Genomic DNA, 139,261 nt, shown 5'->3' with positions numbered 1-139,261 from the left:
AAGGCTGGTAGGAAGGAAACATGCTACCTACTTCTTTTCAGAGGAGCATCCTTTTTCATGGGAAGGAAAAAGGAATCAGAATCCCTCTAAGAATGCTATTGAGCTCATAGCAGCTAAGAAGATCTAAAAAAAAAATTGCAGTAGAATTGTGTATTAAAAAATATGGAGCAGCTGAAATAAAATGGGTACTTAGTCCTTAAAATCAGAATATCATCAGACTGAGCCTCTGCTTCATTTCAGCTCTCACAGGACACTGCTTTTGCTATTCACTCATGTTTTTTCAAGTCTCTTTTATTCCCCATCAAGGCAATTTAATAAAGCTGCATTGCCTGATAGGCCACAACTATGTTTCCTGAACATTAAGTACAAGGAAATTCCCTGAACTTCCAGGTTTTGTTTACGTTCCTTTTTCTATAGCTTTATATCCACATGGGTAAGCACTTCAATGCTGGAATTCACATTGCAAGTGTCCTGCACAAATGATCCCTCCTTATAAGAGAAAACTTATGCAAAGTGAGTCCATTCAGTAATAACTTTGCTTTTCTGGAGAAGCACCAAATAATCCTAAGCAATAAAGACTTTTGCCTTTAGCTCTTTTCACCCTCATGGTTTCTTAATGGAAGAAGGAAGGAAGGAAAAGTGTGTTTTTCCCTTATTCGTGTGAGTTTCAGTTCATGCTAAATGAGCAGAGATGGTGTGCAGGTAAAGTGGATTTTTAGCAGTCAAGCAATTTGTCTGGGTAAGGTTTTCCCCCCTTAGTGCCATTTGGCACCATTATTTTTGGATGAGACATGTTAAAAAGAGAAGAAATGGGCTGTGTGAAAATATGCAATACCAATGGCCTAGATGCCATTTCCACGTGAATTATTTTAAATCTTCACTTCCAGGATGTCAAGCATTTGGGAACAAATGCAGACAATCCAAGTTTCTTCTCTGAAGGAGATTGTAAGTATGAGCTCACACTTTTTTGGAAGGTCAGATGGTGCATTAAAATCCCGTAATTCCAGCTTTGAGTAGGCAGTCCTTGCAGCAGCTGTAGAGATCATTCTGTGCTTGTTCCCTTTTAGGTTGTTGTTTCTATATACACTCTTGGAAAGGAAAAAGATGTTCACAATACCTTGATCTGTTTATTTATAATTTGCCACATCTTTGGCTGGAAGCATCCCAAGCACAAGGAAGAAGAAACACAACAAACTTAATATGGAATGCTATAGTTTAATTAAATGGGTTTATGTTATCCTAGAATTTCTTTGCTAGTTTATTTTCTTTCCTGATTAAAAGAAATATTCCATTAGCAGCAACATACTTGTCTCTCATAGTTGAAATTAATCTTCAAAAGAATGGAAGTTCTTACTAAAAATTATTTAATTTTATAAAATTGATGCAAAAAAATGACACCACTTTTGCATTTAGCTCTCATCCTCACCATCTCCATTTGCATTTTCAAAAGAATTTGGAACTCAGAAAGGTGCCAGACTGACAGCACTGGAAGCCAAGGCCATTTCTTTCTGCTTTCATACTGCCATGCTGGTGAGGAGAATGAGGATGAGTGGGAGGTTGGGAAGAGACACAGCCAGGACAGGTGACCCCAGCTGACCAAAGGGATACTCCAGACCACCTGACATCATTCTCAGTTACATAAAATGGAAGGAAGATGGAGGAAGGGAGGAAGATTTGGAGTCATGGCTTTTGTCTTCCCAAGTCACTGTTATACCTGATGGGACTCTCCTGGAGATGGCTGAACACCTGCCTGCCCATGGGAAGCAGTGAATTAATTCCTTGTTGTGCTTTGCTTCTGTGTGTGGCTTTTGCTTTCTCTAGTAAACTGTCTTCATCTCAACCCACAAGTTTTTACTCTTCTGATTCTCTCCCCAGTCCCGCTGGTGGGGGAGCGAATGAGCAGCTGTGTGGGGCTTGGCTGCTGGCTGGGCTTAAACCACAACAGCTGACAACAACAGCAAGTTACTGGGCTTGAAACTATTCCTGCAGGTGTGAGGAAGAGGACTGTCTTCCATCAGGGAGTTGCTATGTAATCTGACATTTCTGTAGAGCAACTCAAATTAAAGGTCCTCTTGCAAAATCTCTGACTGGCAGTCCCAAAGGGGCAATACTGGGGAGGAGGGAAAGAAACTAATAATCCATCCTGAAACTCCACCCTGAGACTGAATGAGGCTACCTGAGATGTGACAAGAGGCTTCCAAAGTCAGAGGGCATTCAGAGCCATTCATTTTTGCCATGTCTTGGCATGTGTACAAGAATTGAGTCTGGGGCATTGGTAGGTAAGAATGAAAAGAATTAAAGGCTCAATCTGCAGTTTGAAGAGAGGAGCACACTGAGGGGCATGGGGACATCAGCATGTGCATGTCTCGCTGGATTATTTGGCACTGTTTGTATTGGTTTCACATGACAGGGTCTTGATGTGAACTGAATAAAGCCCCATCTCCCTGCACTGCTGGAGGGGAGAAGGAATCGGGAGTGAAGTTAAGCCTGGGAAGAAGTGGGGAAATGTGATTTATGATTTGGTTTTATTTCTTATTATCCTACTCTGATCTGATTGGCAATAAATTCAATCAATTTCCCCAAGCCAAGTCTGTTTTGCCTGTGACAGTAACAGGTGAGTGGTCTCTCCCTGTCCTTATCTCTAGCCAGGAGTCCTTGATTGTATTCTGTCCATCTGGGGAGAAGAGGCGAAAAGCAGCTTTGGAGGGCACATGGCAGCCAGCCAAGGTCAATCTACCACACTGTTACAACAATTCTACAAAGAAAAAGCCAATTCATTTCTTAGAAAGAGACAAATTTTTATAGTTTGTTTTTAAGGTAGCGTACTATATATGGAATCTATGTTGTAATTTGCTGTAATCCTTGCTGCATTAAAAGTTGTGTCTGGCTCAGTTGCACATCTGCAGTTTATGATGTGAAACACAATGACCCAGCTGACAGGATGTCACCAGTGTAACCCATGTAATCTGTCTCAGACATTTGTTCCGATGGCAAATTTCTGATATAAATCTATGGCAGTGAGTGCAAACAAATTCAAGACAGATAAAATGACAAACACTGTGGTTCAACAGCTCATCAAATTATTTTGAGGTATTTTGTGAAGGCTTTTTAGTGAAATTTTGTCCAATCTTCTAAACTATTTCACTGAAGAATAGGATTACAGGGTTTGGGCAGGGTGTGTCTTTTTTTGCTGGGACAGCTTTGCAGTTAGCTAAAATGAGGTGATACAAATTACCTTCTTGTTTGTCATACCTAGCTGTTTAATCCAACTTTGAAAATCTGGATGGAACTCAGAAGCTGTCTGGTCAGGACACCAGAACATAAATTGTTTGGGACAACCTTTCAGAAGACAATCTAAAAGATCACTACTAATGAGTTTCCATGAAAATGAAATGTTAATTGCTATTAAGTAATGGTCACAATACTGTCTTTAACTACTACTATCTCCTTTTACTATCTTGGGGCTGTGCCTATGGATGCTACATATAAAAATACAACATGGAAAATTAAAAAAAAATAGGAATAGAAGATTTGGCATTCACTTTAGCAGAGTATTTAAATGTCTGGTTTTCAGAAATTATTTCTATCCCATAGGAGAAAAAAAATGCATCTTGACATTTCAGGAACAGGTAAGAATATTGCCATTTTGGGCAGCAGCATAGTGGGCACAGGAAGCCTTACAGGCAAGGTCTTTTTAACAAGTCACATAACCTGGCAAGCAAGCAAATACAAAAGGCAAAGTGTGATGATCTGGGCTACTCAGAAATGAGTACAACTTTGGATCTAAAAGCCTTTTTATGAAACATATGTGGAACCAGTTACCCATGGACCTGAATTCTGAAAATCTCCTTTTCCCAGCTAATATCAGTTTCTGGCAGAAAGTGATAATAGCTTTCTTACTTTTCCACACTGCTGACTGCTCTCTTCTTTACCACAGCCCTCAGCTTGGTACCAGGGGAAGTTATTGAGCCCATGCACACCAGTGAATCTGCAAATAACTCCAGTGTTACCAACAGAATTACCTTTTATTTCCCCCAGGGAAAAAAAAAAAAAGAAAAAGAAGATAATTTGTCATGAATAAATAGGTGGTTTGTTTTTGACTCAGCCAGGTGTCACAGTATTCTTTCAGAACTCTTGTCTTTTTTTCCCCAAGAGCTGGATTTCACCTGCAAAACTGGGATTTGAATTATTATGTCCTCACTTGTTTTTTACTCTCCAGACCACCAGCATCGTGCATCTTTGTCTACACCCCCTTTTTTCTGGGCTATTTTGAAGTACCCAGTTTTAATGCAGTGTCATCCTACAAAGCACCCCAAGTTGATTATTTATTTCTTTGTATCAAGATAATGTTAAGGTACAGACCATCAATAGCAGGCAAGCTAAGTTTTTGTCCTTTCTTCACCAAATTTTCTTCCCTCTCTATTTCTGAACCCAGCAGAGTACAAAAGCATGAGATACACATTTGCCTGAATACATCTCAGAGGGCACTGCAGCAGCTCGGGTGGTAAACGCAGCCTCTGTCTTCATATTGACAAAATAAAATAGGCCAACTCTCTCAGAAGCTGCATAATCTGCAAAAGCTGCTGACTGTGGGTAGCAGATGCTTGTGATTATCCTGGATGCAAATGGAATAGGACCAAGGAGGTCAAGCCAGAAGTAAACAGGGGTCATAGGATCCAGGTATGCAAATGTAACATTAAAGATGACAAAATTGTGCTAATGCAGATGCATGACTGACCAGTGGAAGGATCTGGTGAGGAAATTTGTAACACCAGCTTCATTTTTACCAACAGGAAAAAACCTCAGAAAGCTACAGTGACATGCATAGAACAACCCAGTAAGGTATTGTATAGTACAAGAGAAAGCACTTGGTCTTTGTATTCCTTTCTTTTGCTCTCTCTGGGTTCTTTTGTAGCACTCTATTGGTCAAAGCCACAGTGTCCTAGCAGGATAGACTGCAGGACAAGGAGCTGTGCTTTTTCCAGGGTCTGTGAGCTCTGCTGAGGACAGGATGAGAGATTCTCCTGGCTGTATATTATGCCTTGTTTTCACAAATGCATCCTGAAAAAAACAGAGTGCTTTGACTGCTAAAGTGCTTTTCCTTTGAACCTGACCCAGATCTTTCTAAACCGTCTCAGCTACAGAGCTAAGTGAATGTGGCAAAATCCCACTGCTTGCCCTGGCACACAGCACACCACCTGCTGCGTGGCTGGAGTGAGAGCTCAGGGGGAGGTGGGCTCTGTGCTGCACACAGTCTGCACAAGCACTGCCAGGCATGGTGGGTATCTGTCTTGTCCCACTGCTGGCAGTGTGTTCCTGTGTTTTTACAGTGGCAGACTGTGACAGACATCTTCAAAGAAATGTTGCATTCGTTAATATTTAAACTGCATTACTCTGAGGTGGGATTCTGTGTATGGCATCCTCATGAAAATCCAGTGATACACTTTGGCTCAAGGTTTCACTGCAGTGTACTGGTTGAAGACCAAAGGTTATCTTTGTACTCCAGTGCATTGTCAGAACAGGATTTCAGAAACACAAGAAACAATAAAATAGATGGGTTGGAAGCTGCCAGTGACCTTTCCCAAGGACTGACCTCCCTGGAAGTGTGTGGCAAGGATCCAGTACTGAAAGATGTGTTTCAAAGAGACAGCCCGCTGAAATCCTAGCCTGGTATAAGTACATGGCAGTTCTGATCAGCAGATTTCTACCTGGTTTGTGTAATAGGAAGGCTGAAGTGGAGCTAACATTTCAGTTTTAAACATTGGGTTTCAAACATGGTAGCCAAACAGTGAGCAAAGTCTAATAATAAAAGCAGGACCTTGAGGACAGCAGAGTCAAGGTCTGTGTCTACTCTTACTCCAGGCTGGTTGGACAACCTTGGCAAAAACTTGGCATCAAGACATTCCAAGGCTGCACCAGAGAAAAGTAAATGGAAAGCTGGAGCTTGCAGGGGACAGCTGTTCAAGGATGGAGACAGGACCATGGCATTAGTGTGAGACCAGGTGGGGGAGAGATGGCTTTTGGGGAAAGAGAATCAAACACACTACTCTTTGAAGAGCTGAGCTAGAAAATGACAGGTATTGACAGGTGGGAGGAGGGGAGGCATAATTCTCTCCCCCAGTATAGCAAAATCAGTGTTCATTAAGGGCTGCAAAACACTGCTGAATATGCAGAGCCCCACCCAGGCTGCTAACAAAAATGTGAGCATATGGATAGGATTATCCTATTATTATTTTGCAACATTCCCAGGAGTAAGATCAAAGGAAGAATCCCTGTTCCACTGTAGATAAAAGATAATTTTCTTTCTTAAATAAGAAGAGTGACTTTTTTGCTCAAAGAATGGTTCAGTAGAAATAATTCCCATATAAGTGTCTAGAGGGCAAGGCTGGAAGTGCTCAAGTGAAATCCTAAGTTTTCAGAAAACCACAGCAAAATCATATTCTTCATCTGGTCACAAGAGGGTGAAAGGAAAGGAATAGCACAGGTCTGTCCTAACCAAGCATCAGAGAATCAAGAGATGCTTGTTGAAAGAGTTTTCCTAGTGGTTATTATGCTCTCAGAATGGGGCAGGGGGTGGAAAGCCAAAAAAAAAAAGTATTAGAAGAGGCTGAATAAAAATGCAGTTATTTCCATTTCCCTAACTGTTATGAATTTTGAAAAAATGTTTCATCTTTTGAGCTAGACTAAATTACAGACAGGATGACAGATGAAGTTTGGGCTGAGTTCAAGGCTCTGCTGACATCAGACTGCAGGGATGCTACCAGTTTAGGGATTTAGAAATGCTACCATTCAAAGACCATTTATTGACTAGTTTGTATAAAATCATGCTTTTGTCCCTCTTATATGAACTATGTGTGATTTCCTGATCAATGCTGAGTAGTGTTTAAGCAAGTGAAACTAACCAAACCTTGCTACAGTGATGCAGCCGCTCTGCTTCTTTTTCTGTGGTCGCCCCAGATGTGTTTATTGCCTAGCTCCAGCCCAATCTCCTGGTTCCCTGCCATGCCAGTGTCCTCCTTTCCACCAGGAAGGTATCACTGTGCTGGGTCATGCAGTGAACATGTGGGCTTGTCTTACACATCAGACCTCATGTGTAGCATGTTAAGTTCATGAGAGGCCATGGCACAGGGAAGAAACCCTGTTGCTGAATGGCATTGAGGAGCCCGGCCATCTGCAGCTTACCAGAGATTGCATGGGCAGGCAGCCTGGCACATGAGGCTGTGGGCTGGGAGGTAAAACTCAAGGACGGCACATTCTTCTGCTTGCAAGGGACTGAGTGTCAAGAAACAACAGTGGGTGGCCAAGACTGGAGAGCTCAGTCTTCTCCACCCCAGCCTTAGTCTTATTTTTGGAAAGGTGATGTGCTAACAAGGTCATGGTGTCCTCCTGTCCTATTGCTCCCAGCAGCAGCAACATGCCCCTGCCCCTTTTCCTGACAGCTTTTTCTTTCTCATAACAAGGCCTGGAAATTACCTTGTCTTGTGATTCATTCTAATGCTCCCACTGCTGTAATACCTGGTTTTCACAATGACCTGTCAAGGTATTAATCCTGGGAGGTCAGAAGCATCACATTGCCAGTGGAGCAAGGCAGGAGAAGAGGCACATCTGCAACATGGAGCACAGTGTAGCCCAGCAAGTGTTGAACTCCTGTTGACCCTGTTCCAGAACTGGGACCTTCTCAGCTGTGCCTGGCATGGTGCTGAGCGGGCTGCAGGCACCTGCCTGGCACAGCCACCTACCTGGGAGGCTCCCAGGCATGACACTGCATGTGGTGACAAGGTGCCACGTCTGCACCTTGCTCCACTGCTTGGACGTGCCCAGTAATGTCCCAAAGTTCTATTTTAGGACATCAATTCATCACCATTTTCAGGGTTATAGATACTACAAATGGAAAAGACCTGTTAGCTCTTTTTACCATCCTTCTTGCCTAAAAAGGATTATGGGAGCCACTGATACCCGAATTTGCATCAGTCTTTCCAGGTGTTTTCTTTGTAGAAGTGTAAGCATATTGGCTGCAGATTTTACCTTACTTGCAGCTTCTGAATCAGACACACCACTAGTAGCAGTGCTTAGGGGAAAGCAGGGAGCATCTGGGTGAAGGACAGGGCAAATCTGCAGGCAGTAGTATTCATTCTTCCTAATCTTCCTCATGATATTCATAGAAGAGAATAAGAAAAGAAAATGGCCTAATGTGTGACAACATCATGCTTCTTCATGCTCTCACCCTCCTGGTGCCTGATCAGATTTCCCAATGTTGGGACCGGATATGTTAGGCTTAATTCCTGATTTTGTCAGTCAAGGCAAATATCTGGAACTATTAATTCCATCTCTGGAATGTGATGAGGAAGCAGCTATCTTGCCTTTACATGCTTCAATATCATTGCCTCCTGGGTATTGGCAGAGCCTGTTTGATGGCTCTTAAACTGGGTTCTTAATTGCTTTTAGGAAGTACACAGGTACTGCTCACATTGCTGAACCAAGCACTTGCTTTGTTATGCAAAGACTCAGATTAGAGGAGAGAGAAACAAGAACCTACTTGAGAGCTCCTTTATACCACTTTGCATCAGGAGTATCTCATCTGAGCCTGCAAGGGTTAACCTGGCACAGAGCTGATGGGAAGGAGAAGAGATTTCTCTTTTGGATTCTTCTGTTTCCCTGCTACAAGAAGTTCCTGGCTCCTGACAGAAGTCACAGGGAAACTCATTAAAAGTTCAGCCTCCTGCCACCTCCATAAAGAAACCAAAACTCACATAATGCTGGTGGGCTGGGAAGGTTTATAAAATATCTTAATGTGATTCTGCTGTTTGTTAAACACTGAGGGCAGAATACATAAACTAGGAAACAGAGAGCCTGGCACTCCTTGCTGGACCTATAGGATGATGGATGAGTGTTTGTTCTCAGTGCACTCAGCACTTCCCAGCTTCCATGCTAATTCAGCATTTCTGTGGGGCTGCCTTTGCTGCTGTGAGCAGCTGACGGTGAGCACTGGCAGTGCCTGGCTCTGCAGGGTAGGAGTGGCATTGCAGGGGACACCCCGGACAGAAATCTGACAGTGCCACACTGATCCTGACAACTAATATGCTTGGACAAAGCAGCAATTGCAGCAAAACCAGAGAAATCGATGCTGTTATCCTGCCCAGCAGGAGCTCTAAATGGACTAGGAGACTACCAGAAGCTGACCAAAACCTCGAATTTTTTCAAAGAATAAAATCCTTTTTCTTTAATGCAATATTCCTTTAAATTGGTGTTTGATTTTTTTCAGACAACTGAACAAACACAATAGCAGATGGAGTCCCTGTTTCTTCTCCTGGCATGTTCGCAGCTGGAATGTGCAAAGGCTTAATCTCCATTTATAAGAATATTACATTCAGAGTTGCTATGGAGGCTGAATGGTAAAAAATTATGATCTCAATATACTGAGATGGTTGGCAAGATGTTAGTAATCAGTACTACAATACTTTTGTGTCATACTGCAATACTGAAAGATTTCTATAGGAAAATACCTGTTTGATGCATTAATACATTCAACAAATACAGAATTTCACTGGTATAATCCTACACAACACTGAAGTCATTTATATAAGAATTTGTTTTTAAAAAGAACAATTCATAAAATTATTCTTTCAGTATGACAAGGCATAATTTACCAGGGACTGTCTAAGAACTAGAATACTATTAAGCTACAGTTTGGGAAAAAGAATCCAGCAGCTTCTTTAAAACGTGTGTTCTGGCGTCAGCCCTTCAGTTATCACCTCAGTATGTGAGGGTGCCAATTAAATTTGGTGTTGACACAAACTTATGAGGTTTTGTTGGTCCAGGGACAGATGGTGGGGTGATAATCAGATGACCCAGAGGGCTGAAGTAGCAGGAATCAAATTGTATCTAGCAGAGCAAGGTGGAGAACCAGGTATCAGGGGACTAATAAAGTGGTAAACTCAGAGCACATCAGCTGGAAACTGCAGAGGAGGAGAAACACTTGGGTACAGCAGCCAAACTCAGGGAGACTATGAGCTGACCTCAAATGGTCCCTGGGGACGTATTTCCAGAGGCAGGGAAATATGAGACAGTGGCTAAATAAAGTGCTATAATAGTTTGATACTATGAATTATTAATATAATAAATGTTAGAGATTATCAATACATGGAGACCAAACATAAAACAGAGCAGCACAGCAAACTCTCCCCTGCCTTTGGTATGGAGTTTGTCCTGTTTTTGGTACAGCCACACACCACTGCAGTGGATTGGATATGAAGAGCCATCTTATTCCTGGCTGGGATCTGCCCCACCTGCCTTTAAGGACAACCCCTACATCATCCAGACTCCTTTGTCAGAGCCTGCCACCCAGGCTTGCTCCAAAGTTGAAAAGAAGCAGGTATTTTAGGAGCTGCAATATGTCTGATCTATTTTAGACAGCTGCTCTGGGATAAGGCATATCATGTCCTGGAAGTGCCTATTTCACTCTGTTGCTAGACATCTACATCTGCTCCATGGGCTCCCACCCTGCCTGCCATCAGCAGGCTCAGCTGAGCCCAGGCAGCCCAGCTGACTGTGGAAAAGTTTTGCTAAACAGACAGATTCCTCTCTGTGTAGTACTATTTTATTTACATTTCAGGAGGGTGTTATTTACTTAGTTTTATTTTTGTTCAGAATCTCTAAATAGTTCAAGGGGTGAACTCTGAGTTTGAATTTTGAACTGCAAGTATGAATTTAAATACTTACTTGCTTAAGAATAAGTATTTTTGCTGGAAGCTTCTTTCAAAGAGTTATTGAAAAAAGTATTTTAATTACTGTGGAGTTTGTGCACTTGCTTTTAGAAAACTGGATTTTTTTTTTTCAGAAAATATATGACAGTTAGGGATTTCTAGCCCTGATCTAATTTAAGTAAGTTGGCTCTGAGTGTTTGTGAGAATCCCAGCTGCAGATTTTGGACCTCATTTTGACTGACACATTCTTAATTTCAGTATGGCAACAACTGTGAAAACGCAAGATTTTAACATCTGTTATCATGGCTTTACAGCAGCAGCAGAAAATTCAGTTGCTGTTTCAGTCATGCCCCATAAGTGATTGAATGCCTGTTTTGCAAAGCAGCACAATGCCTGTGTACATTCCTGGGCTGATGTTATCTATTTGTTCACAGACTCATAGAATCCTGGAATCATCAAATGGTTTGGGTTGGAAAGGCCCTTCAAAACCATCTAGTTTCAACTCCCCGGCCACAGGCAGGGGCACCTTTCACTAGACCAGGTTACTCAAAGCCCCATCCAATGTGACCTTGAATGCTTCCAGAGCTGGGAAATTCACTTTCCCACATTTCCCAGAACAAGTACATTTTGGGAACATGGAGCCTGTATATTGAGGACCAGGGCCTGAAGATGTACCAGTGCTTCCAAGAGAAAGCCACAGGCAGTTTTTCTTGGAAACTAGAGGAAAAGAATGTATATTACAGGTTTCACATTTCCAACTGTAATTGTGCCCCTTCCTTCACCATTGCTGAAGCACCAGCTCTGTCCCCAGGCAGACAGCCATTACTCATTACATCTAAGCCTTGCCATTATTTTGAGGCTTCAACATTAATTTTGTTGGGCTCTGTTACGTTGTTTGAGGTGCTTCGAGGCGGTTCAGGCATCCACAGCGATCTCCAGGCAGTGCAGACCTGCCCTGTATTCCCGCAGGTGATTCCCACTCACTGAAGAAATCCTGCTCAAGTAAACATCAGCAGCAGCACATGTACAGAGCTGTATAACCAGACTGAAAACCCTGGAAAATTTTGCCATCAAAAGAAAGACAGCTCTCTAGAGCTCTCCTTTTCATATTCATGAAAGATGGCAGAACTGCAGAGGAGTGAAAGTAAACACCATGCATAATTTAACAAGTATTGGCTGCAAAAATATTTTTAAGATTACCTGCAGAAGACCCAGAAAAATGTGACTAAATAATGTTGTGTGGTGTGGAAAACAAGAGAGCCCTCATATAGATTGCCATGCTGCCTGCCCCATGATACTGCTGAGTGATGGAACAGCTGGTGGTGCTGCTCTGGTGCAGCTGCACCTGTCTCTGGTAGACCTATTCCTACAGAGTGGTGGTGGTGGTGTTATTCTCAGTGCCATGCTTGGGCTCATGAGTGCACCTGCAGCCCCATTTCTACTGGAAGGCAGTACATCTGCTGCCTGCCTGTCCTGAGAGCCCAGCTATGTGGTTAGGAGAGCTGGATTTTGGCTGGGTTTCCCTGGCATCTGCCTCAGTGTTATTTCCATTTAGCTGTTCCTTGCCATGGCTGAGTAAATGTTGCTAAAGGCAACTTTTTGAGTTTGGGATTTGGGGTGGAGAATGGATGTGAAAGAGTGGAAGTCCTGTTGGGATTCCATGTCTACCTACATACACCTGCTTTGAAATAAAAAGGAAAAATACAGAAGACAAAGCACCACTTATTAGCAAGAAGCAGAAGACTGGTATTCCCTCCTAAGCTGTATCCTCTCTCTAAAAGCAGCTAGAACACCTGCTTTCAAGAACAAACAAGAAACGTGGACACTACTATTACTGGGTAGTTTCCTCTGGGTAAAATGTCTTTTGAACCTGTATTAAATGAAGGGGATGTTATGGTCTGAGAAATGACCATAACATTTACAATTTTGCAAATTTACAATTTATTTACAATTTGCAAATTTACAATTATGCAAAAACTCTAGTCTTTTTAACTTTAGCAAATAATCACTTCCAGCAACATGAAGAGAAATAGAAAGCCTTTCTTAAATAGGCAAGGATTCCTGCATTCCAGTCTGGGTATATGGTTTGATTTTCTTCCAGTTTCAAGTTAGTGAAAATCAACACACATAGTGAAATAAAGGACAGAAAAAGCAAGCAAAGTTAGGCCAAAACAAGACCAAAAATCTTAAGGAATTTAATTTCAGAAACGAAGGATGGGAGGCACTGTTAGATGTTGCAGAGCGCAGGAGAGAGGCCATTGTCATTCCAAGCTGGGTTAATGCAAAGCCTCACAGCCCTGAGAAGATGGTTTGTTTTCTTTCTTCTTTCTCTGCCATATAGATATGGCCTTTGGGTAACCTGGGTATACAGCAGAAGAAATGTCAAGAAATCAAACTGAGTTTCTTTTTTGGGGAATACCCATCAAGCTGCAAGAAAGAAAAGGTCACTATCTATTTAACAGGGTTTAAAAACATTCCCCAGATGCTATGGCTGGTACAAAAGCAAAGACTGTAATTCTAGGGGAGCAGCAGTGGTCCTCCTGGTGTTTCTTTCCCTGTTCTCTGGAGAGAGAAGCCAATTAGAAAAATTCACTACATTTTAAAAATTCTTCTAACTGCATGAAGTGTAGGCTTTTCTATTTGCTGTATTATGTTGCAGGCATTTCAGTTGTTGGATGAATGATAATCACTGTGGGATTTGTGGAAAATTTAACATTACAAGACACATCTTTCAGGACTGGTTGCAGGTAAGATCTCCAGAGCACCATTTAATCAAATGGCTGTAGCCATAAATTATTTTTTCACTGGAAACCAGATAAATGTAAAAGAGTGAGGTGCTGAATCTTGAACACTACAAAAACAGTGAACAAAAACTTCCCAGCTTCTTGAAAATTGCCTTGAGTTACTCAGATGTAATTAAACTTTCATTTTAATTAAAAAAAAAAAAGGAAATTGTTACCCTTTTACAAAAAGCTATTTTTAAAATTTGAACAGGCTGTTTCTCCTTAGCATTTTTGTCTGTGTTGAATGAAGTGTTACGGATCCAAGTACAGCATCGCTCCCCTCCCTGTTTCAGGGCTGGGTGGCACTGGGTGCAGAACAACACACTACTGCAGGGTCTTCCACACAGGCACTTGGGAGCCCTTTGGAAACACCACTCAGTATCTGGAGGTGAGATCATCAGGTATTGATAGTCATGTTGGTTTGTGGATGGCACAGAGAGCCCGAGGGATTAAGAATTGCACCTCATGCCTCCTCCTTGTGCACTGGAGGGAAGCAGTGCCCAAGCAATGCATATCTATGTGTTTGCACAGCTATCAACTGCATCAGTTGTCCCCAGCTTCTTCTCCAGCCAGGGCCATGCTCCTTCCAAAGGGATAGTGGGCAGAGCCAAGTGTCTGAGCACTGGGAGCTGAGAATAGCTCCAGGGGGGGTGTGTGCACGGGGGAAGGTGGAGGCACCCCCAGCACCTCATCCCTTACTGGGATGAGGGCAGGGCAGGGGCCAAAGCTGGCATGAGAGGAATTGCCCAACAGCTCATCCAAGTCCAGATGCAAAGAACCACCGCAGCCGTGTGATTCACAGCCCTGCTTGACTCCATAAGAAACACAGCTGATCCAAAAAAAATTCCACCCACATTTTATATAGAAAAGAAAAGGCCTGTTTTTCAAAATATGTTAGGTTTCTGCAGATTTTGTCAATAAGCCCAACACACACTCGGGCTTTATGTTACCAGACACCCACAGGTTTCCTTTGTGCCCTTGAGAGGGAGTCAGGGCCCTCCCTCCTGCTGCTCCCTCTCCATGCAATGAACGTCACCAGTTTCCTTATGTCACACGTGTGTGGTCAGGCTAAGGGCACAGAAAGCCAGTCTGGCAGTAAAAATACAGGCACATATCCACTCTCAAATCCAAAAGGCAAAGAACTCTTTCTTCAGAAAACCTTTGGCTGCAAAGGAAACAGTCCTGCTGCAAGCCCCTGCATGGGAGGTGCAAGTGAATTTCTGCATGCTAACAGCAGAATTCCCCTGGGAGAAGACTTTTACTATAATTCCCATCTCATCCATGTTTTTCTTTCAGCCTCTGTTCACTGTTAATTATTTTTTTTAGACTCTACCAATTTCTGCTGTGCAATTTTCCCCAGGCAATTGCTTCAAGGTACTTCAGCATTAATGGGCCTTGTGTTTATTTTTAGCTCTGCATCTCTTTAGTGTAGGAGAACCTGGTGGATGGCAAAATAAGTACCTCTAGCCATCATGAACAGATTCTTCCTCCAGTGCCCTTCCAGATACTATTTTGTAATTTTTTTCAATGAAGTGAAAGTAAATACATGGTGGCCTGCTGCACAAAATGCAACATGTGCATCTCTGTGACAGGCACCAGCAGGCAGAGACTACCTGGAAGGACAGAAATGCTTCCAGCAAACTGTGGGACACCAGCTTCATCGCTCTGCAACTGCACAGAAACAGCAGAGAATGGGAGAACACTCTAAAAGGACACAATTCCCCAATACAAATTGCAGACTACCCCTTTCACCCCAGCTGGAACGACTTCATAAAAGGCATGTCAGTGCTGAAGCACCCCAGAAAACATGAAACTTTACTGAAGGTCTAACTGGTGGTAAGGAGAGTTGGTACAAAATGCTCAGACAGGCACAGGGACAGCCCAGAATAAGCCCCTGGGCTTCTGAGTAGAATTTGCCAAACGAGTTCCGGGCTCAGGTTTGTTGTGTCTGAAGCAGCTGTGTGCCAGCACTGCAGGTGGTGCAGAGCTCTCAGCAGTATGGCAAGACCTAGAAACAGAGCTCAAAGATGACAGCCCTAAATTATATGCACACACACTCTCCAAGCCATGAGAATTCCCAAAATAGGGAGGGACCAACCTGAAATCAAAAGCTATCTTCAGTATCTCCAGGTACCACAGAGGGAGGCCAAATGCCAGAATTATTGTCATTGGGGCAGAAAGAAAGTCCATGAGCAATGGAAGTGGGTAAAACTCACTTTGTGTTGAAGTGACTACACAGGAGGGTATAGGATGTCAGGGTGCAAGTCATCAGAGGAACTGCAGGTGTTTCTAGGGTATGATTAATCTCACCACGAAGGAGATGTCAGCATTCAGTCAGAGGAACTGTACCATTTCTCCATCACAAGACTGCAAAGGTGCCTCCTTTTGTCATCTTAAGGGACCACTACCAGAGTGGTTCAGTCACCAGTGATTGTTGGGAAAAAAAATAAACCCCCCAAAAAACAATGTCATTAACCATTGCCCATGGGTAGAGATAGATCTGTTGGGCTACAATACCAGAAATATAATTCTGTATGATGGACACAGCCTTGGAAAATAATTGTCACAATGTTTAGCACTGTAAGACCAAGAAGGATCCTTTCCAGACCCAGTTATGGCTATTTGGGAAAACTCTCTTTGCTATATAGGATTTTTTTCAAAAACATCAGTGTTCATTCAAAGGAGCTACAGGAAAAACTGTTTAAAAGGTCAAATCTGAACTTTCTGATTTAGTTTAATTTAATTCCTTTAGTTTCCTTAAGCAATTGAGAAGTCTATGGAAAGAACCGGATATATTTTATAGGGGTCTTAAATGAACAAAATTACTGATACATTTCTAAGACTTACTGTGTGTGCACAAAAACCCAGGGAGGTAAAAGAGGCCTTTCTGGGCAGCATCTGGACAAACCACACATGTTCTGGCAAGAGGATACAGGGTCCAACTGCAGGAGCTTTTTCCTCTCCTCTGAGCAAGTGCTGCTCACAGGCTGCTGTTTGGCCTTGGGAATTTTAACGCATTTTGATTCTTTTTGAGGGTCATTTGAGAAGAGGCGAGCACATACAGGGTACCTGGAGTGGCAGGTCTGACTCAGCAGTGGCTTGATCACTGAGGTACCAAAGAGGGAGAGGCACCTTCATCACTGCACCTTTCCCTGATGTTGCAAGGGAATGGAGCTCCTTGTTCCCCCATCCGCCCTCGCTGCTCCACCACCTTGAGGACTACACTGCTGCATTGCAAAACATCCACAGCCTTGTGAGGGGTTGTGCAATGGGCTTAGGAGTTTGCTTGTTCACAAGAAACTCAAAAAGCTCCATAAAGTCAATGTACATCAACACTAGTTTTATCTCCTTGAAAACACATGTGTGGGAAGAGCTCACCAGCTGCGCAGTTTCCCTTACAACTGTTTAACACATGATTTTTTGACCAGCGCTGTGGCATCTTTTAGTGGCCATGTCTGCCATGGTCCATGCTTGAATATTCCATCTTGGAAGAAGCATGCAATCCTGGAGCATAATGGTGTGATGTCACATATTCCAAGGGGTTGTACCCACTCACACCAGAAAAATGAAGGACCTGTGTAGCTTAATTAACTGGAACAGGGCTTGTTCCTGCAGTTTTTTGGTTGAACTGTTCAATGTTGGGCATGACTTTATATCAGTGGGGCACTCTTCTTGGGCTAGCATTTATTTTATATTCTGTATGGTGTGTGTGGTGGTTTTAAAGCTCAAGGCTTTTCCTGACCATTTCCTAGACTAGTTTTTCATATTGACACCTGGGATCTGCAATGCAGAAGTGACACCACCACAGTGTTCCCTAAAGAACTTCCAAAACACTTCACTCACCACGTGTGGTCCCCTACCAACAACTTACTGCTCCAGCAGCTGGGAACAGCACTGTGGCTTTGCTAGGCTGTAGTATGGCAGTCCAATTACAAGGAATACACAGCTCCCATGACTGATTTCCCAGCCCTGGCACCTTGCTGATTGCACAAACAAAAACCTGTAGATGAAGGCTGTGGCTCACATGACCTCTTTGCAGGATGCTGCCACAGCAGTGTCCTGTGCAAGCAGCAGGAAAAGCAGAGCCAGGACAGGTCACCCCAGGACTGAGCCATGTTTGCAAGGAGAAATGCCCTCTGACAAGTTCCTCTTTTTGACAGGCAGCTCTGCATGCTTATCTCTGGGGCTGAAAGCTTTCTTCAAAGCAGGTGCCAGGGAAAAACACCACCTGTACTTTGAATGCTCCTGGCCTCCTTCTGACCTTTCCTCAGCCCCCCTCTGGGAGTGAAATCTGGATGAAGGGGAGGATTACCTCTCTCCTTTCATATCAGTAATTAAGTGCAAAGGGATAAGGAGAAAAACTCTGGGATTTCATCCAAGAGAAGCCAGGACAGGGGACTGGGAACTTCGTGTGGGTAAAAGTGTGGAGGTCAGGAGGTCACCCAAACTGATGTAGTGCTGGGCAAGGATGGGCGAGCAAGCCGCATTCATCTTTGTTCCTCCTGTTGCAGGATTTTAATAATGCACAATGCAGGAAAGTGCTGCGTAGAGCAATTACTCATAAAGTCCATCCAACTCATGTGTGAATGAATTCCAAAATATTAAGTCTGGCCTATGCCCTTAAAAAAGAACACGTTGAATCTCATTTGGATCATTGATTTTAAGTGAGAGCTCAATATCAAAATGCTTTTGACATATTTGCCACCTCTGTAGATTTTAGAAGTTATTTGCTGTTGCTGCGTTTTTTATTTGGTCTCCTGACTCTGGAAGCAGAGTTGGCAGGTGTGATCTCAGAGAGGGGGGTCTCTCTGGTTAGCTGATGGCTGGTGGCTGGCTTACAGGATGACAAGGTAATGAGATGTGCTTGCAGAAAGTGTCAGGAGCCCCTGTGCCACAGCCAGCCTCTCTGGGGAAAGCACATGGACTGGGCAGGAGAAAGACAAGGATTTGCCAACTCCTGTCAGCTCCACCCCATTTCACATTACAGAGGTCAGCACGCATGCTAGGAGGACGTGTATGCAAGTTCATTATGGGACTTGGAATTGAAAGTTCCAAGGGGGGAAATATCTCACTGAATTGGATGGCTTTTGATCTCATTTTGGGTCCACACCATGCCACTAAAGAGAAACCAGTAAACTCTGTGAAAACTGTTCTGCAAAATTTTATAGTGCATTTTATGTCTTTTTTCATTTTTTAACAGGAGAACTCCACACCAGATGTTATTTCATCTTCTTGCTTTCCTTCCCTGCTGTTGACAGTGATTCAAATCCACTGAGGGCAGAAAAGCCACACAAGTACTTAGACGACAAAACATAAAGCTTAATACTTAGATAAAAACTTGCACAAAGATTAGGCAATTTCTTGTAATTAATACCAATCTATAAGTTTTATTGATGAACATTTCAGCCAAGAAATGCATTTTCTGTGTCTATAAAGTATTTTATAGAGCTATTTTCTCAAGTTTCTTCATAGTCTTATAATCATCAAAGCTTGATGTGTTTTTATCTCCATAACATAACTGCCAGCTGGGATCAGGAAGAAATGTATCTGTGTGTCATTCAGATATGTTCTACTTTCCCCAGTGCATTCCAGTGTGGATTTGTTGTTTTGGAGGTGTTTTTTTGTGTGTTCTGTGGCTTCATAAATAGGTCGCTGCTGAAGAAACAAGAAACGAGACCATTGGCAAATCCTGGTGTCACAGTTTATGCACTCCTGTGCAACATGGGGATGTGGGGGTATTCTCACTGCAGGGGGGTTAGACTAGGTTTCCTTTAGAGGTCCCTTCCAACTCTAACTCTTCTATGATTCTATCCTGGCCTCTGGGTTAGTGACATCTTGGTCTTTCCAAATCCGGTCTATTTTGCTGAGGATTAGGATAACATGCTGGAAGTTTTTGCAGGGGTGTATTTTTGTGCCATGAAGTTGCTTCTCAGAGTCAAAAAGAAAGCCCGTGCTGGTGCAGGATTTGACTGCTGGTGATGAAGTATGATGCCATCTCAGAAACAGGGAAATTGAAGGAAGACATTCACACGTGAGGTGTTGGCCCACCTGTCAGTTAGGCCACAGCTCTTCTGGAGAGGGGCAAGAAGGTGTTTATCTCCTTGAAGCCATGTGAAGACAGGGAGAAAGAGAGGACACACAGTGCTACAGAGACCAGCACCCTGTTTCAGATGGGACCGAAATGGGGATTGGAAAAGGGCCACCTGCTTGTTGGAGTTATGAGTCAATAAATCAGACATCAGGCAGAGAGATGCATTGCCTGCTATTTCTTGCAGGCCCCGGTGTGTGGCAAAGGAAGGAATGATGATTGTGATGGAGGATGCAATAGAGGCTCTGCCAGTCATGCTGGATGTCCTTTACATAGGGTCACTATCCCAGGGCACAGACATGGAGCTGTAAATCCATGTGTCAATGCTGGAGCCAAGCCTGGCTGCCCAAGCTGACATGTAGTCCTGGCTATGAGGGTAGCAGGCTGTTCTGCAGGCACGTGGTGCAGGCAGGGGTCAGTGAGGGATGCACCTCTGTGACGTAGGTGAAAGGATGCTCTGAGGGATTCCTGCAGGGAAACAGAAGGGCAAAGCATGAAGAAGAGCCTTTCCCCACCCAAGTGGGGAGCTGCACATGGTGTGCAGTGTTGCACCCACCTAAAACTCCTTGTTGCCTTTCAGATGGAAATGAGCATTACTGAAATGCTTTGAAGATGCTGTGTCATAATTCCCCCAACCCAAAATATACAGATGCTAAAGAGCACTTTGTGATGAATAAATGATGTGACAAAAAGGAACAAGAGTGAGTATGCAAGTGCTTCCCCCCATCACATGCATGGGTTGAGCTCTTCCCTGCTGCTTCCTCACAACCTCTTTACCCTTTCTATTTTGTACTCGTACAAACATGCACCCTGTACTCTAATATAGCCTATAGCCTTGCTTTATAATCCTCTGTTATCACTTCATCTTCCAGCACTTGACCACAGCACACTGCACAGCCTGACCCACCTTTGAAATAACTCATTTGAGCTCTCTCTTTGAGGGGCTGACTCACAGCACCTCACAGCTTCTCGGTGCCTTTGTGTCCCTCTGCACTGCAATGAAAGCAGGGCATGGCACCCAGTGGGCTCCCTCCCACGGGTGGGCTCCTTCCCACAGCCCCCAAATTCACAACGACTTCTGCTGCTGCTGTGTAAATGAAAACTGCAGGATCAGAGCCCTAAGGGCTAGAAAATATTGTAGTGTTAACATTTATTCAGTCTCCTTGGGCAACTCAGCTGGCTGGTCCTTAAGTAACAGCTGAGAAGGAGGCAGCAGGCAGGAGTGCTTGAGAAGAGAGAGTGAGAGGCTGGCAGTGGGAAGGAGGGGACGGATGGGGCTCACAGCAGGAGCTCCTAATTCTAAACCCTGAGCAATATGTGCTGCTTGTCAGAGGCAAGTAATAGACGAGGAGACAGTAGTGGTTTTCATTTAATAGGGAAACATAATTTCTGCAAAATACTGCCTGCAATATTTTGCCTCTATGCAGCATAAGTGCCATTTGTGGGAGAGCTCAAGTGTTTGCAAGTCATTGAGCAGGAATAAAACATCTCTCATGTTTTTCCAAATGCCTGACTGCCTGGGGAACAGCCACTGGACTCACTGAGCCAAAGTCAATGGGAATTTGACACTGTGGAACTGCTTCCCCAGGGATACCAACACCCATTTTCCAGGCAGTGTTCTCTATTCCTAGCAGCTGGGCATGTGCTGTATGGCACCCAGAGCAGTGTGGTAGCACAGGGCAGTGCAGGACACCCAGCTTGTTAGCCCCCACCCAGAGCCAGGTTCCAGGGGCTCTGCTCACACTGCCAACATCAGAGACAGGGCACAAGCAGCACAAGTAAAAGGAGATTTGGACATCTCCCAACTCCCCATCTGATTTTCCCACTTGGATTGCAAACTCTTCAAGTAGGGGTCATCACTAGAACACAACCCAGAAATGTTTGGGTTTGGAGATAATCCGGTAATAACAAGAGATATTAGTTCTTCAGAAAATTTGTTACTGGATACTCATCTTCTTGGAGGATTCATTATTGATGGTCTCCACGTGACTTTTTTCAGCACTCTCTTTTAAGTTCAGTTACATGTTTCTTCATTTGTAGAGAAAGAGGAACTGAATGAATATGTCACCAGCTTGTCACTTTTTCATTCCTCTTTCTGCCATGGCCCTTCCTTTAATAGTCTGAACCAATTTTAGAGAAGTTTCTGATGTCATTGATGATCCATGGCCTCTGAGAACTGGAGAGCCAGCTACCAGTCAACGTGGGCTTGCTGTCACTACCCAGGAAAGAACAGTACCAACATAGGCAGTGCTGGAGCAAAGCTGATGACGTGCTGTATGATCTCCAGCTGCTTCAAAAATCCCATTTTTTGTCCTTTTATTGATTACACTAACAGATCCTACCCCTGTTCAAGAGACATTTTAGGCTGAATTGAATGTAGCTATCAGATATAGAGATATCAAATATGTTACAAGAGAAAAACAATGAATCTTTACAGCGCTGGTGCCCCACAAAGACACAACTTGTGACCTACCTCAGTGCCCTTAACTCGTGCAGAACAGCACTGTGCTCGGCCCAAGCCCTCAGTCCAGGCATTGGCATACCTCATCCTCATTGCAAGGAAGAATAAATGAGGGCTGGGCTCCCCCACAGCTGAGCAGTGGGTCCTCATTCTGGCTAAACATGTCATTGCATGAATAAAGAGGCAAATCTAGTTCAGCTCTGTCTCAATCTCACTGCTTCATTAGTGCCATGGCCCCTGCAGATGGAGCCTGGGAGAGGCAGATCCTGGCTGGACAGCAGGAGCTCCAGATGGCAGCTCTGCTTTGTGCCTATTTTGCCACAGTTGGAGCCAGAACTAATGAAGAAAAGCCACCCAAGGCCTTTCTGATTTTCCATGAAGTCATTCCTGAACTTCCCCAGTTGGGCAAGAGCAGTAGGAGTGGGGAAGGACAAAAAAAAAAAAAAACACCAAATCTCTCCTCTGTCAGTGAGAGGGAGGAAAAAAGATGAGGGTGGAATCACAAGGGTGAAATTAGCACTCTGCCAAAAGCCAGTCAGGAGTCCTCCATGGATTTCAGAATATGACAGAGAGAGGAAAACCCAACACATTAAATCTAGCCACACTTGAAAACTATAGCACAAAATCATTTCTACTCAGATGCCAACCCTAAACTGTGGTGAGAGACTTTGTTTGGCTGGAGGTGGGGCTAGCAACACACTCGGTACCAGCTGCTGTGCAAATTGTGTTAGTGAATTCTGCTCAAAACACATATTGGGAGATATTGCTCAAGCCATATAACTGTAATTTCTTATTAATTCTGGACATAAAACTCACTCAATTAAGGTATTTCAATAATATTGCTTATTGCATCAGTTAGGAACAGCCAGAAGTAAAATCCCATCTTACTACAAAGAGCCTGTTTACAGCCTGGCATGCAGGAAAGGCCATTGGCAAGGTTATAGCTCAGAAACCCAGCAAAGTCACCTGGTGACTGCAAATGTCCCTAGGTGAGCCTTCATCCTTCAGGATCAATAGAAGCCTGGTGTAAATGGCTCTGCACTGCTAGCCCTGGAAGCACTGGAGAAGAAACTTTGATGTATGGAGGCTCTGGGCTTCTGGGCCTTCTGCTTGTAGGAGTAAGACAAGTAAAGCCATACTGGCCACTCTTGCTGGCTTTGGCTGATACAGCAGCTGAGCATCTCAACACCACAGGGATGGCTCAGAGCTAAATGTCCCTGTCAGGTTGGTGCATCAATGGCTGAGCAGCTCAGAGACATGAGGTCCTCAAACCCCTAATCTGAATGCTCCTTGGATGATGGGGTTAATTCAGCACACACACTGGCAACTTGTCAGAGCCAGGCTGGGTCCAGCCTTTGCAGGCTGTCCTGTGCCAGTGATGAGGATCTTCCACAGCAGAGGCAACTTTGACAAGGCAGTGGTGTATGTCACCATGATCACTGACCAGGTAGATGTTGCTCCATGCCTGGCGAGCAACAGGGGCCAAATCGCACACTAGGCAAATTCTCCAGAAAGAGAGTCCTATGGTTATGCTAAATGGAATCTTCCCACATCCAGCTGAGGCTTTTTGTTTAAAGTGTCCATATGCTTTGATTTGCAGGCAGCAGAAAGCTCTGCTTGAGATATATCAATCATAAATTAGAGCTCTTTATTTTATGCTCTACTTTTCTGATTTTATGACCATGAATGGTAACTTATGTCTGAAGAGATTTATTGCTTTGCTGTCACTCTCCTGTCACAGTGCCATCCAGCACCCAATGCTGGCACTCAGAGGTGTGCTGAGGCATGCAACAGCACTGGGCAAAAACAGGCTGGGCTGGTTTTATTTCTGTGCTCATTATTATTTCAGATTTATAGGTGGCCCTCGTGTGATGAAGTCAGAGACAGGTTCAAGCAACATAAATTCAAATCCAAGCCATGCCTAATGTTTCCTGTGTTCTCTTCAGGAAGTTACATAAACTCCTAAGCTACAGAATGGAGATAAACTCTCCTAAAACTTTGCTGCCCCTAATACACTGTCTGGACGATGTGCTTAATCGAGTCCCTTTGGACTGTTAGCTGCTTCTGCAGAGGTGTTTGCACATCTGGCCCTGAATTTGGCTGAAAACTTGCTCTCCACATGTGATAAGTCCATGAATAGTGTTTACTCCTTCTGGCCTTCAGTAAGGTGAGAAGATCCACAAAAAGCCTCTGCAGGGCTCAGGATGCAACAGCTCCTCTGCCAAACAGGAAACAGCAGCCAGGCACCACAGGCAACAGCTCAGTACAACAGACAAGCCAATGAGTGCATTACCCATAAAACTATGCTTTGGTGTAGCTGGAGAGAAAATGGATTGATGCTAGGCCTAGACTGCTGAGAGATGACAAGAAGATCCTGTTGGGAATTTGCTATTCCTTAGATCCATGTTCCTGCCCTCATATATCCCCAGTGCTGTTCAAAAACATTGCTGGAGGGGGATCTGCAGCTTGTGCCCATCAACTGTCAGCAAATCACGGCAGTAACTGTGCTGAGGAGGCTGGGGTAGCTTGTGCCAGCTAAAACTTTGTTGTCCTGGCAAAAGCCATGTCAGGCAGTCAGGACATCCTACCCCAATAACAGAAGAAGTGGCAAGGCTGTGCTCTCATAACAGAGAGCAGATGACAGCTCAGGGATATTTTATTTGTTTTAATTTGTGGTATGCAAATTCAGATGCTGCAGCAGATGTTCTGTAGTCATTAGTCAGAATATGTTTTCTGAATGTCACTTTAGTGATCTTTCCTGCTTTTTTTTTTTTTGTCAGGTTGGTGATCCTCTGCATTACATTTCTTTTTAGTGCTTCTTTGTTATTTAGTGGCAAAATAGCCCACAAAACAAGCATTTATTCTTCTAGAGGTTAGTGTGATCTGAATATCATCTGGCCTATTTTATGTTTTTTGTGAAAATATCCACAACCTTCTGCAAACCTGATGTGGAGAGATTTCTGACAGCCATCTAGCTATGCAAAAAAATCTTAAATTATTCCATTTGGGGAATTTCTACCAGAAAAATGACACGGAGTGATGCACTTCACTCAAGTGTCCTTGAAAATACTTCTTATCACATCCCTTTCATGTCAAGAAAGTGCTGCAAGCACTGATGGAAAAAATTCAGTATTCAATGTGCTTTCTGAGAGCTTTCCAGCAAACATACAGGAGTGCAGCAAAAGCCTCTATTTTAATTTTAATATTTGCCTACAACTCCTCATCAGAAATCCAGATGTGCTGGAACTAGCAAGCTCCAGAAGGGCTGTGGCCAGCTAGCAAAGGGGCAAACATTCCCCAGTGAAAAAAAAAAACAAAAAACCAACAAACAAAACAGTTTTCAAAACTGTTTGCAAAAAACACAGTAGCCCCTTTAGCTGGTTGAAAAGCCAGGAAAAGGGCTGGATGCTTTCCCCAGTCTTTCCCCTGGGAAATCCAAGAATCAAGGGCTGGGGCATATGTGTAACATCTCCATGGGTTGTGAGCTTGTGGTCACATGGGGAAAACTTCCATCCAAAGATGAGTGTGATCTTCCTCTGTAGCTCAGTGGGGATGCTGCAAAGGTCCTCTGTGAATGTGTTTGAGGATTTGGTTGCTTCAGCCTCTGCTCATTATGACCATTTTCAGGGTTGCTTCTTCCAACAGGCTGTTTTCCTTCCTTCTGTGATTCAGGCTTCATTTTGTGTCATTTCTGAGACTCACCTGAGCAAAAGAAATGTAAAAATCTTCTTTGTCTAGAAAATTATTTTAATTAGCAGTAATTTACTAAAGAATTCTCATGTGAACAATGAGAAAGATTAACATTACACACTGAAAATACATCCAAGTGACAAATATGTTTCTTTTACAAGACAACATTTGACTCATTTCAATTTCAGTGGGTACTGGGAGATTAGTCTCTAGTAAATATGGTCCTGATCCAAAGCTGTCTTGCTGAAGGGGGCAACTGTCTGTTCATCCAAGTGAAATGTTGATTCCTCTAACAAATGCTAAGCTCACCTGAAATCTCAATTACCTGAACTGATTTCTACAGCAAAGTTAGTGTGACAAAGGTATGATGCATCCAGACTGAGGGACTAGATGTCCCATCTAGTTTCCATATTAGATGTCTCTGATGCCAAGCCACCACACACTGGCTCTGCATAAAGCGAAAATGTGGGCATTTTCATCCTATTTTCTGTGGCAATGATCGAAAAACTTGAAGAATTTTCTGAGAATACTGCTTATAATGAGGGAAGCACAGGGCCAAAAGCAGAGGTTGATGATTTTGATCAGCTATTTGCATGGGGTTTGTTTTCTGTAGATCAAAGCAGGTACTCAGGTGGTGTGCACAACAATGTGCATATTTTAATGTGCGCTCTCATATATATAACCTATGGAGGAGTTTGGTTGCCTGTGTGAACAATTAGTTGGGGAGGGGTTAGGAGGGATAGCAGCAGACTGCAGAGCAGCTTCAAACAACAGTTTGTACATGAGAGAAGGAGCTGCTGTGTCTCTCGAAGACAGGGAGGCCCTGCAGAGAGACCTTCACAAATCAGAAGGCTGGGCAATTACCAGACACATGAAGTTCAACACGGAAAAGTGCCAAATTCTGCACCTGGGACAGGACAAGCCTGGATGTAAACACAGACTGGGGAGTGAGATGCTGGAGAACAGTGCCATGGAAAGTGCCATGGAAAGGGGTCCTGGTCAATGGAAAGTTGAACACGAGTCAGCAGTGCCCTGGCAGCCAGGAGGGCCAGCCCTGTCCTGGGGGACATCAGACACAGCATCGCCAGCTGGGCAAGGGGGGCGATTGTCCTGCTCTGCTCTGCACTGGGGCTGCCTCACCTTGAATATTGTGTGAAGTTTTGGTCACTGCCATATAAGAAAGATGTTAAAGTATTAGAGAGTGCCCAAAGGAGGACAAGGATGGTGAAGAGCTTTGAGGTGAAGCTGTGTGAGGAGTGGCTGAGCAAGCAACCTTGTTCAACCTGGAGGAGACTGAGGGGAGACCACATTGCAGTCTACTACTTCTTTGTGAGAGGAAGAGGAGGGGCTCCTCTCCTCTCTTCTCTGTGGTGACCAGTGACAGGACCTGAGGGAATGGCCTGAAGTTGTGTCAGGGGAGGTAGGGAAAGTTAAGGAAAGTTAGGTTTAGGTTAGGTTAGGTTAGGTTAGGTTAGGTATTAGGGAAAGATTCTTCACCCAGAGGGTGATTGGGCACTGGAATAGGCTCCTCAGGGAAGTGGTTACAGCACCAAGCCTGTCTGAGTTCAAGAAGTTTTGGATAACACTCTTGGGCACATGGTGTCAATATTGATGATGGTCATGTCCAGGGCCAGGAGCTGGACTCAAGGATCCTTGTGGGTCCCTTCTAATTCAGCATATTCTGTGATTCTGTGAATATCTGCTTGTCAGTGATTGAAGTCAAGGAGAACAAAATGCCACTGTCCTGAGTGAGGATATCCCAGTTGTTCAGGCTTAACACTGCTTAGTTCAGGTCAGGACTGGAATCATCATTATGGACAAAAATAAACCCCAATTGTTGTTGGAAGCTTTCAGAACAAAAGCAGGCTCAGGGTACAGCCAGTACCTTTCTTCTTGGCTGTGTCTCCCCCAAGATACCGTTGGAAAGGCACAAAAAACCTGAGATTTTATTTTTTTAATTAGTCACAATGTTGTTTCCCCTCCATCTCACTTGTCCTCTCTGGAGCACTTGTTGGTGCCCACCATTTTTTGTTCACTACTATATTTCTATGAAGAAGGACACAATGCTAAGAAGGTTGTTGCCACTGCCATGGTCTAAGGTCAGAGGAGAAGCAAGATTTGCAAGGAGTCATGTCTTTTAGACCAAACAATACACTCAGAAAAAAATGGAGACACCCAAATGCCCCAAAACTTGCCTGCTTTTTTCTCCTGCCTGTGTCTGATGGTCTAATAAAAGCTATGAGTTCTTCTGACAGAGCCTGTCTCCTGATGCCTAGGGATGTTCACTTTGCTCTAACACTTTTGGTGAGCATAGAGATTGCAGGGTACTTTGTCCCTGCATTCAGGAGTCCCATGAGAGCGTTCTCACGTCCTTTGGTGGGTGCAGACCAAGAATTCCCAAGCAGGAGAGACCTCCCTGTTGTGCAAAGCAGTCTTTTGCAAAGTCAGACACTGAGGGCACTGAGCCACCTGGTCAGCTAATTGTCTCCAAATGCCTTCCAGCATGTATAGACAAACTCTAGAGCAAGGAAGCACTGTATGTATTTTGTCATGTGCTGTGAGAAACACACAACCAGCCAGCTGCCTTTGTCTCCACCAGGCAGCCACACCAGCTAATATCTCTAAGCTGAGCCTGTTTCGCCCTTGATGGTATTTAATAAGTGATCTCGCTCCCTGTCCTTAACTCATGAACCTTTCATTAAACTTTCTCCTCTCTGTCCAGCTGCAGAGGGGAGTGAGAGAGAAGCTTTCATGTGTGCCTGGATCTGGCCAGCATCAAACCACAACAGTCAAGTCCCAGGCATGAGAATTGCACTGTTGGCTGGAAGAACCCTCAGTGCACAGGCTAGTTTAAGTGCAGAGGACCAGGCCTGCAGGGAGCTGTGGTTTTTTTCCATCCCAAGGCTATCCTGATTTGGGCTGTGCAGGCCAAACTGGACCCTGGTGAACATGGACCAGGGTTTCCTTGGCCAGGTGCTCCTCACCCTGAAGCCCCTGGGAAGCTTGCTGCCCTGGGGAGAGGGGCCACCAGCAGGAGCAGCTAGATGCAGGGGACATGAGGGATGAGACAGTATCCTGCTTTGTACTTTTGGAGTCCCTGCAAGCCTGGGCTCTGCAACTGGGTTCTGAGTATTGAGGAAAGAGTAATTTCTCCTTCTGTCCTAAGGAGAGGGCAGAATGGTTTCAGGTCCCTGCTGGCACTGCTGACACACCTTGGAGCAGCCACAGCTGAAAATGCTTGTTTCCTTGAGCAAGGATTAAATAACCCACCAGAATAAGATTGCTGTGGTTTCTGACTTATTTCAATTTTGCAAAAAATATCAAAAGAGGGTAAAACCAGGGAAAGAGTTCACTTCCTCTTATATTCAGATTGTTCTTTGGAAGCAGTGGCTGCAATGACCACTTGTCCCTGAGCTCCCTTCCCTCTCTCTGTGTCCTGGCTGAACAGGGCTGGACATGGAGAGCAAGGCAGTTCCTTTTGCGTGCTCAATTTTTACAACCACACATAAGCAGTTTTCTTTCACCTGTGGTCACATGTAGCATCATTCAGTCTTAGGACCGACCTGGTATTTTATCAAAATTATGCAAATTGATGCCTCTCCTCCCCCAAGTCGTTTGAACTCTGGAAACTCATTTGGTTACTTCTTTTAATGCATGATGTCTGCTTCAGTTCTGAATCCCAATAAAGATGAGGAAACTGCAGAGGTCTGCTGGGCAGAAAGAATTGAATTTATCTGTTTTCCAACCTGACAGGGAAAGGCCAGTATAAGCAATCTTGGACAAGACATACTCCAAGGACAAGGACAAGAGCTGGCAGAGACAGTGGGTGGCCTTGGCAAACCACCCTGCAGTGAAACCCAAGAGAAACCACAGCTCTGCTTTCACTTCAGGACTGTTCACCCTTCAACCTTGGCTGAGGGGAGAGCCCAGAAACACTCCATATACCCCCACACTCCCCTCCTCGTGGTCTGTTTTTTTCTTTCCATGTGCTAAAGCGAAACAGGCAGCCAGCAACTCCCAGGGCCTTTCCTCTTACAGCCAGGGGATATTTTTGGAGGTGGATTAAGTGGACTTGTTTGGTTGGCTTTTGCTTGTCTTGCACTGGATCAGATACCAGTGGCTCATCTTCCCAGGAGCAGAGAGCCTGGCAGGGAGCGTGCTGATAGACATGGCTTAGCTGGTTTCCCTCTCCTTGAGCAAATTGCCTCTCTGCATAATGCCATATCCTTGGGACTGGCATGTGCCAGGTAACCCATACTGCAGGATGACTCTGCTCCAGAGGTCCTGAGAGCAACACTAAAATCATCAGCACTTGGGCAGTCAGTCAGGAGATGCAGCAGTCTCAGTAACCTCCAATCCCAGCCAGGAGATGTCCTGAAGGAACCTAACCTCCAGATACCTTTAATTTTAGTCTGCACTGAGCTTCAGAAGGGTAAAATGAGAATCACTGTGGGTGACTCACCACTTCAAGAGCATGACAGACAGTACCTGTGGCCACTGCCCTTTGCAGTGGATGGTGCTGCGTAGTGTCTGGGGTGGACCTGAAGGCCCCCGGTCCTAGCCAAGGACCATGAGCCATGCCAGCCACAACACCACGAGCCCCTGGAGCAGCCACTCAAGGTAAAGGGGCTGCATGCTGCAGGAGGTGATTGCTCCCCCTGATGGCAAGGACCCACAGCAGCCAAGGGCACACAGACAGGGAGCAGCATCAGAGCTGAGACTGGGCAGACACCCCTGTAGGGTCTGATGCTGCATCAACACCATCAGAGCACATCACAGGCTATGATGCCAAAGAATAAGCATAACAAGGCTGGTGTGACGTTCCCATTTTCAAGTTCTGGAGGACACACACATCTTGATAGTGGAGGCCTTGTGTGGCACTAACAGCATGGGCAGCTGCTTTTGGCTGATATGGTTGGGACTAAAGGTAAACTGATGTCCTGTGGGCTCTTCTTTCCAGCAAATAACAAGGGTATTCAATATGATTTTTAAGCATTTGGGCAGCAGCAATAGCACAAGAGTAATTCTTTAGAGATAAGGGAGAGAAAGAAACAAAGAAAAACTGGCAATGGCAAACACCATTGGGAGGGCATCTTGTCAAAACAAAGCAAGAGGCAGCTGGGGCTCAGGACAGATGGGCTGCTTTTGCTCAGCTATGATTTTGTTGTTTACACAGCCTCTGAAGCCAGCCTAGGTCACTGATCTCAGCTGTCAAGGACCACAAGCCCTTGCTCAGAGGAGTTCAGAGGAGACTGCTCTCAGGCCAGCACAGACACACTTCCACAACATGAGGCAGACAGAGATTTGGTGTTAGGTGCTATTTCTTCTAGACCAAGCCTTCCAAGGGCTGAGCTGCCAAGTACCCCCATTTAGACACTCCACCTTTATCCCTCGTGCAGTTTCTCGGGGACCAGGTTGATAGCTCTCAAGGTTAGAGTCAAAGCTGCTGCGAAACTCCCACTCACCAAGCGTGAGTCAGCAATGCTGAGGCTTTCCTGGGGCTTCACAACAGCCACGGTGCAGTGATATCACTTACTAACTGAGCAGAAAGTGAATTAAGGAGTCTGTGTGAGCCAAACCTCCTTTGGTCACCTGTGTGTCCTCACCTACAGAAGATGCAAAGTGAAAACTTCCCATGCAGCAGACCTCCCAAATCACTTTCCCAATGCCAGTTTCTAGTCTCCAACTGACCAACTGGAAATGAGAGATTAACAGTATTCAAATGGCTGTGTAGTACTCCTCACAACACCATGGCACTCCTGCTGTTTGTTTACAGTCCAAAATGAGCCACTAACCTAGCACAGGTCTCCAGATGCCTGCGTGGCCCTTGCTGAACATTTTCCTGTGCTGACCATCCATCTTTGCATCCCTACCTCAGCCCACCATGGACCAGCCTTCTCCCCAAACCTGACTCTGTGCAGCAGGCGAGCTGCTCATTGAGACTGAGGGCATTGACCTGCATAGCCAGTTTAGCTGCTATTACACATAAGTGTATGTACACATACCTATATCTGTGCACATGTATGCATATATATACACAGGGGCACACGTGCACTCCTCCTGTGTATGGTCCAGAGTGGGCAGAGAACCTTGTGCTCAGAGGCAGAAGGCTTTGTGCACACACACTGCTTGCACAGGACCTGTCAGACCCTGATGGGTGCCAAGCCTTTCCTGTGCAAACATGGTGCTCCAGAGGTGCAGAAACAGGGAGAGCTGCACCACCAAGCCATGAGAGAACTGCACCCCCACAAGGTCCTCCTCCATTGCCTTGGGCAAACACGTCTGAGTTTGGGTGCAGCATCCCTGGGACAGAAGGTGACATGCCTTTTGTGCCCCATGGCCAAAGCATATGTGTTCTCTGGCTAATTTAGCAGTGCCCACTAAAATCAGGACTGCTCCCCCAACATGGGCTGCTCAGGCCTGCTGAGTGTCCCAGGATGACCGTGCTGCCCGTGAGCAAGGCTGAGCTGGCAGGGGTGGCGCTGGCTGCCTGCCGGAGCACAGCATGTCCTGCCCCCTGCCAGGTCCGCAGCTCCCTCCGGCAGCCAATTCTCCAACAAAGCTGCGGTGACACAGCAGAAAGAGCTCACAGAATCATTGCACGGCTCGAGCTGGAAGGGACCTTAAAGATCATCTCGTGCCATGCCACTGCTATGAGCAGGAACACCTTGCACTAGACCAGGTTGCTCAAAAACCCCATCCAGCCTGGCCTTGAGCACTTTCAGATGATCTCCTTCCCCTTCTCGAAGGCAGAAGCAAGGGCCAAGCTGGATGTTCAGCTGTGTGACCAGACACCCCAGTGCCATGCATGGGCACCATGCAGGCAGGACTGGGAGGCAGAGGTCTCCTGGAGCCTGCCTGAAACACTCCAGCGTTTAGGTCAATTCTAGGGGAGGTGAACCAACCAGGAGTTCATTCGGATCAGGCACCCACGAGCTCTGCAGCAATTTCTGCCTGAGCACTAATGCTTGTGCCACACTGTGGCCTGAATTAGCAGGGGAAAGGAACTCTGCATAGTACATTGAAGCAATCCCACAAATTCACATTTCAGTGAATTAACCTGTGTTCTTCAGAAACTGTCTCAGGGACAAGATGCTTTTATTATGTGCAGATGGGTACAGGTGTTAAAACTGACACAAGTACAGGGTAGGACAGGTCTGTACCCAGGCACAAAGAACAGGAAAATTTGCTGCAAAAGACTGCTGTGGGAGATTTCCCTTGCAGTTGTCCTTCCCAGGTGTAAATGACAAGATTTACTCAAACCCAGCAGAATCAGGTTTCTCGGTACTTGCAGCAGCCTTCCTGTGGAGGCCTGGTGCAAGAGGTGCAGATGGGTGGCCTCCCCCAACCCATCTGCACCTGCATTCCTCCTTTGAGACCAAAGCTGTTGCTTTGCAAAGTGTGGAAACACCACAGGAGGAGACAACAGTGAGCAAGCAGCCTGTTCCAAGAATTGGGCAGCGGGCCCTGACCAGCCTGTGGTACTCTGGGCATGGAACCCTTTGCAAATGTGGAGGCAAGCGCTGTCTGGAAAATGTACAGTCATCCTGGGTTTGTTACAACCAAAACATGCCAGCAGGCAAGCTGTAACTGAATGGATTTACCCCATCTGAGGCAGGCGAGTTGCTCTCTCCTGGGACCACCCCTGCATGGACTTTGCACATGCACTCCTCTGGGGTCAGCTCCCCAAAGTTTTATTCCAGATTCAGTTTCATGGGAGGAAAAAAATTGTTGCAACAGATGAGCTGACAGTGCATAGTGTCTGCTTGTCATCTCAGGGATGGGTGAGGGAAGGAGAGAGGAAGAGTTGTAGGTGCACAAGGCAGAAAAAAGGGAAAGAGAAAAAAACAAAAGTAGCCAAGATGAAAACAAAATAAATCCAAAAATACCCAACCAACCCCCCCAGAATTAAGCCAGTCAATCGGCCTCTCTTTGAAGCCAGTAATTCCTCTCTTTCACAGCTGATTTCTCACTTGCTTGATGCCAATTGTTCAGGCAGGAATTACCTAATTATAGGTTGAGTTTTCCTGGAGTTTGCCTTACTACTGAACTGTGCATGATTCCCTGGCAGCATCTGTGCCAGCAGCTACTGTCGGCAGTCTTTGTATCTGGTGAGCATGCTGCCTCTCCACAGGAGAGGTATGAGAAGGTTGCTCCCACTTTTCAGGAAGATTTTTGGTTGCAGGCCACACATGGCTGATAGCTCATGACTCCTGCCATTGTCTTACAGTCAGGAGAAAATGAATATTGATACTGACTTCTTTCACTTTGTTTTCTTAATTATTTTCTATTTACTTAACATGGGCAACAGTGTTCATCCTATAACACTTATTAAAGGCAAGGGAGAAAAAGCATGATAATGAATCATTCATGCAGAGCAAATTTTACAGGAAATTTTTCTTTGTTGAGAAAAGGATTAAATTAAAACCTGAAGGGAAAAAGCCAAAATTAAGAAAAAAAACAGGGGTAGGCTGGGAAGGGGTAGTCAGAAGACAGAAAACTGGGTGGGAAGGTGAGGCACATCAAGGCATCTGTTGTCAGCCATCAAAGATAAATTGGATTACATCACTGGATTACATTGATTACATCATTCACACATACCTGAGGAGGTTGCTGCTGCTTAATCCATGGCTTCACCAGAAGAAAGGCTGGAGATTTCAGCAGCAACCCTATCCTTGTGCTTTTCTAATGCCAAGGGCTGCTGTGGCATAGAAACAAGCCAAACACCATCACACCAGCTGCTTTCTCACCAGTCCAGAGGGTGAAGCACAGAGGAAAGCAGCTTCAGTATTTGGCAGGAGCAAGCAGTGCCAGCAGGGGTAAGTGGCCAGATTGCCAGCCTAACTCCTCCTTTCAGGCCCAGCTCCTGATGGCAGCTGAACCTAGGTGAGGTTTTCATCCTGCACTACTTCACTCAGTGGATTTACAGAAACAGGATTATTACGAGAGTAGTGCACAAGTATTGTAAAGATTTTTTTCCTAACAAGTTAAAAAAAAGAAATGTGAAAACATGGCTTTAGCTTTCCAAAATTAAAGCTGCTGTCCTGGGTACACCAAGGACAAACCCACACTTTTTGGGTGGGAAAAGGTGCTCTTTTCGTTTGTATTAGCATAACAGGAGCTGGCAGATCAAGATACAATAAACAAACAAATATATTTTCATACGTTTGTGGTTTGGATCTCATCAGGAACATACGAAGAAAAGGCCAGAGAGAAATATTTACAGCAATAACTTGTTTTATATGCTTGGACTGGGTAAAGAAAGGCCTAGTCTGTACCCTGCTGTTCAGTAACAGCTCATTTCTAGGTCTCTGACTCATTTGGAGCACAGCAGCCATGTACATTGTTTACTGAACTGTGGCAAAACTGTGTGCAGTGCTTATAGATAATGCCTGATGCTTTGTAGTGTAGCAGGCAGCAAATGCCTGCTGTGGGTGATTTATACCTGAAGCAAAGCAGAGGTACAAAATAAAACTCAAAGTTGCAAGGACTTGGGCTACTTCTGTAAGGGGAGAGAAGGCAGCAAACACATGAATTCCTCCTATCCACAGGCACTGGAGGTACAGCTGGACCAATTTCTTTTCCAGAAGCATGACTGGGCAGGCATAAATAGCAGGCTGTGCTCACAGAAATCAGCTGGGGAGAACAAACCAAAGTAGTATCAGTAGTATCTGAGGATACAACATGCAATACTTCAAGATGGTTAGTAAGAGCGCTTTGGTTGCGTAATTCACGTTACCTCTGTTGAGAAGGACAGCAATTCCTGCTCAAGACAGCATGTTACTTTATGACAGTGCAGCAAAAACATGCCTTCAGTATGAGTTTCAAAACCTGGAGATATGCCAGTCATTTAAGGGCTATTTGATCCCATAGCTTACCCAATAATGTCTGGACATTTGAGGCTGGCTGCTCGTTTGCTGGCACTGTGGGAGTACTATACAGACAGCAAGATGTTAAGGTCGTTGCTGCACTTGAGTGCCACATGCCACGGTGGTATCCATTCACAGGGGTTTGGAGTGTGCTTTGCCATCCTTGCTCAGAGCCATTGCCATCCCTCACCTCAATGGCCCGGAGCCCCTGCAGCTTCACAAGTGCACCTTCCTCTGCCGATAACACGGGACACAGCCTGCCTGGGAGCACTGCTCTGCTCTGCTTTCCACGCCTGCTCAGGGCATCGAGCCTAAATTGCTCCCTTTCAAATGAGTCCTGAGGAACTGGGGCCCCTGCAACCCAGTCCTGAGATCTATTTTAAAAGAAAACCCAGCAAAAATTATCAACTAAGAAATACCATAGTCTTGATGGGTTGCTTGTAGTCACAGCGTACCACCTCTCAGGATGGGCTGGCACGGATTTAAAACACTGACAATTAAACACAATCCATGGCTTTTGGTAGGACTTTTCAAAAGTATTTTTGAGCAAAGCCTTGTGACAGAACACAGCTTCATTTTCAACAACTTCTAATACTTTGGGGATTTAATTAATTCTTTTTCAGCCTTTTAAAATATGGGTTTCAGCTTATTTCTTAGCTAATATTCAATGTTTTCATTACTGTTAACTAAATCCAGGGAGCTTTTGGAGTTTTAGTCTGAATTAAGCCTTTATTCCTCATTGTTTTAAATGCATGGAAGTCAAGCAAGTTGTTTTGTTTGATATTCTCCATGCCACGGCAAATTCTGTGCTGGTAGGACTGTAAATGGGCCATGTTGTTCATGAATTACTAATCCCTGTCACTCACATTTTCTGGGGAACACATGCTATATTTAGTCTTCATATTTGGAAAAATAAAGCTGGAGAACTCTGAGGCTTTTTTTCTCATTAGGAGTCTTTAGAATATTCCCTAAAAATGATAATTCAAGTCAGATAATTCAGTCACCAAGTGTTCTCCATTAACCATGGTGGCAATTAGACCCTTGAATTGAGAGGCTAATTAAGATAATTATATCTAAAGCCTGAAAGGAAACTATACAGACATTTCTTAAAATCTCATTTGTCCTTATGTAAATCTGGACCAACTCCACTGTCATTTTCTGGATTTACACCCAAATAATTGAAAGCTCTATGGAGCTCTTCTAAACTCTCAATATCAGCAAAAGGCATTGAAGTTAAACAATTAATAGTCAGGCTGTGTTTTTCTCTGTAACTTCTAGATGAACTTAATATCACAATGCTCTTCTTTCCAAAGGTATTTTGCCATTCTGATGGATTACTTATTGAAGAAAAAAACAAACCAAAACCCATGATGTATTTAGAGGGCTGTCACCAATTTAAATAGCTGCCAACTTTTACAACATTAGCAAATGAAGAGAGCTCCAGTGTCAATGTCAATGAAAAGTTACAGCGTCAACTACTGCCTCCTCCAGGGGTGATGTTATTTTTGATGTGTTTTTCCTGTGGAAGGAACTTTCTCCTCTGCTGTTTCTTGTGACTGCTAACTGCACACTTAGTGCAGAGACCACCACTTAGTAAAAAACACTAAGCGAATGCTGTATATGAACCAAGTAGAAAAGTGGATAAAGTGAGTGAAGAACACCATTTAATCATACACAGTTATGAATTTTAGCAGTGTGCATTCATGTGCAGTCATGCCATGCAGTCATTAGGAAGGCGAGCCTTTCTTGGCCTATATTTAGTAGGAGGGCTGGGCAGATTTCTGACCACATGACACCCCCAGCCCATCCCACCAGCGATATCAGCTGTAGACAGAGCTGTGCCAGTTTGTCCTACACAGAGCAAATGTGAACTGAAAGGCAGCCTGCTAGACAGCTATTAAACACCACGACCTGCCATGTGCTTATCTCTTATATCCAAAACCTGTCATGAGAAACAGGGAGAGTTCACAGCTCTCTCTGACCCATCTCACCTAAGACAATTCCAGGAGGCACATACCCTCACATCTAAATTGTGCAGACAGGCAGACATTAAAAAAGCTGAAGATCCAAACCCTGTCCATCACCAAAACTACCATGTTATTCCATACTTTGGATTTGGTTTTTCCTTTCAACCTTAAAGAACTGGAGGAACCAAGAGCAGGAAGCAGCTTGGAGGAGACTGGATGCTTCAGTTGCATACAGTTTACAAAAACACGTTAACAGAAAAGAAAGAAGGGGATGGAAAGAAGGGCACTGTAAGATAACAGCAGGACTACCAGCTCAGCCCAAGGGGCTCTCCAGTCTTTTAACCTGCTGGCTGACATCTACCAAGCAAATCCTAGTTAAGCTTCTTGGGATTCCTGGTTCTTCCATCATCATTTCAAGACCAACAATGGAGGGAGCATGCATAACCTTTACCTGTTTCCACAGGCAGTGTCTGGGATAGGAGGAAGGCCTCCAGGGAAAGAGAAAAGAAAAAGGCTTCCTTTCATCTGGGTCAAAAAAGAGATAGAGGGGAGCCAGGTTCATTTAGTAGAAAAGTACCTAAACTGCTTTTGCATACGGCTCTGAAGAGTATCCAGGATACCTGAAGCAGATTTGGCATCTGAGGCCAACAGTTGTTCTCATTACTGATACAAAGTGTTGTTTCTTTTTTAAAAATTCTCCTCTTTAGAAGATTTTCTAGTGCCACACACAGCAGAGAAAGACTGCCAACCTCGGCATAGGAGGCTGCCACATCTCAGGGAATGTTAGCTTGCCTCTGGAAGATGGCCAGTTCTGTCTCCTGCAGTTCTGGCACCTCAGCAGGAACTGAGAATCATTGCCTTGCAGACAGCAGATATAAACATGCAGGATGCTCTCAATGAAACCGGAGACAAATGCAAATAGGCCCCCTCCATCCAATCCCTGACTCCCGTTCCTGTTTCACAGCACTTGCACTCTGAATTCAAATTTAGGGAGTTCATGCAAGCATTCCATCTCTGGAGTTCAGTATCAGCTATTCCCAAATGTCCCTTACCTTATAAACCTAAAACCTTCAAGCTGCCATCCTGTGTGAACCCAGGTTCTATAGAGTATCTTGAATTTAGGAAACAGAAGAGGTCTCCATTTCACCAAATGCAAAGGGAGTTCAAGGTCCAGGACTGTACACTCTGGGGTTTTTTTCTATTTGTACTTGGAAATTCTATTTTCATATATTAGGGTAAATCACTGCAAGTGACTTCTTTCAGCAGCAGTAAGGCAAGGCAGCTTTCCATGGCCCAGAGCATTAAACCAGTCTGCCCCTCTGTGGCACAGCAAAGCCAAAAAAAACCTTCCCCCCCTTTCCCAGTTCCATCAGTACTCTGACATTTATTGTCACCTGTGCATTGGTGGGATTTGGCTTCTCCAGTCAATTTCCTTTGCAGCAGCAGTCAGATTTTAATCAAAATCTGTTGCTTGTTTTATGAGCAACAATAGGCATCAACCTTCTTTTTTTTTAACATAAAATTGGGGTTTCAGTTGCTAATGGCATATGAATCAGTTCTCTCTGACTTTCCCATATAACCTTGAGGATAATTAATCAGCTTTTTAACACAATCATGCCTCTCTGTCCTTGTCTTTGTTGCTAGGATGTTCTGTCAAGTTACCTGTGGAAGTTCAAGTTCAAAGTCAGAGCATCATAACACCCTGGCTATAATTAACGTATGTATTTTTATGAATAAGTATCTAATACTCTACACATTCAGAGTACATGAATTGCTATAGAAATGGCATTCTGTGAATTAAGTATTATACAGTGGACTCCCAAGCAACCCAAATCATCTCTCATAATACCCAAAAAATGTTGCTTTTGGTCCATTGGAACAAATCTGAGCAAAATTACCTCTTTCTCTTTTGTAGATCAGGTCTGAAGGATTGAAACAGGGACTGGGATCCCAGATCAGTACCTGATTTTGACCTAGAGGTTTGTGTTGGAGCTGTTATCAGTGTAAAGTTATAAATGATAACTTATTAGTTAAAAGTTTCTAATATTATTTTAAAATGTGATCTCCAGTATCTATGGAGAAAGAAGCAAAAGGTAAATTTCCATAGGTAAATGATAAATATGCAGGCATTGGACTCACTATTTTAATGGCAGTAGTAAGTCTTCCAAAGTGTAGATTATTTCATGAAGACTGTTAAAGTTTAGTAGTGAAAAGAGAATGAATGGCAAGACATTTTTATTGTGCTGGTGATTAACAGAAGCAAATATTGGAATTACATAATGAGTATAACCCAGTAAATAGTCTCCATCTCCACATGTTTCATCTTAATGTAATCACCCAGTGTTACATGGGAAGTCTGCTGCACACAACACAGGCTCCTAGCAAACCAAGTGACACACTACGTAACAATTTGTTGTTCCCTAAAAAGTTACACCTGGACTTGGATTAATGAACAAATAAATGAAAGATCTGGCTGCAAGGGGAAAAGAGAAAGTTTCCCAGGCAGTGATTTTCCATACACCTTTCCTTCACTGCTTTTAGGAGGCAGAGCTGGTGCCAGGCAGTATGGCAATATCCCTGGTTGGCTGACCATGGAGAAGGTCATATCATTGACCTGGACATCATTATACCACACACAGGCCATGCCAGCTCCAGAAGGGAGGCAGCTTGCCCTTGAAGGTTGGCTCAGCCAGGGATACCAGGGCTTTCTTTGCACCTTTTGGAAGTCATTGCAACCTGTCCTGGCTGATTTTCACAGAATCATATTTTCACTTGTTCCAAGATGCTTGGAGTTCAAATCACAAACAATGGCTCAGAGAAATACAAAATATGGAACTGCAGTACAGGAAAGCGAAGGGCTCATTAAAACCATTGTATTTTAAACATTTCTCTGTACTGCATGCAGAAATCCTTTACATGTGAGGGAGCTGTTTTTTATTAGAAGGGAAAGGAAAGTAGGAAATGGTGCCTGCTTTCTCATGAGCAACTCAGTTTTCCTACAGCAGTCATGGGTAAAGGAATACAATATGCATTATCCGCAATCCTCGTAGAAACAGTTTTCCTCACTCTATAAAAAGATAATTGAGAAACTGAGAGAATATATAATACATTACTTTTTTTTTTTTTTTACTTTTTTCTTTTTTTTTCAAACAGACAATGATTGCACTTGCATCTCTTCTTGAATTCCCCATGATTTAAAGCACTCTCTGAAACCTTTATGAATATGAGGCCCACTAGTATCTCATGATGAAAAGTTAATCACATGGACATTAACTGAGTTACTCCAGGCTATGCAGTAAATCAGTGCCAGCAATGATAAAACCATGGGGTCTTAAACTCTGCCTCCTCCTTCCTCTAGCTGATTATTGTCACTCCATAGTATTTAATAGCTATGCCAGCAGAAGACCAACTGTTGGTTTGTTATTTTTACAATAAATGCCTGTTATTGTGAAAAGTTTGAAAAGTCCTCAGCATTTGCTTTATTTAAATTGAATATTCATATCTGCTGTTCTCTATTGAATCATTCAATGACTCTTAAACATCATTTTTGAATAGGGTGATTAAAAAAAAAGTGAACAGATAAATATTAAGTCAAGAGAAATTCTGGCATCTAAGATTTTAACAAAACATTACAACTTTCAACTTTGAGGAAAGAATATGGATAAGGAATGGCCAGTGTCTCCTGGCACATAAAAACAGTGCCAGGGAGGAAAATTACAGAGGGAAAACACATGTCACATTATGGAAACTAAAGAAAGGTACATGCACACATTTCTTCCTACAGACGTGGGTGTTTTAATGAGTGGAGCAAATTTATTCCAAGTTCAAAACTGGAGCACTTGGAAAGCTCACGATGACAAGTGCAACACCATTAGGAGCTGTAGAGGCAGCATTTCAAGGCACTAGCATTTATTCTACCTTCTGACGTGAACACCCACTCATTCTGACAACAGGAATCCAGAGGGAATAATGATGAGAAATTTATTTCTCTGCATTTCGATATAAATTCAGACTTCGTTATAAACCTGAGCAATGTCAAAATGTAAAGGTACAATTGTTAAAAAGCTGCACACTTCATGAGATGCTGCTGGTACAGGATCTAATCCTAACCTCAGGCACAAATTGTTATAAAACTCCAGAAGAAAAAAATCCACTAGTTTCCCCCAATGGTTCATGAAGTCAGATTTCCAAGATATTCAGAGATGTTTCCTACATTTTTATTATAATTTGATCTTTGCTGTTAAAATGCTACAGCCAAAGTCAGTCAGTCACTGAATCAATAAAAGGCTTTTGAAATCATATATTAATCATATTTACAAAGCCCTAGAGAGACCACAGAATAAATGGTTAAAACTCAAATATGTTAAATACAATAGCAAGAAAATGATTGATGATCTTGTTCATGAATTTTAATTCAACCATGGTTTTTTTTCAGCAGGAAAAGCAATGTGAACTATTATTTTTAAAAATCTGGTATCAATCATCTTCTGCTCTAAAGTGCTAGGCAATTAATTTTATTGGTCTGGTACTCTGTCAATTCAGTATCTTCTGTTTATAATCACTTGAATACATTTGGATTAGAGGTCTGGGGTCTGAATATGCAGAGGCTGAAACCTGCTGTTTTCAGCAGGGACAGACATTTTTCAAAAGTGCTAGCTATTAAACAAACAAGATGCTACCAACAGTGGATTGGTATTGGAGATGCTGGAAACCTATGATTTTTACAAGAATTGTTTCTCTTAAAATGTTTCAGTCTTATGAGAAGTCAGAACTACACAAGAAAATTACTTTTTCCCCACAATTCAATGAGGAGGCTAAAAGCACTGAACTCCTGCTATATTTCACTATGAAAAATAAGCTTGGAGGTTCTAGACAGGCTTTCTATGCTCTAACACAAGTAAATTTAGATTCATTATCTAAGGCCTAGCAGATGACAAATTTATCAGCTGATGATTTATGGCTTAAATAAGGGTTCATACAATTATTTTCAAAGCAGTAAACCCAGCAACTTCCCACTACAGCCCTGTGATTCACCGGGTGCCCTGAAACACAAACCTGTGCGGGTTCCCCAGGCACAATGCACCTCTCAAGCTCAAGCCCTGAGCCCCTCATCACTGAGGCTGGGGAGCCAAACTCTGTATTGCTGATACTGGCCTGTACCTTCGAAAGACCTAAGAATCAAAGTACATTCCAGAGGCTCAGGACAGTGAGGACAAGATGTGCTATCTAAATAAATGTAATCCACACCCAGTCATTTCTTACTCACTCCTAGACACTGAGCTTCAGGAACAGAAATGTGAATCTTTATCTCAGGCTGTTGCAAGTTTACAGCCCAGGACACCTTGAGATATGTAGACAGACTGTCTCCACAGCTCCTAACACTTTCCAAAGTAGCTACTCCCCTACACCAAGACAGGAGAAAATCAGTTTTATGGATTTTATCTTTTTACACTGGCAACTACAATCTACCAGGCTTCCAAGGGGAGAGGAGAACTTAATATCTTCCCTGTGCTACTGCTTCTGCTTCTCCAGGGAAAAAGGTGTGGAAGCTGGGGCTGCTTCTCCCCATTCACGTATCTGAGAGTCTATATTCTTCCTTCTGCACGACAGTTCTTTTCTATGTTCTATTCATCAATCAGCCTTCATCTTTCCTCCCTCTTCTTTTTGAACTGGGCCTTCTTATCTCCTGCCTTCTCCTTCTCTCCACCCACACACCCATGAAGTTATTACCATATTTCACTGCCTCATGAGCTCTATAGTCAAGCAGAAAGAAAAAGCAATGACACAGGAGGGGAAAATTCCTGCTTTCTGCATGATTACACATTGGCTACTCTTGTAACTTCTGCAGCACTTAGGATTATAGCCCAGGTGGCAAACTTTTTAACAGAGGGGAGTCCTAGAACAAAATGATCCTGATACTACTTGCTAATTACTGCCAAGGCTTAAAAAGTGTCTCACTGAAAAATTCTGCAAGGTGACAAAAATGTCTCAGATTACGGGGAGTGTAATTTCCGATTCTTGCTGCATTATAAGCACTGGTTGTTTGGAAATGCCAAAAAAAACTTCTCTGCTTACCTACACCACAGTTTGCAAGATTTACTGAGCTGCTGAAATTCAATCCTAAACACTGGTAAGGTGAACTGTACCACATCTAATCTTGGCACCATAGGACCCCATCTTTGTGTGACTGCTGGAGAGCAAGGGCAGAGCTACCTCCAGTACCAACAGCAATGGCAGCAGAAGCCCTGCTGTGGGGCACTGCTCCTCAGGATTATTATACTCCTAACAATAGGACACTAAGAAACATTAGTGCCAATAACATCTCCAGTACAGTTAACACCGGTAACAGATTTAAATTGTTTCAGCACTTTGTGACTATTTTGTACTTTTTCAGAACAGCATCAGTAATTAAAAGTCTCAGAGTATTTCTGATTTTAGGAAAAAGTTCCCAAGCAGTTTATTTGCTCCATGAATATAATCCAGCAGTTTCTACAATCACTTTCAGTGCTCCAAAAGCAGTGGCATATAAATATAATCCTTATACATGATCCCAGACATGTACCAAATCTAAAGTTAGTATCTCAGTGGATGTTACTCTGATCTGGAGCTGCCTGTTCCCCCATGTACACAGAGAAAGCCCTGCTATGTATTTCCTCTCTGCATTCCAATTTTAAGGTAATATTTAATCAGATGCCTAGCCTGCAAAATGAAGACATCCACTGAAAGTAGGTCATGATTCTTATCAAAAGCAAGATCACCATGCTGGATTGTTTTACTAGGAATCTCAAAATAAGAACAGATTAAAAAATCTGTTCAGTAAAACAGTACCTTTTTAAAAATACCTTTAATGGAAATGTTATCTTTTATAGTGATTTCTGCTGTCAATGGCTTAGGACACAGCCAGCACGGCAGAGCATTACTGGTGTGTCCTTAATCCTGCACTGGACCAAAGCCTCTGCATAACAGCTCTTTTATCTGCTGGTGACTTTGTGAGAAACAAGCTGTTTGCTGAACCAGCACAAATGGCGTCCCTATGGAAAACTGTTTTGTTTTCTTTTTGTCAGGACTGTTTTTAAAAAGAGTACACTGCTTGATCTATTACAGGAATGAGAATTGCTTACAAAGTCTGGTCCTTTATTGAACCATATAATAAAGAAGGAGCTACTATGTATTACATCTATTACATTTTTGCTATTGTTTTTAGTTTTGGAATGCAAAAATTAGAATTCATATTCCTGGAAGTAATTATTAGCTTAATATTCTATTCTATTAATGGAGAAGTAATTTGCTTAATCCTAGATCTAAACATCTATTTTTAGTCTCGTTAACAGAATACAAACGACACAAAATGATACTGCAAAACTATAACTGTGTTAATTACAGCCAATGCATTTCCAAAGTGACTGGTGTTAAATTCATTACTCTCTTGTTTTGTTTAGTTTTAATAGCAATAATGGGATAAGTGCTATAGTAAATAGAATCTTTAATATTTGGGTTTACCAGTGACAAAAGCACATAATTTCTTAGATTTCAAGATCAGAATTAAACTAAACAGAATTTTGCAACTGAACATTGAAAGTTTTTCTCTTAACATGAGATTTAAAAGAACCTGACTAAAAAAAAAAAATGCAAGAGGATAGATTAACCTAAACAAGTATAGAAATAATTAAGCAATGAAATCAGAAGTTTCTAATAGCAGATCTGTCATGTAACAAAAAGGAAATTTAGAACAGATGAATACAATTCTAGTGAAGTCCAGCAGACATATGCAAGTGAAGAATTTTATCTTCCTCAATCTTCTCATATGGTGTGATTAATCCCCTACCTTTGGGTTCTAGAGATAGCAACAGAAACAATATAATTTTTCTGCATATAAAATATACAGAAAAATATAAAATATGCCACTATACAGTTACGTTCCTAAACAAAATGTTGCATTCTCCTATCCTCCCTTACAAATGTGATTCAGCAGCATGATATTTGTGGCACAACAGAACAATATTCTTTGTTGTGCCTGGTTCCTATTTAATGATGCACTCTGTATAGCTGCCAAAAATGCTGAAGGTCAGCTAAGCATGGATGAAAATGTAAGGCCACACTCAGGTTGCATAACTTCCACTAAAGAAGTTGAGCAACACCTGTTTGGTAACCAGGGAGAGCAGCGAGCACGGCCAGGGAAGGTGCTGAGCAGTGAGGAGCTGGCGGGGTCAGCAATGGGGACAGTGGCTCCAGGACAGCTGGGGAACACAGGCTGCCTCAGTGTGGTCTCAGCACCTGCAAACCTCTGTTCAGACTTGACTCCCATACAAATCAACAAATAAAATACAGTGTGTTCCTGTCATGTAAATAGATTATTTCTATTCTCAAGAACTGCATGCAGGAGGCAGTTTCAACCTAGTCTCACTGCACGTTATTAGACACATATATTAAACCCAGGGTTTTTAAAATTTAAGAAAAAGAGAAACTACCTGCCTGTATATGTGGATCTGCTACCTAACAAATAGGATTACCTTGCTTAAAATATACCTACAAATCCTTGTGGGTAGGGTGAATGCCTTCAAAATATTCTGATGAATTTCATGTGGGGCAGAATCTAAGTTTGCTAAGGGCTACAGAAAGGCGAGTTAAACATCAAGATTTTTTAAAAGCCATTCTTTTAATCTTAGGCTATTGATGCCTTGAGAGGCTACTTGGAACAGAGGCTAGACAGTGTTAAAGGAATAAAGTAGGTATTTATTAAAAGGCCTTCAAAGGATACACCTTGAGCAGTACAAGAGCCCGGCCGTGTCTCTACCCAAGATGGATGCAAGATGGACATCCAGTCATGCACGCGTTTTCACACTTTTATAAGTTCTGGTCCATTAGCATATTGGGGTTAATTGTCCAATTACAGCTTTAGATTTTGACGTCCCATCCTCCCAGATTGCTCTTCTCAATTTGCTGTTGTTTATACTTTTTGGGCCTGAAGCTGCAACGGTGTCCTTGGGTCTCAGGCTGAAAAAGGATTGTTTTGTCTAACTAAACTGTGAATAGACCTTGCTACACTTTAAATGAAATTCACAGTTACACACTAAGGCAGTACAGAATCTGAAAAATATGAAAGCTAAAACTTAAGGCATGACTATTAGCATCAGTATCCCTGAACTTTATGTTGTATTTCAAGACTGGATCTGAGCTGAAACACATGTCCACATGTACCTAACTTCCACTTTGCATGGAGGCCAACCCATATTTAGAAATATAAAAATAACAGAATAATGGTGAAAACCAGAAATCATCTCTGTGAAACAGTGTATGAAGTAAAAGCAATGGTCTGTTACAACCCCAGTGAATGCCCCAGCACACTGGTCCCTGTGGTTTTGAGTGAGTAAATATGTTGTCCCAAGCTGTCCCAGGTAACCACTTTGGCCCCTATCACTGTGTCAAGAGATCACTTGTCCCCTGCCAAAAGGCAAGCTACAGCTAGGACAGCTTTAAAAATTGGGATAGATGTCATGAGCTATTGCATACCTAAGGCTTAGGCACCAAGGAACATTAACAGCCCAAGCAGCCTCTGCAATGCGTGGCTGCTGCTGAAGCAGGTCAGAAACGTCAGCAGAGAGGAAATGGCAGTGACAGCACCCAAGCCAGAGCTCAGAAGACAGACTGAGCTGCTTCTCAGGGCTACCAGCAGCCTTTCTCTTAAGAGGTAGATGGGATAGCAGTGAACCCAAAATATTTTCTAAGACAGATCATGTTTACACCTAGGCTCATTACTGGAGAAGACTCCTAAGGATAAGGAAGAGCTGAATCCAGCAGTAAATCTGTTTTTCTCTCCAAAGACTAAGTTAATGCTGTTTTTTTTCCCTTGAAGTGGTGCACATCTTGTAATGAGCTTAGAATCCAGGACTGGAACTAAACAGCCAAATCCTGAGCAAGCATCCACTTCTGCAGACCAGAACAAAGAACAAAGGGACATTCCTCTCCAAGGTAAAAGGCTACCATGATCCCAGTTCTGCAGACAGAACAGGGAAAGAGTGGTTCAAATTGCAAAATGGATCATTCATAAAATATAAAAGGACAGAGAAGTCATAGAAATATAGTTCCTGCCTCGATGAATCTTCAGACTCAAGAGGTTTCACCAGAAACAGGTCAGAAAAAAGTTTTATATAACTGTCATTTTTAAATTCTCCTTTGTATCTCTGGCATGCAAAAGTGAAAGTTCTATATATGATAAAATTTCTGGACTTTCTTCTTCCCAGTAAGAATGACACAATTTAAATCAAATGACCAGAAGGCTGTTCATGTTACAAAATATTTTTAACCTTTCAAAGAAACTACAGTAAATCTGAAAGTAACCAGATGTGCAAATGGTATAAAGTAATGTGAAATGACTCTCTTTATTTAGACAGCACCTTGATTTGGAATTCAAAAGCTGCTTCTGCAGAGAACCCCTGCTGCTGCCAGGCTTCACATGTTCTATGCCACAGTTGTTAGACTACCACAGAGCAAATCACTCCTCTCTGGCTGGCAAGTTGGTCAGTGGTTTGAAGAGAGTATTGCAGAAACTTGTGCAAGAGCAAAACTGTCTCATCGGCTCACTACAGCAGTAAAATGCAGACCCAAGTGGCTGCTGAAGTGCCAGGGCTGGTGGGAGCTCCTGACCCCGCCCAGGCAGAACAGTGCACGCAGCTTTGAAACCTTCCACAACGGAGATTTCTCTTGGCTCATACTAGACCTGTCATATTCAGCAGCTTCCAAGAGCACATGGCAGCAACAAGAATGGGATTCTCTTTCCTCCCTGTTTAATTCTTTGCCACCCCCGCACCTGCCAAAAGATTCTAACAAAAATAATTACTGTCCTTAGTTCTTTAGTAAAGACATCACTTTAGTGAGCCCTGAGTTTCACTATTATTCATCTACAGATGTCTTTAAGACTGTATTTGTCAGGAAAAAAAAAATATTACCGTGTTTTATATTGCCATGAATATATGCAAAATGTCAATTGAAAGCTGCAGTCAAAAGAAGCATTGCTGACAAAACACCTGAAAGAACTTTGGTAGTTTGAGTCTTCTGAAGAAACTGAAAAAGGAAAAGCCTAAATTAACAGAGGGGAAAAATCTCTTTTCTAGTTGTAATCATCTCAGGTATAGCAGGTAAATATGATTTATGCCTATGGTTTTAAACAGCTCCACTAAATTTTATTTAATGGTAGATTAAAAAAAAAATTAAAAAGCCCTTATTCTCAGTATTATGCAACACTGGGAAGTGCACAGAGAATCAATTTGATACCATTATCAGCTGCAGCTGGTCAAGTTACTAAAAATCCTCCTCCATAAAATCTGTAGTTTTTAGGACCCAGCAGAAAGGGAAGTACACATGCAGGTGCTTCTGGGCTTAAAGCAAATATTATTACAGTGAAAATTCTGGGGAAAAAAGATTTAGGGAAAAACAGAACCAACCAATAAACAAACCTAGAATAAAATCCCTAATGATCAAAGACTGAACTGATTTTTCTAACAGAACCACCCTAGTGCCTGGGTAAACTTCTCCCATAAGTACACAGCCTTTTATACCAGGACCACAACTGAACCCATTGTAGTTAAAATTAAGAGTTGTACTAAGCAATGTCATATGAACTAATTTTCCAGAGAAACTACCATAAAGCCATGGTATGAAATTAATTCTTAACTCTTCTAGTTCAATTGAAATTAACTCAATGGAAGATAAACATGCTGCATCTCCTATAAGAAAATTCTTCATTGGCATATACCCCAGTGGTTTACTGCTGTCTGTCCCAGTGCTGAATATGCTAACAAGTTATATTTTTCCCTTTATAGTCAAAATCATGATGTATACAAAATATTTTTATTTAAAAAAAACATTTAATCTGGCTAATTATAAAGACTACAAAATCCACCCCTTGGTTTGTAACTTGAAGTTACAGTGGCTTGTGTCATACTGGCAACTTTTAACATGCCAAGAAAACAAATTACATCAAATTACATCTTTTGCCACCAAAAGAGGCAAAGCTGACCCTTGGCTTGAATGTACACAGGATCCTCAGCACGTGGATGGAGACTGCACTACACATCTTCTGCAGTGGAAATTGGCTACACTTCCTGACGCTCAAAATGTCAAGCTCATATTGTTCACAACCCAGTTTTCCACAGTCTCAGCTGGTTAGCCTTTATCTTCTAAGAGAAGAAGCATCTTTTAGCCTCTAGCACGGACTTCTGAGGGTGTCCATTTGACAAGAAGACACGAGGAAACAACACATACAAAAATCATTCTTTATTAATGATTTCAAGGGTCATCTTCCGAGTCACAATCCTCAGTTTTTTGTAGCGGCCGCCTAATACCAATTACTAAGTCTGTGGAGAGAAGCTCTGTAATACAATGAAGAACTGAAGTGACTAACTGATATTTGCAATACACTGACTCTAAGCCTTCATTGTTTACAGGCAGTGGCTGATTTTTTCTGAGTAAATTAATGGCTTCAAGATAGAATTTGGTAAAGCCATCTCGTTCTGCTGTCCTATACAAGGCCTTGGGAATACTTAGCAAAGCATCAGCAACCACATTAGATACAATGGTTACCTCTGACTGCTGACACTGTTTTGCATAATCCTGAATGTAATAATGTAACAGGATTTCAAAGTAACCTCCTACTGGCAAAACTGCTCCTGCTTCTATGAGGCAGTTGGAGTAATCCTGTGCAACACCTGCACAACTCTTCTCCTGCTTAAATGGAACTATATGGCAACACATTTTCTCTAGACCTTTGCCAACATCCAGGCGTTCACATGTAGTGACTATATCAGTGTTATGTGCCACTAACACAGGAATGCTGTGGTTCTTTTGATTATGGACCAGCAGATCACTTTTATCAGGGTCAAAAATTTTCCTCTCTGTTTCATCACTAAGTGCTTTCAGCCGACATTCAGAAACCTGGTTAGTATTACAAGTATTTTCTATTACCAGTTGTTTCTGAGTAGCTGAAGAATGCCAAGTGCAAACATCTGAGGCTTTGCTCTGGCTTTCACCTTCCACTTTCCAATCCTCCCTCTGATCAACTGTTTTAAACAGCTGCTGCAGCATTGTGTACGCCCCTTGTAAAGCAGCAGCATGTTGCTCATTAACGCCATCGACCGGCCCACACAGGATCAGGCAATGGGGCAGGAAGGCACACACACTGGCCAAGCCAATGTGGACGCATCTCCTGGAGACGAGCAGCAAGGGCTGGCAAAATGTTACCACTGCAGTTTCGCTTATTTCTCTGTCCATGTTATCACCAATAGGTGCGTAAGGGGAGACACCAGTAATTTCACTGATTAGGGCCATTTCTTCCGACGATAAGCACTCTACCACAGACACACCGTATAATTTGGCATAGTGGATAACTACTTCTTCTTGCTTCACACTCGACAGTAACAGCTTAACGTTGTTACTCTGCAAGTGTTTCATTAAGGCTTCTGTCCTTTTAGTGATCCAGCGCAGGGAAGCCTGATATTGACCTTCGGAGTCTACAACAAACTCAACACCGGGGGCCGTCAGGGCGAGCCGCAGGGGCTCGGTGACGAGCAGGGCCCGCAGTTCCCCATCGGTCGGGCAGTAGGCAGCGAAGTCCCTGCGGAGGACAATGCCGGGCAAGACCCTGGAGCTCGCCAGGGGCAGGCCGGGCACGGCGGCGTGCAGCTCCGCGAACCGCCGGCCGAGGAGCCGCAGCACCTGCGGGCGTGAGGCGGCGGTCGGGGAGCAGCGGCGGCACATCTCGGCGCAGAGCCGCGCCAGGCGCCGCAGCTCGCCGGGGCCCAGCCGGCCGGCGAGGTACGGCTCCAGCAGCGGCTCCAGCGCCCCGGGCGGCACCGGCCGCAGGTGCCGCCGCAGCCCCCGCGCCGCCACCCGCTCCAGCACTTGCGTCTCGAAGTCCCGCAGCGCCCGCCGCAGCCCGGCGCCGGTGCCCGCCGCCCGCAGCCCGCCCAGCACGGCCGCCAGCAGCACCACGAAGCTCTTGGCGCCGTCCCCCGTCGCGGCGCGGTGGCTGCAGGCGCGGGCCGCCATCACCCTGCGGGGACACGGCCAGCGTTAGGGAGCCACCCCCGCCGGCCTCGCCCGGCCCCTCCACCGCGGTACCTGGCCGCGGGCGGCTCCACGTTCAGCGCCTCCAGCAGCCGCCGCCCGTCCCGCGTCGGCACCGCTTCGCCCGTAGGCCGCAGCAGCAGAGCCCGCCCGCCCCGCGGCCCCAGCGCGCCGCGAACCGCGCCCGCCAGCGCCGCGGCCTCTTGCCACAACCGCGGCTGCTCGCGCCCGGCCGCCGCCATCAGTGCCGCACCGGGGCCGCCCCTTCCGCCCGCCCGCCGAGCGTCACGGCCGCGCCCGGGCAGCGGCAGAGGGGAAGGACAGAGGGGATAGGGGAGCAGGAGCTGCGCGGGAGAGACTGAGGAGCGGGTGAGGGAGCAGGGCTGGGGAGCGGCGGATAGAGCCCAGAGAGGCGGAGATGCGACACATCTTTATTGGAGGCGGGCCCTAAGAGTTCAGATCCCTCACACAAAGCGGTGATCTCGGGAGTCGGACAGGGCGGGACACGCGGGACGGAGAAGCGGGCGCTGTGTCCTGAGGACTAATTTTCCCGCTTGGCAGAGCGAAAGGCCGGGGTAGGGCATAAAGAAGAAAAAGTTAAGGAGAAAAAGCCCAAAGAATCTCAGCCCGAAGTTACATCGTTGAAGCTATTTCTGTATTACCACAAAGTAGTGCAGCTTCACTGTAAACATTCCAAATCCTCCACTTTCGGCTCACCAGCCAGAAAGAAGAAATAGTGTAATGTTTTAAGAACTGATTTTTTTTTTTCCCCAGAGACTGACTAAGCAGGAACATCAGTTCTTAACAGCCCTCACAAAAGATCTGATACTATATATGGCACAAATTTGACAAATCTTTACATGTCTCTGAACAGCATAGAAACCCATCAAGAAGGCACTGTTTACAATGCTAAATTTTCTGTGATTTGTGGGTACTCCTGAAATAAAGATAATTAAAACTTAGAGATGTACAGAATTTTTGTTACACATTATTTACACAAACAATGGTAATAGCTAAAAATAAAAGCCTTTAAGGTACATTGAATTATAAGTAGTTTTCATAAACATGAATCTAGGAAGAAAAAAAAATTGCCAAAGGCACAGAAGGGCAGCAAACAACAAACAAAAAAAGAAGAAACCACAACCATTACATTTTACAAGCCAACCTTGCAAATAATTTGTGAGATTTCACAAGTGGGAAGAAGGACATGAAAACTGGACTACACACCCTCATCAAATAATATCAATTATTTAAAAGGAATCAACACATGAAATTCAAGAAACATCATCTACTGAAAATGATACTTGTTGCATTTCACATGGCATATTTACTTTTTCTTAGCTTAGATTATCTGTACCCAATTAGGCAACCTGTACCTAAATGGCAAATTAAAGGCATAGAGTGCATCTGAAAACAAACAAACCAACCCAACAAAACTACATGGCAAATTCTGCAGATATTTCCTGTACAAGGAAAAAAAACCCAAACAAAACAGGATTTGGAAATCAAATGTGAAAACAAGTGCTGTTATAAACTTTAAAAACTAGAAGGCCACAGCCCTCAAACATCAAGCATCTGAAAACTGTACAATCAGTTTTTATATATGTGCAGAGCTCAGTCTTAAGCAGGTAGTAGTCAAGATCTATGCATCGTGGCTAAAGAGGACAATGGTAACACACTAAAGAAAAGGATCCATACATGTCTGTGACCAATTGTACAGTAAAAATTAGGGAAGAAGTTTCTTTGCTCTATTCAAATAAGGGAACATACAAAATCCAGCAAAATAAGAATTACTAGGTTTTCACTGTACTTTTCAGAATTTATCTAATCATAAAGTCTCACAGAAGTCTGCAGTTTTACTTTTCAGAAGTTTCATCACATAGCCTTTGCCTTTCCAGATCATCACTAAAAACCACTTCTTCAACAGAATTCAACTCTAAAAAATAAGCTGAAAATGAAAATAAGCATAAGGATTTTGTTTTGCTCTGTTCAAGTCTCACTCATCTTGAGCTAAGCATGAACTTCAGCTATGGAATATCTTTTTAGTCTGACATTGCTTAACACCAAGCTGCCAGCCAGCCAGCTGGCTGGGTCGAATCCTGTCACTACCATGTGGTCCATGTAAAAATGCATGCAGGCTGTGTTATTCACTGGTCTTGAATAGAAGTGATTGAAAAAATCAGCATAAAAAGGCAGAAGGACATTTCTATTTACAAGGAAGATAAAAGCTTGAAACTATCACTCAAGAGTTTCAGCACCACAAATTTAGCAGAGTATTATTTTAGGGGATTGAAGTTATTGCCCAAATCTCACTTATTGGATTATTCTCACATTCAGAGTATGTTTAAAGGCTTGTAATGGATCTTAAGACAGGTGAAGCTTTGACATCTGAATGCAATAATGAACAGACAAATTCCAGGCTAAGAATGTTAAAGTGAATGCCATAATATTCCGCTTTCTTAATGCCATTTCGTAAATGGGTAACAACTTCAGTTTCCATTTAGAGACTGAGGCATTTGTAATTATTTTGTTTGTTTATGAAGGGACTTTCTATGTTCACAAATTTTACCTCATCAGCTGTAGATTTAAAAGAAGTCCAACCAGATTTGGTCTCGCCCATGGCTACAAGATCTGGTTAATGTAACACATTCCAGAAAAATTATTCAAGACCAAACCATGCTAATGTGAAGCTGTACAAAATATGCTGACGTTCACTGCTTACACAATAGACTTATACACAGCTGAGGCCCACAGAAGAGGAAAGGTAAAAGAGAAGGGGAAGTGCGTGAAAGTGTCAGCCACGGAAATATATAAGCTGGACAGATAAACGAGTAAACAGTATCTTTACTAAATACTAGTGAGACTGATGCAGAACAGAAAGGCAGATCACCTGGAGAGTCAGGCAGGCTGCCCAAGGCAGAGGCATAACCTGGCCATGGCAAAAAGCCAAACATGACTTTCAAACTGTTCCACTGCCCAGGATGGATTTGATTCCTGAGAGGATCCTCTGAAAACAAATTTGGCTGTCTTTTGCATGGTGCCACTCATCCTCCTGTTGTCTCACCTGGGGTACTGAAAATACTTTTTCATTTCTACAGCCCCTTTTTACCTTGGCATGCTTGACTGGCACAGGGAACTCACCAGATAAATACCAGCACTACATTTTTTGCTGGATTTTTCCAAAATCTATACATGCATATATTTCTTCAAATAAAAAATGTCAGAAACTCTGGTTTTGAATTTAAACTTAAGCTTTGCATGAATTTGTATGGCTACAGCATACTAAGAAGGTGCATCCATGTATTCTGGTAGGTAGTATATACTTGCAGTTCAGAGGGATTTCAAACACTTGGATTTTCCTCTTACTTATTTTGAGATATGTGGTGTTAGCCATCACACAATTTCTGAGCTTTACCTGTGTAAACACACACATTTTCATTTGCAAGTCTACTCATGACAGTGCCTGAATCCTATTCTACACTGCCTTTTGGAGATTCAGCTCAAGCTACACACTAAGCACACCCCTTGACATTTTGTTTCAAAAATGAGTCCTGGAATCAGTAGTCTGTCTGCTTACCATGACATGACATACACAAATGTAAATCCAAAGCTGTAGATTTTTCAAGACTTACAAACATAACAGAAATCCTTGACATTTGCAAATAATGAGCGAGTAGACCAAAACAGTACCTCCCTTGCTGCTGTACTGTTAAAAATGTGCTCTGTACAGTAGATGTGGGAATGTTTTTAAGATGAATCTAAAGTTTTAAAACTATAAAACTACTGGCTTACAAGCCTACAGTAATTCAGATAAAAACCTCATACTTCCAAAACCAATCAAGGACATTATGTTGCAGATTTCCCAAAGACTTTAGCTTCTTACTTGCCATTTCCTAACACACACAGTTTTTCATATAATAATGTATTTGTTTGACCTTAAACAAAAGTTTACTTCCAAACGCTCAATGCCATTTACAAAAGCTGTTGGCTACTTCAAAAGTTTTTGTTACAAAAATGATAAGTTTATATGTAATGAAGTATGCCTGTTTATCATTCTACCATAATAGGAATTGCATCCTACCTACGGGGTCTGACCTCAGTGTTTAACTTGATCTATTTTGTGGTGAAGATTCATCAGTATGACACAATATAAGCACAAGGTTGATGTCATATGACTGTGAGACGGAGGCACACACCAGGAGCAAGAGTGTACTGGCACTTACACAATTCTTACTGCAACTGGGTAGACACAAGTATGATTCTGAATCATGAATGCTGAGGCAAAGTTCTCTAAGTTGTTGCTACACAGTTCTTGTACATAATATTGCATCATTTAAAGTCCAGCTTAAAATATGGTCCCCAGTAACAGTTTGATCATTCCAGTTCAAGAAGGCCCTTGTTCACACTTCTTATTTCAACAAGACATTAATGATAAGCTGTAGCAGAACCATGAGTACAATGAAGACATAGTGCTTAAACTGCAAGGAATGGTAGTCCCAGGGTGATGAATTATAAGTGACTCTATTTCGTAGTGCCATGATCTCCCTGTAAGATAGAAAACAATATCCTGTAAATTACAAACTAGACAATTTGACATTTTCTACTATGTTCAAGCTCCCTACAGAAGGCAGCTTTAGAGAAAAACTATGAAACATCAATATTTGAAAAGAGTAAAGATACATACCAGCCTGTAAGGGGAAAAAAATCCTATGAGATTACTATTCTCTAAACCACTTTAAAGCATTTTAATTAGTACTACCTCTTAATGTCTTCCTGTGTTTCCTTTATAGACTCAATGGCACTCTGCAGTTCACCAAGGTCTGCCCCTTTTTTCCTTGCTCTTGTATTATGCTTCATAAGTTGTGCTACAAGGATACAAAAGCCAGGTGAAATTGATTGAAGTGACTGCTGCCATAAAAGGAACAAAGTATGAATGACAAACTAAACCTGTAGTAAAAATTAGGAGAAAATTTTCTAACTAGCTTCTATTGAAAACTTTATTTCAGAGCCACCTATACCACAGGACAGCAACTTAAGTGCTCGAAATCTCTTTTAAACACTCATCATATTGTTTAGCTCCTGCAAACATTATCAACAACAAAAGTCTACCCTCTAGTGACATACTAATCCACAAATTTAAGCAATTAACCTTTTAAGAAAGAAAACCGTTTATGAACACCATTCTTTTTCCCTAGATATTAAATATGTGCAGCACTTAAGCCTACCTACACTGCATTTAAAAAGACAGGAATATTTGCAACTAAAAACATGAGCCATTCTGCTCCTTTGTTTTCCAGAATGTGCTTCACATTGGATAGAACTAAAGCATTGTAAAAACATTGTGATAAGAAGAGTATGCATGACACTGAACTCTTCAGTTGTCAAATAAATTTATTATTTCTGTAAGTAAATGTATCTTTTTGTACCTTCACTCCCAGAGGAATCCTGATTATCAGGCTCCGGGGATGAGAAACCACACTCTCCCTTCTTCAGACTGGATGGCTTTAGTTTGATTTTTGGAACAGTAACCTAAAATTGATAAATTTATGTGTTATTTCCAGAGAACCAGAACTGCAGGAAAGCAGCACATTCCAACAATGGCAGTTAAAAGCGCAATATCTAAGAGAAGTTAAAATTTTTTATGTATTAGTGCATGGAATGAATTTTGAACTGAATGATTGAACTGAATTTTGTGCACCTTCCCATTTAAGGGAAAATACACAAAGTGCTGAGCTCAAGTTGGCATATTTTATATTCCTATCCAATCAAGTAATTTCTACCACTTAGGATGCAACACAAAAGTGAAAGATTTTGTATGGACTGTGTAAACAACATTTTTGTAGGATAATAGCATTTCCCATCAATCCCAATGCTCTAATGATCTTTATACACATAATGTATAATATATACAAGTTCCTGGGTATTGCATGTGCTGTCAGAACTGGAACATACCATTGGTGTCCGATGTCGAACTTTTGTCTGGATTGTGCCATCTTTTTCAAACTGGATCATATCATTCAATGGGTCCCATGGTCTAGTACTAGACAAAGTAAATATTATTAACTCTACAGCAATTTAAGTAAGAAATATTTCCTTGCTCAGAGACTACTCAGTAAGAAGAGGCTAAAACTTTCCCTATATAGAAATCAGACATGGCATCATGATCTTATCTTCTGCTTATGGTCCAGTCTTAACCTGCAGGGCCAAGAGAGCTAAAAAATGAACTTCATATCCAGATCAAACCGCAGCCAGCTGATAGGATTACAAACTATTACGTTAACTAACAATACCATTATGATTTTTTTCTGCCAATCATTATGTATTTGCAAACATGAAAGATTTCCTGCTTCAGATACAGTTATTATTTTAGAACTACACAGAAATTGGGGGAATTTAAAAATATTTAGACTGCTTTTTGTTGAGTTTTCTTTTTTCCTTTTAAAAGATGTCTATGAAGGAGAGTTTAAGAATCAGTTACCTCAAACCTGCTTTCATCCCAAAGTGTCAAATGGTAATCAAGACTGGTTTCATGAGACACTAACAAGCTAGGTACAGTTTTCTTGTTCTGATTGTTTAAGAGTGCTTTACCAATTACAGTCTGATACTGAATTAAAAAAAAAAAAAAAAACACACTCACTGGAGAACAAGCAGCCAAAGGAAAATACCAACGTCACCACTGATTACAGAGTTTTCAGGACAGAAACTGCAAGTGAGCTGCAGGAAGCATGTTCTGACGCAGAACTTTAGCGAGAGTACATTAAGCATGGATTTCCTTTCATGTCCTTCTACACGCCTTTTAAATAGCTGTAGCTGTTTCAGATGTTGTGAACACAGACTTGCACTTACATCTTACCTTAACTTGACTTGAATTAAATGTCATCTGAGGTAACTGGGTTAAAAACTAGACATTGCTGTCTTCTCTATTTGTAATCCAGATGCCTAAATCCATAATCCAGATACCTTAACAAATGCTCCAGCTCACTGAACACATCTTTCACAGTAAGTGCAGAAGATTGCTCTCTACATGGTCCAGGTGGTGAGCATTATATGCTTGAAAGGAGAGAGAGAGGCTTTTTCCAGGGAATGCTGTCACTGCAGATTGCTTTCTGGCACTTAACAAAATTTCTGTGGCACATCTTTGAACCACAAGGCCTCAAGGACATCAGGATATCGGAAATAACACAGATTAACAAGATAGGTCTTAAAGTCTAACAGAGTTCAAGTACAGTTCTCTTCCTAATGCTTGGGAATTTCCCTGCTGCACGATGTTTTCAGTTGTGAAAGTCTGCACAAACTTAATAAGAAACCAATGAAATTCATCAAAAATGAATTTACTTAGAGTTGTTAACTACATAAATTGCTTGTTTGGTTCCAGGAGATCTCCAAGTTGCAAATTTGCTGGAGATGTATAGAGTACTCAGGATTCTTGTATTCTTCCCTGTACATACACTTAGGCTATGACCTCAATATCACCATTCTTGTATAGAAAGGTAAAGGCCTCCCAGGCTTAGCCATGGGAATATGCTTCCAACATCCATGGATTCAAAGTTACTTGACTTTGTGTGTATCATGGTTGGCTATTTTAATTTTACAATCTCTACAATACAGAAGCATGCTGGGTACCGAAAAAAAGTCAGCAGAACATGGGTGCTTTGTGGAAATCATCTCTAATAAAGGGCTCAGCTTCTAGTTGACTTTTGCAACATTGGTGAGGAATGCAGGGAAAACCTGTGTAGATGTTCTGGGTCAGTCTAGGGGGAAGAAAGGGAGGACAATGCACCCCCCAAACTGCCACGCCCCAAAAAATCTAGAACATAGCAGAGCTATATTGTTATATGTAAATAAGCTATATGTATCAGTTCTTTTGCTGCTGGAACCACAGAAAGAGGCTCAGCAACATTACCAAGCACTCCAGGACTCACTCGGCATATTTATAGTGCCATTCTCCTGTGACTGAATCCTGATCAAACAGCTTGCATGTCCACTCTTCATCCTTAAGTTTCCTCTCTTTGGCACTCTTTCTCTGAGCTTCTTCCAGAATATATTTCTCCTGAGTAGCTTCTGTTTGGTCTTTATTATTTATTGCTTTTGTCACTTGTTGCCAAAGCCTGACAAATGAACAATATACAGAATCACCAGAGTCACAATCCAGTTGACAAATAACTGCAAACAATTTCCTCAATTACAGGCTAAGTAAATGGACCACCCTCCAAAGAGAATATTACCATTTTAATAGATGTTTTATCTACATTTCTATCAAGATTTCCCTGATTGTAAGGGATAATGATCTTATATTTAACAGTGTTACTTTCTTTTATCATCAAAGGCTAGTATCATCAAATATGGGAAAGCAATGATAATTTGCTTCTATTTTGGAGAAGATTATGAGTTTTATTTTGGCAAAATAATAACATGGTTCTAAAGTGAACTTACTTCTCTGACTCAAAGTCATCTTGCTCTTCAAGCTTCACAGTGTATCTATGTAATCTACGCTGCTTTATATCAGATGTTGGGTTCCAGAAGGTCTCTGAAACACCTGTCTTCTTGTCACTAATAATAACTTCACTGTCCTGCAACAGATATGATTGGTTTCTTAATTGTAATTATCTCAAAGAGTGTCAAAATAACAAAAAAGCAAGGAACAGCCTTTTTTTATTGTCATAAGAATTTATTTTCTTTAGAATGCATGCAGTTAAGAATAATTAGGTATGCTAAATTTAAAATTTCATTTCTACCCTCTGTGCTAGGTTCTAGCTTGGAACAGAGATGCAATGGAATCATTACCACATTCAAAACCTAGTGATGCCATGTCACCTCACCAGAAATGAAGCAACCTTAAATGTTTCATGCTGGTGCCATAAATATTCTTCATAGCACTTCATAGTACTAATGTATATAATAAACATTTCACAAGATTGTGAAGCAACATTTCATTTTCTTCATAAACTACTAAAACTTTTCCACCTTTTAAGAACTGGAAATAGAACAATGTTGATTCTATACCGTCTGGAATACTTTCTGCAAAAGCAGTATTTCACTTTTTTTTAAACATGAGTCTTTTTTGAGTTTAAGCGCTATTTTCACCTGTCTCAACTGTCAGCCAGAATTTATAAAAGAGCATCACTCACTACTTACCCAGTGACCCTCTAAAAAAGCCAGAACTTCTTTGCCAAGCTTAATTCTCCCTGATATTTGGTTAACACTGTCGTTGTTACCCAAAAAAGGCTGCAAAGAAAAACAAATGGTTTCATGTTTTATTTTAATAACATTTTATTTCTGTTTATATATTTATTCTTAAGGAAAAATGTGAATTTATGAAATGTGCTGTAAATAGCCCTGATATCTTTAATATTGTATCTTCTACTTATTAATCTTAAAGAAGTCTAAAACCAGAGTAAATAGTTTCTTCTTTCCTTCTTCTTAAAAGATTTTCTGAGTAAAAGTATTGTCTAACAGATGTGGAAAGAAAACAGAAAATAATGCAGAAAACACTCCCACAGGACACAGTCCCGAAGGACACAGTCATTTGCTACACTAATTTCACGGCTTTGCCAAGGACCATTTGTTACTAGAGATTATCTTTTGTAGAAACAGCAACAATGATTGCCAGGGATTTTCTTTGGCCTTTTGACAGGCTGCATATGTATCCTGTGGACTGACAAAGCAAATTGTCAGTTAACACAGCTTCCCAACTTTAATGTTTCCCTATAATTTCAACTGAACACAGTTTCTCTCTCCAAGTACACACTTCTTGAAAACTGTTTTTTTATCAGTTTCCACCTCAAGGATGGCAAATGCATTTTTCAGAAGCCATCTAGAAGTAGTTCAGAAACCTTTGTTTAGTTTATGTGAGTGGACATTATGTTCATTCTCTTTCTTGTGCCCACTCACAGTGTTCACTAACCTTGAGTTTGAATTCAATTGTTGCACTGTAGCCAGTTTTCTCACAGGTGATGTTGACTATTCCTCCAAGCTCTAAGGTCATTGTTCCATATAGAATTCCTGCAAGAGAAAAAAAACCCAAAAACAAAACAAAAACCCCCAGCTAAAACAAATGTTTTTAATTGAACAAAACAAAACCCCTAAGTTACTTGGGTAAAATTCCTAGAGTAAACATACTTGTGCCAGAGGAAAAATTGTATTTTTGGATGACCCTTCCTGCGTGATTCTGTGTATTCTGAAAGGGAATTCTGGAGTATATGGGTAGACAATACTGAGTAAGTTACAGCTTAAAAATGAGCAATTCTGCAATCTATTTTGTGCTATTACTGACCTTGCAGAAAACTTTACAAAGCACTAACCCATTTCCCATAGTGAAACTAAGGACTAATGTTCACGATTTATAATCAAATCACACTGTGTTGCCTTTCATGCTTACAAGAGGAAAATAGCGGAAAAGCTCAAAGCTGCTCTAATAAAAGGCAACTCAGTAAATTAATGTAATGTAGTGACAACTAAGTATGTATGCTCTTACTATTTCTTACTAGTTAAAAAAATATTCTCCTGTGTCAAAATGCAGCATGGCTTAAGCAACAGATGTATTTTTCTCCTGATAAAATATGTGGAAGCCTAGAGCCACCAAAGTTGCCAATGTTCAGAATACTCTCCTCCAGATGACAGGATTGAATCCAACACAGCACATTATTTAGAATAATGAACTATTTAGAATAACAAACTTCTTTTCTCATAATTTTGCCATCTAGAGAATGAAAAGAACCGCTACCTTTACAATGGGCATATGGCATTGTCATTACATAATCTTCTCCCCTGTTTAGAAACGTTAGTCGTCCTTCTCCATCGAGTATGGCAGATAATGAATTCCCTGGAATTCAAAGACAGACAGTCACATTTCTCACCCTGCAAGACAACAGTCAACACTCCCAAATAATTAAGCAATACAATTAAGAACATCAGTATATTTAACACTGCAACCTATCCTATCTAGTGAAGCCACTAATACACAGTGTCTCCAATTAAAAATTAAACCACTCCAAAAACAGAAATTAAAACTCTGAAGACCAGTAGCAAAAACTTTGTAAGGAAAGGACAACACAACAGCCAAAACACTCATCCTTCTAACAGCCTTCTTTCATCCATAAAACACAGCTCACACGCACCAATTTTGCATCCCTCAATACACATATAACCAAAAAAACCCCCATTATTTACCATAGAATTTTGATTTGGCCAGAATGCTACCACTAAGGCAAAAACCGTCCTTGCGGTTGCTAACATAGAAGGCAGATATTGGTGGATGATGTGACACCTGTTGGAAAAAAAAACAAGATTTGAGAAAAACAAAACCAAGCAATATAGCAAACACAGTATAAACTTTGAAATAACAATGACAATGCAAAATTCAGGCTGCACATATTAGAATGCAGTTAATATAAGTGAAGTTTGACTAAAATCTTTAAAGATCAAGCAATCCCCTACTGAATTTCAAGAATTAAGAAAATCCGCACTTGACTTGTTCCAGGGGAAGAAGAACAGAAATATTGGAAACACCTTCCTCCCTCTCTCTCTTTAGGAAGGCACACTTAAAAGAGACAACTGTAAGAAAACTATGCTCACCAGGAGAGGTTTTAGGATACTACTCGTACACTTCAGTAAATTTTCTGAAACTACCATAGCATTTAACTAGCACAAATACACAATACATTTATTTTTCTTAAAATTATTTTTTCCAGTTATTGCATCTACCTGTTCTGCAATATAAAAAGTCTTGCTGTTTGTCCTTGGATGAATCCACATGCAGCGGAAAAACTCTCCAAGTATAGGATTGTACGGCTTTTTTAGTCCCTAAACAGAAATTGAATAGAGAGTAACCATATGCATATACACAAGTCACAGAACATTTTATCAGTCTATCACTGAAGATAAGACACACAGGAAAAAAATTGTCATAATATATATGCTGAAGTACATGGTTCTTGATTTCATCATTTGGGTATTATGCTCAATTAGTCTGCTCTTCACTCTAAGGAAATTATCATACATTCAGTATATCCATGAAACTATGCTACATGTAAGGACACACAGAATGTAACGTTTGTTTTGTTTTGCAGAATTATGGCAGAGCTTTTGTCTGAAGTTAGATTGTAAGTACTTGCTGTCAATACTATTTCCCAACAACATGACTATGAAAAGTATTTAGTACAAAGCTAAATTAAGTGGTAGAAACATTAGTCCTCTAATTTCAGACTGTTATCACGGAAGAACGGTAAATATAGAACTGGCTCAACTTTATCAAAAAATATTTAGTTCAGCTTCTACTCCAAGAGACAAATGCAATTGAATATAATCTATTTTAAGCATGGCTAGGGACCAAAAATTTCCATGTTGTGTTTGTGCAAACAATGAAAACGTAACTTTGCTTTTTTAAAAAAGGATAAAATATAAATTCAAAAAGAAAAACTTACTCCAGCATATCCCTAAGTCCTCAAACTAGACACAGTGACCGAAGACAAAATAATATATGAAAGTATACCTTTGGCTTTTTGTAGAATCCTGACAAATACCATTTCACTACTTTTTTCATGCGGTTATAAGCATTCTCTTCAAGAGCAGCTCTGTGAAACAGAACACACAGATCAAGTACCAGTATTGCATCATTTATAACATGCTATCAATTGTTGTGACATATCTTGAATCTATGAGCTGACTAAAACACGTCTGTGATTTGCACTACTGTAAAACTTCAAGCCTGACCTCACCAAATTTAAAGTTCTCAAATAATTGTCTGAAAATTGAAGTCAAACTAAAATGCCAGAAATGGAATTTCTGTATTTGAGTCTGTTCTTTGTAACATTAAATTCTGTCCCACCCTCACTCAAGTTCTTCCATTTAGTCTTCTTTTTACTACCAGCCTACGTACATGCAGACCTCTGAGCTGAATAATATTTCAATTTGCAGTCTTTAATTTATTAGCTACATTTGAGCTGACAACTGTAAATCTGGACAGAACTTAACACTGTATTAAAAAATTAACTATTATTGGTTTCTCATTTTAAATATGCTTCTCAGAGAAAAAAAAATAAACTCATTTTCAGAAGTCTTTCAACCAGTCTTCAGAAGCTAAACCAGAAATGCCTGCAACATGACTGCTATTAAATTACAAGAGGGGCCAGACTTCAAGATGTACCATATGAGTTCTCCAGGCAGTTAGCTTTCGGAAAATGGCAATTTCTGACACTTTTACTCTATTTTAATTAAAAAACATGAAATTAAATGAAGAATGAAAACCAGAGACTTACTCAGACAGAAAGTCTGCATGGTAGTAGTAATCAGAGAGCTTGTCCAGGAAAGAGCGAGGTTCCAAAATAAACGTAGGCAGTACAACCTTGGACAAGTCCATTCCTGGCCGGACTTGCTTCAGTAGTGTCCAGATCAAACTTTTATTTTCTTCTGACACTTCTTCTGTCTGAGCAGCCTCACCTGCCTAGGATGAACCAAAAAACTGCTTATGGAACGGAGAAAGCAAACAATCCTCCAGAAGACAGGTCAACACATTCTAAGGTTGCAGTAAGAATGTAAAATGGATACTTAAAATAAACCATTCTGAGATGCTGAAACAACTATAGAAGTTAGATCAAGTTTCTATAAATACACTTATGATACATCTTTAATGAAGTATGATAAATTCAGCATTAAAAACTGCAATTGTTTTCATCATTTCTAGGCTAGAAAATTTTGAGGTAGGATGTTCAGAAATCCTTTCTTAGTCCTTTCCTAGGCATCACCTGCATTACTCTCTCTTCTCAAATACAGGACTTAAACACCAAAGGGCTGTTCATTTTACCAGCTTTTCGCAACCATAAAAGCTGACATATCTATGCTTTTCACTGCCTTGAATCAGTCAGTAGCATCCGTGGTTTTCCTTAAAGAAAATACACCACTTAGGGGTAACTGAGCAAAACCAGCAGCAACATTCCACGCTCCTTTCTGTCCAAGAAGAGGGGAGATATTATACCATGTAGTTTCTGAAATCAAGAGCAATGGTTGTAGGAAAAGCAAGGAAAGGCATTCTTCTTCCAGAACAGTTCTAAAATGCATACTCAAAAATTTGTAATTTAAAACTCCTCAGCTTTTCCTAAAACACTGCTTTTTCTAGACATGGTACTAGAAAGCACTAAAGCATAAGGTATTCAAGTTGCATGAATATAAAAAAAAACTCATAGTCATTTCTCTTAAGGAGAAAGAGGAGATTTGTGAAAAGACTTACTTTAATTTCTGTTACCAAGATTTTTGGTTTACAAATCCCTGTCATATTTGCCTGTATAGGCAAATACATAAAACAACCTGCAGAAGTGGAATAGCAGCTCTGGGGAATCATTGGAATGCAAGTTGACATCAGAAGCACAGCAAACCTTCCACTAAATTCTGCAGACTACAACTGCTTAACTTCTCTCTCTTGCAGGAAAAAAAAAAAAAGAAGTGTCAGGTTGCATTCAAACCTTCAATTTGAAAATTTTTACTTGAAGAAAAAAAACCAGACTAAGGTAATAAAATTCAAACAGAAGCACCAACAAAAGAACAAATACTCATGACGAACCTCTGCTGCAGGAGGCCCTTTCTGTACGTTCTGTATGAGCAATATGCCAGGTAAATTCATTATCTCTGTTAAAATCTCATATATTAGCACAAGAATGGCAAAGCAGAGCGGAATATGGGTGAACAGAACCTTTTCTATACATTGTTACTGAAAATATGAAAGCCAATCCTGCAAGTCAGCTTTCAAGTGTAGTCTGACCCTTAAAATATCAGCTTACTATTTGGAGAACCTCCTTGCTCAGTACATCAACAGCACTTTTACCTCCCCAAGTTCTTCATGACTCTGTTCTAAGTAAGTAGTTTCCTTGATATCAATTGGTTCTGGATCGACATAAGAATCATCCTGTCGCTCCGATGTGTCACTGTCGCTTTCTTCACTTTTCCCCAGTCCATCATTATCAGATTCTTCGTGGTCATGGTCATTTTCCTTATCAGACTTGTCAGAGTATGTATCTTGATCTTTGAAGTGATGCCTTTCAATTTCACTGTCATTTAACCTATTAAAAACAAAGGCTACATGAATCTTCAACTTGACAAAATTTCATTGTTTCCAAACCAGAATCTTAATAAAATACACACCAAAATTGCCGGTATCAAGCCTGAGGTGGCAGCAGTGTCAAACTAGCCTTGCTGGAAACATGTAGTATGTATACTTTTCTCACTGAACTGTCAAATAACACTGATGAGCCTGGGACATCAACCACCTCTTCTAGGAAGCCTATTCCAGTGTCTGACCATACGTTCAGTAAAAAAAACGCTCCCTAATGTCCAGTCTAAACCTCTTCTGATGATACTTTAAACCATTCCCATGCTTCTATACCAGGGAGAAGAATTCAGCACCTCCCTTTCCAGTTCCCCTCCTCAAAAAGCTGTAAGAGAGCTCTAAGTTTGCATCTCAGCCTCCTTTTCTCAAAACTAGACAAACAAAGTTCTCAGTCCCTCCTCACAGGCCATGCCTTTCAGCTCTTTAACAAGATTTGTTGCTCCTCCTCAGAATATAGTCAAGAATCTTCATAACCTGTCTAAATTTTGGGGCCCAGAGCTGCCCACATCCCTCAAGGTGAGGCCACACAAATGTTGAATGTAGCGGTACAATTACCTCTCTTGACAGGTTAATGTCTGTTTGATGCACCCCAGGATGGTGTTTACCCTCTTGGCTGCCAGGGCTCAATGCTGACCCATGTTGATCCCTCTGTCAGACAGACCCCCCCAGCCAGTTTCCACTGCCCTCGTCTGTGGTCCTGTGCCCACCTCACGCCCAATAGTCACCTTGAGCCACCATGAGGGCAGGGCTGCTCATTTATTCTGCCAATTTATTCTTGTGCCTGCCATTACCCTACCCTAGGTGCAGAATCAGGCACTTGGACTTCTTTAATTCCATGCCATTGATGATTCCCCAATTCTCTAATCTATGCAGATCCCTCTGCAAGGCCTCTCATCCCTTGAGAGAGTCAGCAGCACCTCCCTGTTTAGCATTGCCAGCAAATTTGCTAAGAATACATTCAATTCCTACATCCAGATCACTGATAAGAACACTGAACAGAACAGACCCATGAATGAGCCCTGAGGGACATTGCTGGTGCCACCAGCCAGATGTAGCTCCATTCACCACACCCCTTTGAGTCCTGCCATTCACCCAACCATTCACCCAGCCATTCACCAGTTCTTCAACCAGCACATGGCAACCCTGCTCATCTCACAGCTGAATAATTTATCCAAAACTATCCTGTGAGAGACAATATCAAAAGCCTTATAAAATCCAGAAAAACTACATCCACTGTTTTACCTTCATCCAGTAGGCAACTGACCTTATCTTATGAAGAATATCTTATTAGCTAAACTTGACTTTCCCTATGCTGACTCTGCCTGGTTAGTTTCCAGTTGGCAGGAACCTCCTCAGACTCCCCAGACCTTTGGTAGACAACTGAGAGGTATCCTGTCATAACATCCGCTAGCTCCTCCACTACTCTGTGATGAATCACATCAGACCACATAGACTTACAAACATTCAGCTGATACAACTGCTCTCTTACAATTTCAGTTCCCACAAATGGGAAAATCACTGATCCTGCACTCACAGACCTCCCAAGCAGCCTAGTCTACTATTAATACTAATGACTGAGGCAAAAAAAAAAAAAAAAAAAAAAAAAAAAAAAAGCAGTGAACATGCTTGCTTTTTCTTCATCTCTACTTTTCAGGTGACCACCTTCAACAAGTATTGGTCCAATGTTTTCCTTGGACCTTCTCTTGCTATTAAACTACTTAAAAAAGCTGTCTCTCAGCTGAAGCTAAAATTGCTTTCACCTTTCTTCTCCCTCTTCTGACACCCAATTAAAGCTAGACCAGTTTTGCTCCTTAGACAGTTAAGCACACTGAATACTCTAAGAATATACTATACCAGAAGATGTCTTAATTAAACTTATTAGTCTTAAGTTTAATTAAGACTAATGCAGTTTAACAGCTGTAGCTAATTGCTGTGATTGCAATCTTGGCCAGCAGTTGATATTAAACTACTATTCCAGAGTACAGATCTCCAGCTGAATTGCTGAATCACAGCAGTCATACTGTTCCTATGAGTGAAAAGAAGGCGCAAAGCTGCAGCTGAGCCAAGCTTGGTCATCTGGATAGGGCCTTTAATTGTTGCAGGGGGCAAGCATTTGCCTTTTTTGTGCTTTTCTCAGACCATCTATGCATTGCATAAAAATAATTGCATTTCTTCCACTCAGGTCTCTCTCTGGGACAGCATACCCGTAACAGCAATACAAAATTCTTGCCCACCCAGAAAAGACAAATGGGCAGCTAAATCTTCACAAAGTATATTGAATTGGTGGACAACTACTGAGGTGGATGACTGAGAGGATGCTGTAAACCCATGGGAGGCCTGTGCTGGAGCAGGCTCCTGGCAGGGATCTGCAGACTTGTTGGGAGAGGAGCCAGTGCTGGAGTAGTGTCCTGGTGAAGCTTATGCTCACAAAAACCTGGCTGAAAGTATTTATTGAAATAATCAGGGAGTAACTCAAGGGCTCTCAGATATTAAATATCAGGTGATATAAGACAATCTTCACTTTAATGCATTTAATCATAAGGTGACAGAATTATTATTCATCCATCTGATGATTCATGCTGAAACCATTTAAATAAAGGATTATTCATTTCTTTAACTAAAGAACAGCAACTTAAATTCAGTCTATTGACTTTTGTCATGTGTACTAAGCTTCTGATTTTCCACTGAAGCTAATAAGAGGGACCAACTTAAAATTTTCATTTTTTCTATTTTGAACAGTTTAACCAAACTTCCTGATGCAATACTCCAAGTTCCTTGGACCAAATTTCCCCTGGATCCACTTTGCTTAAAAAAATTTTTTTTCATTTTATGTGCAGGGTGTAAAACACACTGCAATATAGGCATATAAAGAGAACTCAGGAGCAAAAAAAAAAAAAAAAACCAGCCTTAGCCTCCCTGTGGCAAAATTATCACTAGAAGGTTCTGCCCAAAAGCAATCAGGTTTAGTAATTAATTCACTTACGGTAAGTTTTCTCCACTGTGCAAGTTGTTAGCACGGAGCAGACCATAGAAAGAGACATGAGTACTGTCAGCTGAGGAGTTCAAATCATGTTCTTTGCCTTCCCTAATCATTGTACGTTTAAGTAGACTTGAACATTTCAGTGCCAGCTCCAAAGCATCCATCCAACACCTGCCTAAAGACAAATTTAGTATTAGACTAAAATGTAAGGATTTAACAGAACAGTACCCCTTCTGTTTCCTACCTGGGAAAATTAGCCCTTTGGGCCTGCTTGCATTGCTTTTGAAGACACACATCAGAGTTGTTCCAATGTTATGTGAATTGGATTTTACGGTCTGGTGGGAACATAAAAACAACTCACAACCACCAAGCTTCAGTACAAGGGATGCTTCAGGGAAGGACAAGAAAGGTAAATCATAATTTTCTTAGAGCATATTCCAGCATTTCTTCCTTAATGCAAGTTTGGTTCCACCCAGGCCATGATTGTAGAATGCCCCCAAAGTTGCCTGCAGCCCTGCTCTAGTTTTGAAGACTAAGTAACCGCATCATTTGGCAAAATTTGTCCAAGTAATATGATAATAGTGACGAAAAAGAGCTATAACCATAGCGTATAAAAAACATTTCAAAATATAAAAAGCAGATATTTTATTTTTTTTGGCAAAAAGTAACTGAACAAATTTGTGTATTTTTCCCCTTCTTACTTCTTTTCCATGTATCTAATCAATTTCTCAATACAGAAGGCAGAGAGAGTCCTATCTTTAAAGTCTGCAGGGGTATGCCTAATTAACCAACAGATGAAAAGCACCTGCTAGAAACAGCTACACAACAGTCTTAAATTTTTTTTCACACTGTAACTTTAGAAGATAGTTGCACTGATCACCATCTTCTCAGTGAAGAGGGCTTACAAAACTACATTTTTAAGAATTTTTTACTACTAGAACTCTGTGCAACTGCTGTACTTAACACAGAAATGCTTTAATAAGAATACATCCATATTAGCACTTTACACAGGCACTTGATATTTAGACATACATTAATATAGCTAAATCACAGATAACCATTTCCCTCCCCTCTACCCTATCAACAAAAGGCAACTACAAGAAGTTCAATAACTTTTCCTTTGGATCAATATTCTCCTTAAATAACTAGTACCAATATAACTGAATGCTCTACATTAAATGAGAGCCTTAATACCAATTCAACTGCAATCAAAGTGCTGTAACAGACATGATAAGACAATTGAAACCATCTTTCTCACTGCTGAAAACCAATGAAGTATCTATTTACCATCTGATTCTGAAGCAGCTCGGATTATCAAGTAACTGCTGGGCAATGGCAGAGTTATAGCACCAACTGCTTCACCTTTAGGACCCTTGAAATACAGAAAACAAGAAACAGCATCAGATATTTTAATTCAGTTTCACAGTTTATCATTCAGTGTAGTAAGAAGCTGACACCACTGCAGGGCTATTTACTGTCACTCAGCAACATCTAATGAAGACATGAATGGAAAGATGGACAGCCCTCTTTCACTGGATTTCTTCAAAGACTTCATTCTAAGTATGGGAACCAATTCAAGCCCACTTTTCAAAAGAATGGTCTTTGTGGTTCAAAAATAATTTTAGTTTGGTTGGGTTTTTTTGGTTTGGGTGCAGTTTTTTGATTTTTTTTTGGGGGGGGGGGGTTAGATTTTTGGTGTATGAATCAGACATGGCCAAAGTTTTATTTACTATTTACTATGAAGTTTTTCACACTTCACATTTAAATAAAAAATGCAAAAGACTTTTCCATTTCTGTCAACTTTCACTTTGGGATAAAATGTTAAATAACCATTTTGAAGTCCCTTCCAAACAAAGTTTATCTATGATAACTCTAAGACAACTGATAGGCAAAGAGGGCTGTATTAAACATACGTGAAGCTATTGCTGAAAGCTGGGTTAAGCCTGCCTAACTGATGACTTAATGTATTTTGATCTTTACTGATTTCCCCCAGAGAAACCTAATGGAAAGCCAATATAAGGCTTAGAAGAGGGAATTCGAAAGCCAGCATAAGTTTTGAGCAAAAGCAGATAAAGGCAGGTAATTTTAGAAGCAAGCAAATGAAACAGCCAGAACGCTTCTGAGGGCAAGAAGCAGGTAAAGGAGTAGTCTTGGTGGCACTTAAATATCAATACAGATAAGCTAGTGCTGGTGTAAACGATGTTCAGAAATTCCTGAGGAGTCAGGATAGAGTAACAGCAATTGGGTGCTAGAAACAAGATTCCAAACCTCAGTCTCCCGCTGAGAGAGAGGAAAGGTGTGCCTATGAAAAGTCTTTGGTGAAGCAGCAACACTGGGATTAGGAGTTAGTGGGTACCAAGAACCAAGAGGAACACTCCAATGCATGACCACTCCTCACCTCAAGGGTGGGAAGGCAGGGAATAAGCCCACTTTCACCTGAGGAGAGCACCATGGCACCAGGCCAGGGTGGGAGAGGTGCTGGGGTGCTGCTAGCACCGTGCAAAGGCCTCAGCCACCAGAAGGCCTTGGAACTCTTGGGTCACAGGACACCGGGGCAGACTTCTGCTCATGAGATCTGCCCCTGGGTTTATACAGTGGCCACTTCAGGGTACGCTACTTACTCTGTACCAAACAACTACAATTTATGAAGTCTGGTTTGGTGACTGGTTTTGCTTTTCTTAATGCAAGAAAGTTACACTCCCTAAGTGTTTTAACAATATATTGATTAAAACCAAGTGAGTAATTTTTAGCTAAGTAGTATTTAAGTAAGTTGACTAAATTTATATAACTGCTCATGGATCTTGATTTCCTCTAACTGCTTACTATTCCAACAGCATTGGATACTTTCCTTTGGTATTACCCATTATGGTTTCAAAACCAATTTCCAGTAGTTAGTGATCTGTACAAGAGGCACATTAATTTCAGTTCACTGGGTGACTTTATTTGGATTGTCTCTGTTTCTGGTGGAATGATGCTACTACTCCAAGGCAACGGTCAAGCTAAAAATTCCATTAGATTAAAAAATGTTGAAGTTTACTTCTTACAGAATATTCATGCCAATGAAACTCAAATGCCATGAACGTTGTTTCAAAGACAACAATGAAAACTGATATGCAGTCACCCCTGACTAAATTTGCTCAGAAAAAAATTATTTGCATTAACTTTTCTAATTATTAATTTCAGAAAACCGAAATGGCATCAGGACCAGGCACACAATGAAGGTACAGTGCATCAGCTACCTCTGAGTGCAGAAGGAACATCAAAGACCACAGCAACAGGGTTAAGGGAGCATGTGACGTGACTGGCCACAAACTACTGCAGAAGAGAGTTTGCAGTCTGCCAGAAGGACACACCATGGGTAGGGTGCTCAAGTGAGAAAATCTCCTGCAGTACTTATAGCTCTATATATGTTTTTTGCAATGCTACCTTTCTGCACTAACTGCAAACAAGGCTTACTTTGCCTTGGACTTGAGGCTCTTTGTGGTAAATCTACTCTGGATCAGTCAATTGCTATTACACTTATGCAAGTTTGCCTCATGGTAATAAATCTGTAACTAGGACATTTTGATTGACTAGGTAAACAAGGCAGAAAAGGGGTTCAAACTTAAAGGCCTTTCATCTAATGGAATTCAGGAATTCTCAACTGCAAATAGCCATACCAAAATGAACAAACGCCACTCCAGCTCTCAGCACATTTAGAATGGACAATATCGACTTGTTCAGGTTCAAAATTTGACCTACCTTAAAAAAAGTAAAAATCTGGTAGGGCATGTCCTCTAAATTCTAAATATCTAGTTAAAAAAACAAACAAATCCATTTCTCATTGCCAAATAATAAAGAAATATAAGACTGATTTGTGATCTTCTGCAGACAGGCCACCACTTTGCAATGTATGTATACATATCGTAAATAAAGCACATTAACAACAAATGCTATAGCTTTGGAAAAGGATATGGAGTTTGTGTTCTGCAAATGTGAGATCACCACTAATTACTGAGAAGTTTGCCTAAGCAACAGTAAAATAAAATTATTCAAAAGAAACTACAAGTCAATTGATCCAAGTTTGGTAAATTTAGATAACACTGATAAATCCAGAATGGCCACAAGCATCAGGAATTATACTGATTTCCTTAAGAAAAGAATGACAAATTTAACACAGCATATTCTACAGATGTGACAATACAGCTATATCAATTTAAGATTTAGAAGATAGCTACTAATTGTGAGATTGTAAGATGCCTATTTTAGAGGGTATAATTAATTAATTATAACAAGGGTCCTAATATTGTACAGTAATTTCATCTAAAGGAAGATGTTATTTTAGATGGAAAATATGTTCACTTGTGCTGTGCTTCCACATCCCCTCTCCACATGTAAACACAAAACAAGGACTAAAATAGTTTATCAGATTATAAGCAATAAGTAAGAACAAGCATTAAAGATCCTTACAAGATACTGAAACAAACCTTTGCTCTGCAGAACACACCTGTGCTTTTCAACACAGGTAAGAGCTGCTCACAGTATTATGCCATGTATGACAAGGCAAACAGACATCAGAACTGAATTAAAACATTTATTTTCCTAACATCATAACAAAAAGGAACAAACCTGGCTAACAAGTTGCAATATGGGTTATTATTCCACAAGCAAGTAATCTACTTTTTGAATCTTACAAGCAAATTGAACTAAGGTGATATTTTACCACATAAATATAGAGTTGGACACCAAGAAATGTTTATAACAAAACAACTTCATTTTAGCAAATCTCACCTTAATTTCTCAGATTTGACTGATGAAAAATATAACGTTTAACACACACTCCTTTAATTTATGTGACTGCCAGTGATGGCATTAACCTTTTTAATAGCAACCCTTTGCACACCACACTTCTGAAGCTCTTTAAGGACATGGAGCAGCATAAATCAAATATTTCTTTCTGATGAACTGGACTAGATGTTGAGGGCTTATAGTCAAATCAACACAAACCACTGAAGTTGAAACAGAAATCACAGTTCAGCATTTCATTGAGGTTGTCTTTATTCGTAGATGATTAATGCTAGTCATCCCTTAAGAACCATGCATGCTACCACTAACCTTTGTAGCCCATATCGTTTGCTCCAAAGGATGAAAAAGTTTGAAACAAAAGCCATCTTTTTTAGAAGGCCTCTCGATGAGTTCGCAAACATTCAGCAGCACTGTTCCTACCCACTGGTCATTTTTGGGAGTTTTGTAAAGAAGCAACACTCCTGGTTTCAGTACACACCACAGTTTGGTCCAGCTTTTCAAGGTACCACGAATCTAGAAGATCAATAATTACAGTTATATCTTAGTGAAGCCAATACCAAAACCATCCCCTTTAACAAAATTAAAATTCAAATTTATTAGCTTTTATTTCAAAGCAAAGTTTATCAGGTCTTTCAAAAGTTTACCCAGATTTATTAAAGAATATAAGGGTATGCTTGTTCTTCTGTCTTAATGAATACTCAGTTCTACAAATAGGTATGCACACATCCTGATATGGGAAGTATGACAATTCAACTGCACTACTGTTGATAATATGAACTGCTGTCTTTAAGATAGCAGTACCAGCTAGTTCTTTAGAGAGGAAAGGAAAATTAGCAGAAATAGACAAAGAAACATGCACTGAAATATCTGACTGAATTATTTTTGCTTTGTTACGTATGTAACAGAGCCACTTTAAAGTGTAAAATGAGAAGGATAAAATGAGAACTGCAAAGCCAACTCATCCCAAATTGATGGCTATGCACACAAGAATAATATGATTAGGGTGACTGCAGTGAGTGGAAGATAAGTTCCTCTATTAGTCCCCTGCGATTTAAGCAGAGGGACCTTGGGCTGCAATTAGTGGCTTCTGTGCCTGTAGAAAAACATTAACAGTAAGTAAAAGATTGAGCCTTTTCTATTCTGGCCAGAAAGCAGCAAGCAACTAACTGCTCCATCTTCAACTCAGGTTTCACACTTGGATTCTGACCTTCAACCAGTCAGCCATAACAATAACTGAGGGGTCTGTGATTGTGCTAAGTAATTCTTTCGTGGCTCTCTTCTTTTCTTCTCTGTAGTTTTTCTTTTGAACCTGTGAAAAATAATAAAAATGTTTACAATGTCATGGCCAAAAGCCAGTTATCAGCACAAAAAAGCATCAGTCAATACAATCTGAGGGAAAAACCTGCTAAATTCAATTTGCAATACAGATACAGAAAAATAGCTTTCAAACAGAGTATTTGACTTCAAAGTGCGAACAATTACTTCAAGAGCAGTTATGATGTAGCCAATTTCAGATTCTTCTGCAATTTTCTTTAAAAACTGAGGACTTTGAAGCTCCTCTTAGAATCAAAGGGGAGGAAAAAGCAACCAAACCAAATTACACTATAGAGGTACATTATCTGATCTGTGCTCTTTACCCACCAGTTATGTTCCTCCCTAGGAGAAATTTGCAGGAATGTACCTCCCTCATTTAAAGCCAAATAATTTTACATTTCTCTTTAAATGGTATCTACCAATCAGTGGAGTTTGGTCTTGCTACAGTACAGAAGGAAGAAGATAGTAAAAATGCATTCAAATTGCTATTTTGATAATTCTGTTTGTCATTTCATTGCACATAGATGTCCTGAGGTCCCTGCCAATCTGAAATAATCTATAATCTGAGTTATTCTACAATACTGCATCATCTTAAAGACTGCATTATAGAAGCTATTATTCAAGTAAAAAACAGTAAAATTTGAAGAGACTCAACAGCACAACTTCTCACAATACTTAAATATTCCCTAAGTCTCATCATTATTTGGCATTTTTGTCTTCTCATTAGAGAGTAAGGTAAAACTATGTGAATGCATTCATAGCCCTTGAGGAGTTACTAGGAAATTAATTCACCTTGAGAGATTCTTTTTTTGTAAGTTTGCTTGAAGATTGAGAGATGTCCTTCTCAGAGCCATTGAAAAGCTTGGATTCAGACTGAAATTCACAACACACATAATAAATAAATGACAGATACAATAATTTATTACTGATGCTGGCACTTTAGCAAGTGTTTGAAGTGCAATTATGTTTGTAAGGTTCCCCTTCCCTCTCACTTCTCTACTGCTTCCCCCCTTAAAAAAACCCAAACAAACCAATAAACCACTTCTTGTAACATGAGCTGCTCACCACCTATTCATGGAGTCTCTTTTTGTAAGGGTTTTATGGGAAAGAAGTCTAAGGTTCCTTCAGAAGCAGCTGACCTATACACAGCAAGATTTAGCTCATATAGACTGTTACTAGACAGAGCATGCTTGAATAGTTAGGCATTATTTTAGCAGAGAGAATCTTTTAGGAGAATCCAGGTGTTTTAACACAGGAGTCATTCCCAGGATTTATGAATCAGAATATAGAATCAGCTGTCTCCATCCACAACTTTACAGCTTCTCCAAACAGACTGCTATAGAGGCACTTACCCTGTGACTCATGAAGGAAAATACAGCCTCTTCAGTCTAGGATTCAGTGCTCTATAAATCATCAGAGTACAACTGCCCACTAATGGCACTTGTTCTGCTCCTTGAACCCTAATTCCATGCTCTGATTACTCTGCAAGTCATCCTCAAGAAGCTCACGGTGGCGTCAGGCAGGAACAAGACCCAGGTTTGTTCGTGACACCCAAGTCTCGTTCATGCAGGACAATGAGCTGCCTCAGCGCCACATGATTTCTCCCCCCGCCTCTCCCCCATGTCTTGTAAGGTTCAAAGTTTGCTCCTAGAGGTTTGTTGACTACTAGTTGATAGGGAACTCAATATTTGGAACACCAAATATTCACTTTGGGAACAGAACTCTTTAGAAACAAAAGAAGGGAAAAAGTGGAGTCTAGGAGGAGTCTGTGATAAGAGTTTTCACATCAGTCCTATTGGAGGTCAGAGAACATTGAGTAGGTATTCATTAAATACAAACTTCAGATAAATTAGAAAGTTGTATTTCTTTGTGCACTGAAACATAAGCCTGGTCGACCCAAAACTTCTGCATTGTCAAAAAAAAACACCCCAAAACAAAACAATTTAACATTCTAAACTGAGTATTCAATTCAAATTCAAGGACATTTTATCAAAACTGACCCTTAAGATGTTCCACATTTCAAATCTCAAACAACAGTGCAAAGTCTATTCACTGAATTTGTATTTTGGAATGCTATAAAATGACAGTCCAAAAATATGTAAGCTTTGAATAAAACTTATAACTATAATAAAAACAGCCACTTGAGCGTTCTCTTAACACACAGGCTGCTCAGACAAAAGAAACAAAGCCTAAAGAGTCACAAGCTGTACAGAACTATTTAACCTGGATTCTACTTTATATCTTTAATTCAGAACTAAGACTTTACAGGAGTCAACTTAGCTACTGTAAAAAAAGATATGTGCAATAACTGGCAAAAAGTAATTTTAGCTCAAAACTATTTTAATGATAAGTAAATGTTCTTTAACTTCTGTATCTGTCTTGAAAAAATGAAAGATATCTTGTAATAAAGATATGCTCTTGACACTCAAAATTTAGCTTTAAGATGAGTGTACAGCTTGAAATTAAATTCCTCTCTCTAGAATTTAAAGGAAATACAGTACTTTAAATGTAGTAACAGAAGAGGGGAAAAATGATTATCACTGCCATATAAGAAGAGCTAATGAACTCATTATGCAAGCTATAATGGAACAACTTAAGCAAAACATTCATAAATATTCTAGTTGCTCACCAACAGAAAGCTAAGGCAATCTAAAGGTCATGCATAGAAAAGCCCCAAACCAATAAGTTTCCCTACTTAAAAAAACTCATTTTCTCATTGTCTCTGTTTTAAAGCTCATTAATATGACACTGAGTAAAGGTTTACATGTTATGAGACAGGTCAGTCATCTGTGTATTTTTAAGCTAGTAACCTTTTCACTGTTATACCCACACAAAGCAGATGGGATAAAAAATTTTGAAGAAAACACTTTAAGAGAACATGCTGTAACTCCCAGCAAGGTACATTCAGTACCAGATTCCAGGCAAGTCCCATCACTGCTTTTCCATTCTCTCTTAGGAAGAAGGGCTGCTATTTCACTTCCATTAGTAAAATCAAGCCCCACATGCAGCAATTAAAAAAAAGGGTGAAGAAAAGCATGTATTAGCAGACGTATGAATATTGGTATCATCTTTGACAGAAAGACACAAAAAGATGTAATAGCAACGAACCCAAAGACTTAAGATCCTGTTAAGAGAGCAACTAAGAAAAAATAAATATAAGGGAGAGGAAAAGGGAATTGGATAGTCAAAGTGATATGATTCTTGAGAGTCTAGAATTAACCCAAGTCAAAAGAGATCCTATTAACTTGATTTTCAAGTCAAACCGATTTGGAGGTTTCTGGACCAATATAAATATTTTGATCACAAGAAAGCTGGATGGTAAAGTATACTTCCTTGATATTCCTGACGAGTGAGACTCTAGGATGCAGTAAAGCAAAAAGATACAGTTTTGTGATTCCAAGTCACGTGTAAGACACCAACATTTTGAAATGCTTAGCTACACTCCACAAACTGCAGCATCAGCTGCAGACACTAAACTGCTTATCCCATTGCAATTTCAATGACACCATTTAATCCTGGAAATGCTACTATAATCTTTAAGCCTCTTAATTTCCCTTCAGTACCTTTGTATTGTTTCTCCTTATGGCTTTGATATATCAAATACGACAGAAAAATTTGTGTCAAGACCTCGAGTGCAAACCCTGTCTCCAAGGGGTGTGGCTGCCTGTACCCAGGACAGAGTGCTGTGGGAACAGCTGTGTGCAAAAGCAGCAAAAAGCAGGAATTTCCCCTTTCCCCTGGGAGCTAGCTAGCTCCAGATCAGGTCTTCACTTTCCAGAGCAACCCACACCTGCTGCACCCAACAATCTGTTTAAGTGTCTGTTACCACATCTGCCTCTTTAAAAAGACAGTGGACAGCCCAGCAGAAAATAGAAAACCATACAGCTGGGTAAGTTAGAGCCTTTAAACTCTATGGCAAGGCAATTTCAAATCTACAGCAAGGCAATATCCCACTCCAAGACAACTGCAAGACGATTTCAAATTTAATTTTCACTACTTTGAACCACAGAGTTGGATGTGATGTCATCCTGGGAATTGTATTAAGAGATTCCTTTTAATCATTATCTGTTGCTGAATCTGAAGAGTAATCTTAAAGATTATCTACAACAAAAGTTAAATATATTTATCCTTATTTAAAAATCTGTAACTTTACACACCAAAATTTTTAAGACAGGTTAGGAGGTTGTGTTCCTTACCTTGCTTTTTGACATAGAATATGCTGCATCGTCTTTTTGTGACGCATCATCCTTCCCTTTGTCAAAGCCTTAAAGAAAAAACAGCATTGTTGCAAATTATATAAATTCATTAATAAAATTTATATGAACTAGCTTTTGAAAAAAATTTGCCAATGTGGTTAGCATAAAAAAGTAAAAGTTAATCAGATTTTCAAACAGCATATACATACCAATCTATCTCATCAGTTGAAAACATACCAGCTACTACCATATACACTACTTTAATACTTGCCACTAAGAGGCAAGAAGAGTCCACTGTATTTGGATAATGCTGCATCTGATCCAATAACCTGATGAAATGTAAATATATGCCAACTTTTGTCCTTTTATTTTCTCATTCTACCCTACCTGCACACATGCAGGCACAGAGAAAAGTACTAAATAAAGCCTTTTTTTGTTTGTTCATTTTTGAACCTTGCTGTAGCTAGGTAATTGTTAAATACCACCTATATGAAAGTCAATCTGATTAAAATCACCAGTCAGGATTTTTTTGCAAGAAAATGGAAAAAGTTCCTTATATTAGCCTTGAATTTATACTTTCAACTTGACACTGAAGAAGCATAACTACAAAGCTTTATATTAAAACAGGTGTCAAAATCCTATGTTTCTCTTCTGTGACAAACCCCACACTTTCCCAGTATCCAAAAAGCAAAGTAAGTCAGTATCCATGCAACAATGGAAAAAAAGGGACACAACTGGTATGGTTGCTGCCACACAGCTGCTCTGTGCCAGAGAACATATACTGAGAACCTGGCACCCTCTCACAGAAAAATTGCCTCCTGTGCTTACAAGACACAACATCTCACTCGTTGATCCTTTTTATTTGAAGAGGGTGGTGGCAGCATAATGCTTTTATAAACAGAAATAAAACAAATTGCACAATGCATTTATCTGAGTAGAGTCAGCATGCCATCATTTACACACCCTCTGAAGAGGAGGCAGATGAGACCATGAAGTCAGGCACGGATTTCAGAACAGCCCAAGCAGCTGAGAAGGCTGGCACAGAGATGTCCAATAGCCTATGAGAGGGCACTGCACCAGCAGGGACACCCTACACCCATAGACGCAGAACCAGCAGTGCACCTATGGACACCACCAGTGCTTTGGAGCATTCCTCTGGGCATGGTCCTGACTTTGAAACAGAAATTAGTATTCTGACCCCTGAAATGAGAAGGCTTACCAGAGAAACTCCCTGATTTCACATTCTTCAGGGGAATGTGTGTATTTGAGGGGAAACTATGAGCTTTGAAAGAATTTTTAACTTTCTGTAGCAGTGTTAGGTATTTTGTCCATAGTAGGATTTTTTTTTAATTAGTATCTTCAGCTTTCCACAACTTATAATACTTAGAAACTCTAAGATAGAACTGATTTCTCACAATTACACATCCCGGGAAGATTCATGGAGTTGAAGGGGCACTAGCTTGATTTCCAAATTACATGAGAAGTCTTAAGATTCCTCTTGATTTTGGTCTGGTAATCAATCTTTTGAGGATTTTTCTCCTTTTATATTTATTACCTTGTGCAGATAGTCCTTTGTAAGACCAGATTTTAAGAAATTATCTACTGCAGTACAATATCCCATTTTATGTTCACAGAAAGGAAGGCCTACATACTTTTACAAACAACTTTCACACATCCTTATAGAAGCCCCACCTGGGGCATAGTTCATTAAATCCTTCTTTTTTAAGTTCTTCTAACACACCTGCAATAGGTTTGTTCAGCTAATGAAAACCTGCAATGTAGAAGACCATTTGACAAAGCAGGAAAGGAGTACCTTGACGGGCATCCCTCTGGAATGTCTAGTACTACAGGATTTGTAGTACTAGGGAATCCACAAAAAATCCAGACACCAGAAGCCACATTTCCTATACAATACTAAATGCAAGAGCACATTTTCTACAGCACTAGTTATCGGGCATGAAACAAAGGTTGTCTAAAGCCTCAGAGGCTACGCTTGCCCTAGTTCACTGAGATGTTACTGGATTCGATACCAGTCTTAGACAGTCAAACACACACCAGAACCAGAGCAGAGGCTTTCTCCTCATCCAATGCCCAAAAGAAATTCCTCAAAAGGAATCAAATCCTACTGAAAATGCAACACAGGCATTTTCTAATGACTTTCTCATTTTTGTTTATTTAATAGCACATACAGAAGCCTTAGTGAGGGGGAATCAGCAAGGAAGTGCTAAGTCAGGATTGTTCTTACAGGAGAGAAGCTATAACTCCAAGCTTGCTTTCTGAAGCACAACAGTTTTAAGGACTTACACACCCTTATCCAACAGACATATGTTTTTTATTTTCACAAACAAGCTTTGTATCAGTATCACCAAGAAGAAATTAAACCAGAAAGAACTATTCTGTCCCAGAGAACTGGACACGAAAACCAAAGTTCAGTTTCATTTCCATATATTTCACCTCCTTGCTTTCAGTGTCTCGAGCTGGAGAGGTGTGCGTCCAGCTGATTCATGAACTTACCCACCACACGGACTATTCCCCTCCTCACCCACAGCACAGAAAAGGGCTCTCTCAGAGTTCCTTAGCAAAGCCAAGTCAGGGTGCTGCACCTCCTGGAACACCTTGAACACCTTGCACTGCCCCATCTTGGTCTGTGAGGAAACTCAGTCATCCAGCTCTGCATCCCCCACCATACTACTGGTGACCTTTCTCTGTGTAGAGGGATAAGCTCACAATTACAGACAGCTGTCTGAAGCAGAGACTGCCAAAGCACAAGAGGCTAGAAGCAGGGTGTAATAAAAAGAAAGTGTTTCAAGTTTTTCAATATTTATCAGCAGTGGTTTTGGGCTTAATATTTTAGCTTACTTGTTCTTTCCCACCCATCAGCAGCTCTTTAATGAAATAACCTGAGCCCATATTTCATAATGTAGAAATTCAGGTGTTGAAGACAGTCCCTTTCTGTAATTTGCTCTGTATTGAATCCTTTGAATTTATGTATCATTTTCTATCTACACTCCTGAAAGCAATCTTTAGAGTTAGGAGCACCACTGCTGTACTCTCTAAAGCAGTTCTGAGCATCAGCGATTGCTTTCAAAGCAACACTACACCTTGACAGGCTTTCTCCCAGTGTGACCTTCCTGATCTTAACAGCTCAGGTGCCATGGGCTCTGAAAGCTGATCTCAATGCCAGTGCAGTCAGCTACAGTTCATGGTATGACCCCAGAAGCCAAGGGAAACTGTCCATTAGTGCATTCCTACTGTGAGCACTCATCATGTTCTTCTAAAACTTGCAGGTGAAAATCTACATTAGAACTTACTAGGAGCTTTCAGAGAGATTTAAGAGCCTGACAGAGGAACCAGAACCCTGCATGCAAGAGGTCAATGAAACAAAATCAAACAGTACTGCTTTAGAGATTGAGACAGATTATGTAGACAATAACAAAAAAAAAAAAAAAAAACCAAAAAAAACCACAAAACAAAAAAATTTTCAAAACAAAAAAATTTTCAAAACAAAAAAATTTTCAAAACAAAAAAATTTTCAAAACAAAAAAATTTTCAAAACAAAAAAATTTTCAAAACTGCTGTTGACAAAAAACAAGGCTATATACACTGCAAAATTAAAGACTATTTAGGATAAAGACTGTAGCAGGGTACAGTTTAAAAAAAACCTGTCTAGGTAACAGATTTCAATGTTCAAGCATAACATACATTTTTTGAAGTTGCACCCACAATCTGTCCCTTCAGTCAATTTTGAAGGAAGGGAAAAGCCAAAGCCAACCATATAACTCTTACATCTCAAATACTGGCTTTGTGCCTCTCAATAAATGCCACTGCAATTATGATATATGAGAAAAATGCATCAGAAAATAAGCATGTTACTTTTTAATGTCAGATCTATTTTATTAATAAAAGAAATAATTACTATCCACTGGAGGCTCTTTTTCAAACATAGAAAGAAAACAGTAGAAAAGCAATGCAAGGCATGAAAAGATCACAAATAGCAATCCAAGCAACAATATTACTGACTTCCAAGTGAAAAGAAAGGAACAGCCTGATTTGATTACTGGCATGCATGTGCAGTTTTGAGGAACAAATACTTCAGCTGGAAAATGCTTCTGCAAGAACTATGAGCTGTACTTAGTAGGAATTATCAATACTGGTGCTATATAATGAACACATCAGAAAAAGAGGAAAAATCTTTTTAAAGAATTGAACACAGGGAACCATAGTCTTTTTAACTGACTGACTTTCAAAAGCTTGTTGACAACCAAATTTAAGAGTACAATCCCATATTAATTCAGATTTCTCCATGGACTTCAAAAGCGAAGTAATCAGAAAGTAAGCAAAGTCCTTTTATGTATTTTCTAACAGTAGTGTTTTCTTTTGTAAGCACCACAAAAAAAAAAAACCACAACAAAAACAAACAAACAAAAAAACCCAAAGACTGCCATCACTGTAACTATACGTGTACATTGTTAAAACAGACAGTTACTCTTTGCCTAAACCAATCTGAGAGAGTATATAAAGAATGTTCATTAAGCATGCTAGGAATGTTGAAATTCTTCAGAGATATATGCAAGATTCCAAAAGAGCAAGCATTCTTTAATTCTATGTACACGCTTGAATTTTTTCATTAAAAACTGCTTTCCATTTGTTTTGCATTTTAAGTACGCATTCATTGTCCACTTATGAACAGTGATCAGCTTTAGCTGCAGAATTCTATACGTAAAGGAAGCAAATACAAAATGAGACCCCTCATTTTTTCCACAAATTACCAGACTACACATATTTATTTTAAAGGTAGGAAGCATCTCTCTAGTTGCCATGCTTTCAGGCTTTGAGATCTTTTATTTCAAAAACAGCTTGAATGAAACTCAGTGTTAGATTCTTGGTAGAAGCTAATCATTTCCTGAAACAGAGTGAAAGGAAACATTCCAGGATAAAAAAAAAGTTCAATAAAACATTGTGTCTGCAACCTCCCCCATGGTCTGCACCCAAATCTGCTCCGGGGCTTCTGAACGAGGGCTTACAAATTCAGTGAGGCATGCTGCAGGAGGCATGCAATAGAAAGTGAAAACTATTTTATTCCCCCTCAACATCCTGGCCCCGTGGAACTACACAATAAAGTGCATCTCTGCACATGCACAAGACAAATCACACATCCAGAGCAATTCTGGAAAGAATGCACAGTTTGCACTATGTCTTCCTTCAGGAATGGGTGACCTTGTAACACATTTTCAAGCACTGAGGCTTTCTGAAATAAACTGCTGAAATTCAGGTACCTATGTCAGAAGTGCCCATTATGAACAACGACATGCAATGACCTACAAATTCATTTCAATATTCCAGTACTGATTTTCAGGAAACAACAAATCTGAGCAAAAGGAGATTAAAGCCCTTTCAGGGGTTTTAAGTATTCAAAATCTTGCACTACAGAGTTTAGCAAGGCTACATTTTTAGCCCTCATTTTCTATCTTGTCATTTTATGTCAAACCGTTGATGACCAGCCTGCAGATTTTCCAGTAGTTACAGCTAAATGAAAACCTTCTGCTGTACCTTACAATTTTAAAGTAGATCCATTATGTGTTTGTGGTGGTGGTGGGGGGCAGGGGAGGCAGTGGAAGTTACAAGAGAGGAAGGCATTTATAAACCACATCACAGAACCTCAGTCCTAAAAGCCCAAACAACCAAAACAAATGTTCCAGTCAGTCTCAAATACACCAATGCATTTTAAAGTGAAATTTGTGGCAGTGTGAAAGCTAACTTACTCGTTTCCCTGTCTGTAAATCTTGCCACTACAAAGAGCTGTTATCTAAATGCATACAAGAATACTCTTTCTGATTTCTACCGACATTACTTTCATTCAAGCGTGAAAATTTGAGGTAGAAATTCTATTCACTTCTGTACATTTTAAGAAATGCAAGACCAAAACAAACCTGGTAAAGCAGGAGAGAGCCCGTTATATCCACCAAATGAAGCATTCCGGACAAGCTTTCGGCCATCAGCTCTTGGAGAAAACACAGATGAAATCCCAGCACATGAAGAAAACCTACGTCGCACTGGACCTTCTTCCTTCATCAGTTAAGGTGTTTGTGTAAGGATTATGTTCTCTGTGAAAGCTGGTTAGCATAAGCTGCTTGGAGCAAGAGTGTTGCAGTAGCAGCCTTTTACCTCACATTCTGATGAGTAAGATACAAAAGAGGAAAAAAAAGAAACAAACGAAGGGCGCACATGAAAAATGCAGTGAAGAGACAGAGGCTGCCAAATCAGCAGCAAGCCAAGCAACGCTATACTCCTCTCATCAAAGCTCTTAGGATGCTTAAAGCGGAATGGCTTTGCTTCAGCTCCTTTTTTCTGGGAAACACACCACATCTCATTTTTTACCTCTCAGTTTTAGTCCTACTCATTTCTAAGTACACAAAAATGGTATTTATGTTTTAAGGATTCCTTAAATTGAGTTCCTGTTAGTCTTTCAAGTCCCAAATTTATACTGCACAAAGGACAACTCATGAGCTTTGTGGCTTCCCTGTTTGATATTGTGGTACACTATAGGAATCAGAAAAGGGAGTCAACCGTTTGCATTACACAGCCAAGTTGAACTTTCCTGTTCAGGCACTCACCTAACTAGCTTTTGTCAACTGACTGCCATGGCCTCTACATCTTCATTTCTTATTTTTCTTTAAAAGGTGAGGCAATTGCTTTTTCTTCTTAAAATTCTCCCATATTTTTATAAACAAACCAGCCTGACTCATGGAAGAGCTGCCCTAAATAATCTCCACAAAAAAGGCTTTTTATTATTAATGCCCCAAATATTTTATTCAATGAATAAAACACTTAAATGGGCCAGCTTAAATTTTAAACACAAAAAGTATTTCAGTAAACTGTGGTTCAAGACTAGAAATCTGCTGATCCAAACTCCTCCTGCTGGCAGCTACCAGAATGAAGTCAAATAATCTCTTCCCAACCACCTTCATCCACTGCTTGTTACATCAGCAGCCTTTTTGCTGCAAGGACTAGTGTGCACAGCCACCCTCTTGCAATTGTGGAACTTCCTTCCCATTTCGTGCCTCTCTGCTCATCCTATTTTCCCCATCAAACCTTACTTCTGACAAAACAGGGTTTGAAACCTTCTCTACTAAAAAACAGGACAATAGGACACCAAGAACTGCCTTGAAAATAAGATCTTGAGTTCTTACCTTATTCCATACTCTCCTTTTCTTACAAAGTGAATCACATGCCATAAATTAAATCAATAGCAGCATGAACATGATTAACCCTCAAATAACACTATTTACCCTATGGCCTTATACAAAGAAGTGCAGTTAACTTCCCAATATATGACAAGGTAAAAACATGTATCAGAAAAAGCAAAGATGAGGCACAGATGGCCATCAATAACAACCACTGTACACTATATGAAAAACACAATTCACTTAAGCATAGGGAATAGGCAAGACTGGATAAGCATCATGTATTCAGGTCTCTATTTATCCAATCCTGTGTCTCACACTTCCTTCAGCTGAAACAGTCCTTGTCCAGATGTCCCGGAAGAAACAGAAAAAGCAGTTAAAAAACTAAAGGAGTGGAGTGGCAGGGCAATGAGGAAGAAATGCAAGGAGGGAGAACACTAGCTTTTTTCCTGTTTGGTTTTGTTTTGGTTTTGTTTTAATAAACACAGTTCCATATCACCTCTTCAAATCTGTCCTAACTACAAAACAGAGCAAATACCTTGGACCAAATCTACTCATAATACGCATTTTCTTTTTTTTTCTAATTAAAATCAAGAGAAAGCTGCAGTAGAACTCCCCTTACACACAGAAGGAACTGTATCCTCTCATTACAGACCTACCTTGCCCAGTTAATGGGGCTGTTATCTCCTCTTTCAGAGTCAGGGCTGTGACCCTGCCCAGAACACTCTGCTGACACTGGTATCCAGCCCTTTCCATGTCTCTCTCTTCTGGAATGGCTGGGTCACACAGACTGAAGGCAGGGGAGGCTCCTCCATCAGACACCCGCACAGCACTCAGGCTGCATCTGCCCCCAGCTGCTGGGCCCTACCTGCCAGCCCACCAGCTTGTTCCACAGCTGGGTCTTCTCTGCCACCTTATGTTCACGTTCCTAAGGAGCAGCTGTATTTCCGGGGTTTCAGGAAACAACACAATCCTGAAGGCTTTTCCCTTACTTCTGTCCATGCCCTCTCAGGTCCCTTGACACTGCTCATGTAATCAAACTGTAAACAGGAACAGGTTAAAATACTTATTTCTCTTTCCTATGCCCTTTTTTCCATTTAGAACTGAAACTGAACTCTTTGCTTAGATAAAATTAAGAATTTCAATACAGATAATGTGACATTTCCCCTCTCTGAGGCTTTCTCCAGGCAAGGAAGCTGTTATCCAGGTATTCTAAGTACCTTCTGCTTTAACTCAACAGCAACACAGGCTCTGAGTCCTTTACCAAAATATAACTCTGTCTCACCACAACAACAGATGAGGAAAAGAAAAAAATGTAATTTAAGCTTCCTCCATCTTCTCACTCCTTCCCCCTGCAAAGACCAAAAATCCCATAAATCCTTTTACTTTTCTCCTTCCTAAAAATAAACTCAGACAGAATAGGTCCATCTACTGATGAAATCAGACTTTGTGATCTTAGACTAACATCCCAGGCAGCTTTCTATCCTTTTGCTATTAGTTTCGAGTGCTTTAAAATTTATATACTTACAAAATGCACTCTCATACACAGCTTAGAAGTTTCAGATACTCACAAGCAGACCTACAGCCAAGTCCAACTGTGTAAGTCAGACGTGGCAGAAAAGCCTGCATAAACAGGTAAGTATCTGCACTTTAGCTTAAAGGCATCAGGTGAATGACACAGTATCTATACATGAATATATGAGCTTTTTCGTAACAAAAGTTTAAGTTACCATAGGAGGCACTAGACTAAGTATGCCACTGAAACAGAGAAAAAGTTTCCTAGTTTCTCTGTTTTATAAAACATCTGTATCAATACACACACAAAAATCCCTACATAACTGAAATATTTAGTTCATGTATGTTGGGGCAGGAGGGTGGGGGAGAGCACAAGGGGAAGAATCCTTTCTCAGTCAGTCTCTTTAGAGAAGCAAAACTTATTTAATGTATTCATTTTTCTAAAGGACAGAACACATTTCACACATCAGATATTGAATCAGGGCTTCTTCAATAGTAAATAGTAAATGCTGGCTACAAACAATCCTAATCCTGTGCTTAAGACATTCTTCCAGGATATTGCCTGGAGCAAAATGTAAAATCTCAGTGTACAAAACAAAGTCAAACAGAAGATACATGGAGTTCTGACAACTTGCGAACACTTTTGACAAAGTCTTGTTTTAGTTTTAAAACATTTCTCCAATGGAAAAATATTTACAGCTGGAAAAAACAGTCTTAAAAAAGGTCTAAAAAGATCTCTCTAAATTGTAAAGGCATGAATTCAATGAAACCGAACTCAAATCAAATCTATCCGGACTACCCAAATCAGGAATTTTCACTATAATAATCCTTTTTATAGAGATTTTATAAGTTTTGAGTAACTAACACATTCTAAAAACTGATATTGATGCAGTAATACAGCAAGTAGTAAGACTATGGATACTGATGCAAAGTAAAAAAATAATCCTTTTCCCCTTATAGGTACCCAAGGAAAAGCCAAAATCTTCTTAAAACCAAACTCTGTGAAAGCTAGAGAGAAAAGAAAGAGGAAGGAAAGCTTTGTGTAGTAGAGGAAGGCAGAAGCTATTCAGATTTGCCCTGCAATTTTGACAGTAATTTGCCCTGACATTTTAACATTGCTACCTTTTCCAGTAGAATTCTCCCCCCAGTCCATGAAAAGGTCATAAATAATTCCCTATGTGAAGTAGAGAATTATTTTGCAGCATGCAGAAAACAGAAAGAGTAAACAGGTAGATAATCATAGCTATGAAGGTTTTATCTGACAACTGATTTTCACATGTGGATTTGAAGTAAAAGTGGTTTTTTTCCTATTTAATATAAAGGGTATTAAAGATATACTTGCCTTCAGCATTGATATTTGATTGAGAAAAAAATTATACCTAAACCATGAGGCTACAAGTTGGAGAGTAGTTAAGAGAGGCAAATTTCTTTCACCAAATATTCTTCTGTTCTCTGGTATTTCCAAGTCCAGCTCAGTTTAGCTGGGGAGTAATTCCAGAGGCAAGCCTGAGAGAGGTGACCAATGACCACCAAGATTCCCCATGCATTGCTGGTAACTGTACTCGCCTGCACCTCCTCACTTGCTAACAGGCTGCTCAGCTCCTCCCACACGGAGTAAATAGCTCTGCTCACTGCTCAGGTTTCAACATTGTCATCTCAACCCTTACAAAATTCTCAAAGTCATGGCAGGGGTTCAAGAAGGCCAGTCCTGCAGAGACTGCCATGAAGAAAGAGAACTTGCTTGAGATGTTTTACATCAATCACTGCTGTGCCTTTTAAACCCAGTACCACACTTCCATAAAGCTATAACCCATTACAGAAAGCAAAATATGCAATTTACCCAAGCCACAAATACTGGGTGAAGTAGCATTTCAGAAATGGCAAGTTCTAATAAACACAATGACTTGCAGAGAGGAATGTGCCAGAGTTCGCATGGCAGTAAGAAAGCAGGAGGTCAAGATAATGTATTCAGGAGGCTTAACCACACATAGCAGAACTTAAAATATTTTACAATAAATTCAGTTTTATAACACAGACTAAGATCAGATTATTTAGAGCTCAAGCTCCTTCTTTCTACTGTGACCAGAGCCTCACTCACATCCCATTTAAGACAAGCATCACTAAAGTTACTCCAAATAGGTTACACAGTTTTGTGGAACTGGGGCTTCACTTCCACATGCTGTTGAAAAACTGGAAAGCGACCACCTGTGTCCCTAGGCTGAGGACCCTGCAGCAGAATTAACAGGCATTAATCCAGTACCACCTAAAGAACAACCAGTGCCCATGGCTCCCACACACTGCTGATTACACAATACTTCCTCGTCATCAAAAGTAAGGCAAGACAAATTAAAATACCTCCTAATAAAACAAGAAAGACTAAGAGTCTCCAAGCATGAGGGCTTGCAAGGTTTTAGAAAGAATTCTGCTTTCTCTTGCCACAGAAGAAGTGTTAACATTTTTCTAAGACATTAAATGCATTTACTCTGCAGAAAAGGTGCCTTACTTCAGAAGCAATACTTACTGTTAATATTGAGGTATTAAGAAAAAAGCTCTTTGGAAAGCTTCAAGTAGACCTTTAACAGTTATTCTTTAGCAGTGAGACAATGAGACAGGCTTATGGCAAGATGAAGTGAAGTAACAAAGCATGACATGCTTACTAATATAATAAAATGTTCTTACTGTGTCAAGATAGTAAGTTATTTAGCCATTCTTCATCTTCTCTAGTCAAAGAACAGACACAGTGAAGGGAAAGAGGAGACTGCATTAAATTACTCCATGACTAAGTCTGCCTACATGTAGAGAGCAAACACACAGAAAAGGTAAAAAGAAGAAACAGAAATCACTATTAAAGATAAAATATAATCCACTATCCAGGAAACAGCTTGGTTTCAAACCAGATAGATTGGCAAGATTTTGCCATCTGCAAGCCAAATACTCTTATCAAAAAGAATTACTAACACACTCAAAAGCACTAGTTGAAAAAAAAATACCAGCTCAAACTGGCATTTTAGCAGTAATCAACTCCCAGTGGAGTTACAGCCTCACCTGTGCTCAACGCATTATGGGCAGTGGGATTTCTCTCCCCAGCTCCAAGGCAGATCCCTGCTGCTGTGACTTCAGTCTCCTGCATCCATATGAAAGAACAGGCTCTTGTGACCCCTTGGCAGAAATGTGTTCAGAGCACCACAGCCATGTGTCTGTCTCAGGCAGAGCTGCTAATACTTCAAAAAGGCTTTGAGTTCACTGTCGCAGGGCTGACTCTTTCCTTCTACTGGTCCACAGTAATTTGCCTTCCACTGACAGTTGGTTAAGAGGAGATGCACTGCTGTTTCTTCAGGGCTTCTTGCACACTGACCACCAGGAACTCCAAGATCTTTGTTACTGCCCAGTGAAACAAACTGTGCTCCTGCTGTCAGCTGAGCCAAACAACTGAAACAAATGTTTTTTAAAGCCACAAGTTGCACAGGTCAGCAACAAATCAGCTTTAACTTGTTAGTTGCCTTGGGTACACGGTCAGTAACACCTGAGTGTAGTATTTTCTGGGTCATTAAAGCTCCAAAGGCATCTCATCCCTTCAATAGCTAATAACTATTCTTTAGGACCTACTGCTTGAAAATGCCTGTTCTTCACTTTCCACCTTCTTTCACAATACAAAAATAGTTAAATTCCTATTTTCTCCAAAAATGCAGCATCCCGTGGATTAAAATCCTAGTACCAGCATGTCCTCTAAGTGTTTCCTCCGGACTTGTTTAAAGTACAAGTTCAACACAGCCAAAAATGCCCTCACTCTTCCCCAAAAATCACCTTCACTTCCTTCCAATTCATGTAATTTTGTTTTCACTGTCAACCCTCCTCCCCGCACCTAAGCCACTTCTGTTTCTCAGTCATGTAACACAGTATATTTATAATCACATTGCACATTGAATTAACAACTACCACTGCTCTGCTGGAAAAGAATGGCAGATCCTGTTTCTTATCTCCTGTCAGGCTTCTTCTGGGCACACACATCTCACAAGGACACACCCACATTTTCACCTCATCTGCATCTCACTCATGTTTTGAATAAAGACAGGAAAAATACAAAAAGTCTGACATTTTCAAGCATTCTATTACAGAATTTTTAATAGTACTATCTTAACTAGATTCCTCTATTTACCACAAATCTTGCTATTTAAGCATCTGTGATGTTTTCATAAAAAGTTTGAAATATGTTTCAAGAAAATATTGATAAGTTAAAAACATTATTAATCATTTCTAAGGAGACTGCTGGCTTTTTTCATTAATTTTATGTGATCGTTATTTCTGCACTAATTCATTTTATCAAAGAAATAAATCAATATGCTTGAGTTAATAAGATTTACAAGAATTCAATTTACCACGGATAATTTGACATAAACAGATGACGTCAGCAAGCAGAGTTCTGCTCTACAACTTCTGAAAATGCAGTCTTGTACTTGGTATTTTTAATGTTAATTCTTAAACTGAAAAAAAAAAAAAAATTTGTCAATTATTCCTTTGGTCAGATGCCAGGTTAAAAAAGGAAACATTCCAAAAGTAAATTTGATAAAGTTTAGTTGTTTGTTCATTAATAGTTAATAACATTTTTAACCACTGAATGCAAACACAGAATATGAGCTAAATTAGCATCATACTATCTGTGTGTCAGCTGCTAGAACTGAAAGATGATTTAGCACTGTTAACATCTATATGCACTACACTTAAAAAAATATGGTCTTCGTGAGTTTGAAAGGCCATACTGCCCGCTGGAGCCCAAAGACACACCATCCCACAAACATAAGCATGATTTTGGAGAGTTACTTTATCTGTGAAGCTTTGCTTATGTTTGTGGGATGGTGTGTTTTGGGCTCCAGCAGGCAGCATGGCCTTTCAAACTCACAAGCTTCACAGATAAAGTAACTCTCCAAAATCATAGAAGTTTCTATCAAAAGGCTACTGAATTATTTAGGTCCTACTCCAAGTCTGAGAAGTCTAAATAAAATATTGAGCAAAAAAACATAGTATAGCCATTTAGTCTGTTCAAGACACATTAGTTGTAGCATTATGATCAGGACTAGGCTATTCTGACGCTCTAGTTAACTACCTGATGGACAAGGCAGGAATAAGTTAAATTCATAAAAATTAAAATTAAAAGCCCATCTCAGGATCAATGCTATATATGGCCGAGTTAGTGTCTGGCCACTAAAATTCTAAACTTTCTACATAAACAAGTTAAAATCATAGTGGAAAAATCTCCACCATCCTTTTTTTTTTTTTTTTTTTTTAATACATTTCCATCAAACAACCTTGCTAAATCTTCCTATGGAAGTGAGTGTGACCTCCACACCTACACATGCCAGTCTGTAGCCTCACAGGTAAGCTACTTCAGCCTCAGAATTAAAGGACAGCGTAACTTCAAGGATTTTGAAAATATTTTGCAAAACAGTGCAAAGATTATATAGAACAGTGACATTTTAAATAGACTTTTGCTGAACAACCACTAGACAATGCTGCCAGATCAAAATGCACTTTACATATGTAAAAAAAATCTGTATTGGACTCCAAGAAGAAGACCCCCAACTCTGTCTCACACAACATACTAAGCTCCATCTCACAAGAGTGACAGGAATGAGGGAGAAGGAAGACTTGTCTTAAACTAAGAAACCAAGTACAGGAAAACAGAAGCTTTCTGAAATCCAGAGCCGTGGTCAGAAATGAAAACACAGTATTTATACACAGCAGCACCTAAAACAATAAAATACCACTTACAGCTTTACATTGACATATTACATGGTTCTCTTTGTTCCAAATAAGTGGTGAGTAGCTCAAACTGATGTTAAATGTTCACCTCCCCTCCCTTGCATTAAGACTTATTGTAGTTTTAACCATATTTGTAATTATTATAATTAGGATATTACTTAAATACATGCAGATGACGTAAATTAAGCTTGTTCCAATAGATTTTCCAAAAAATGGTCACTGAGCATGTCTATCCCTAGACAGCTGCTGGACAGCCATGGTGGTTTCCACATGAACACCAGTGCTGGTTGCTCCAGAGACTGCCCCATTACGGGCTTTGTTTCATTCTGACTCATCCAATTCTGAGCTACAAGTTCTAAGTACCTGTGTCACAGTTCTCCCTTATATATATTTAATCAGTTCTTTGTAGACAGTAGCATACATTTTCAGTTTCGATTCTGTTATTCTGTGCCTAGCATATCAAATTGTTTATTTACATTACTCATCTCCTAAGGATGACTTCAGTTGTCAGCGACTATAAGTATTTCCATTTAGTTCCTTGTAAATGCCTTCAAATTCTATATCTAAACATTTCCTATCTCATTATACCATACCACAGGCACATTGTAAAAACCTTGGTTAACTGGGTTTCAGTTACAAGAGCCTCACTCCATCATATTAAGCTCTGTTCTACTTCATATTTTTCAGGCTTCTACTACATTTTTTTCTCCATTGTAGTAAGCTCACATTTTCGCCAGCACTGTAATTTTGCCGTAGGAATAACTACCATTGAATATTCACCCCATTTTTAAATGTGGGTCAACCCACTCCATAAAAATCAGCTCCCAAGCTGTAGATAGGCTGCCAGACAGAAATTGTGGGTTGCTGAAGCCTAGCCCACATTGTACCATTTCTCTACTAAAATTTAATGCAAGCCAAATTTCTTGTCTCATGAAAGTACAGCCTTTTATCTAGCAGAACTCCTGGAAAACTAAGTCAGTGATGACTGATGCTAAAAATGGCACAAATACATCTAACTGGCTTAAATTCACTTATATAAGCCCTAAAATATTCAGAAGAAAAAAAAATCTGGAGAGAAAACTTAGTATCTGCAAGGAGCTTGGTGTAGGACAATCAAGTGCTTTTCAAGCCCATTTTAATGATTTTCCTAGGAGTGAAAGTCCTGAAGAAACACTACAGTTTGACTTTATAACTTAGTGGGAACATCAGTATTAAAAGGAAGAGTTTATTAGAATATTCAAATATACTTAGATAACACCAGCATTTGTCTAGTAAAGGATACAACACAGTACAGAGAGAAAATAACTAAAAGTTCTTTCAATTTTTATTTTTCAATTTAATAACAATTATAAACTAGTTATATTTATATTATACAGAAAATATTTCCAGACTAAGTATGACATAAGCCAGAGGACATCAAGTGCTGTTCCAATGACATAACACCAGGAATTAGAAAATATATAGAAGCTAGCTGTGTGTAGTACCAAAAATACTACCATAATAACTTTAAAATACTCTCAGATTCAGCACAGTAATGACTGTCTTTGTTCCAAAGTTTTGTTCTTGTCTAATAGAACTGAATGGGAAAACAGGAATATGATTCAAACTTACCTAAGACACCGCCTTATAATTCTGAAACACTAGTATCTTTGACAAAAGCAAGCTATGGCAGTTAGGAAGACTCATATCAAAACCAGTTAAAAATATAAAACCATGTCAGGAACACTACTCATGAAAAAACTAAAGGAAGAATGGATGACTAGCATGGATGCCAATAGCAAAAGGGAAGAGAATATTAATTTTAAAAGCCTGAAGTTTTCACTAAGAACTTCACACACCCCAAGAAAGACGTCCAATGATTTCCTGAGCAACACATGCAAGTAGTTTCAAATGTAAATAAGCACAAGGAGACCAACTATTGCTTATTTGTTTTTTGAATAGTCTATTAGCATGTCAGGTCTACTAATGAGTTTCACTTTCAGTCAGTTCTCATGGATCCACAGAGTTTGTTTTCAACAGGTTTAGCAAGGCAGAGGGACTACTTGAAAGCTGGCAAAAAATAGTGTTGAGACTTTTTTTTTCCTTTGTCTAAAGAGAAGGATCTTTCAGTAGAAGTAATTTAATTTTTTCTTTATTACTGAAGTAATTTGAAGTATCTTTCCATAAAAGTTCCACTTATGATACATCATAATGCAGCTGCAGAAAGACACAACTTGAATTCTGAGAAAAGAACATTACTGTGGGTTTTACAGGAGTACACAAATAATAATTTAACATCATGTGAACTGCTCTCCCATCAGACAAATCATATCATGCCTTAATAAACTAGTGCATCATGTAAGGCATTTTTTCCTGTTTCAGATTAACACAAAGATACAAATAATTACATACAAACTTTCAATATGCTTTCTTCCTTACCCCTTTACTGTAAAAGGCAATGATTTTGAACCAATATTTGGAACACATAATGTCAGAATTTCAGTTCTTTAAAACCTCTGTAAAAAATAACTTTGTCTTACCATGACTATGGGCAATTCCTGGACTGAGACACGGTTGGAGTAACTCTTTGGTTGGAGTAAAATAGATTTCTTTCACCTGGTGCTGGTTCATTTTTCCTGGAGTTATAGGCTGGTCATCACCGTTTGTTACCAATGCTGAAATACAAAATGGATGCTCATTCAAAGATGTTATGTGCTTGTGCATAGATTTCTATTAAGAACTTCACTGCTGTTTATGAAACTGGTATTCAACTGCACTGTTGCAAAACATTTCATTCCAAAAACGGAGGTTTTCAAACCAGATATTTGCTTTGGAGAGGATGGCAGAAAAATGCCAGTAAGACTGGTTTAAGACATGAGGCAAAAGATGAAAACAAAAATTAGCGTGAGGTTGAAAAGGCTGATACTCAATAGATATACAGCACTGAGCTGTTGCTTATCTTCTGAAATACTTCTTTTCTTTGCCACTTTGAGATAGCTTTTGGTTTAACTAGCCTCAACTCAGCCAACCCATGAAACAGCTTGCCAGATCAAGCTGTACCAACATCCCAGAAAGCTAAGATGAATGTCTGTATATACATCATAAGAAACAAGTCTTACCAATACAAATCATGTACAAATTCTGTTAAGGCAAAGGTTTAAAGCAGAAGAGTTACTCTCCTTGAACCTCATCAGTCTGAAAGACTTGTCTGGTGTTTTCCTACTTATTTCTAGGATCATCTGGCCAGCCATCCTGTTTTATAGTTTCTGTACATTTCATTAAGCTGCAGACAACAAAATTGTACCTTTTTCATAATCAAAGAATGACTGTCTCTGTAACACCTGTCAGGTGAAAGCAGATATACTGACAATGTGTTCAAAGAGGGAAACAGGCAATATTTACTAAAGAAAAGACTGGAACTTACAATATGGATGATTTTAAGAGTTCCCAAGCTTTCCTTAAAAGTTCAGCAGAAGATTTGAGTCAAACCAAACAAGTTCTATTCTCTGGATGGACTCTGCAAAGTAAAAGGCCTTCTTAGCTTTATCACTACTCTTATTACAGTAGTGGAAACATTTTGCAGCAAAACCTGGAATGAACACAAAGCAGTATGAAAAAATAAAAAGGTGCTTAAGTGTTCAGAGCAGGGCAAGGAAGACAGTGAAGGGTCTGGAGCACAAGCCTGATGAGGATGGCTGAGGGAGCCGGGGTTGTTTAGCCTAGAGAAAAGGGGATTCAGGGTAGACTTTACTGCTGTCTACCACTACTTGAAAGATAGCTTTTCCCAAGTAACAAGTGACAGGACAAGAGGAAACAGCCTCAAGTTTTGGCATGAGAAGTTTGGACTGGATATTAGAAAAAAATTCTTCACCACAGGGCTTCTCAAGCATTGGAAGAGGCTGCCCAGGGAAGTGTCACTGATCCTATTTAAAAAGGAGGTATTTAAAAAGATGCACAGATGTGGCACTTGGGGACGTGGTTTAGTGGTGGACTTGGCAATGCTGGGTTAACAGTTGGACTTGATTTTAAATATGTTTTCCATCCTAAATAATTCTGTGAAGAATGCAAGGATTGCAGTACACCCACCTGTATTATTTTTCTACATCAGATAAGCCATCTAAAGCTCTGCTCCAGACAAACTATACTCTATGTGAACTGCTGCTGAGAAAAATTTGTGAGGAAATCGGTAAAAGAGGCAACAAGCTCATTTTACCAGTTCAGAATTCAAATCCATCAGTGCCAGAAAGCTGATATTTCAAAGTAGTGTCTGATTTCGCTCTTCTTCTTGTACCAAACTAGCTGTTTATTGTTCTGCAACTACAAGTAAGGGAAAGGGGGGAGCAAGGCAGTTGCTGAAGTCTTGGAAAGAGACCATACCACAGAAGGTCTTGTATGTGAAAATAAAAGGGGGTAAGAAAACAGCTGCTTCACAGGTTTGCACAAAATGAGTCGCTGCAAGGAGAGTGAGCTATCTTGTTTTAAAGTACAGTGCACTGGAGGAGGACCACCTTCCACCCAACTAGCTGAAAACTCCTTTTGACAAACTACTGGCCACTTAGCTTCTGCAGGGATGGGATTTCTCAGCCTACTGTGTTCTGCAAGTGCCCCCACCAGCCCCTATGCCACTGCAGCAGGTGACACCGTGGGCTCCACAGCAGGAACTGCACTAGCAAACCCTCCCCTGAGTAACCTGTGCAGAAGGCTTGTTTGTGAATAGTCAGCATGCAGCACTGCTAACTCTTTTTTAGGCTTTAAGCTTTGGGAATTCCAAAGGTTTCTTTAAGCTGTCACAATGCAGTAATTTCTCAGGCAGTAGTTGCCAGTAACCCGCAGGGTAAGCAAGCACTGCACATGAGGTGTTATTAAAGCATGAGCTACATTCAGCACTGGAGACTCTGTCATACTAACGGGACTACAAGCTTCAAGTTCACTGTAAAATTCATATTCCTTCATTGGGAGTCAATTAGGTCCTGCAACAACTCCTAGAACTGTCAGAAAGGCGCTTTTCCTACCAGAGTTTATGTACTACCCAATATGGAATATCATGTGGGAAGCTCTTCACATGCCTGGGTATTCAAGGTGAGCTTCTTAAACTTTTTTGAGAAAGTCCATCTATAAAGCTGAAGAATGATTGGCAGGAGAGTTTTTTAATCTCCTTTTTATAAAAAGCAGCATAAAAGTACTAAATAAATGGGAAAAAAATCAGTTAAGAACATAAGCATTTATTCACATCATAGCAGCCACTAGGAGGAAGTTGTCCCCTCTCTTACAAAATGCCTCATCCTAATGCTCAGACGTTTGTTCTGAGGTGAGGGAGAAGACAAGGCATTATTTTAGAGAATAAACAACGAATAGTAAATACCAAAGCCTCCTTGTGACTCTTTAGAGGTCACATTTCAATACCAACAGAACTGTTGAGAATACATACTTTGTTCATATTCATCATGGTCATCAAATTACTAATATAAAAGTTTGTCAGTGCAAGTCATACCTTAGAAGAAATATAAACTGGGGTCTTTACAGCCAATTTATTTCAGGTAAAGCTATGGAAAAAAAATCTGAATAGTCAGATTCCCACTTCTGTTTCCATAATGAGCCTGTGAAAGTGCCTACACCACTGAAAATAGCACAAGATCATCATATTCAGGAAGAGGTTTATTACAATTCAATTCAACATTGTTTTTTAATGTCTATAATAAGCTACATCAGCTAAGACCACAGCTTCTGCACAGATTTCTCACAGAAAGAATAAACAATTTGTGCCTGCACCTTTCTTTTTCCCACATAAACTCTTAAGCCCAGGCAAAATTACTCTGCCAATACTATCATACTAATGCCCACAAACCAATGACACCAAGTAAGTCTTTGGCTGCATGTAAGCACATACATACATCTGAAGTTTTTCCTAGCACCTCACCAGATCCAATCCTGAAGAATTACAGCATATATACACCTGTTCAATTCTGAATATCGAAAATTATTGAAATTAAGGGAACCACACATAGCACTAGAAATTGACAAGCTCAAAAATAAAACCCTTTTCTGAACCATTATTTCCATATCTTTACTATATATATACTACAATAGCATTTGAAAGTTTTATTTCAAATTGATAAAAATAGCTTTTTCTCTTCCAGATAAATAATATGAAAGATTTTTTTTCCTGACTATGACTGGGAGAGGTGAAGAATAAACTTTTCCCACTAACAAAATAAAGGCTACAGTAGGGAAGCATTTGGAAGAGTGGTATGCCAGGCAAAATACTTTTCCAACAGCCAATTTTCATCACACTTCAACTACTCAATTATGATACAGAAGAAAACCTAGTATTTATCTCAGCAAATATATGCAAAGATACATGCTAACTACTATGAACATACGTGCAAACAATGCAGGAGAGAAGAGTCACTTACTTGATGGTCCGGGAGAGTCTCTGTTGTCACCATAATGCTGTGTACACATACAATTGAGGAATGAAGAACAGCAAACAGAAAAATCCAGGCCAGGAAGAAGCAAGTGCACAAAAAGCAGCAGCAGCAGGAAAGAAGGACAATAAAAACAATGTTAGTTCATAACTAAAATACAACATGCACCTCAATGCTAAAGGCAAGGCCTCAAGAGACTCCGCAGTTCAGAAAAGTTGAAGCAACAAATCTGACAAATACGCCTATAGAAAAGCCATTATTAGAAGCCATCATTAGTAAACAGCAACTGCCTCAACCACTTCTTCTGAGTGGAATCTCTCCAGCAGAAATTTAGTGCTCGTATGACTTGATACTCAGCATTTCTAAAGAAATTTTAAGCTGGAGTGGTTTCAAAAGACTAAAGCTCTGAAGAAAGCTGAAATAACACAAAATGTTTCCAAAAGCACTCCACTTTCAGAAAAGTGTTTTGGAAGGAAAAAAACCTTTAAAGCCATAAGTAATGTGCAAGCATCTACTAATGCTAGATCCAAGCCTAACTGCTTTTACATACAAACACAAACTTAGAAGCCACAGATTCAGCTCACCTACAAACACAGGTAACATTTGAAATTGCTTAGGATGCAAGACAAACAGTGGAGTTTTAAATTTAAGAGGATATTTTATATTTAAGTGTTTCCATAGAACCAAGTTGCATAAAATTTCTCTCCCACTGAATGCATGAAATATAGGCACTAAAGGAGGGTAACTAAACAGTAATATCCTGTACGCCATTCTGATATTTGATCTGGAATCTTTCTTAAATCCTTGCTAACCAAGACCACAATCAAGGCTAAGATCCCACTGTGCTCAGCCATGTACAGATACAAGGCAAATTCTACTTATGTTTTTAAGGATTTACTGCATTTGAAATCTGTGAATAATAGAAAAGGAGAAAACAAGAATACTGATCAGCATGAACATTTCCTCCTTAAAAATAAAATAAATCCAAACATGACATATCTTTTATATCCCAAATGAAAACTTTGTGCTCCATAAAGTAGTGAAATCCTTGCTCTGCTTTAAAGAGGATCCGATACTGCCTTTCTTATCAGGACTTAACAGCAGGAAATGTAAGAAAGAAAAATCATAATCAAAATCTTTGCAAGCAGGAATGTTGCCTGGCACTTCTGACCTCAAAACACTGGTTATTTTTTCTTTTTATCTCTCACGTCTGCCTAAGGGTGTTAAATTGTAAATTGACAGTGCAATGTGCAAATGCAAAGTATTGCAATGAATACACAGCAATTGCAGTACACATCATTGGAAAGGTGAGGGAACCCTTCTTTCATAATTCTGCACTTTCTGGAACAGGACTTGCCTGAACAGGAGAAACTGAAGTAAAATATAAGCACAATTGCCAAATAACCTTCTATTCCTGTCAGAGACTAAATTCAGGTCAAAGAGTGAAACCCATGAGCTTAGCAGATGTATTCAAGAATTCAATGGCTTTCAAGGCAAAGTGTCTATTCTTAATGTAAGATAACATACTGCAGATTAGGAAACAGTTTATGTTCAGACTGGAACTGTCCTACTCTATGCTGACTTTAGATTCAAGACAACAGTGGCTAACAAGAGAACAAGAAGCCTGCACAAACTCTACAGAGATCCAGCAACTGACTGAAGGACTGGGAGCACTGCTGCTTAGCACTGGGCTGCTTTTTGGTCACTTGGAGCTGGACAGCAAGAGAAGAGAACTGGAAAAAGACACTGTGAACTGATACACAGGATCAGAAGTACCTGAGGCTCAGCCAGATGCTCACTCGCAGTGCATTACTTACGTGTGGAAAGAAGTAAGAGGGAAAAGGCACCGCAGCAGGTCCTGTCTCACTGCCTGCCCTGCAAGCAGCCCTGGCCAAGATACAACATGACACCAGAGAGCAGGGCAAGCTGTCACCGAGATGGCGATGCACGGGCTTTTCATGTAAATATTTTAGCATTGCATGGTTAATCCTATGAACTGGTACAAACAACTCCTATGCCAGAGGCTGAAACACAAGCCTGTCTAATTCTGTCCTCTATCTTCTCCAATTGACATTCTGTTTACACACCAAACTCTCTCTTGCTGGTCAACCACCTCTCTTCATGAGAGGTATTTGGGTCTGTGTATTTACCTAAAACCTGCAGAATATGTATTTCTAAACATTGGTGCCAGATGTTAAGGTACTGAAATGAGACTATTTTGGCCAAAAAGACCTTTTCATTTTCCAATGGCCTATTGCACCTCTATAATCTGCAATTCATATCACTGCAGACTGGGGTTCCAAACAACTAAGGGAACAAAACATGACCATTTTACTACTTCAGGGTTTTCTCTGAAAAGAATGCTCTCAGGACATTCCTGTCCATCACCACCCACAACTCTTATTCTAAATCTACAAAATTAAGAGAAACATACACATATTCCCAGAGGCACAACCAAGTCTTATTTTCACATTATATAATTTATGACTTTGATTACAGATTGCAGAACAAGTCCTCTGACAGGTTCTCAACACTACATGATCGATTTCATTTCTACAGAGGCACAATTACTTTAAAATTTTGCTACCAAAATACATGAAGCCTAGTCCTCCTCCAGTAAAGTTTTTAACTAAGACTTAGAAGTAAAACCAGCAATATAAAGCATCACATGAGACAGCAACTGTAATTGTTTTTATATAAAGGCAGTCACATGCTTCAAAAAAGCATTATTTTTAGATGTTCATTTCTCAGAAATAAAGCTTATAACAACTGCTGCTAAACTTTAAGTTATATCTGCCAAGTTCTTCTAAAAAACAAAATCCTTTTCCTGTTGAATATTAGGGTAAAAGCAAAAGCATATGCCACACTAGCATGTGTAAATCTCTTATTACAATGTTTTTTTTAAACACTGTTTTTACAATCAAAACATACAGGTAAATTTTTAATAGTTTAAATGAACATTCTAAAGCCAAGTTTGAGTTTTCACCTTGCTGAAGACAGACTTTGCCTGAAGGCAGTCTCTGACACATGTAAACCATTGAAATTAATCCAGTTAGATTAAATTCAGGACCATTGACCCAACCTACAAATCTGCTCAATAAAAATGATTCAATGTTGCAAGGAAAAAAGGTACTTTTATGTCTGTTGATGGATTAAGTAACAAGGACTGACACTGACTGTACATGTTGTATCACAGGCAAATTATTTATTAAATGTACATCTTAGCAAAACTTAGAAGCGAATTACTAAAAACATATTTCAAAATAGAATGGTTTATACCATATGTTTCCATGTAATGTTCTAAGTTCCGGGGAAGTGAGACTTGATTAAATTATTTTATAGAAAAGTAGACAAAAACTGTTCTCAAACAAGAACTCAGAGCATCTATTATTTTGCACTGTCTTAATGGTGTCAGACTACAAAAATAGTTTGCTGAGCTGTTACAGCCTTTGTCTTTAAATTTATATTCAGTACGTATCAACCTAATTGTTAGACAAGGAAGAGCATTTAATATAAGACTTTTTTCTGATACTGATTCTGGAAAGGAAAAAGCACAGCATTAAGGCCTGTGATCTCCTCATCTTTTGTTCTTTAATAAGCCAGCCAAAAAAGCAAGTTAGAAAGCTGACACCTCTAAAAAAGGTTTTATCAGATACCTCCTAGAAACATCCCAAAGGACTTAAAAGTGGAGAAAAAATTTGATCAGTATTCCTTATGCACATTACAACACATGTATTTCATTAATTTTATCATGACAATGAAACTTTAAAAAAAACTCAAACAAACAGATTGCACCTAGAAGTCTGGAATACTGAAAAATTTTAAACATGATTTCCAAAAAAATTAAATTTCAGGGAAGTGTCAGGATTTGCATTGACTAAAGGTCTTCAAAACTACTGGGTCAATCTCTCTTAAAATACATATGGTATTTTTAATATTCAATTTTCACTTCTTTTACTATGATATACACTTTCAAAAATGTTTTTAACACCTGTAGTGCAACACACAAAACTTGATATTGCAACTGCAATTTAGACAGACAATTACCCCACTGGCTGATATTTTGATAAGGAATACTCAGACTAGCCTATTACAATACACCATCTGTTAAAAAAAATTATTCTGAGATGACACTTGAGAAGCACATAGGATGAAAGGCAATCTATCTTTCCATTTAGCATTCTTCTAAAGGAGTCTTGTTAAAACAGAGACTCATTTTGAGGTACCTTCTTAAGATCATGTTATTCTGAAGGCATGTCACAAAAAGAAAAGTAGCACACGTTACATTACTTTGAAGTGTTTTGTAAACTGGTACTTTTTTATATATTTTGAGGAAACAAAGGGCACAGCAACTGAACTGACAGCATTTAAAAAAAAAATTATAATACACTACTGCACAGTTGGCAGTTGATACTCATAAGTATGCTGCATCTGGGATATAAATGCATGGGCCATGCAGCAAACCAATGAATTTGTTCACTACAGAAAAAAACCAAGAATTTTTTTAACACACTGCAAAACAGTTTGTCTCCAAACTCACCACTTAAGATAAAAACAGTAATAAAACACTTGATCAAGTTAATAGCTCCATGTAGTAGTTCAGTATCACAAAGTTTGTCAGTAATGAGGTGTTAAATTTGACCTTCACCTCAGTTACAGAAAAACATATCTTATTTTGCCTTTGGGAGGCAGTGCTTTGGAAACTATAAAACATTTTCTGCTTCAGCCATTGAAGTGCTTCTACATGACACAGCTTGTGGAAAAACTAAACTCTTAAATAATTTCAACATTTATGATGATGAAGCACGATAGTACACACTAGCCTTTCCTGTTTTTAAATTGTGCTTAGAAAGAGCTTCATTGCCTCAGAAATTTTATTATCAGTACAGATTATCAACTCTTACACCTCAGATTACTCTGATAACATAATTATCACTTCTTCTGTCTTTTCTGCTCCTCATTCCACCAAGAACTATGTTATTTTTTCTACTGTCCATAGTCACTAACTAGCAAAGTGCCAGTTAGACTAAGAGGAATACATTTTTCCTTTGGGACTCTGAGACAAAATCCAAAAATCAAATCCAAAATCTGAAAGTTTTTTGACATTCAGCACTCCTGCCATGAGAATCTAATAAATGATAATGATACTACATAATATTCCAAATACATTCACCAGAAAAGTATCAATTCAAACTGAAAGTGCACAGATTGAAGTAATTTAACCCTCTCTCTGCCAAAATCTTCACATTCATCTCCTTACACAAAGGCACACTTAAGTTACTCACTGAATTTCTATCCAGCTCCCCATCAACCAGAATGTTCTCCATGTTGCAAGGGCCTGTTCTCTGTCTCTATCAGTTAGAATTCTTCCATCCTGCTACTCAAGATCCTAGAGAGGAAAAGAAAAATTTAATAATTTAATTCCAAGGGCTGAAATCCAGTAGAGAGCTACACTTTCCCTTCCCTCTGTTTTAAGATGCTAAATAGTCTCATATGGTAACAACCTCTGCATTTTACAGTACCCTGCAAAACATGAACATTTACCCAGAAAAATCAGCTTAGGAATGGAGAGAATAGTTTCAGATAAAATGGCCAAAACAAAGACTACTCACAGAGGCAAGCACTTAGGTCTGCAAATAAGGAAGATTTATGCAAAAAAAAAAAAAAGAAACCCACAGGTTTTGCCCTGGATTTCCTGTTGTTCCAGAGTTCCCAGCAGCACACCACTCCCGCCCCACAGGCATGTGCACACCAACTGTTTGGGTACAAACAAAGCTATTCTGGAGCAGCCAGAGTTGAGGGCTTCCCAGTATAACTCCAGAAACAGCTATTGCTCTGTGGAACCAAAACACAAAAAATTAAATAATATGCGCAAGCCAGCACCTTCTGTGGCACAGCAGGCACTCATCTATGGGTCACCACACACAGCGAGAAAGCAATGCCTCATTCTCTAGGCATTTCCTATTTATTTTTTTTTTTTGCAAGAGAATGAAACCTACAATGAATCTTAGTATTCACAGCATATTTAAAGTCATCAGTGAGACAAGCACACACCCTGGAATCAAGCAAAACTTGGCGGGAAAAAAGTGCTTTAACCATTGATTTGTTAAGCAACTTTCAGGAGAGGCGCAGATCAAACTGGGATGCCTACCAAGCTGTCCAGCTACAGCCCATCGCTCTGTCTGTCCAAGACCTCCATCCAACAGGACAGCAGTGGAAGAGGAGGCTGTGCTTACCTGCTCGGATCAGCGCAGTCGGTATCGTGCAAGGACAAACCCTGTGCTCCCACCCTCCAGAGAGCTGCGCTCACTCTGCCCTTCCCACCAGCCACAGCAAGTGCTTCATCAGAGAATTAGCCCAAGGGCAATTTTCTTCTTTCCTTTTGTCTTGGGTGGGGTGAGGGGGCAGGAAGCAGCTACATTGCTAAACCAACACTTGTGCAAGAGCAGGGGTAGCACAGAGATGGTGATTTTTTTTTTTACGCTATAATGTTTGCATATTGTGCTTAATCTATGCATCAAGCTAAAGGCAAATTTTAGTAAAAATACATGAAGTGAAGACACAAGGGTGAGGTGGGAAGACACATCACAGTCCCTCCAGGGAACCTGAGGAACATCCTGAATGCAGGAGGATGGGAGAAAGGCAAACAGATAACCAGAATACACAGGATCTTCTGTTTCAAGGTCTGTCTCAGGAAATAGACACTCATGAAAACAAATCTCACTAAAAAGAGTAACCATTTAGTCTACTGTTTTCAATGTTTTATTATAATCGAGTTTTGGGTTTGTATTCTGTACAGCAAGTTAGAATTTTCCCTCAGGAAAAAACATACAGTATTAATACACTCTAGATAATTACTATAACATATGCCAGTAAACCACAAAAGGAACCATTAAAAAAATAGTTTAACAAATCTGTGTGTTAACAAAATTGCAAAGTTAAAAGTTTTCTATGACTTAGTCCAATGAACTGAGGAGGACCTTACTCAAGCACCTGAGTGATTAACTGAAGTGGCATATAATTGGGAAACATGGATAGATTCTCTCATATAAATTAGAAACCGTAGACATCTGAAAGGAGATGACTACAAGTTATTAATTTGCATTAATAAACGGAAAGATGCCATTACCACAGAAAGAGGAATTCATCCTAAAGCTCTGTTTCCCGGAGCAGCAGGCACTGCAACCCTTACCTTCCACACCTAAACATGAGATGCAGACCTGAGTGATGGTTTTTGATGTCTGTTGCTTGTCATCTCTCCCCCACACACCCATTTTAGGTTCTCTTATTAGCAGGAAATTCAGCAACACCAGACTGCATACATATTCAATTTGCAGAAACACCAAACTGTTTTAAATAGGATGAAAAATTAGTGGCATAAAAGACAGATGCGAGTACTGCTATTTAAAGCAGTTTTCCAGCTTTTTTTAGTTACATAAACTTGTAACCATACTCAAGTTATCTGAACGAAGATATCTTTGCTGATAGGAACATTTAGCCTAAAACACATTAAACCCATTTTTATATTTAACATTTTTTAACTCTTACTTTTTATTATCAGGGCTCCTGGTCTATTCTGCTCCTCCATCTGCTCACGTGACCACAGCCTTCCTTATCTTAGTCTCAAGAGCAGTGCCATCAGACAGGTACCCTATGGTCTAATTCCTAGCATTCATAATCACTTGTGGTCCCAAAGACTCAATACAGCATGCTCCCAAAGGCTGCAGAGAAGTTTTCTGGGGAAAGGAAGGAAAAAATTCTACCTGCTCATGTTTAAACAGTAAAGCAGATGCAGAAATGGTTAAGGACTACCTTCCCCCAAGCTGTTTAGCTTATGATTAGACAGCCAGCTTGCCTTATTTTTCTTGGCAAAATGAAGGCTGAAAGTGAACAATATTGCTTCTGTTATATGCCAAAATAAATACAAAGGAAGGAAAAGGGCTCTCAGCAAAAGGATACTGCCAAAGAGTCAAATAAGTATGAAACTGGAAAACAGATTCATTTTGAAAATTACAGAATGCTTCTAACCATCTGAGCCCCAAAGCTTTGAAACAATTTTCCAACCAATGTAGAGAAGGGGAATTTTCTTATTTGTAAATGCAGCCAGGTTATTATGAAGGCTGCTTCCACAAGCAAGCAAGCTCTTTTCTACTTTAGTTAATCCAACCATTCGATTTGAAGATACAACCCCAGATGTATCATTTTATTGATCTAGGGTTTTTTTTAGCTTTTGGGGAATGTTCATGACATGCTTTTGCTGCTCTCTGTTACATTCACAAGTGTTTGCAGTCTGGTCAGCTTGAGGTTTTAATTAACAAATGCTCCTTCACAATCTTAATGCTTAAAAGCTGAAGTGTTCAGGAGGGCACACACAAAATGAAATTATTTGAAAATAACTCTATAATGGTAGCCAGCTAGTCAGCTATTTTTCCTTTATAGATATTGGATACAATCAGGCACACAGAAAGGTATTACCAATCAGAAAAGTCCTGCCATAAAATAAGTTCTTTCTCTCCAACTGTGAAGAAGGTTGAACAAGCCAAAAACATATATTCAAAGCAGAAGGGAAATGTTTCCTTCTTATCACACAATCCATAACCTGTCCTGTTAACACTTGTGGTCCATCTTATTTTTGCTGATGACACCAAACTGTGTGGTGCAGCTGACAAGCTGGAGGGAAGGGGTGCCATCCAGAGGATGTTGGCACACTTCAGAGTTGGGTCTGCGTGAACCTCAGGACACCAGTTCAACAAGGCCAGGTGCAAGGTCCTGCACCTGGGCTGGGGCTATCGCCAGCACAAATACTTGCAAGCACAAATCCCCAAGGCTGGGTAGAGAATGGGTTAAGAATAGTGCTGACGAAAAGGAATTGGGGATACTGGTGGATGAAAACTAGACATGACCCAGCAACATGTGCTTTCAGCCCAGAAAGCCAATGTATCCTGGGCTGCATCAAAAGAAGTGTGGTCAGCATGTCAGTCCACCAGGTCATTCACAAATCTACTTGACTTTTGCAATGTTTATATTTTATATTAGATATTAGAAAGAAATTTTTTACTGTGAGGGTGGTGAGGCACTGCAACACGCTGCCCAGAGCATCTGTGGATGCCTAATCCCTGGAAGTGTTCAAGGCCAGGTTGGGTGGGGCTTTGAGCAACCTGGTCTAGTGGAAGATATGCCTGCCCATGGCAGGGAGATTGGAGCTAGATAATTTTTAAGGGCCTTTTCAACCCAAAGCATTCTGTGGTTCCATGGTTTTAACAGATTGCTTCAGCCATTGGTAGTTTTTGTAACGATTTGGTTTTAAGTTCATTGCACCTTGAGAATAGGAAAATCCTCTTTAGGTCTCCCCCAGAAGGAAAGAAAAATATGCATCAATGAAAGCTACTACTCTGCATGAACAGGATCTTTTCTCACTATCTACACACATCTATACTGAAAAGTCCTATGGGAAGAGGTAAGAAGACAACTCCTATCATTAAAAAAAATCATTTCAAAAGCCATAAAATGGATGTCTCACTACTATGCTGTTACCCAATATTCTCTTAGATATAGTTACATGAACCACAGATCAAAAGCAGCACAATTTAGGTGCCTTTGCCATGAGAGAAACTGTGGTAGCAAGCTTTTGTTCAGCCCTATAGACATCAGTGAAGTGGATATGGCAGTGTTCTGCATTGACTTACATATTCTCTATGTTAACCAGATTACATAAGCTTTTATTGCAGGGTATGCTTAACTAGAGAAAGGGGTTATTAGGCAATGCAAGGCCCTTTTTCTGCCAGCATAACAAGAGCTCATCATCAAACATGATATTTGTTCTAGGCAGAAGAGAGTTTAGCTCTGACACCGTGGCAGTAATACCCTATTGGTGGTATATTTATAACATTAAATCATAATCCGAGTCACAAAAGGACTCTTCCCCCCCTTCTCCCACACAAGATTAGTTTCAGTTCAAACACTTCACTAAATCTGGAGAGTTTCATCAAGAGTCCCCACTGCCCCCACACAAATTCCTGAATTTCAGCCAAGGTGCAGCCAACAAAGTACAAGTGGTAGAGATGACGCCTGAATCTTATATATTTTCTTTTTAGTCAATGGACCAATTGACTTGAACACCTGCATACTGTATTATACAGGCAGGTTTTAGCTTTCTTCCTAAGGACTATCACCTAGGGTCCTTAGATGGGGCAGGTGCACTGCAGCACTGTTTTGTGACCTGTTCTAGTATCACAGTACTCTCCTGCACTCCAGCACCAAACTTCAAGGCAAGGCCCAGCCTCACCGTGACTTGCCACTGGCTGCTGTCTCCTGACCCAGCCTTTCCAGATGGGAAGTGTTCTCCTGGGCTCTGACCTCCAAATTGACCTAAGCTCTGCTGGATGCCTGCCTTTTTTCCCTAAAGCCTAAAAGAAGTAGAAGCATTTAAATTGTCTGAGATGAGTATCAGATAAGAATATACTGTAATTTTTTTTTAAGATGACACAAGCATAACAATACAGACTTTAAAGATCAATGTGGCAGCAAGCAAAGGCAACACACACTAGGAGAAAAGAAAACTAGTTGTTTACATTGATGTCAAGAAGGATAAAAATTCAGCTAGGTCCTTGCTGGAAAGCAGAGTCACATCAGTATCAAAGAAATGCTATTTCACAGGGAATCAGAGAATGGTCCAGGTAGGAAAAGATCTCTGAAGGTCATCTTGCCCAAGCCCCCCTTTGCAGAAGGATGTCTAGACAGCTTTTGAGTATCTCCAAGGATGAGGACTACACAAACTCCCTGGCCAACCTGTGCCAGTGCTTGGTCGCCCTTCAAAGTTACAAAGTGTTCCTGATGCTGGGATGAACTTCCCATGTTTCTGTTTGTGCCCACCACTTCTCGTATCACTGAGCACCACTGCAAAGAACCTGTATCTCTCACTTTTATACCCTCCCTTCAGGTATTTATACACATTGATGAATTCACCCTGAGATGTCTCTTCTCCAGGCTAAAGAGACCAGCTCTTCCAGCCTTTCCTCACACAAGAGATGATCCAGGCCTTTGATAATCTTCACAGCCCTTCACTGGACTCTCTCCAGTACATCCACATCCCCCTTGTACTCAGGAGCCCTGAACTGTACCCAAGATTGATGTTGCCATTCACCCTGTACGTACCCATTCACCCAGATGTGAACTCAACAGCGCTGCATAGAGAGGAAGGATCGCTATTCTCAACCTGCTGGCAATGCTTTGTCTAAAGCATCCATGAGCACCATGCATCTTTATGGCAAGGGCATGTTACTGACTCATGTTCAGCTATCTGTCAGGATAACCAGGTGAACTCCAGGTAAGCAGTTCTATAAGAGGAAGTTTAAGGTAACACTCTTGACAAAGGTATATAAGTGCTAAAACAAACCAAAAAGAACAAGTTTCCAATATATTAAGAGCTAACTGTATCAGTTATAGTTACCTGTAACTCCTAAGAGGTATAGGATCAGTTTTAAGAGATTAAAGGAAATCTGTACCCTAAATCTAACTAGGCTGATCAAACCAAGGCTCTCAAAAAATCTAAGTGTCTTTCAGGCTGTCCTATGACTGCTGAAGGCACTTTCACTTTGCTCCATGCAGCAGGGGAGCAGCAGTAGCACAAAAGGTAATAGAGGTAGCATGTCTTACTCTCAAGGCTCTTTGAATACAATGCACCAGAGGAAGAGAAGCCTTCTGGATGTAGCACAAGGCCACAGATCATCTTTCTCAGCTAACAAGTCTGCACACCAAGTACACTTATTATCAACCTACAGATCAGGCCAGCTCTTGCACATGACACAGTGCCACTGCATGCAAAGTACCCTGTGTTTGTTGAGATCAGTTCCAAGAAAGCAGGAACTGAAGCAGAGTTGTTCCTGGTAAAAAAAAAAAAAAAAAAAAAAAATCAGTAAAAGATCTGGTAAACAAGAAAGTTTTTCTCTACTCTCAAACTAACATTCTTAGCTAACAACAACTCAAAAGAACTAGGCACTGGTTGTATTCTGCAATTCTGAAGAGAAATCTGAGAGCTGAGAAAATCTCTAGGTTCAATTCCTACTACTGTGAAGTCAGTCCAAACAGGAGAGCTTGACAAAACCAGTAATTATATAGAAGTCATAGATGACAAGCTGTATAGTTCCATTAACTCTGAATTGCAATGTGTGACTGCTCAAAAGTCTGCTACAAATATAAACACACCAGAATCAACAACTGCCTCAAATTCCCCAAGTACACTGTGATCACTTATTGCTATCAGCCACCAAATCTACCCTTACGAAACACTTCCTTCCACCCTGAGTTTCATCACCTGCCTTCTCATTTCCTGAATAAACAGTCCACATGCAGAGCAAGCTGTTTCCTCTGTTTCTGTATTGCAGTTTTCAGAAGGGGAAAAATATCAAATACCAAACCACCAATAAAAACCAGGAAAGCGGAAATGCTTAAGAACAGGACTTGAAAACATCTCTCATCTGGAAAAAAACTGGCATAGTCCAGATACCTCAATTATCTTTTGAGAGAGTTAGATGGCAATGAAGGCAAAGGAAAGCATAACAAAATTCTGAATACCCACTGCAACTTCCATTATTACTACCTTAAACTGGGTTCCACAAACAAACTTGTCCTGAAAAAAATGAAGGAGTTTAGAAAATATGGTAAGATTCACATACAGTAACTAAATCCCAACATTCTCTTTAGAAGCTCAAGTTCCTAGGGTTCTGGAGCCCTTTGCCATTGAAATACACTTCAAAGGTCTCAAACTTATCCAGGTCTTCACGATAAGTAATCTGCAAGACTGTTCCCATGACTCAAACGAGTTGTTGGTCTTAACGATAAAAATGTCTATTTCTTCACTTAAAAGTGTCTAGTTACCTGCAGCATTATACACTTTGTCTCCATGAGCCATTTTTACCTAGGGCTCAGTCTAACTTTGGAGCATAAAAATAAGAGACGCAATAAACCACTGATTTTGTTCATTTAAAAGAGAACCTATGAAGCTTCATAAAATATTCAGATGATTTTGTTTGTTTGTTTCATTGTGAAGTAGGCAAAGAAGATTATTCAAACATTACAACACCAAATCTAGCATTGTATTTTTACATACTTTTTTTGTTAGTTTGCTGCAGTAGTAACCAGCAAAATAACTATAAACATAAACAACCATACAAGGTTAAATTTGCCAATGACAGTCTTGATTTTGAATAAAAAAATGGACTAAAATTAACTGGTTAGAGACATGGCAAACCATATTCCTTTCAGAACTCCACCCTGTGATTTTCTTCCACATCTGTAAAGTTACTAATAATAGTCGCTCACATGGTACTCTTTTTCTCATCTCCCATTTCGGCAGCTGTATGAAGAGGCAGTGTGATACACTCTGCTGGAGACAGCTGGAAGGGATTAGGAGATTACCAGTCCTCCACACCTGGTCCTTACCACCTCTTACCACACTGAGGCTGAGGTTTTTCTGAACTGCCTGCAGATCCGTCTGTGCAGGTGCTCCCTAACCCTCTTCTGTCAAGAGGAATCCCCACTACTGCAGATTATTTTAAACTGACATTCACAAAATGTGAATCATTTAAACTAAGCTAGGTCATGGGACTTCTGCAGGCCTGGCACTGCAGGGGTGATAAACAGCTGAGGGACACCTCTTCACTCACCTCCACTCCAACCAAAACAGCCTGGGTAAGCACACACTGTGTTACAGTTACAGACTCCCCCAGCACCACTTGGAAACTACTTCAGGAAATGAAGGGAATCATGCCAAGGCAAAAGGAAAAGCAATGTTGTTGTTACAGGTTTTTCTGAAATGAACAAGTAAAATAAGCCAGCAGAGAGGTTTCCACAGACAAGATGGATAGGTGGCAGAACAAATCCTTCTGATGCTAATGCCAAAATGGAATCAGTTGCCCTCCTGAGAGAGCAAATAGACCTGGATTTCCTCTGCATGGAACTTTCCAAAACAAAACACAAGACTATGAAAAACATTTTGAGAATATAAGAATTAATTCATTGTGCAGAAAAAGCTTCAATAATAGGATCTTAAAAGTCTACTTTAGTACATCAAATGATGTATTCTAAACATTTTAGTTATAATTAGATCATCAATACAGAAATATTTTAAGTCTCATCTGCAGGTCAAGAATACCATCTACTTCCTAAGGAATAAAGTTTCAGTAAGCTATTCTGAGAGTATTTATGAACTATTTCAAGTAATCATACTATTACAGATCAATGAATTATTAACTGCTAAATAAGCTATATGTGACTAGGTGAGTGCTTTTTACCTACTGCAAATAAAGCAAAAATGTCAGCTTAAACTACCACAAAGTTTCTGTCTCTCAGAAGCTGCAGTGATTTTGCTTGGATGAATAGGCACCAACACAGAGACAGTTCACTGCCATATCAGATGCTATTGCAGCCAACTTCCTAAATGGATCCATAAGATTTTCCATTAAATTAATGATATACCTCCAAAAGTGAGCCAGTGCAAAGACCAATTTTCGAATGGCAATTCTACTAGGTTTTTAGTCCTTCCTTTGGACTATGCGTTTTGCTACCTCTGAGAACTGAAAAGAATGCCCAACCCATTTTCAAGGGTGAAAGAGACCTTATGGCCTCTTTTAAATTCTCAGTTATTGAAAGGACATGCTAAGTGTCAGATCTCCCAAAGACCTACCAGTACACAACCATTTTTCTGTAAACCAATGGCTGTTTCAGCAAAGTAAGAACTGAGATTACCTCTAAGATTAGCATCATGAATACACTTCACAGGAACTCAGTTAAGAGAGTAACTACAATCCTAATTTCTGCTCTAAACTGAAATAAATAAAATAGAAAAATCAATTCAAGTTCCAAGAATAAAAATATGAAAGAAGTCTTAACCCAGACAAACAAGTTCCAGTTGAGCTGTGTTGGCTGTAATAGTTATGCTGTCTGGGAGGTTTCTAAAAAATGGGCTTTCTGCAGGCTTAAATGCAGATATTTCAAACAGGAACCTTATATACAATTTAATTTTCTTATTTTTGCAGCAGTGTCTGTCTTCATAATAAAACAGAGTTGATGACATAATAAATGGCCTTTATTTCAATGTCTTTTGGCAAGTGCTAGAAGGTAGTTTATACAAGTTTAAGATACAGGATATCTGTACAAGAATTTAAGAACAAAAGGTCAGAGTAGCCTATTGCAATAGGAAAAACCCTAGAAATCCTAACTTAAAGCAGCAGCAGGTTCAAACAGGCAGCAATAGTATCTGGTTTACACATCATGGTTTATTAAAAAGCTTTAGAAAGTCTAATTTAGATTTCCATTGGTTATGCCAAGTTTGGTTTTTTCATTCTAAAGTAAAATGAGCTGATGAACACAACTTTGCTTTTTAGCTGTCAGTGCTGCTCTACCTGATCACAATTCAGGATCTTTTGTACATTTTTTGGCAGGGTTGTTTTTTTTATTTGTGTTTGTTTATGGTTTGTGAAGTTTTTGGGAGGATCCTAGGGAGGTAAGTTGGACGTTTTTTTGGAAGGTTTTTCACTGTTATTCTGTAGGGGTTTTCTAAATACAGGAGAAAAATATTACAAATAGACTTCATACAGGCTTAACAAGAACTAGTGTTTTTAGCACCAAGCCAAACTTGTCTTCTGAAGCTACTGAGTAACTGCTGATCAACTTTGATTTGGAACTGCTGCAACAATCTTGCATAGCTTTTAGTCTAATAGGATGAACCAACAATACTTAAACAATATAGCCTGATCCACAGGAACTGTACAACATTATTGCATTGCAGACTTGGCAAGTGACCTAACAATAAACCTCTTGTTTACCTACTCATTTCTATTTAACAAATTACAAGCTCCTCTATAACATTTCTTTGGGCAATGAGAAGCACCTGGCCTGCCACAACAAACAGCTGTGGACGAATTACAAGCATCATCAAGTGACAACTTACCTGTGATTCACAGCCCTCAGAAATTCAGGTCAATATCACTGCCTAATCTAAGTCAGGCCATTGCTCACACTATTTGCAACAAACAAGCAACTTATATAAAAATTATTTTTGACAGAGGCAAAAATAGAAGTCAAGCCTTTCACACATTAAAGCCAGCCCTCAAGAACATAAATTAAACATATTTGTTCATAAAATCATCCCATTTCTGATGAGCAGAATGCTTTTTGCTCCCAGTACTGCAAGGAGAACCAAGACTTTTTATAGCAAGAGCCACGTATTGTAAGGGTACTTTTAATGTTCTGCTTCAGGGCCCAATATAGAAGATTCTATTTTTTCTGCTTCAATCAATTGAGAATGTGTCATGGCTGGGATAAAGGGTTCTGTTCCTTGACAACCAGGGAGTGGTGGTAAGCATGGACAGGAAAACAAAGTCTTGACACTTCCTTGGAAGTTCTTTGAAATGCTTTGGAGAAGAAAACAAAGAGAGAAAAAAAATTACATCCTAAACAAAGCATTATTCTGTTCAAAGCTAAACAAATATTTAATGGACAAGGAACCTCCTCCTGCTTTTCCACCCAGTCTACTCAAGTACTGGGAATTCTCTTTCCCCTAAAATGGTTTAATGGAGCCATCAGATAGCTTGAGCACCTGATTTAAAGTGAATACAATCCTCTCAGCTGTGCAATCCCATAGGACTCTATGATAGGAAATTTGAATCCTGCCTCCCCACCATCCTCTATCCAGCCCCTCAATAATCAGCTAGTTAGAGGAGGTAGTTAAGGAGCAAGAGTCACCACACAGTTCAGAAATGCAGAAGACAGACACAAATGCTGGGAAGGAAGGATACAATACTTGTAAGCTCAAACAAATTCAATTGCTATTTTGATGATAAATAAGAGAAAGAATAGTTCCAAGAGGGAATGTATTTCTTTTTTTAAAGTAAAGAACCTACATCCTTTCCTTTCACAGCATTACACTATTCCACCATTGTCCCCCAAACTGCTAAGAATTACCACTTAACAGCATTTTATAATTTACTCTCATATTTAAAATCACACACAATACCAAGATAACACAAGCTTAACTACCGAGATAATATTAGCATAAAGCAATTCAATACCCTGTATCTCTGCCAAAGCAGTTAACTACACCTCTATGTATAATGTTACACGTTTTATTCTCTTGAAGGCAGCTTACACATGCATTTCCAAGTCTAATGCGTAAGAAAAGAATGAAACACTAATTTCCATGCTTCACAAAGTAAATGGAGCTAGGCAGCAATAGCTCAGAAGCTGTAACTGGACAAAAATGTATGTCCCAACCTACCCATAGTGTAAGAGTGTGCTCCTGGGGCACATTCCATCTCTGGTGCTCACTTATACACACCACTAAGAAGTTAGAAGGAAGAAAAGTGCAGGTACCCACTTAGACTCCCTGCAGGAGCAGCTGTAAGAGTAACTGCCAGCACATGATTCCAACCATGCGTAGTGCTAAAAGGGGCGACTGGAGGAGCCTTGTGTCCTGCACTTTCAATCCATTGCTAAGTATCCAAAAACAGCTGTCACAGATACAAACCAGTCAACTTCCGCAGGTACAGTGTAGTTACAACTAGAGTCTAACTTTTAAAAACTATGATTTGTCCAAGAAATCTTATAATGAACATGTAGCAGAGTGAAAATTTAATCGTTTGGGGTTCTTTTTTCTGGAATTGTAAAGCTAAAACCCAAGTAATACTGATTTTAATAACAGCAACAAGCATGCAGAGCCTCTAATCTAAAAATCAGCTTGGCATACATAATCCTTTCCATGAGAAAGGATTTCGTTCCTGCATTTTGTAACCCTCAACAGAATTCAGAGAAGGATGAGCTGTATTTTTGATGATCACAGCCTGAGAAAAAATACCATATGCCAGTAGTTCTTAATACAGTGGCACGTTTTACACTCCCATGGCTTCTAAGAAGTCTGTGAAATTCACAACTTTAGCTTTTTCACGTCCAAATTGTCTGCAACAGACATGCAATAAGAAATTAGGGCTTGTAAATCTAGGAGTGCTATTAACTTAATAAAATCCAGATTAAAAGTGAATTGCCAGCTAGACATTTCAAAGCCATTTATAAGCACCAAACTGTAAACTAATTGAGACGCCCATCAAAACCACCTAACCAAGATAAGCACACAAACATTCCAGTTACAGCATGAAGTAATAAGCAATTTCCCCCCAAGAGAAAAGCACTATGCCAACACTTCACATACAATTGAGAATTGACTGTTCCCAAATGTTGATAAGTATAATTAACCTTCTAACCCTGTCTTGGCCTTGATCATTAAACCTGAATTCACCGTGAAAAGCAATTAAATTGCTAAGCAGTCGGTCTACTTTGGGACTGGAGAATAGCATTCAATCAAAAAAAAAAAAGAAAAAAAAGCATCGCACAATTGTCTCCTTAGACACCTTCAAGGATCTGTCGGCTGTTTTAGTAAATTAAAAAAATAAATCACATTTTAACAAGAACTGAAAAATTCTTCAATTCTTCATGAAGATCCTGAAACATTTAAGGTTTATGAAGGCAAAATTTAAGTTTTAACAGAAAAAATAGCCACAGAGAAAAAAGATAAAGATGATCTAGGTGGGCTATGAAGTTTGATTTTGCCTTTTCATGCTATCTTTAACAACAGATATTAATTGTACAGTACAGTTCCCATTCAAAGAGCTTAGCTTCTCTCTCTCCCATTAATTCTGCCTTTTAGACTGACTACTGACAAGGAAATCTACCTATAATTTATGTCACCCAACCTGCTTTTTCTATGCCTGCCATTTTGAAATTAGCAGAACAACCAGACAGGCAGAAGGAACTAGAACTCTCGTTTTTCTTTCTATTTTCTTTCCTACATCATAGCTATCTCCTCTTACCAAAAAAAAAAAAAAAAAAAAAAAGCCTATTTGCTATGAAATTTAGATGTATGTGACTCTGTGATGATCACGTTTCTTCTCATAACTTTATTTCAACAGAAGTAAAAGCAGGTAAAGTGATTTCTGATTTTCTAGTGAATCTGAGCTGATGAGTACCATTTTATAGTTACTATTCAGATTTAACATCAAAATTTTGTTTCCAGTGATATATTCCAGTGTTATATTTTAGTATAACTTCATTCACTATTGGAGTTATATTTTTAAATATACACAATATATCTGCATAAGAGGCATCTTTTCCAGTATTTCAATAAGCTTAAATTAGCTCTTCATTTTGAAAACAGGTCCTTTATGAAGTGGCAGAAAGTCAGACATCTTCATGTCACATTTCATGCCTTATAACTTCCAAGAAGTTCTCTCGACGCTGTTCAGTTACCCTTGACAGTGCTGTAGATGGCAGTATTTCACAGAGCTCACCTCCCTGCCTTAACCTGCGGCTAAGGACTGCAATACAGGGAATACACTCTAAGGGTGCTTTAAGAATTTTCAGCTCAGGCATTTCCATAGCATACCACACACGGTAAGAAAGTATACAAACTGCTTTAATTTCAAGAGCAACCTTCTCAGATGACTAAAGAAATGTACCATAACACCAGTCAAACAAAAATGTTAAGTTACCGCAGGAGAGAGCATCCTTAAAACAGAGATCCACAAACTGCTCCCTTGTATGGGATTTCAGCACACTCAGACATTTTGTTTCAGATTACCAAAAGAAAAATCAAGTTTTCCATAGTAACCTGGTATTTCTGACTAGAAAGTGATTTTCTAGTCTAGGTGTACATCTGGATCACCTGGACTTTCACTTTACTTGAAACTGAGGCACTTTCAGAAAGTAATTGCCTGCACAGAAAATATCTCAATTTCATGCTAAAATATAGGTCTAGTCTGTCAGCAACACACTTTCCACGCAGAACCCTCCAAAAGCAGTCACTTTTTTCTGGAAGCTGACTGTTCACATCATGGCATGCACAGCACGAGCTTCACAGGAATGAACTACCACTCACTCCTGGAAAACATAAGTAACATGAATCCAAGTATATATACTGCTTTGACATCCAATTCCCTCTCTTCCTAAAACTTTAGCAGGAGCTGAAAAAAGCAAAGTATGCTATATCCCATTGCTACAACTCTTATGTCTTCTGCTACACATGCCAGAAGCAGACTGAAGGGCAAACTGTGCAAATCCCATACCACCATCATGGTTTCTACCCATTTCATTATGGGTAGAAAAATGACTACATCACTAGCAAGTCAGTAGCTTTAGGAACCACCTCAACAGGAATTTCAATGCTCCCCAGATAAAATCCATCTCCTAGCTGTCAGCCTCATTATGCATCTCAAGCAAAGTATATAATACTAGCTCCCAGGACACCGAGCATGCCAGCTTGTCTTTGTATTGCTCACAAATCAGAATCCATAGGAGTCTACCATTTCTATTCCTTATAAGGAAGGACAGCCTGCTGAAGATCAAAATTACTGTCTTTCCTACTCAGCAAAACATTTGCTGGGAACTAGAAGGTGCATGAGACATCAGAAACAGTGATGAAGGTGGAGCAGAAGCCAAGATACAATAATATGTCATCCTCATTAACTCAGGAAACAAAGTCCAAGGCTGTAATGGAGAGCAGACTGATACCAATGCATTCCACCAGAGTATCAGCAGTAGGGCTCCTACTAGCACTGGTTAGAGCAAATAAACTTATGCTGAAAACAACCTCCCTGGATTCAGTACTGGGAGGAGTAGAGTGTTACTGATTTTGCTTTATAGCTTATGCTTGCAGTAATTTGTTTGAGGAGGGAGGAGACACTGGCATAGGCACCTGAACTGCAGCTTCACTGTTACAATAGCATGATCTTTGCAAGGTAAGCAGCAAAGTCTGTCATGCATGGGATTCAAGTAGAGACATTTAAAATTTTACAATTGCAAACTATTCATGCATCATGCAAGCTTCCATCAGTGAAGAACACCTGTATTTTTCTCCAGAGAAAGTAAAGCAAAGCGGAAGAATACAGAAGAATGCTCCTAGGTTTCTGAATTGCTAAGACAGGCAGAACAGCAGCAAAGAAGAAAAAATAAATATGCTGCTATATGTTTAAGTGAATGAAGAAAGGTGTGTGAGGCTAAAGATAAAACTTTTATGGACATAGAATAAAGCTGGGATGGAGAAAAGATGTTGAGAAGAGTCAGACAATTATAACCAAAACAGTTAATTACACAGGGCCATCACCTAAAAGAGGACTATAACAAGACAAATATGGAGATAAATGTATTTTTTTAAAATCACAAAACAAATTTCAAGCAAACATGACCCAGTTGACACAGGATGTCAACTAAGGCTGCCAGAGCTCAAGTGGGCTTTTGTTCAGTACTGATGGCAACAGCAGCATTGTGTCACAAGAAGAGGACAGATACTAAGATCTCACATGAAACTTGTTCAGCAATTACTTTTCGTTCCTCCACAATTTCCCCTGTCTGGGCTGCCCTGCTGCAGAACACACTGTGCAGATTGCAGGTGGTCAGCTATAGCAAGTTACAAGTCATTAAAACACCATCTGCTCCCTGACAAAAAAAACAACAAATGAAAAAACACCAAAAATCCCCCACATCCCTTTCTTCCTTCCCTCCATCCAGAAGCTTACAGGCAGAGGTGCAAAATCAAACACCAATCTCTATGAAGGCACTAAACTATATTCAGAAAATTATTTTATGAGCCAAGAGCTTGCTTCCACAACACTTCCCCCAACATCTTAAAGCCAAATGAATCCCAACAGATGCTACTCATTTGGCAGGAAAGATAACCCAAGCTTCTTAAAATCTGCATTTGTAAGATAGAAATATCTGCTAAGCAAGCAGTTTATGTTTTAATCACTTACAAGAAACTAGCAGTCAAAAAACCCCAACCAAACCACACCATCAAAAAAAACACCAAATTGTTTAAATGAAATTGTTAGCTAACACTGGAAACTAATTCCTTTTTTTAAACACACAGAAATGTCTACAAAATGCCTACAATGAATCACAGTTCAAATTTATATGCAATAAAGCAGACATGTTTCAGCCATCACTTTTGAACACTATACATTGAAATCAACACCAGGTCTCTCTCACTCTAATTTCCCTTTCCTCTTCCTGGACTGCCAGCACAAATGCTTTTCTACATATTAAATTAACAGAAGGTCGACTGCCAGACAATATTCCACATACAGAAGTAAAAGGAAAAACAAATTAAAACTCATTGTCTTTAGTTCTTAAGAACAATACACAGTGAAGTTACACTTAACACTGTTTTCTTAAAATGCAACAAGCCTTAGCTTTCTGAAGTTTAAAATTAAACCCAAAAACCAAAAGAGAACTACTTGGAGCAGCCTGAGCCTCCTGCTGCTACACAGCAATACCAAGTGTCCATGTTGTTACAGAAAAATTACTGGTTTCTTCTTCCAAAAGCAGACTAAGCCATCTAATTTTTCTGCTGGATCTTCATCAGCCTGATGCATAATATACTGTTGCAAGTTCTGATGAAGAAGACAGGAAGATATAATTTTTAACTTCTCAGCATGAGAAATGTCACGCTTGTAAATATTTCAGATGCATAATGAATTCCTGTACCTGTAATAAGAGGAAGGAGTAGTCTGCTGTAAAATGCAGGCAAACCCAATTGGAAGAATGATGATGTCTGACTCCAGTTCAGAAGGCTGAATGATTTCTTTATTATAACTATGTTAAAATACATTAATATACTATATAAAGGAGGATACTAAAAACTACATGCTACTTTCCCTAACTACAATATCTAACTACTACCAACTCCTGACCCTGTTCTCCAGAGTCCAGACACAAGTGGATCCGATTGGCCACCAGACTCAAACAACTCTCACCAGAATCCAATCAAGCAATCATTGCAGGTAAACAATTCTCCAAGCACATTCCACATGAGAAAAACAGGGAGCAGAAATAGAACTTGTCTTCTCTTTCTTTCTCTCTGTGTACCTCTATGAAAAATCCTGAGAGAGAGAGAAATGTGCTTGCCACAGTAGTCCACAAATTATTATCCAGAATAATTAAGGAACAGAGTTCAGAAATAAATCCATGTAAGGAAACAAAGAATGAAAATGCAGGAAGACAGGCAAAGCTACATCTGCAATATATTTGTCAGAGATTCCTACTGGCATATATTTAATGTATATAGGAAGTAAGGATAAAAAATCTCTTCTCTTTTTGAATGAAAGACTACAGGTGATACTTTGAAGCATTCACAGAATACAGCAACTGAAACAGTACAGCTCAATGTTGACTTTTGCCTTATTCTGTTCATGCCTCAATTTCATCTATGCTGCTAATATGGCAATTAACAAGATGGAGGTTATTTCAGTATGTTTACATTAAGAGATAACACAAGTCCTGTTCACAAGTAGGTTATATTTACAAAAACAATCTATCAATCACAGGATAAAGTGACTTAAGCAAAAAACCCCAGTTTTCATTATTTCATAAAGAAGGATGAAATACAATTAAATAATTGATAAAATAAACAGCTAAAATGTGTACTGAAGTTCTTTTCTGGTCAATTAGTAACACAAAATAAATATTTGTACTCAATAAATGGTATAACATGCAATCATCGATTTGTTACACTTGAAAAATCACCACCACCTACCAGATATTTAATGTTCTTTTTGACATAAATCAAGCTCTGTTTAGGAAGAAGGTAGAAATCAACAATAAGATATACAAGGAAACTTTTTAAGTGTACTGAAGACAGATATTTATATATAAATCTATACATATGGCTGTTTATAAGCCAAAAACAGGGGGAAAGTCCAAAAGCTTGTTTTAATTCAACAAGGTCTCTGAACACCAAAGTAGCACAACTTGTAACATGATCTGACAGTGACCAGAGCAGAGATCTCCTACAAATTTAAAAAGAAAGCAAAGCAAAACCACCAAAAACCACGACCTCTCAGACCACAGGCTTCATTTCCTTACACTAGTTCTTAGTTTACTTAAGAAGAAAGTATGTTTCCCTGCTCCAAGCTGACAGACAAGCAGAGCAGATGACACTGAAAAACATGGATTATGACGCTCCAAAGAAAAATATCCTTGTTAGTGCATAGAGATGAATAGTGAGCAGTGTTTGAAGCACTGACAGTAAGTGGGTATAGTTAATATTTAATTAAAGTAACTGACATGGTACAGAGCCATCTGTATACTCAGGTTTATTTTTTGGTAGTTTCTCCTTCACTTTATAGGGCAGCTCATTGCTCACTGCATTCTACCTTGATTAGAACCTATAAGCTTTCTGCTCAGTGCTCCTTTACCTTAGCAGACTTTTTTTTAAATCAAAGGAGAAATGTTCTTATGAAGGAAGAATATTTATTCTTGTTGATGATTTCAGAATTGTATCTTAAAGATTCTGCTTATGCTCAGTAATTTTGTGCACTATTTAAATAGATGGAATTGTCATTTCTGTAGGGGAAATGCTTTCTGCTTGCCAGTATCATGGGCCTCAAATCCATGCTTTCCTCTGATGACTTTCTTTCCCAGGCACTTTAATGTAGCTGTTTGCATTAAAGTTTATCCTGACCATTTTCAAGGCAGCACAGGTTTGTAACAGTTAACTACAATCCTGTTTGCAAGCTAGAATCAAGGTACTGTTTTTTAAAACAGCAAGCAGTAAATCTTTATAGGTAGCTTAGTGTGGGGTCCTTAATTCTGTGTACAAAACAAGATCCAAATGTCAGCTTATTGGCTTCCCTGCACAATCAAAGAGTACATTTTAATTACTGATGAGAAATTACAGAATTGTGATTTCAGAAGATGAAATATGTAACATAAATCTTCCAGCCTCCAAGAGATCATAACAGACAGCCCAGCCAGACCCTTAGTGTTAGAATTGTAACTTTTCATGTATTATGCAGATTCAATTTAGATTTTTTTAAGCACTAATTGAAGTAGAGGTACCTTCAAAGTCTGCAATTTCCATCATACAGATAAGCGAACTTGTTTTACTTACCTATACCAACAACGTTTTTTTTTTTCTCTAAAGGAGTCTGCAAATAAAATGAAGGACTGCAGGTCACAGCTACCCTGACTGTTGGGCTAGGCTGAAGACCTAGCTGGGAGCCCTGCACTAAGAATTGTCAGCTCACAGTTTACACGAGGTTATCTCTTTCTAATATATTGCTAGGACACTCTTACCTATGCAAATATATACATGCACACGTGCAAATTATATTCTACAGGTTCAGCAAGTCATTGCAGCAAAGCAAGATTCTACATAGGCCCTGTATCACACCCAGACAGCACACACCACTGTCTATGTAACACGGGCAAGCATATCACTTAAGAAAAAAATAAACCCTCCTGCAGCTAGTAGTCCTCCACAGTGTCTGATATATCTGGAGAGAATATAAGGGTATTGTCATGCCCTCTTCTAAAACTATGATCTCCTGAAAAACAGCTAAAGCCACAGTTAGTCAGACTGTGCCTAGAGCTACAAGAAATCAGACAGAAAATTCCCTTCAGCACTTTAATGGTGATTTTTGTAGGAGATCAAGGCAGAAGACAGATGGTAAGTACCCAGTGAAATTGGAACAGATAATGGAGCTGGAACTGCAGATGAGTAGACAGGCTATATCTCACATGAAAAAGCAGCAATCCCAGATGTCTTTTCCTCAATAAAGCTAACTGAAGAAGGCCCTCACCATCCTACTTAGACAAAAATGGAAGAGAAGTAAAAAGGCCACCTCAACATTGGCAGTGCAGCTGCTATTAGGTTAGGAAAGTGTTGCAAGTGATCTTCACTCACAAAAGATACATTAGCACTGTGCACATAACATCCACTTTAAGTATATTAGACATCAGCTACCAAAGCATGGTCAGATGTTCAGTCACACTAAATTAATCCTATCTGCTACTTCAGGTAACAATTTCATGGTATTCCTCAATCCTCCTCCTTTCCCTCTACTGCATATTATCATAACTTCAGTGACTTTGCCTGAATTGGAAAAGTATCAGGGACAAAAATCAGAAGCCAGTACAGCATTGTAAGGTTCCCCCATAAGAAATTATAAGAGGAGAGCAGCAGATTTCTTATTCAGAGAATCAATCATGATCAGCCACCTAAAGAGCTGGAAAATATGCAAGTCTAAAATCTAATATTGATATGGAAATTTCTCTTTGTAGACCTTGTCCTTTGGCTGTCCAATATGAGACCTAAATGACTTCTGTTGCAGAGACCTCTCTTTTTGTCTCCCAAAGTAGAAAGAGGGCATCAAAAATATGGAGCACTAAGAGAAGAGAGCATGTTTGCATTATCTTCTGTTGCAGCATAATCAGTTACTCAACTGTACAGTCATGCTAGCAATATTTAACACGTTTTGCAAAATTACATTGTCTGGCATACCATACCCAGAATAAATGTGTGGTGGCTGTATACTACACATAACAAATCCACTGAGATGAGTCAAAACCAAATTTTCCCTCCATTTGGCCCAGGTTTACAGTGCAGACTATTAACCATGTTTAGCTGGTGTACAACATCTCCCTGTGCCAATATTGTTCAGAAGGAGAACAAGCTATTAGAAACAATGAATTGACACTGAGCTGATACCAATTTGTGGCCCAAGTCTACAGAACTTTTCCTTTGCAGTTTTTCCTCCCAATCACACTAGCTGTTATTTGACATCTTCAACAAATATTTTTTAAGATTTTTTGTATTTAACTCTGTATCTAGACAAATCTTGTTTCCTCTAGGCTTAGATTCAACACATTCATAATTACTCAAACACTCCTTCCTAAAAGGAGCGATAGCTCCTTAGAATGGTCCTTAGTGGCAATATAAGTGCCACTTCCAAGTCTCGTCATTTTCATCTTGTTAATGTTTCAACTCAGATCCACTCCTCTATTTCTAGAACTGGTATACTAGAACACATTTAACACTTCCCTTAGGTACCAACCTGATATCTTTGGCTACTTTATTCCATATTTATGCATGGACTATGTATTAATAAAATCATAATGTTTCAAGTACTTAAAATATATATTCTTTTTTTAAAGTTACTCTGTCTTCTTTATAAAAAAATCCAGTAATCTTGAGTCCAATAGACCCTCAAAAAGTACAGTACAGCAGCTTCCAAGATGTGGAAAAATGACAGCACTAGCATTAGTCATATTAGAGTATTCAACTTCTACCAAAAAAAATTAAATTATACATCCACCTATTTGAGGAAAAAGAGCACTTGGTTGACTTCACAAGTACTCTTCACCTGAAAATGACCAAGGCCTGAAACAAAGCAGTTCTGGGGGTTCGCAGCATCTCCACCCAGCACCACTTCTACAACTTACATCTAATTTAGCTCCCAGTTGTAACTCTACGGAGCCAGTGTTCAGTACAGCACACAAATGCAGTTTCATGTTCAGCAGTCATGGTGTAGGTGGCAAGGAGTCGCATGACTGACATGTTATAGACATGAAGAACAAAGATTATCTGTGCCTGTCTACAAAGCAGGCGATGCACCAATAGTAAACTGCCTACGAACAAATAAATGCCTCCTTCAAGAAGATGAGCTGCCTCATTTCCATATGAAGTGGAAAATTCCATATTGAACCCCCCTACATGTGAGGGTAGGGATGAGGGAGAAGAAAAAGCTAAGTGGTTTACTCTTAAAAGTCAGGACCAAGTAACATAGATTGTTATATGCATTGCTATAGTATCTCTGTTTAGACCAAAACATTTTCCTTGCATTATGTAATTAATTGCACTACTCTAAATGGAGATCTAAGCTGGCTCAGTTCCGTTCAGAGACACAAACTTGTTCTTGTGATTGCCTTCCACTGGAAAAACTACTGAAAGAAATATCACAAGAGCTCTGATTACATCTAAAGCCTTCTAACAGAGCTCTTATGAGACAAAGGTAAAGTCATGCAAGGAAAGAGACTGGTGACCTTCTACAGCCATGTTAAATATTTGTTTTCGTATTTGTTATGTATTTAGTTTCAAACTGAAACTCTAGCATGTTTCAGTCCTTCTTTTAGACTAGTTCTCCACTGAGGAACAATAGGAAACCTACTCTCCTGGTACAGTATGGTGCTGCTGTATGTGAGTCCCAGAGTTGACAAACAACGAACTGCAGTTTATGCAGACCCACTGCTTTAATGCCTAAACAATATTCTATCTCTTCCATGCTAAAGAACAATATTTGACTAACGCAGCACGAAGGTTCACAAGTTGTGCCACAACCTCCACTGCAAATAAACTGCCTCCTCTTCTGGCAGCACCAGCATCCCACCACACAAAGAACAAACTTCCTACCCTGCTCCTCTCCACCACTCGTCCCCACACACATTGCAGATCTCTTGGGCAGCCACTTCTGAGATGAGACTGGAAGGAATAGCTTGCACAGGGAGTGGCAAACTTCGGATTTTATTCTGAAAGCTTCATGTGGCTGTTAACAGTATTCTTCCCTAACTCAAGTCATACACTCTGCACTATTTTCATGTCCTGCAGAAACAAACCATGGTACAGCCTGCTTTAAAGAAAAAACAGTGACTCATAAGCAGCTATTTACATCAGAACTAAATATCCAAGAATAAATATGCTACTTAGTACTGAAAAGAGTTTATATCTGTCACCATGTATCCCCATAACAAGTGATCTTTTCTACTACACTACAACCAGACCAGGGAAAACTACTGTTTCAAGTTTCTCAATTCAGTGACGTTTAAGTATCTATTCACATATTTACAGCATTAACACAATAATTTTTAAAACCTGCAAAGATTCCAAGACCATAAAATATGAATATATTAACTAAAAAATTAGGTCAATGCAATATTGAAGAAAATACCACCCATCTTTTACCTAAAAAAAATATTCACTTTGCCCATAAAGGATGCTTTTTACTACATGTCTTATAAGTAATTAGAAAAAAATCCACGTGAAATTTCAAGCAAATGAACTTGCTGTGTACCTGGCCAAGTGTTTCATGAATCTTAATACATCACATTTCACCTTCAGAATAAAGGCAGGAATCTTTTATAATTCACAAACTTGACACCAACTAAATCTATAACTTACTTTCATAAATCTTCTATCAACAATATGGCTGTCTTTTTAAGTATCACCATCCAGTTGTGAGTAATAAATTGTCTTAATTCTACAAATCATCTGTAACAAATAAAACATCTAAAGAATATTTTTGAGGAAAAATATGCCAATCACTGAGACGTGGCCCTCTTAGGTAGTTAGAAAAAGACCTACTGTACATGAGACAAAGCCAGGTTTGGAATCATGCTTCTGCTACTTGAAGAGTCACGTAAACCACTCATGGGTATTATTAATTACTCTGAGGTGGAATGAGAGGTGAAAAATACCCTTTAATTTATTAAGCATTGGGAATGCTTAGGAATAGACAAATAATACCCAAGCCACAGTCAAGGACCCAACTCTGTTTATTAGACCACCTGCTTAAAGACTATCAGCTTTAAGCATGTGAATTCTAAAAATCCCCACTTACTTTCTCTCGTGTAATTCCTTAATTAGCTAACACTGTCAACCAAAAAAGTCTCCCTAAAATACACGTTTCCCTAAGTTAAGCAAGAACACTCAATAAAATATTTTTTTTTCACATGTTTAAATGACCAGTATTATACCTGCACTTCCAAGTCCAAGCCTATTCAAAAGAAACTCACCCGTTTTTTGAAAAGACCTTCAAAATACTATGGCTTCCGTTTGCAGGCAAGAAAAAGATAACTCTGGAAGGAAACATGCTGGTTTTCCTTATCTCAACTGAATAGTCATATTAACAGCTTCTGCAGTACTGCAACACAAGCACTGGTTGACAGGATTAAAGCACTGGCAAACAGCTACAGATAGCATATGAACTAGCTCAAGCTTAGATGCAATGAGAACTCTTTCAAATGGATGAATGAATGGTTAAATGAAAAAAAAAGAGAAAAAGTAAGATCAGATACACGCATTCCCATATGGTGTCAAAGTCACTGTAACCTTAAGAATTTCTTGAGAGACAGACAGATGTAGCATTTTTAGTGGATGAATAATAAGCGCTGTACCCTGTGCTGAGGGAGCAAGCTGAGATAAAACCTCACATCCACAATTAAGAGTGTGAAGAAAATGAGGTTTATTTATTCCTCTCCTAACACCAGAAGTCCAAGCTGCTTCCTCAAAGTGAAAATCTTACTTCCCAAATGCCTCCTACCATCTGTCCGTTTTAGCTGTTCTCAAGAAGCTTCTTATGCTACTATACATGTCACATCTGCAACAGATTTCCTCCTTGTAGAGTACAGATGGGATTAAACACTGTTTTATAACAAATACAGCAAAATACTGCTCCAGATTTCAACTGTCCAGTTGATTGTTGATTTCAACAATGCAGAACCAGTTACTCTGAAGAAAACACTTTTAACATATCTGCTACTAATCAGTGGCCTATTATGAGTACTGTTTCCTAAACTTCACTTACTGCATTTATAGAGTTCAACACTCTCTATAGGCCTTCCTTTTAAAAGCCAATGCCAGCCCTCACAACATCATGGTCTGAAATTACCAAAATGAGACAAATCACCAGAAAAGCATGCAATTTGCTGTTCCCACAAGCTGGACAAGCATATGTTTTAAGACAAAGCTAAACAGAGCTGCTTCTACTGCATCTAAATTGATGGGAGTTTCTTAGGCAGAGAAACTATCTCCTTCATCATAAGCTAATTTATAAAAACATACCCAAAGCAATGCAGATTCTTTAAGTCCAGGATCCAAGTTAGTCCACAAGGCAGCAACAATAGATCTCCTCTACTAGTTATCAATACCATTAAGTACTTTTTCTTCTTAAGTTCAATACGATGAACTCCTTTTTTCTAGTTTTTGGTTACTAGACCTTCTAGCACCTAGAAAACTTGTGCAAGTCACACTTGTCTCAATATTTGTTCACACATTCTCAAGAGAAGCAAGAGCCTTACAAAGCCCTTCACATTGCTCCAGCTTTAAACTCAGAGCATGATTCTCCACTTTGTATTAGTGGGAGAGGTGTAGGCAGCAGATAAAAGGAAGGGAACTATTTACCAGCTGAAGCTAAACACAGACGATATCAACTTTACCTGAAAGACAAGGGAACAGCAAAGGAATCACTCAAGCAAAATTCAGCAACAGTCCTCTACATTGAATCAAAGGTGTTGGGAAAAACATTTTTTGGTCACTGTTGGGCTTTTTTGTTGGGCTGGGTTTTTTAAACAAAACAAATGACCAACACTGTACCCGTCATTTTTTCTGTCTTAAACAAGATTTACTTCTGAACTATATTACCATCAACCACCTGTTTTAATAGAAGATGATTGTAACTGCTGTCTAACAAACCAGAAAATATTAACTAATTCAACATCATTATTATCCCAACATAATACTGAGGAGGGGGAAAAAGAAAACTAAACAGTAAATGCAGTTCACTCAGGAAATCATCTAAAGAACATCAGTTAACACTTCGAAGCAGTATTTTTAACTTCCACACCAATTCACCAAAACAGCCTAGGCAACGAACTACACTGCTTCACCCTTCCTGTGAAAACAGTGACTATAGAAACACCTCCCTCAAAAAGCTTTCTGCTACTGCTCCTCTGCTTCCCAACCATACATCTGCCATAGAAGTAAGATCTTCATTAACAACACAGTCTATTATAAAACACAATTTACCTAAGATGTTCACTTTACAGTTCAGAGAATAGGATCAGCAATGTCTGTGTTTATACTACTTTAATTACATTGCATAGACTGGAGAAAAACCCACACTTGTTGGGAGTAAGACTATGCTGTTTTCTACAGCTATCACTATTTCTTCACTGAAGGTCTTTTTTTTTTGTTTCCCTCACAATTCTCTGTTTTGTTGAATAAAAATTGTTCTTCTGTGTTTAATCATAAATTTGAGTAATGTAGAATTTGATGCATGTTCATGAAAAAGAAACTAACAACTAAAACAAACCACACTGCTCAGCCCATTAAGAAGTTTTAAATATATGACATTATGTAAATTCTCCAACAAATTTATTTTCTGTTCTGAAGCAGGAGACTAAGAGATAAGTTATCTGACAGACAGCCTAAAGCAAGAGGAATTACAGAGCACAGGAAGGGAGAAGGGAGAAAAGGCCCTTAGAAAACTCTTTTGCATGCTTCAGGAAATGGAATTAGTGGGAAATGCAGTGGGGAAGCAGGTGGTAAAGCAGTAATCAGTGAAGAGATGAAAGCCTAATAACTGACTCAATACAGTTCATTAAAACTTGGCTGAGTGTTCTATGCAAAGATTTACTGGACAGAGAGGAGGCTGGAACACAACTTCACAGAATACAAAGTATGCATACTTTCTTTACTAGGTAGTTGCATAACCATTTATTTGAAAGTGTAACAGCAGACCAGAGGAAAGAAAATGGGTACGTGCTGAATAGCCTCAGATCCTTCTCAATCACTTCAACAGAATTTAAGAAAAGGCAATCTAAAAATGAGCCATCTTCAATAAATTTCCCTTCTCCCAAAATTTTTTTCCTTTCATTTCTGCATCTTATTTCTCTTTGGAGCAAAACCTGAGATAATGCAGCAAGTATTGTTAAAAGAACAGGACCACTGAAGTCTGACTTTCTGTCCCAGTTCAGTTCCCCATAAAAAGTGTACGAGTCCAGCACTGTTTCCTGCAACATCAGAAAATTCCTTCTTCTATTGTAAAAGTTAACAAACATCAACAATCATTTATAGAACAGAGTTTGAGGTACTCTGGGGGTTTACACATGCAGCAGAGATATGAGCTGGATAGACCTTTATTAAAAAGTAATTTTTAAACTAATTTGACGAAGTAGCGTGTTTAAAAGGAGTTCTTTCCCTGACGCATGATTAAAGTAGAAAAAGGATTATGTATTGCTAGGCCTAAGCTACATCAACCTCAAAATATTAGGTTTACTAACAACATGATTTTTAGAGTCTTTTCCAAACTAAATGATTCTAAGATCTTCACAACTCTACAATAAAAAAAAAATTAAAATAAAGAGGAGCCAAAGGATCCGCAAGCGACCACAATCACACATCTCTTTTTTCTTCAACTAGTTTCAATTCTGAAGTAGACACATCAAATCAGCATCTGGAAAGGAGGGCTCTAGGGCCAGGTTTTGGAAAGTTGTATAATCACAAAGCAAATTACTTCAAAGCTCAGGAGTTTTGACTAAAAACTAGTACTAACCTAAAACAATAAATGATCTCAGAAGTTTGCAGGGAATTCAAAAACAAAACAGCACACAGAACATTTCACCAGTCCATTCTACAGTTACTTGATAGCCAACAAAGCTATGTTCTTCTCATGTTTTCCACGTCATTGAAAACCAGAACTGCATCAACTCTAAACTCTCACTCAACAGACCTGACAAAGACAAGTGGGAAGCACTGCTCTTTACACAGTTCTGTTACTGCCCGTTATGCTCACTGTAGACTAACAACTCGGTAGTAACTCCTGTCTTTTCCAAACTTCAAAACTGAGGTTGATAATTAACAAGCATTAGCAGGGTCCCAACTGCATTAACACTTAACAGATCAAACAGATTTGTATTTCCTATGATTAAGTTGAAATTATTGAAGTTATGAAAGCTGCCAGATGAAAATCAACTCTTTTTAAAAGGTATCCTGATCTTTCAATCCCAAGAACTCTGTTCTCGACAGTGGCAAGACAAAACACGTTAGAAGCATCTTCAGTGACACACTGAATTGATGGCTTGCCTCCTCTCAGGAGAAGAATTCTACAGCGCACTGCTACAACGCACAATTTGTGAACACCACTATTTCAAGCAACCGCGTGAACCTCATCTGAACGATCTCCTCGTTCTTTGAGCAAAACGCCCTTGGAGCCCAGGCTCTTTAGGAAGCGAGCCATTTGCAAGGCCTGCTAATAGAGATGCAGAAGCGCGGCTGGCAGCGCCACGGGACTGCGGACAGTAACTAGGTTTCGCTCCCCAGGGCATGGCTACAACGCAGGCTTATTTTCCCAGTGCGAGGTGAAGGGGGTTACCGGCAGTCACGGGAGCTACATTTTAACTGCATTTAATGCGACCGGTTTCAACGGCGGCTTGCGGACGGGCGAGCCCGAGGTGCGCGCACGACATTGGCAACAGCCGGCCCGTGGCTGCGGGGCCGTGCTGGCGGCCCGACACCGCACCAAGCAGCCGCTCAGCCGCGCCCGCGGGTCCTAGCCCGGCCGGCGCCCAGCAACACTCACCGGGCCCGGCGCTACCGGAGACCCCCGGGGGCTCCCAGCAACTCCCTCCCGCCCGGCAGCCGGGGGGAGGCGGCACGCACGGCTGCATGACCCCGGCGGAGACCCGAGCGGCACCGCGGCACACGCCTCCCGTCCGCAGCCGCGGTCGATGCGGCGCTGCCCCGGAGCAGCCGCCGCTGCCCTCACCTCTGCCCGCAGGAGGTCCGGCGGGAAGCGCGGAGGGGCGCCCGACCGGTGCAGGGGAGGGGGCGGCGGCCGGGACCCCTCCCCTGCCGTCCCCTGCAGGCACGGACCGCGCTCCCGCTGCTGCGTTCCCTCTGCTGCCGCCGCGGCCCCGCCCGGTCGCCGCCTGATCCGCTCATCCGCCGCGGCGGGAGGCGCGCGCGCAGGCGCGGGCGGCGGCCCCGCCCCGCGGAGCTGCGCGTGGGCGGACGGGCGGGCGGTGCGGGAGGCGCAGGGGCGTCGGGGATGGGGCTGGGGAGCTGCCGAAAGCAATCCCATCTCTGCCGAGCGGCGCTGGCCCTGCCGCTGGGAGCCGCGAGCCGCGCAGTATGCGGGAAAAGCACGGGCTCGGGTGGCACGCCGGCGCTGTAACATCACCCAGCCTGGTGCTACAGGATAACTTAGGCAGCGGAAAAGTAGTAACAGTGGAAATAAAATGCGGTCTGAAGCATGCCCAAAAAACTGCAAGACGTGGTCTCACATTAGCATCACAACAGGAACCCCGCATTGCTTTTCTTTTCCTTTTTTTTTTTTTTTTTTTTTTTTTGACACCTCAAAATGTGACTTCTCAGAATCACAGAATCAATTAGGTTGGAAAATACCTCTGAGATCATCGAATCCAACCTATGACCCAACACCACCGTGTCAATTAGACCATGGCACTGAGTGCCACATCTAGTCTTTTCCCAAAACACCTCCACGGGCGGACGGTGGCTCCACCACCTCCCTGGCCAGCCCACTCCCATGTCTAATCACCCTTTCTATGAAGAAATCCTTCCTAATGTCCAACTTAAACCTTTCCTGCTGCAGCTTAAGGCTTTTTGTCTTGTTGCTGGCTGCCTTCAGGGAGGGAGGAGCGACTGACCCTCACCCAGTTACATACTCCTTTCAGGGAGTTGGAGACAGCAGTAATATTACCCCTGAACCTCCTCTTCTAGCACTTTTAAACACGTCCTCGGTAATAAGAACCACCATGAGCAACTTACATATATTACTGTATTTTAAGTAACATCAGCACGTACCTCACGTTGTTAGCGCCTGCCAGTTGACAGTGCTGAAAACAGTTGCTAAATGCAGAGCATCTTCACTTACTTCAAGGGAAAGTACTGTCAATGCTTTCAGAAGACATCTCGCACCTTCAGCACTGACTCTCAATGAGTGACGCAGAAAAGTTGACACAGGATTAATGTTTCCAACTCCAGAAATAAGTCTTTTGCTCCATCCAATTTTCATAAAATCATCGGCTGTATCTCAATTATGCAGCAGTGTGACTAGGAGTCCATTATCTTGGGCTAATGTTCCACTCATAATCTTTTCATTCTGTTCCTTGGAATCAGAGTTAATTAAAAGGCTGACTATTCTTTCCTCAGTACTTTTCAATGCTTCTGTAAAAAGATGTATATATATTCCTGGCTGTGGAAGATTACTTTGTCTTCTCAGCAATGAGGTATAAAATATTGAATTATACAGAGAACATATCTAATGATGAAAACAAAATTGAAGTTTCTTTGTACAAAGTTTTTTATAATTAAACAATACTTCTTCCTAAAGGAGGGCTCTGGAATGAAATAGTTCACTCTGACAAGAGCCACTCACCCAGTCTTTCTTACTGTGGAGCTTTAATTCACAAGGGTGGTTGCAGTCTACAGAACAGACCAAGTCTAGCTTTGGGTGGCAGTCCTGCGCATGTGTGCAATTCATGACTCATCTATGTATTGCCTTGTGACAGAGCAATGCTTTAAAAGCTATTTTCAAGGACACCATATTTCATACTTTAGCACTTCAAGAGCTCCACAAAAAACATGGAGTTCTTCAAGTCAGGCTAAACACCCATGGAAGGGTCACAGTTTCAGATATACAAAGTATGTGTTATCAGACTGTTGTGTGCAGCTGAGTGAGTATGCCAGGTGAATCTACACTATGCTTTTTGCTTCTTCTGGAGGGCACTGGTAAACCCTTGTTACTTATTCCTCAGAGTGCTTTCCTAGCTTTATAGAGTTCTTGTATTCTTGTCTGAGACAAAAGCGGGAGGCTGGCAGTGCACCAGAGTAGCAAGAGTTTATGGAGAACTCAGGCCTCTCCTCACAGGGCTTACACTGAATCATAGGCATGCTGATGCTTTCATGGGTTCCACAATGCTGAATTATGCCTCAGATATTTTTCATTAAAAGATCTCTTACAGGGAAAATGGGGGTGAAATGCCCTTCAAGTATCACAGCTTCAGATCTGAGGGCACAGAGAACTGATGAGTAGCGGGAGTTTTTGTCAGGTGGAAAAAATACTTAACTACCACCACAAATACAGAGAATTATAGATTGTTTGGGTTGAAAGGGATCTTTAAATGTCATCTAGTCCAAACTCCCTGCGAAGTGCTGGGATACTTCCACCTAGATCAGGTTGTTCTCAGCCCCATCCAACATGGTCTTGAATGCTTACAGGAATGAGACATCAGCCACCTCTCTGGACAACCTGTTCCAATCCTTTACTGCCCTTCATTGTAAGGGATTTCTTCTTTATATCTAGTCTGATTCTGCCCTCATTCAGTTAAAATCTATTCTCCTTTATCCTATCACTACACACACTTGTAAATATTCTTTTCCCTGCTTTCTGGTTGGTCTCCTTTAGGTACTGGAAGGTGCCGTAAGGTCTCCTGAGCCTTCTCCATGCTGAACAGCCTCAGCTCTCACAGCCTCACAGGAGATGTGCTCCACACCTCTGATCCTCTTCATGGCCTTCCTCTGGACTTTTTTCAGCAGGTCTAGATCCTTCTTATGCCGCAGATCCCAGAGCTGGATGCTCTGGACTAGGGAAAGCATTTGCCTGCACTGTATACATCTGTGACCAGGAATAAACAAACAGGAAGCCCACAGCTAGCAGAATGAAAGAATTATCTATTTTTTTCCTTTAGAAACACCCGAACTACCAATCTTGCTAATACAAGGGTCAGAAAAAGAATGTGAAAACTGCTCCATGAAAGGGGAGAAGCTGCTTTCCATCTTCGATGCAGGCATATTAGGGCATATTTCCAGCCCATTTAAAAGAGCAGGGATTTAAGTAACTTATATGAGGATCTGGTGTTTGAGATTGTCAGGGAATGTTCTCTTAAGGACAGGACTGTTCCCTAAAGGAAAAGTGAGTGGGAAGCCAAAATTGGTAACATACCTGTCAGGGCAGGTACCTCACCATCCAGGACCCACTCTCACATTCAGCTGAGCCAGACAGACCAGAGACAGTCACAGTCAGCCAAAAGTCCAGATCATAAGGCAACATCACAATGAAGAGAGAAATGCAAGGTAAAGTCAGGAGCAAAACCCCTTTGTTGTGTTTAGGATGAAGTCCAGCAACCACCAAGGCAATGAGACCAGGCTGACATCAAGCCAGGCCAGAGGCTGAAGTTTGGCTCAAGGCTTCCTATCTCACAGATTTAATACTCTTCAAACACAGCTCAGGTAAGGAGCAAGGGCCCAGGGCTGTGCTTAAATAGAGCTCTTGGGCCTATGGGTATAAGTAGAAGCTGCAGATGAGGCTGATTAGGGCTATTAAGGCACTCAGGACCACAAAGAATTCATCTGGTCCCTTTTTTCCTTAAAGGATAAAATTTGTAATAATATATTGAAGCAAGCTTTTCACTTCAGCTACCCACAACTTTTCTGACTCAACTCTTGCGAAAGGAGGGGTGAAATGGTGACAGAAGAGCTGTGTGCTAGACGTGAAGCTGAGCCACAGGAAGAACAACTTCCACGTGGAGTGTGGGAGCTTCTGGCAGTGCCGCCACCTCAAGGTTCGTTCCCAAGTGCATCTGTTCTCAGAAAACAAGATAAAATATTTCAGACTTGAAGGTGAACAACAAAAAGGCAGAGTGTTTTGTTTTGTGGTTGTGCATATCTTTGATTATGATATGCACATGATTAGGGCTATGGGAACACAAAGAAGCTCTGTTCAAAAAGAAGATAAGAAAATTTGTGTTATTCTTAGATAACCTGCTTGCAGAGTCGATAGAGGATATTCAT

The 139,261-nt window shown here is 40.4% G+C and overlaps 3 protein-coding genes and 2 long non-coding RNA genes across 9 annotated transcripts; 1 reads left to right on the top strand and 4 right to left on the bottom strand.

Moving 5' to 3' along the window:
• Nucleotides 1–18,852: 18,852 nt before the first annotated feature.
• On the bottom strand, nt 18,853–51,744 carry LOC128807275 (uncharacterized). Its single transcript, XR_008437096.1, has 3 exons — nt 51,677–51,744; nt 19,535–20,042; nt 18,853–19,141 (listed from the first exon to the last, which is right to left on the bottom strand). It is a non-coding gene; the product is annotated as an uncharacterized LOC128807275 (long non-coding RNA).
• On the bottom strand, nt 49,820–51,701 carry BBS10 (Bardet-Biedl syndrome 10). Its single transcript, XM_053977526.1, has one exon. The coding sequence runs from the start codon at nt 51,602–51,604 to the stop codon at nt 49,847–49,849; it is 1,758 nt and encodes a 585-aa protein (XP_053833501.1). The 5' UTR covers nt 51,605–51,701; the 3' UTR covers nt 49,820–49,846.
• A 293-nt stretch (nt 51,745–52,037) lies between the features above and the next one.
• On the bottom strand, nt 52,038–135,304 carry OSBPL8 (oxysterol binding protein like 8). 5 transcript variants are annotated; one of them, XM_053977521.1, is made up of 24 exons: nt 135,216–135,304; nt 106,140–106,243; nt 100,843–100,879; nt 96,970–97,104; nt 79,995–80,062; nt 76,591–76,671; nt 75,692–75,793; nt 74,794–74,997; nt 70,987–71,071; nt 69,703–69,874; nt 66,438–66,672; nt 64,879–65,063; nt 64,113–64,194; nt 63,326–63,424; nt 62,792–62,888; nt 62,346–62,444; nt 61,527–61,624; nt 60,758–60,847; nt 60,056–60,192; nt 59,545–59,730; nt 57,575–57,662; nt 57,049–57,151; nt 56,382–56,487; nt 52,038–56,167 (listed from the first exon to the last, which is right to left on the bottom strand). In XM_053977521.1, exons 2-24 carry the CDS (start codon nt 106,179–106,181, stop codon nt 56,032–56,034), a joined length of 2,667 nt encoding a protein of 888 aa, XP_053833496.1. In that variant the 5' UTR covers nt 106,182–106,243; nt 135,216–135,304; the 3' UTR covers nt 52,038–56,031. The 5 variants fall into 5 exon arrangements, with proteins under 5 accessions (XP_053833496.1, XP_053833499.1, XP_053833497.1 ...); XM_053977524.1 differs by lacking the exons at nt 106,140–106,243; nt 135,216–135,304 and adding an exon at nt 97,854–97,946; XM_053977522.1 differs by lacking the exons at nt 100,843–100,879; nt 106,140–106,243; nt 135,216–135,304 and adding exons at nt 85,925–86,167; nt 91,739–92,122 and having other exon boundaries at nt 96,970–97,009.
• LOC128807276 (uncharacterized) lies at nt 119,731–126,069 on the top strand. Its single transcript, XR_008437097.1, has 6 exons — nt 119,731–119,825; nt 120,059–120,294; nt 121,543–121,637; nt 123,600–123,677; nt 125,317–125,375; nt 125,819–126,069. It is a non-coding gene; the product is annotated as an uncharacterized LOC128807276 (long non-coding RNA).
• LOC128807745 (collagen alpha-1(I) chain-like) lies at nt 134,845–135,387 on the bottom strand (the record flags this gene model as incomplete). The annotated part of the gene is made up of 1 exon (XM_053978313.1): nt 134,845–135,387. A coding segment is annotated over one exon (543 nt), but the record flags the coding sequence as incomplete, so codon positions are not given.
• Between the last annotated feature and the right edge of the window lie 3,874 nt (nt 135,388–139,261).

This window comes from Vidua macroura, chromosome 5 (genome assembly GCF_024509145.1).
Source record: "Vidua macroura isolate BioBank_ID:100142 chromosome 5, ASM2450914v1, whole genome shotgun sequence".
Taxonomy (NCBI): Eukaryota; Metazoa; Chordata; class Aves; order Passeriformes; family Viduidae; genus Vidua; species Vidua macroura.
This window is presented reverse-complemented; position numbering and strand designations above follow the sequence as displayed.

Excerpts from the sequence above, each read along its gene's own strand:
- BBS10 (XM_053977526.1), bottom strand. The coding sequence starts at position 51,604 with ATGGCGGCCCGCGCCTGCAGCCACCGCGCCGCGACGGGGGACGGCGCC.
- OSBPL8 (XM_053977521.1), bottom strand. The coding sequence starts at position 106,181 with ATGGAGAACATTCTGGTTGATGGGGAGCTGGATAGAAATTCA. Across the intron at positions 60,193-60,757 it reads CTTTTTTAGAGGGTCACTGG|GACAGTGAAGTTATTATTAG; the intron begins GTAAGTAGTGAG and ends TATCTGTTGCAG. Across the intron at positions 59,731-60,055 it reads GATGACTTTGAGTCAGAGAA|GCTTTGGCAACAAGTGACAA; the intron begins GTAAGTTCACTT and ends TTCATTTGTCAG.